Raw genomic sequence first — 144,179 nt, 5'->3', positions numbered from 1 at the left:
GGATATGTAGCACACATTTTATCTCTGGTAAGTAAACCTTTATTTCACTGAATTATTTGTATTTTTATACGTTCATTATAGACTATAGTATGATGAATCATTTGAGTTAGCATTGTGGCTCCGTCATTGTTTTCATGTAGCATGTAACTTAACTAGATAGCTAACGTTAGCGTTTTGATACTTTTAGTGAAAAAGACAGGTTTTTATTTCCATTCCATTTCTAAATGTTCTGTGGGCTGTAATTAGGAAAGTAGCAGTTTACAATCATTGTATAACTAGCTGTCAGATGCAATGTATAACACTTAACAATAATGTTTTATTGTGTAAATAACAATAACGGCGTTATTTCGCAAAAGAACGACAAACAACATTTTTACAACACTTATTTTGTTAAATGTTAATTACGAAATGCACGACTGTTATTAATTTGTGTTAAACAATAAGTCTTCTTTAATAGTGCACATTAACCTGGTTAAGTTAAATATTAATTAAATTAATATTAACGTTGGTTAGTTAATTATTGAACATTTTAATGTTGTCAAACCACAAAAAACGTTGTGCTTTATGAACTTGTGAAAAATAACGTTATAAATTAGAATAAACAGTATAATATTAATGGTTCATGATACCTAAAATATTTACTTTTTTTTTTTTTACAGGGTAGTATACAGTGGTCATACTGATAGCTAGCTAGTTTGTTTTTAGATTACATAATTAAAAATTCACTGCTAGCATGAAATTGTGTTAACACAATTAATGTTTTGTTCACCATTCTTGGTCTTTGTCATCATCTATCTTCAACCAGTGATGTGTGAAATCTATAGCCTATCCCAATTATGTTGTTCTACTTTTGTCTTTAGGCAAGCCATCAGATGACCCTCTAAGTCCAGACTACATTCCATCAAAACTTCCTCACAGACCTGACAACTCCAGAAAGATGGACCGATATCAGAGGTCTCTAAGACGAGCATCGGAGGTCTCCGAGACAAGCATTAGAGTTCAGCCCACTGAGGAAGTTGAGGACATGGACATAGATGTGACAGAAGTTAAGTCCTACAATGACATGTGTGTTGGAACTGATCTCACTATGAGGGATATAGAAGAAATGCAGAACCTGAATTCATCTTATAAAGACCAAGTGACAAGCCTACAGTCAAAAGTACAAACACTCACCTGTGAAAGAAAACAACTAAAATCTGACGTGGATTTAAAAGATGATCAAACCATTCACTTCTATACTGGCCTTCGCTCATCCAAAGTGTTCTTCGCACTTCTGACTTATCTGACCACTGCTTGGAGTCCGAGAACGCTGAGTCCTCCAACACCTCTCCAGTTTTATTTGGTCTTGATGAAACTGAGACTTGGCCTCACGCATAAAGATCTTGCCTACAGGTTTCATTGCAGTTGTGCAACAATCTCTTCAATATTTCATGACTGGTTAGATGTAATGTCACAGCGTTTCAGCTCTCTAGTACATTGGCCTTCCAGGGAAGAGATTAAAAAGAGTCTTCCTGGCCTGTTCAAAAGCCCCCCATTCAGTTCAGTTAGGTGTATCATAGACTGCAGCGAAATTTTTATTGACCGACCAACATCACTAAGTGCAAGAGCGGTGACATACTCCAACTATAAGTCCCACAACACCATCAAATTCCTGTTTGGCATCAGTCCAACAGGGTCAGTCACTTTTCTTTCTAAGTCTTGGGGTGGGAGAGCCAGTGACAAAACAATCACCAAATCATCTGGGTTAATTGATCTTTTGGAAGAGGGAGACATTGTCATGGCTGACCGAGGGTTCAGTTTCCCTGAGTAAGGAGTCCACACTGCAAAAAATGCTGTTCTTACTTAGCTTGAAAAGATCAAGAGTTTTCTTGACAGTAAAAATTATTTTCTTGTTTTTAGGAAAAAAGGTCAAAATTATAGTTTTTCCTTAAAACAAGCAAAATTCAACCAAACGAAAACAAGATTATATAGGAAATAAGATTATTTTGCTTACCCCATTGCAGATTATTTTGCTTTTAGGAAAAACTTTTCCTGAAAACAAGAAAATATTTTTTACTTGAAGAAAATGTCTGTTCAAGAACTTTAAGATATTTTGACAGAAACGACAAAAACTCAAGTAAGAACAGCATTTTTTGCAGTCAGCTACTTATACCAGCTTCAACCCGTGGAAAGACGCAGCTTTTAGACAGAATTCTGTGTCACGTCACATGTCAAGGATGAGAATTCATGTGGAAAGAGCTATCGGCCGCATTAAAAAGTACAGCATTTTGCGACAAACACTCCCCATAAACTTGGTCAAACGAAGACGCAAAGACACGGTGGCAACTGTTGATAAAATACTACTGGTATGTTCTGCATTATCTAATTTGGACAAGTCATTAGTTCAGTAGAAAAAGACACATTAGACACTAACAAGTGGTTAGAAACCTTTTATTTTTTATTAATTGAATGATTGTGTACAGTATTAACATTGGTGGCAGATTTAAAACATGAAATGTGTCATTGTATATATTGTGTATATAGATTTATGTTTGATCTTTAATTTTTTTTTTCTAACTATCTGCAATTATTAAACATTTGTTAATTAGAACATTTGCTGTACTGCATTTGATTGAATTTTTGATTGCATTTGATATTTCACAACAATTAAATTAACTTTTAACAGATCACTAAGAAGGCTGTGTGTGATTTCACATTTATGTAGATTATGGTGAACATGCTGAACAAAACCATTGCTCACCTGGATGCCTTTTTAAGCCTACACATTTCAGATGAAACACCTTGTGACAGACAGAGCACTGTGTGACAGAGGTTTCAGACCTACGTTTACACAAACAGGAAGTCTCTGCGATCAGAAATAGTTTCTTCAATTTGTGTGTGCAAATTTCTGTGAGAATGTGCTGTCTGTAGAAGAGATCCAGTTTTGGCCTGATCTGAGCCCAGTACTCTTCAGAGAACTCTACCTTCTGTGTGTGGCAGTCCTCCGTTGTCCAAATGACAAAGTAAGAAGTTTTGAGTTCACACACTGCCATTTGCCCCTGAACTTGTGCATAGTATGCATGGTTCTTTTTAAGCTCAAAGTTTTTCCCTAGAACAGAAATCTTTGCTCTTAATTTGCATCAGTTATGGACATATTTGCATATTTTAAGGGGCATTTTATTTCAAGTGTAGAAGGTGGGCAGCATTTGCAATGAACTATTCCATCTGGGCTGGCGCCTAAATGAGGAAACTTTGGATTTACTACCAATCCAACTTCTTCCACTGATAAGCTGTCATGACAAGTCATCTGGTTTGAAGAAAAGGCTTCTCTAGCTAGTTTTTCACTGTTCTTACCCCAAGCTAAGGCTGGTGCATTTCTGCTTGATGTGTAGCCCATGATTTTAGATGTCACGCTAACATGACTTGTCTTGCATTTTAACACTTCGTTAAAGTGACTTGCAGTGATTCGGCCCTGTCTCTGCTCAAACCATTGTTTACAAGAGGACTGACCCAGTGTACTCTTCTGGAGATGGTTACAATTCAGTTCACTAAAGTAAGCAGGGATGGTTTGCATGATTTTATCCAACTCCTTTTGTAGTTCAGCTTGTGACAGCAAACTATGCTTCTCATCAAACAGATGTGTAAGGGGTTTTGGCATGCTAGCATCTACAGTGCTGTCAGTACAAGGTGTGTCACTCTGAACCATCACTTGTGCTTCCATATTAGAATCTGCCTCAGCTGTAGTCAGACTATCAACCCTGCCTGTGCTCTCCTGCTCTCCCTCAGATGCAGTGTCTGTGTCACTACCAAAAGTTATAGTGGTGAACAGTGCACAGTCTGGGATCTCATTCTGAAATGGGAATAATATTTACGTCATAGTCCTTTTTTTTTTTTTTTTTTTTTTTGAGTAGCACATGACACTACAGATATTTTCCAAAAACACAACTTTGCACGTTAAGAGTAAATGTATGCTGATGACTGTCTAGTTACATATTGTGTTTTTGCACATATTGTAATTTGTCAGGTTTCTGCAAATGTTTCCTTACCTTCAAGGACCTAAAAAGCATGCTTGGTGAGACTGGTGTGACTACAGTAGATGTGACGGGCTCCCTACTCTGAACTGGCCTTTGTCTGACAGGCTTGGAAAAGTCAATGTCTGCCACTGGTTTTGGATCAATCTAAAACAAAGTGGGATTATACTTTTTTTGCTGTTGTAGTAAAACCATGGTTAATTTTCGCAAAGGATGTAATGAATTAGAATTTAATAAAAATTAGAATAAAAAACACGTTAGCCAGCATTGAATTGCATGCACCTTCTTGTTTATTCATGACCACATGCAGGGCTCAGATGTCACAGATGGAGCATTAAAACCCTCTCTCACACACTGTTCCACAGCAACGAGAATCGCAGCAACATGGCTACACACTTCACCTAACCACAAACATTTAGAAACGTATGAAATAATTACGTATGTAATAGGTAATAATGGAACACAACAATTAGTTTACTACTAGAATTCAGTACGTCTTGTTCGCATAGACATACAAACTTACCCGGCCATGCAAGTGCAATGCCCACTAATAACCTCCCCGGTTCACCTTAGCAACGAACCACGCAGAGTATGTTTTCGACAACGTTTGACTTGCCCCGACTTCACCAAACACAAGAAAAAAATCGTCCACATTGTAGGAACAAATGTTTCCAACTTTTCCGCTAAGGAAGTAATTGTAAGCATCCAGACTACGATATGCCTTTACTGCTTCTTTCGTGTAGACGCACTCTGTCTCAACTAGATAATGATACACGTCTGGATAAGTTACTTTAGGTAAACGTTTAACGTTCTGAGTGAAAAGTTGTCGCCTCAGTGTTTGATTTAAAGGGTCCGGTAATTCCACGTTATCATCTATTTTTAGTTTTTGTAAATATCTTAACTGTTCTGTTTTAGCTAGACTTAAAAAATATGCGCTAGTCATTTTGTTTTGACAGCTTTGTGATTTAAAAATGGCGCCACCGGAAATGCTTAAGGACCAGACATGCGCAGTAGCATTGCAGCGCGTTTGTTTTTGTTTACTTCCTTGAAATGGTCTATAAAGGATATAATATTATGGACATCGACTTGAAGAATGAATGTAATGCAATATACCAGACACAGGTAATAGCCTACTTTCTCTCTCTCGCTCTCGCTCCTCTAATACTGTACAAAATTCAATGTGTTTCAATGAAGCGACTCAACGTTCCTTCGTTACTAGTTCTAAAGTGAGGTTTTAGAGTTAGTAACGGAGGCTTGGTCCAACTGACAACTTGAGTTTTGAATCAGTGGCGGAAGGAAGTAGTGCTGCACAAAAGAGGGTTTTAAAGACACTCCGTTGTTGTTCTTATTTATTTACACACTCGTGCCGTCGAACTGTTGTATAAACGCAATATCACACTCGTAGCCGTGCGATACAGCCATATCGCACGGCTACGAGTGTGATATTGCTCATATATACGGTCAAACCACAATTTGTTCAGACACCTTGAACATTTCATTCATTATTACAGTTTATTCACTATAGTTTTTTAAAAAAAAAGGTAATAAAATATGACGAGATCTCAAAGTTAAACTGTGTCAGAAAAAAATATCTTAATTATGTCAGATAACACTTAAGCAAACCATGGTCAGGTCAAAGTGTCTGAGTAATTTTTGGGTATAATATGTCACAGTTTACTATATACACATATACATATACATATATGTTTGAAGTTCACATAAATTTAGGTTTTCAAAAATGGTTTTCTCAGGGCCTTGTGGATGAATTTTGCAGCTGGTATGTCCACAAGCAACAATAAGTGTAATATTTCACCCCTGTATTAATCGTCCTCTCAGGTCTTTCTTTCTTGGCATTCCCAACATAAACCCTCTGGTTCTTTTTCAACACTGCAGCGTTCAGGATGTGGGTAATATCCATCTCCTTCAGTTTGGCTCAGTTCCTAGCTGTCTCACTGCACAAGAACACAACAGCCTAGATTAGTCTTTCACTAAAGAGGATTTACAGTGTAGAAAAATAATTGTGTTCGATTCCTGTTTATACTCCTGTATTACATTAAGCTTACACTGTAGACTTATTTCCTATGAAGACATTGGTTTGGACCTCAGTGACAGGTGTCATGTGCCATTCACAATGGTCCTTCAACTGAAAAAAAGTTATCTGCCACTGAAAGATCTGCCACTTTAGGTTCCTGCTTGGAAGTGCAGGCACTAGGGACACACAACTATTCTGGAACAGCTGGATCAATCACAGGCTGTGCTGACACCCTAACAAGCTTTTGGAGAAATACACATACTTTCTGCTTGGTCGGTCAAATCTTCAGACACCAGTGTGTGATTCTTCAGCTCTGTGATGGCATCAACCTCCAGTTGCACATCTATTTCTACTGAAGTGCAGTAACTGAATGGGATGTTGTTGATGTTAACCTCCAGACCTTCAGGTTTCGGCTCAGGAATGCTTGGAACTGAGACACTTTATTGCTCAGGAACTACCAGATCCTTTTCAATGTGCGCTTGCTTCGGAGATCCCAAAAAGCTTTTGGAAGAATGCACTAATTTTGTTCTTCCTCCTCACTTTGGTACTTTCTGAAAAAAAAAAGAAAAACATATAATACGCCTTTAGAAACATTTCCACAGATTAAACATGAATAATTAGTCCAACTTGTAAGAAATTTCGTTTTGCATCTAATTGTAATGTTGCATCTCAAATGTTTTTTTGACATTCACCTTTTGGGCTGTTCTCCTCAGGGGTTACAGGAGAAGCATCCATGCCACCCTGATCGATCCCACTGCTGCTCCCTGCCATTTCTGTTGAAGGTCCAGCTGGGTCGGTCAGATTTTCAGACACCAGCGTAGGGCTCTTCAAGTCTGAGATGGCAATGTTGACATCAACCTCCTGAACATCTGAGGATACAGGTTCCGGGACACATATTTCCTTTGAATTAGCCAGATCCAATTCAGGTTCTGGCACAGGAACGCTTGGAACTCGGACACTTGATTGCTCGGTAACAAAAAGATCCGTTTGAGATGTTGGCTCGACAGCACTTTTATCTGGGACACACAACGGCTCCGGAACAGTCAGATCCATCTTAGGCTTTGCTGAGATCCCAAATAGCTTTTGGAAGAATGCACTAATTAAATTCTTCTTCCTCACTTTGGTATTTTCTGGAAAAAAAGAAGAAAAACAAATGATTTGCTATTAGAAACCAACCACAGGTCAAACATGAATAATTAGTCTGACTTGTAAGATTTTTCTTTTGCATCTAATTGTAATGTTGCATCTCAAATGCTTTGTTGACATTAACCTGTTGGCCTGTTCTCCTCAGGGGTTACAGGAGAAGCATCCATGCCACCCTGGTCGATCCCACTGCTGCTCCCTGCCATTTGTGTTGAAGGCCTTGCTGGGTCGGTCAGATCTTCAGACACCAGCTGAACCACTTCTGAGATGACATTGTTGTCATCAGCCTCCAGCTGCACATCTTCCTCAGCTGGTACCCAGCAACTGTCACCGCAATAGAAGTCACTGTTGATGTACATCTCCAGACATACCTCTCTCACGGTGTCTGTTGTTTCGTATCTGATCAACAGAATTCAAACAGTATATAATGTCAGATGTTCAGTTGTCAAACTGTATGTGATACTTTGTGTGACACTTGCCTGGTCCTAATTCACCTACTTATTCTATGCCCTAAAAGTATGTACTGTTTTTATGAAGAAAAAGTACATACTTTTGAGTGTGTAGCAGATACACACACTTGTACTTTATATAGTCTTGTGAAGTCAGCGTTTAAATGTCAAAAATTTGTTTATTCTTATTCCAGCTCTTCTTTTTTAGTTCTTATTATTGTTTTAAACTATAATATAATGTAAATTATGTACAGCGGAGAGAATTGTAGTCGCACGTTAATCTGCCAGTCATGGATCTTTCATATGGAGAACTCTCCTCATGTTTGCATAATGATGCATTTAAAAGTTAATGACTAAATGAATCGTTATAAAAGTTCACAATGGTGTTGCAGATGAAATATAATGTGGATAACATTTAATAAATATCTTTTCGTCAGGTTAGGTATTGATTATTAATCACAACCCCCTTTATCTTAACCGCTCTGCTTAACCGTCGGTCTCGCACATCCGTCATGTTTGTAGTTTTTTAACACTTTTCAATCGTGTATGTAGTTCTAATCAAATCCTCATCCACAGCGCAATGGGTTGTGGGAAACATTAGCCGTTAAGAGTGTGAACGGATCTGCACTTCGGATTCTAACTGGAAAAAGACCACCCGGGTATCTTTGGAATACTCATTTCAACATATTACGATTTGGGACACAGTAATTTTATTTTCGAATACTAGGATGGATAGTATTTGAATTGGGACGCAGCATATGTGTCTTGTTGTCATTCCACAGTTGCAATAGAAATGCTATGGCTAACCTAGTGTGTGTATGTGTATATATATACAGTACAGTCCAAAAGTTTGGAACCACTAAGATTTTTAATGTTTTTAAAAGAAGTTTCGTCTGCTCACCAAGGCTACATTTATTTAATTAAAATACAGTAAAAAGCAGTAATATTGTGAAATATTATTACAATTTAAAATAACTGTGTACTATTTAAATATATTTGACAAAGTAATTTATTCCTGTGATGCAAAGCTGAATTTTCAGCATCGTTACTCCAGTCTTCAGTGTCACATGATCCTTCAGAAATCATTCTAATATGCTGATTTGCTGCTCAATAAACATTTATGATTATTTTCAATGTTGAAAACAGTTGTGTACTTTTTTTTTTTTCAGGATTCCTTGATGAATAGAAAGTTCAAAAGAACAGCATTTATCTGAAATACAAAGCTTCTGTAGCATTATACACTACCGTTCAAAAGTTTGGGGTCAGTAAGAATTTTTATTTTTATTTTTTTGAAAAGAAATTAAAGAAATGAATACTTTTATTCAGCAAGGATGCATTAAATCAATCAAAAGTGGCAGTAAAGACATTTATAATGTTACAAAAGATTAGATTTCAGATAAACACTGTTCTTTTGAACTTTCTATTCATCAAATAATCCTGAAAAAAAATATTGTACACAAATATTTTGTACAATTGTACACATTAAATGTTTCTTGAGCAGCAGATCAGCATATTAGAATGATTTCTGAAGGATCATGTGACACTGAAGACTGGAGTAATGATGCTGAAAATTCAGCTTTGCATCACAGGAATAAATTACTTTGTGAAATATATTCAAATAGAAAACAGTTATTTTAAATTGTAATAATATTTCACAATATTACTGTTTTTTACTGTAGTTTTAATTAAATAAATGTAGCCTTGATGAGCAGACGAAACTTCTTTTAAAAACATTAAAAATCTTAGTGGTTCCAAACTTTTGGACTGGACTGTATATATATGAATAATTAAGTTGGGTATATTCATGTTAAACAGTATGAATGTTCCTCACTTGATTCATCGTGTTTGTTGTGAGGTGGTGATAATAAAAATCATGTGCATGTTAAACTGTATGAATGTTTCTCACCTGAATTATCGTGTCTCATGCGGTCCATGATAATGTGGACGTTCACATTAAACCACTGTTCTTTACTCTTTCTGGACTGAGAGCCTTTTTCCCAGTAATCCTCCTTCAGTTTCTCTTTCATCCACTGTTGTTTGGGAATCTTTCTCTTTTCTTTACTATTGTAATAGTCGATCTGTGTGTCGTCCAGCAGACCCATAGCAGTGAATTCATAGATGCCCGGCAGATCCACAGGTTTAGACAAGGCTGTGTAAATGTAATACAGCGAGTGTTTCTCTGCAATGAAAAGCGATAAAATACCCATAAAAAGGCAAGAAAAAACTAATTATTATAAAGCCATTACTTTTATTATTTTAGATTCAGCCTCTTGGATAATTTTATTTCATTATTTTTTATTACTTTTACCCAGAGGCTAAGAAGTTTTTGTGTAACTGGGTCAATTTTACTGACAATACTCTGGTTCAATGTAACCCAATATTTAAAACCAAACGATCCATTTGTCAATGGATATTTTATGTTCTGATCCTGAAAGAAAGTAAAGTTTACATTATTATGACTTGATAAAAAATGATTACTCTCAATTATTAATAAAAGCCATAATTATAAAATAAAAAGTCAAAATTATGACACTACATCCTATGACATACTACATACTACACATTTTTTAAACAGAACAAGATATACAGAATATACAGAACAGTATACAGAAATATACAGAATCACCCATGATTAATGGGGAAAAAAAATCATGAAAGATATTAAACTCTAAAACACACTGGGCTAGGTAAATATAGGACAGAACAAATATTAAACATTTAGAAGTAGCCTAATTCAAGTCTAACTGACCAGTCTCTGTCTCATGCTACTAGTACTTATTTTTTAGACACTGATATCTATTCCATTAAGTACTAGTACTTCTTCATTAGCTACTAGTTCTTATTTTTAAGGTACTAGTATTCAGTGTTGGGGAAACTCACTTTTAAAAGTAATACATTGCAATAACGCATTACTCCCTACAAAGGTAACCAATTGTGTTACTTAGCTCCCTTTCAGCCGGTCACGTTTGACGTTCGTCAGTAGTGACCGACGAATTGGGATATCGCCAGAGAGCTCTATCAGCTTCAAATGAACTAAAACAAGCCAATGGAATTGGTGTGCATTATTTGCAATACTTCTGCAAGTGTTAGTGTGAAGGGACATTACAGCAAGGCCACAAGCTTCCAGTGTGAGCCTCTTGAGCTATTTATACAGCTCTCAACTGCTGTTTTCACAGCATTATTTGACCAGTTTGGTTTGTGATTTGGGCCGGTTCCTCTGTGCATGTGACTCAGGGAATGGTGTACCAGCACAAAAGAACAGAACTGAATTTCCCCTTCTAAAAGAGCTTCACAGATGAACTCTGCATCTTTTTTTTAAATGTCATTTCGTCTGTGAGTTACTGGATGTGGTCGTTCCCTGGTCCCCGCTGATGGTCACAATTGTTGTGTCACATGCCTGGGCGTTCAGCATGCTGAAGCAGATTTTGTGGATAGTTCATGTTCTCACTGCAGGAACATGACTATCTCAGTGTTGAGGTCTAGACTCTAGGGGGGTCTAGGGGGGTCCCCTCCCCTATAACCCGTTCAGCCGTTTTCTCTGGCTCTAGCCAGGGGAGCAGCATGTCGGCGTGTAGGCAGGGTGATTTGAAGATTATGGTCAGATCGGCGCTCTGTGGGTCCCTTTCCCCTCTACAACACTGCAGCCTGTGGTGTTACCAGAGGATCGCACTGATCCCTCTGTTAAGCAACCAGTCGTTTCCTTTGGTGCGCCGGCGGATGACCAGATGTTGATTGCGGCATCAGAAGGTGAACAAAAGTCCTCGGGAGATGAAGACTCGGCTGCGTTGCCTCCCTCTGGGAGTGTAGCATTGCCTGAGTTGATGGCTATGCTTTCCCGGGCTGCCGAGAAGGTCGGGCTCGTCTGGAATCCAAAACCATCTCTTCGTTACAGGTCTATCAGGCCAAAGCGCCCATGGACATGCCCCAGGGTGGTCTTGACCAACAGCTTCTGGGCGAGCTGTGCGCCGCCACTGACCTTGCCCTCCAGGCGACTAAGGTGATGGTGCTTTCTGTTGGTCAGGTGATGGCTACTCTTGTAGTCCAGCAGCATCACCTGTGGCTGACCTTGGCAGACATGAGGGAGACCGATAAATATCGGTTCCTGGACTCCCTCGTGTCTCAGGTCAGCCTATTTGGCGACGAGGCCGAGAGCTTCATGTAGCAGTTCTCGGCCATACAGTAGCAGACTGAGGCTATTAAACACGCTCCTGCTTCTTCTTCTTTCCTGTTTTACGGTGGTTGGCATCCAGCTTATTGGTGCATTACCGCCCCCTTCTGCTCTGGACAGTGACGCTGATGACGTGTTATCTGGTGCACCCGAGCTTCGTTTACAGTCTGTGGGAGAGACGCACGCTGTAAACAAAACAACCTTCGCAAACATGTCTAACAAACATGTTTTGCTCAGCCATATTTATTTGAACCCGAATACACGGACGAAGAACTAATAACACGTCATCAGCGTCACTGTCCAGAGCAGAAGGCGGTGGTAATGCACCAGTAAGCTGGACCACCGTAAAACAGGAAAGAAGAAGAAGCAGGAGCGTCACTGTGGAGTGAAAGCTGATAAACAACTGACCTGGAAGAGAATACAATGCTGAATAAAGTCGCATTTTTTGGACCAAAATCTATTTTAGATGCTTCAAAACCTTCTAACTAACCCACTGATGTCACATGGACTACTTTGATGATGTTTTTATTACCTTTCTGGACATGGACAGTCTACCGTACATACACTTTCAATGGAGGGACAGAAAGCTCTCGGACTAAATCTAAAATATCTTAAACTGTGTTCTGAAGATGAACGGAGGTCTTACGGGTTTGGAACGACATGAGGGTGAGTCATTAATGACATAATTTTCATTTTTGGGTGAACTAACCCTTTAAAGAGGAAAAAATGAATTTAAATGATTTTAGCAAATGGTTGCAATATAACAAAGAGTGAAAAATTTAAGGGGGCCTGAATACTTTCTGTACCCACTGTACATGTCTGATTTTTAATTTGCAACCTCTTTTGGGTTCAACAAACTAACAAAACAAAACATAAAACAATCACTGGGTTTGTCCATATTTAACCCAACTTGAGTTGTTTTTTACCCAACATTTTTAGAGTGAATTTTGAGCACAAATCACAGGAATAATCAATATGAAACTTCTCTAACACACTTTCAGCTGGTTATCTATGTAACATTTTGAATGTACCCTCTTTCACTTTATTGTATATATATATATATATATATATATATATATATTTAACAAATATTCAAAGCTTAGTTTATATTTCTAAATATACTGTTCCACAATGAGCTTATACTCCTAATATATTTATTATTACAATTCTGTTTAAGGATATCTCCCATCTTCTGTCCTATCTGGGTTTGGACTGAAATTCTAATTTTTCCAAGAATTCTGTATAGGTTAATAAATTGCCATTTGAATTTAAAAGTTGTCTATCTAATAAAATATAATTTTGGTACCAGATCTTGTAGAAGAGAGATCTATTTGGGATTCCACATAACATCAAAGTCATGGAATTATGATGTCAGAATCTGGAAGACTGCTGGTTAAAGATTTTTCAATGGGGGTTTTATAAAGTTTTATTTATTTATTTATGATTAAAATACAGCCTGTGGTAAAAAGAACTTGACAATACTTTGATGTTTTGTTTGGAGTGCGAGTGTGTGTGAAGTTTCTGTTGTAGAACAAAACGTCAAAGTATCATCAAGCTCTGTTTTCCACAGTCTTTATTTCATAACTTGAATGTTTGACTTCCGATGTCACTTCCAGTTATTTTACCAGTACAAAAACAGCCCTTTATACTGCTTTATACTGCAAACTTTTAATCATCATATTATTATTTTAATCTCACTATGTGGGAATGTGATATTTTTCTATCTCTATTTTATTTGTCTTGTATTTTACTGAAGGGCTAGGATCCCTTTTCAGACAATGCAATTTGCAAGACCTGTTTCCCGTTTTGCTGTCAAAGGCAAAGAATGGGAACTAAGAACCAAGAACTCTCTGCTTACCTAAAACCCCACAAACTAGACTCAGAAGTTTATTTTTCTTTTCTGCTTCCACTCGGCTCATCTCTACTGATCAACAATAAATAACATTGATATTCTCCAGCTCAGGCTTTTGGTTCAACATAATCATAACACCACTTTAGTGCAAACCGTTTAACTTTTTTTGGCACTTTGTTATTTTTCTAGTTATTTACAAGAGACAATATGGTTTATAGCCCAATAGTTTGTCAAAAGCGTAAAGGGATGCTTTACTTGATCTTAAAGGAGATCCTACTGACAAAAGTGGTGCCATTGTACTTCAACAAACTGCAGATTGTGTAAAGAAAATTTGTGAATGTTTACATGCTGACCTTACTAACAAATTTTAAACTTAGCTACATCCACTCTAAGTTGTTGTAACATTTTGAAAAGGGAGAAAAAAATGCAAGCAATTTTCTTTATAACTCCTGTTATATATACACTACCTAAAGTTCATAAAGGTCTGATATGATTTTGAAGAATCAACACTTAGAATAATTATTCTTTTATTGAATAATTTGTACCTACTTTGCCATTGTATGTAAGTGATTCCATGGACTTTATCGAATCACTATATGCTGTTGTCAAGTTTTTTTCTCTCCTTGTTTGATGTTCAGAATTTATATACTAACATTCCCATACGGATGGTTTATGGGCAAAGGAACAAAAACAAAGATCGGCTGATGCAAAACCAGTTATGTCTATTGGATCTAATGAGTATTGTCCTATTTGTTTCCAGAATTATTTCTTCTTAAAAGTGAAAAGAACAGCTATTGAGATTGATTGATTGATTAAGATTTAACCTAATGAAGGTGATCACCTGTTGTCTATAAAGAGTTGTATCCTATTTCACAAAGTTTGTGCCCAATGAAGACCTGATGGTTGAAACATACAAACTACGATAAAGTTCTGGAGCAGTTATATCAGTGTGAACATCAGGGTTTTTTTTTTTTTTAATCAAAATTTCAGTCAAGTTATTTGGACTGCAAAAAAATCATACATTTAGAAACATAAAACACTCATATTTTGGCATAAATTTGTAATTGTAATTGCATTTCTAAAAAATATATGCTTGTTACTTTCACTTTGATTCTATGAAAAGTGCAGATAATAATAATAATAATAATAATAATAATAATAATAATAATAATAATAATCACCTGCTTGAATTGAAGGCAAAGTCCCATAAAGAAGAAAAACACAAAGCAGAGTGAAGATCTTCATCGTGACACTCGTGCACATGACTGAAAGCCTTATGTATACTATTTCATGGTTATAGGAAATCTAGCCTCTTTGAAATGTGTTTAAGCAAAAAGCACATCTCCTGAAATCTGGTCTGATGCGCACTGCAGTGACCTTTAAAAAAACTAAACAAAACCAAAAAAAAAAAAAAAAAAACACTGAGGTTTGTAAAAGCTATGTGAAAGTTGCTCTTAAATGACTGTCACAGGACAGACTTCAAAAACACTTCAAACTGCAGTTGTTTACTGCGATAAAGAAACTTTGTACTGAACATTTAATCCCTGGACATAGTTGTTATAAGCTATAAATCAGGTCTGCCATTTTCACATTTATTTAGTAAATTAAAAAACAAACAACAAAAAACATTTAATCCCTCTCTCTGACTGTTAAACCACTATAGGCAACATGTGACCCACTGACAAAACAGAATAAGGAAATGAGATAGAAATGTCCCCAAAAAATGGATAGTTTCTTCTCATTTCTTATTTGTGAATCCTCTTTTCCTCTCCTCATTTCCTTTCCTTGCATTTTAGCTCCACTCCCTTAGGATGTGAAGATACACCTGTGTCCTCCTCTGTGTCCTGCTCATAACTCCTCAGAAAGCTTCCTTGCTCCTCCTCATTCCACGCCTCCTTGCAGTGCAGGTAGAGAGGTGTCCTTAACATATATTTGTGCATCTCGCTCTATTAATTTGTGCATACAATTATTTTTTGTGAATTTCTTTACATTTATTTGTGGATCATAATCTATTTATTTGGTATTATGGAACAAAAATACCCCTATAAGTTTTAATCAACGCTAGTTCTTTAGAAATAGTCATACTCTGCTCGCCTCTAATTCCTTATGTACATCACTTGAACCTTCAATAAAATAATCATTCATAAAATTTAAAAAGGTTGAAGTGAATTACAAGGGTGTTTGCAGTGGGCTGTTTACATTAATCTTGCGTCATAAAAGCATTCTGAGGTGCAAATACTTTCTCAGACTCGGGGTTCGATCGATGTGCCCGAGTGCAAGATGAGAGAAATATAAACAAAGCCTTACAAATAAGATGGCGCCATGAGCACAGGTGTTGAGACTTAGCACACATCAACAGAGCTGAATTTAGGTAATAAAACAGACTTTTTTGATTTTTGAGTCTGTGCCTTATTTGGATGTTAAGTGCTACTTGTGTGCTACGGTTTGTTCACTTTTGAGAAACAGGTCAACTGATAAGAAAAGGAAAAATTCTGTGAAGAAGAAGAAATGGCTGCTGACATGGAGGCATCAGCCAGCTCTGCTTATGCCTGCAACCCCTGCAAACAAGCCTGCAATATATATATTATATATATAAAATTTGATATAACTGAACATAATATTTGAATGTTAGGCCAAGGTTACCTTGACCTTGTATCTACTTATTTTGTTGTTGTTGTTGTTGTTGTTTTTTAGTCATACATCAGTAGTCAGTAGTGGTCACCGTTTAAGTCTGTCAGTGTTCCTGAAAAATAACAGTTTTGTACATAAAGTGACCTGATTGAGTTATTACTTTCTATATCGCAAGAAATTTTTCTACCCAAATTGGGGGGATTGTTGCTCCAGTAAGACCCCTTTTTACTCAATTTATTGGACTAGGTCTAAGGTTCCTCTTCAGGGCACACATAATTGGAGATGGATTTACACCTACAACTCAAGATTGACCATGTGGCACATAGTTTAGGTCATCAGCATCATTTCTCCAAATCAGGACTAAGAATTGCCTCATCTTCCTCATCCTGTTCTGTATGCAGCATTTCAGCCATTTTAGTATGGACCAGCCATACTGACACTCTGGATAAAGAAAATCAAAAGCACAGGAACATTTATACACATCAAACTGTTATATATACTTATTATATAATGTCACTGTCGGACAGAAACCTTGTATGTCCAAAACTGTTACTTTTCAGGAACACTGACAGACATAAAGGGTGACCAAGAGCATTGATTTATGACTAAAAAATACAAATTGTGTTTGTTTATAAATTAAGAAAAGAAAAATAAACAATGATTTGTGGAAATCTAAAACAAGATATTTAATGAATACCTGGAATAAACAAATGATAAAATACATTTCTTTCAAAGATTCAGCAAAAAACACTCAGCCTTGATTGAAATAACAAAGGGAATGAATACGGGTCATTTTAGACCCATGTTATGCATTAGAAGAGGTTTGCATAGCTTGTGCATCAAAGAGTAAAAATTAAGCTCAGAATTGATTCAAGAGAGAATCGCGATGTACCTCAGAATTGATCCACAAAATTGTGATGCATCGATTTACTGTCCCAGCTCTTGAACAACACTTGAAGAATCTTTAAAGTTCAGCGTTCTGCTTTAGATTTCAATACTTCCTGAAAAAGATGAACATTTAAAGACTTAAATTAATAAATCTCACAAATATGAATATATGTAAAATCAGTGTGTAAGAAATGACATCAATCATGTACCTGATGTGTGAATATGTGCTTGATCTCGTTCAGCTCTTCTGGATCTGATGTCATAAACCAGAAGGATGACAGTAGCCACGCCCACCAGAGCAGAGAGGACCAATCGGATCACAGCTTCAGTTGAACCACAGCAGTGGACAGAGTCTGAGGAATAAAACTCAGTCAATAAAGGCTAATATCAGCACTGACATTAACTAATATCAGCTCTGCTGTACCTGCACATGTGTGACAGAGGTGAGTGATGTCCAGATGTTGAGTCTGGTTGCTGATGGGATTGTTCAGCACACAGCTGTAGGTGTTTTTATCCTGATATTCCACCTCCAGAGCTAGAGAGAGACTGATGCTGAGATCAGACACACTGATGCTGGACAGTAAACTGTTTCCTTTGTACCAGGAGAGAGTCACATGACTCACATTCACAGCTGAACACACCAATGAACAATTAGATGAAGAACATTGAGAAGAGTTACTGCTGATGACAGGAACAGGCAAATGACGAGCTGGAAAACACGAGCGAATAAACAGAAATGAGAAAAAATCTAATCAACAATCTTATTTTTGGTTCAAGCTGTGCATTGAGTCAGTGTTTATATGATCTATCATCTCAAATTATAAAACGGTTCAACATTTATTCAATATGTAAATAGTTAGTAAAAACAAGAATACTGTAAGAACAGTGCAGTTTATCTCACCATAGACAGAAACACTGAATGTTTTTAATGGTGCATCACTATCACTTGTCAGTAGTTGATAATATCCAGCATGTTTCATTGTGATGTTTGTGATGGTCAGAGATCCAGTTTGATGATCCAGCTTCAGTCTGTCTCTGAATATCCCATCAAGAACATCATTGTTTACAGTGATGCCATTGAACTCTTTATTGATTCCAGCTATTACAGTGTATGTCTCTCCAAACCGCCACTCAATCCAATGATATATTTCAGAATAAGGAGAGTTTAGAGTGACTGAATCTCCCTCCATCACTGACATGTCTTCATGTCCAAACCCACCTGAAGATCAGAGTTTTTCACTGATTAAAGCTTTAAATCATTTTATGTTGGTTTGATGAAGCTTCACTAAACACTTTTAATCATTTAAATGTGAAGTGAATATTATTCTGCAGCAGTACAAAGACAAAATATGATGTACAGATGCCAGGTTCTAGGGGAAAAGGAATTGGAATTGAAAAAAAAAATATTAATAATAAGACGCAGGTTGAAGAGCAAGCAAAGGCAGCACAACAGGAACAAGATGAGTGAAATGATGTAACTAATGCAACAACAGCAACAGCAAATGCAGCCAATGCAGACTATGCTGCTTCAGCAACCGCAATGGCAAGTATTACTAGCCTCATTGAAATTGTCAAATAAATAGTGATTCTTTTAATCTTTTACAGTGTTTTGCTATTTAAAATAATTTATTTCTTTGTGATTTCATTCATAATTTTTTTTTAACATAATTTGGCACATTTTAATAACATTTTGTGTTAGTATACTATATGTATATTGTGTGTGTTTATAATAATAAAAAAATCAAAAATACTGTGAGCACTTTTTATGAAGTATTGAATCAAAATGAACTCTCACATATTTATAGAAGGCTAAATGTATCCACTAACCAATAAACATAATTAAATGGAGAGAATTTAGTCCAAGAAACACAGTAATTACAGGGAAATTCCAGAAAAAATAAATAACTAAGAAAATTAAATAAATGAAGTTTCAGTATGAAACAATTTTTTTAAATGACAAAAAAACAAACAAAAACAACAACAACAACAACAAACAAACAAACAGTTACAGTAATATTCAAATACATATTTAAGGAAATAATATATAAAGATTTCAAAAGAACAGCAACTGTCACATGATCACTCCCTGAAGTCAGTCTGGAGTATCACACTAGTGACATACATCTTCACTGTAATTTAACACACACAAGATGCTTTTCAGTACCCTCTGATCCACCAAAATCAACAATATGTGTTCACACCACATGAATCAATGTCTGTGGAGTAACTAGAAAATAAAAATCCAATTTCATTTGCATTATCTTTTCATATTTCCTATATATAACATATATGTTGTTGTTACGTTCACATTCATTTTTGTGACAATTGCAATGAACATTGTGGTTTAATGTGTGTATGTCTCTTCAGCGCCCCTGTGAAGTTCACTTAATTTCTAGAATTTAGTTTAAATTTTACTTTAGCTGCTTGTTTAACCTGACAATTTCAAATAACTATTACTCTTAGATGGTGTTTACAATTAAAAATTAATCATTGGTTATGTATTAATTTAGATATTTGATTATTCTGGGTATCCCATACTTTCAATTATTCGTTCATTATAGACCCATATCACTTAAAGTCACACACCCTGGGTTCCTCACAACACAAATTCGTCAGTTTCTGATTCTTATTCAGAGGGTGCAGAGTTTACTAATGCATGACTCAAACCGCCACATGCTCGTTCCTACAAAAACACAGTTTTCTTAGTCACACAGTTTTTTTTTTTAGTCACACAGTTTTTTCTTGGTCACACAGTTTTCTTATCAACTTGCTAAGCCAGTTGATAGACAAAAATCAAAAAGTCCCATGATGTGCCCACATGCTCCTTTCATTGAGCCTTTAGTTTTAATCGATCCTGACACAGATTTGCAGAAATATGGACTCCAATAATTTACTGGTCATAATCCAGAGTAAATCAAATATAACATTTTATTTGTCAAGTAAAAATGTATCATGCAGAGTTGAAGTAAGCAGTTTTAAGTTTTAGTGCCACAATCACAGAAATCACCATGATTGCGATTTTTCGTCTGCAACAGCCAAAAATTGTGCAGGGTATCCAAGGCTTTAAATACCCAGACCAGGGTATAAGGAAATGATATAAGATATTTAGTCTTGTTTCCTGGGGGATCTAAATTAAGTGCACTTAATTTAGATCCCCCAGGAAACAAGACTATGTCATACTCATACAGTGATCTGGACATATCACATCTGATTAATAGCTAGGCTATTAACCCTGAGTTAGATGTACAGGGTTTTAGAGCCTAATAGTAACCAAGGTAACTAGATTATTGTTTAGGGTAAATCACTATGATTGTTCAGCAGCTGCTAGTGTGTGCTATTAATAGTAGCGGGCTTTGTTTCACTTGAAATAGGCCTACACTCTGAATAATCTTGTTTTTCGTTTGCATTAAAGGGCACCTATTATGCAAAATTCACTTTTACATGGTGTTTGACCATAAATGTGTGTTGGCAGTGTGTGAGCAAAACCACCCTAGAATGAGAAAAATCCACCCAGTGGTTTTTTTACAATCTCAATAATTCATAAGCACTGTATCAGAACGCCCTGTTCTAAGATTGCTCTCACTGTGACGTAGAATTGCGCTAAGCCCCACCCACGTGGTTTGATTGACAATCTGGTTTTGGCATAGACCCCGCCCTCGGTGATCGGTCAACCATCCTCCATTGTTTCAACGACAGCCAGTAATGTCTCCTAAGAAACTTAAGTGTTCTGTTGTGGGATGTCATAATGAACATAGTAGTTTTCACTTACTTCCGACATCAGAGCCACTGAAAACGCAGTGGATGGATTTTATTTACGAAGGAAAGGCGCCACTCAAAATTCCAAAATACGTTTATGTTTGCGCGAATCATTTTTGACTGACTGTTTTGAGAACGAGGGTCAATTCAAAGCAGGTCTTGCTTCAAAGTTAATCCTCAAGTATGGATCGTTGCCTACTGTTCGCGATCCAACGTCACCTCCAGAAGAAGTAAGTGTATTTAATGTTTTTTGAGCAAATAGTCATTTCAGTCGATGTCAGCCAATTCAATAACAAATGAGTCTAAAGTTGTTGTTGTCGTCGTCGTAGAATGTCTGTGTATATAATTTAAACCTTTTTTGTATAGTGTGTATCCACACGTAGCCTATATATATATATTTTTTTTTAAAGATATTGTATTAAAAACTGTGTATGTTTTCTGTAAAGACAAGACATCAAAATTGCTATGTTTATACAAAGGCCAGCACATCGACACGAAGCTGTAGAACGAGGGATATTGGCGTGCAGACAGAAACATCACAGCTATGCAGACAGTTTTATGTCACGTATTATTTTTTGCAACAATTACAAATGTAAATAAATTAATACCTGTTCTATCTCCCTGCAGCATATATTTTCTGGTTCTGTAGCCATCTTCTCACATTTGCCACATAAGCACCTGTACGACAAGTAATGTCAACATGACGCAACCGTTCCCTCGCATAAATATAATTTCATTTGTACTTAGCAAACGTTATCACAGTATTTGTGTTTGTAGTTTCAAAAAATTGCGCGAACGTTATCACAGTGTGTGTGTGTGTGTGTGTGTGTGTGTGTGTGTTGCACATCCATAATTGCAAAGGGGACGCGATTAAAACTCTATAAGTACATAAATGTATCAAATAACCATTCAGAGACGTCCTGCTCCATTCTCAATTGTGTTTCTTCTGCCGGAGTCTCTTCATCATCTGGGTCTGATTCCGGTTCAAACATGTACGGCTGAATGCCATACAAAACAGCGGGTCTCTCACTCTCAGCCATTCTGCTTCTACCGTTTTTGCCATAGGTATGCAAGTTACGCCCTCATCCAAAGGCAGGGCGGGGATATGCAGCTCATTTATATTTAAGGTGGTACACACCAAAACAGCTCTTTTTAAAACAGGCCCCAAAAATGACATTTTCAAATGGTTATAATAAATTAACTGTGGGGTATTTTGTGCTGAAACTTCACAAATACATTCTGGGGACACCCAAGACCAATATTACATCTTGTAAAAAGGGGCATAATAGGTGCCCTTTAAGATTATTTTTATTACCACACTGGCAATTATTGAGTAAAGTAATATTATCAATAACTGCCAAATAAAGGTAGAAATTTACCTTTTGTCTCTGTTGTGGCGCTTGAGCATGACATGATCAATTTCAGCTGGGAGCACAGACCACATTATTTAAAAATAACAGTTATATGTAACCCAGTTGAAGATAGTGATCTAAATGTACTTGACCTTAATACTGCTAACTGTGTATTTTTAAAAACAAATGAATAAAGAACTACTAGAACTCTAAAGACAAGATTTGGAATATCATCCCTGAATTAATTTTTGAAAAATTGGGGGGTTTAGAATATTTTTGAGGTGTAATTTTGATGTAAACAAGGTTCCAATAAAGCTTTCTTCTTTTCACAAATAGTTTTTTTTTTTTTTTTTTTTTTTTTTTTTTTTATGGATGCTCATTTTTAAGCATAATTTTTCTCCACACAACTCTGTGATTTAGAACAACAACAAAAAAAAAAATCTTTATTTTACAGAAATTGGTACGATAATGGTATAATTTTGGTGAGAGAGCTCTTTAATTAGTGACAGAGACACTCTTTAATTAGTGTGAATTCCTGAATTATTATAATATCCCTGTAACTGCTAAGGAGTTTGCAGCAGTAGGCTATTTGATGCCATTCCTAGAGGTCTTATTCAACTTTCATCAGGCAATATATCTTCTGAGCTTATTCCCTTATATACAGATCAATCAAGTATTAATGGTGTGAAAATTATAGATAAAAAAAATATATATATAACTTTTATATTCAAAATTTATGCATAAGTACATTATTGCCTAAATGCAAACCTTTTTGGAACTCAATGTATAATCAGATTGAATGGAAAGAGGTCTGGAGTTTACCCAGTACTGCCTTACCAATAAAGTTAAAGGTGCCCTAGAATCAAAAATTGAATTTACCTCGACATAGTTGAATAACAAGAGTTCAGTACATGGAAAAGAGTTTCAAACTCCATTGTTTCCTCCTTCTTATGTATATCTCACTTGTTTAAAAGACCTCCGAAGAACAGGCGAATCTCAACATAACACAGACTGTGACGTAACAGTCGGGATCATTAATATGTACGCCCCCAATATTTGCATATACCAGCCCATGTTCAAGGCATTAGACAAGGCAGTATTAACATCTGGAGCAGTACAGCTGAATCATCAGACGTTATGCAGGTAAGCAAGCAAGGACAATAGTGAAAAATGGCAGATAGAGCAATAATAACTGACATGATCCATGATATTATGATATTTTTAGTGATATTTGTAAATTGTCTTTCTAAATGTTTCGTTAGCATGTTGCTAATGTACTGTTAAATGTGGTTAAAGTTACCATCGTTTCTTACTGTATTCAGAGACAAGAGCCGTCGCTATTTTCATTTTTAAACACTTGCAGTCTGTATAATTCATAAACACAACTTCATTCTTTATAAATCTCTCCAACAGTGTGTAATGTTAGCTTTAGCCACGGAGCACAGCCTCAAACTCATAGAGAATCAAATGTGAACATCCAAATAAATACTGTACTCACATGATCCGAAGCATGCATGCAGCATGAATGACGAACATCTTGTAAAGATCCATTTTGAGGGTTATATTAGCTGTGTGAACTTTGTTTATGCACTGTATTATAGTCGCGAGCTCGGTGGGCAGTGAGTGCGAGATTTAAAGGGGCACGCACTCTAAATCGGTGCATATTTAATTATGCCCCAAAATAGGCAGTTAAAAAATTAATTAAAAAAAATCTATGGGGTATTTTGGGGTATTTTGAGCTAAAACTTCACAGACACATTTAGGGGACACCTTAGACTTATATTACAGGTTATTCATATAATAGGTTATTCATTTGATTTATCCAGAGACATTTTTTTTAGATACATGGAGACTACATGCATCTACAATCCCAGAAATCCTGATAAATAACATTAATAGAGAGTAAATGCGTAAATATGAATGTAACCTATAAATTTAACGTTTCATTTAACATAAAAAACAAATAAGGTTAACTAATAGTTGCTAACGATATAAAAGTCACATTACACAGTTTAACCATACATATTTTATCTGTTCATATGGTCCAGTGTCCAGGCATTGTCGGCATTGAAGCATGTCAAAACCTAATAAAAAGTCATGAAACTTTTCTGCATCCATGTCCGCACCACTGTCAGCTTGTCACACAGCCGCTAGCAATGTAACGATGCTCGGCTCCTTGTTGCCAAGTCTGAAATTGGGCTACTATTAGCTGTGATTATGCTACTTTTGGTATGGTTTTGTTGTGCAGACCTGGTAACCCCGCACCTTAATTAGACCTTTCTCCACTCCAAAGCCCCACCCCTTTCATGCATTTCGAAGGCTGCAGACCCTGAACTGGGACACAGCTCATGAATTTAAATCAGTAGAGCTTTAAACAAAAACTCTGCAGGAATATTGAGCACTGAATAAGGACTCAAAGCATGAAAAATTTTAAGGAAAATAACAAATTTGTTTCTTTTATTTTAAATTGTGCTTAAAATTACAAACAATAGGCTATCTGTAAATAATCTGTAAATGTATCTTAATTTACATACAAATGTATGTAAAATTACAAAAAAATAATATGAAATTAAACAGTAACAAAACAGTTAAATGATAAAATGGTTGAATGACTGTCAGCCAAGACATAAAAAAAAAACAACAACGTGAAATTAAAGTAAAATATCATCATTTAAATAAACTGATATTTTTAATTTGACAGATATTTCCTGAATTATTGTGATCAAATACAATCAATGTAAAAAAAATAAAATAAATGAAATGCTCAAATGACTGGCAGCAGAGCCCGTCAAACAAAAATTAAAGTAAAATATCCTAGTTTAAATAAAGTGCAAAAAACCAAACAAAAAAACCAACCAAAAAAAAAAAACCTGAAATTTTCCCTAAAAGTTTATATATATATATATATATATATATATATAAAACACACCTTATTTTACTGAAACACTTATTTTTATTTTTTTTAAATAACATGCAAGTTTAAGAAAGCCTGAACCTTGTCGGCCCATCTGTCATATTTTTAAATTCCCTTGTTGATTAGAATAGCAAACAACTTTTAAAAATGGTGGTTGAAATAAAATGCTGAGTGAACTCAACCAATCACCATTATTCAGTCCCACTCCCGAAAGTTCCTGAACTTTGAAAAAGTACTACCTTATGGAGCAGGGACTTTCTGAGATGGGGATTTTGACACATAACTTAATTTAGACTCCTGCAGTCCAAACACACTGAGTAACACCCAAAAGTCCATAGTTCCTGAGGAAAGTTCCTGCGGTGGAAACTTATGAAGCTTATGTTTCCCACTCGAAATGAACATTAAAGTGCTTCCAATGATTTTGTTTCTCTGTGCCATTGTCATTATAGCTGAGGTGTGAACTCTGCTATTCTTTAATAAGGAAAATTATATCTTTACATTAGAACTATGTCTTTAACCTTTTCTTTGTATTTACCTTCCTTGGTGTCAATGGGCCTTAAAGGTGCAATGTGTAAGTGCCGGTGTTATATATTTTGTTCGGTACTTCCATTATCCCAAATGTTTCCAACTATTTGTAAATCGTGAGAAAATTGCAGTTTTAACCAAGGCTCCGGGACGTGTGAGGAGTCGCCTATCAATTGTGTCATACCCGCTGTACCATCGGTTTCCGGTTTTATTTTGTAGAAACCATGGAAACACCAAAGACGCTTTAATATTTACATGTTTTAATAGACAAGTGAACAACTGTTTTGATATATTTATAGACAGAAAACTAATTATTGTTATATAGCTCAACACGTTTAGTCTTATTATTTAAATCTAATTTCTTGATTTTTTGTGAGTACCATGCTTTACCATGCCTCAGAGAAAAACACTATTTTGTGAAGTAGCTAACATAGCATAATCAGATGCAGCTTTGTTTTTAGTGACAGTAATACATAATTTTCTCATCATACAATACGTTTTAAAATGAATTTCATGCTATTTATCAACACAAGCCATCCAGCATTTAATATGATATTCTAAAATCGATCTATCTTACTGCAGTGTGTAACAGTGTCTGATAGCAGCCGCAGAGCAAATGCACAGAGTATAACGTTATAACATCATTTTCAACACTCTCAAATGTATCTAATATGATAAACAGAGCTGTGTTACCTCATACTCAGGACCGGGAAAGCGGAAGCGGCGCCAGTGACTGTGTCATAATAAAAAGTCCCGCTGCTCGTGAGATGTGTTGATCAATCGCTCCAGCAGTCTTGTTCAGCTCCACAACACTCAGTCCTGCTCTGCTTCATACTACAGTAACGTTAGTAATGACATCCATGAACATGATTTCTTCCCGAGTCCTATCCCTATTCTTTTGCACTGTCCGTTGAGGTGGAGACCACACATCCCCAAGATTGCAAGTGAAAAACACACACACAAACACAAATAAGAGCAGTGAGAATAATCCAGAGCTGAACACAGGAACACTAGTTAACAGGAACAAAACAAAACAAAAACAAAAAGACTAACAATTTTAAATTAAAGAAATGACTGCTTTGTTTGTAAAAGGACAGAGAAACTCTCACAAAGAGACACTATTTCACAATGCTTTATTGCTGAACATTAAACTTATGAACAATCTCACGAAGACAAAGTTCATGATATGCCTTGAAGATGAAAGTCCCTAAAATAAAATGAGTTGCACATGCTGTTAAAGATGTGATTTTGTTTACAGTACAAATGTATAAAAAGCATGCATACATTTGTGGCTATCAGTTTATTAAAAACTAGTTACTCATATATAAAAAAAATCCAAATGGTTAAAACAAGATATCCAATCTTTTTTTAATAAGCAAAAATAAATAAATAAATAAATTATATATATATATATATATATATATATATATATATATATATATATATATATATATATATATATATATAATTTATTCTTGCTTATTTAACCATTTGGATTATTTATTTATTTTTATTTAAATTGATCGTAATGATAAAGAACTTACATCTTGTTCCATGTGTCTGTTTTCTTCTCTCAGCTTCTGCGTATTTGATTTCTACTGGAATAAAGAAACATTCATTTATAAATAATCAAGTAAAGCTGGACTCAGTCTACAGGAGTTTTAGGCTGATTCATGCACGATTTACCCCTCCCAACAATCTGAGGACGGATGAATGATTGATAATTATATTATATATATATATATATATATATATATATATATATATATATATATATATATATACACACACACACTATCACACAGAAGTGAGTACACCCCTCACATTTTTGTAAATATATTATTATATATTTTCATGTGACAACACTGAAGAAATGACACTTTGCTACAATGTAAAGTATTGAGCGTACAGCTTGTATAACAGTGTAAATTTACTGTCCCCTCAAAATAACTCAACACACAGCCATTAATGTCTAAATCACTGGCCACAAAAGTGAGTACACCCCTAAGTGAAAATGTCCAAATTGGGCCCAAAGTGTCAATATTTTGTGTGGCCACCATTATTTTCCAGCACTGCCTTAACCCTCTTGGGCATGGAGTTCACCAGAGCTTCACAGGTTGCCTCTGGAGTCCTCTTCCACTCCTCCATGACGACATCACGGAGCTGGTGGATGTTAGAGACCTTGCGCTCCTCCACCTTCTGTTTGAGGATGCCCCACAGATGCTCAATAGGGTTTAGGTGATGGACTGGCATGTCTTCAGACCTAAACCCTATTGAGCATCTGTGGGGCAGCTTCTTTAGCAAGGCAGTGGTCGTCTTGGAGGTGTGTTTGGGGTCGTTATAATGTTGGAATACTGCCCAGCAGCCCAGACTCAGAAGGGAGGGGATCATGTTCTGCTCATTCATGGTTCCCTCAATGAACTGTAGCTCCCCAGTGCCGGCAGCACTCATGCAGCCCCAGACCATGACACTCCACCACCATGCTTAACTGTAGGCAAGACACACTTGTCTTTGTACTCCTCACCTGGTTGCCGCCACACACGCTTGACACCATCTGAACAAAATAAGTTTATCTTGGTCTCATCAGACCACAGGACATGGTTCCAGTAATCCATGTCCTTAGCCTGCTTGTCTTCAGCAAACTGTTTGCAGACTTTCTTGTGCATCATCTTTAGAAGAGGCTTCCTTCTGGGATAATAGCCATCAGACAAATTTGATGCAGTGTGCGGCATATGGTCTGAGCACTGACAGGCTGACCCCCCACCCCTTCAACCTCTGCAGCAATGCTGGCAGCACTCATACGTCTATTTCCCAAACACAACCTCTGGATATGATGCTGAGCACGTGCACTCAACTTCTTTGGTCAACCATGGCGAGGCCTGTTCTGAGTGGAACCTGTCCTGTTAAACCGCTGTATGGTCTTGGCCACCGTGCTGCAGCTCAGTTAAAGGATCTTGGCAATCTTCTTACAGCCTACGTCATCTTTATGTAGAGCAACAATTCTTTTTTTCAGATCCTCAGAGAGTTCTTTGCCATGAGGTGCCATGTTGAACTTCCAGTGACCAGTATGAGAGAGTGAAAGCGATAACACCAAATTTAACACACTTGCTCCCCATTCACACCTGAGACCTTGCAACACTAACGAGTCACATGACACCAGGGAGAGAAAATGGCTAATTGGGCCTAATTTGGACATTTTTACTTAGGGGTGTACTCACTTTTGTGGCCAGCGGTTTAGACATTAATGGCTGTGTGTTGAGTTATTTTGAGGGGACAGCAAATTTACACTGTTATAAAAGCTGTACACTCACTACTTTACATTGTAGCAAAGCGTCATTTCTTTAATGGTGTCACATGAAATAAAATATTTACAAAAATGTGAGGGGTGTACTCACTTCTGTGAGATACTGTATATGTGTGTGGAAGTGATTCCAACTCGATTCCAAAAAAATTGGGACACTGTACAAATTGTGAATAAAAACAGAATGCAATGATGTGGAAGTTTCAAATTTCAATATTTTATTCAGAATACAACATGGATGAAATATTAAATGTTTAAACTGAGAAAATGTATAATTTTAAGGGGAAAATAAGTTGATTTTATATTTCATGGCATCAACACATCTCAAAAAGTTGGGACAAGGCTATGTTTACCACTGTGTGGCATCCCCTCTTCTTTTTATAACAGTCTGCAAACGTCTGGGGACTGAGGAGACAAGTTGCTCAAGTTTAGGAATAGGAATGTTGTCCCATTCTTGTCTAATACAGTCTTCTAGTTGGTCAACTGTCTTAGATCTTATTTGTCACATCTTCCTCTTTATGATGCGCCAAATGTTTTCAATGGGTGAAAGATCTGGACTGCAGGCTGGCCATTTCAGTACCTGGATCCTTCTTCTACGCAGCCATGATGTTGTAATTGATGCAGTATATGGTCTGGCATTGTCATGTTGGAAAATGTAAGGTCTTCCCTGAAAGAGACGACGTCTAGATGGGAGCATATGTTGTTCTAGAACTTGGATATACCTTTCAGCATTGATGGTGCCTTTCCAGATGTGTAAGCTGGCCATGCCACACGCACTCATGCAACCCCATACCATCAGAGATGCAGGCTTCTGAACCGAGCGCTGATAACAACTTGGGATGTCCTTGTCCTCTTTAGTCCGGATGACATGGCATCCCAGTTTTCCAAAAAGAACTTCAAATTTTGATTCGTCTGACCACAGAACAGTTTTCCACTTTGCCACAGTCTATTTTAAATGAGCCTTGGCCCAGAGAAAACGCCTGCGCTTCTGGATCATGTTAAGATATGGCTTCTTTTTTGACCTATAGAGTTTTAGCCGGCAACGGCAAATGGCACAGTGGATTGTGTTCACGACCATCTTTTCAGGAAGTATTCCTGAGCCCATGATGTGATTTCCATTACAGTAGCATTCCTGTATGTGATGCAGTGCCGTCTAAGGGCCCGAAGATCACGGGCATCCAGTATGGTTTTCCGGCCTTGACCTTTACGCACAGAGATTGTTCCAGATTCTCTGAATCTTTGGATGATATTATGCACTGTAGATGATGATAACTTCAAACTCTTTGCAGTTTTTCTCTGAGAAACTCCTTTCTGATATTGCTCCACTATTTTTCACTGCAGCATTGGGGGAATTGGTGATCCTCTGCCCATCTTGACTTCTGAGAGACACTGCCACTCTGAGAGGCTCTTTTTATACCCAATCATGTTGCCAATTGACATAATAAGTTGCAAATTGGTCCTCCAGCTGTTCCTTATATGTACATTTAACTTTTCCGGCCTCTTGTTGCTACCTGTCCCAACTTTTTTGGAATGTGTAGCCCTCATGAAATCCAAGATGAGCCAATTTTTGGCATGACATTTCAAAATGTCTCACATTCAACATTTGATATGTTATCTATATTCTATTGTGAATAAAATATAAGTTTATGAGATTTGTAAATTATTGCATTCCTTTTTAGTCACAATTTGTACAGTGTCCCAACTTTTTTTAGAATCGGGTTTGTATAATGCATCTTCAAAAACATGACACAAACGTATGGACAAAGAAGAGCTGGGGAGAAATCGCTATGGTTTTGAATACACTATGTGAGTGTAAAAAAAAGCTGCTAGCCAAAGTGTAATGAAGGATTAAGTTGCTAGTTTGAAGTTATGATAACTGCGGGGCATCTGTTAGAATGCACGAGTCTTTGTTCTCCATTTGTATTCATTTTATTCCAGTTTGCTTTTTTAGTTACAGGTGGATACAGATGTTGTTCTACATAAGGAAATAATAAATAATAAGATTATCTTAGTACAGTCCCAACAAGCATTATTCAGCAACAAAAATATAGCAAATAGTTATTAGATTGTCTTGTATTAGAAGTATTCAATAGTATGCTCTTAAGGAAACCTATATGCAAACAATCTGACTGAGCATCAAACTGTACCACATGTCCTCACTTCTGGAGCAAAACAACAAATACTTAATACTTAATGATAATTACAATACAAGATGCAAATGTTAGTATTAACTGTATGCATCTTAAACTGATGGTAAACAGAAAATGCTGTGTCATTCAGTCATCCAATGGCGAACAGTAAACGGCCTGAATGCATGATAAAGTTGCTAATCCTCACAAAACATTTACATAGAATGTATGAATATAATGATATTTACAGTTTTCTACACACACAAATCCACCAAAGCAAGATTTAACAGTATGAACAACACTTAAAGAGCTGGTTTCTTTCTGCCTGCGGCTCCACTACAAACTAAAAAACAACTTCCGTCAGGCAGTTGTACAATAATACAATCTGTTAGTGCCGTCTGCACTGTCTTGCACTTTGCTTTCCAACACAATGTAAACATTACCTGTTAAAGACATTAATCTGCTATGTACATATTTAGCCTACATCCGCTTCCCCATGAGATCACGTGAGGTGCTCACTCCTGTCATGATAATCTTAATATCTTGTAGTGTGGGATGCTCTACAATCTTCAAATCTTGTAGTGAGTTCATGTTTGAGATTTGAGAGAAAAAAAACAATAAGTGAAGATTCTCCTTATGTGCGTGCTGCAACCAGATTTCACAATCGGTTAGAATTTTAATACTACTGTAGTGTGAGCACGGCTTAAGGTTTACTTAATATTAGTGTTCTACTCGAGACCGGTCTTGAGACCATTTTTGAAGGTCTTGTTCTTGTCTTGGTCTTGGCTGCATTTGGTCTCGGTCTTGTCTTTGACTAGGTGCTTTCACACCTGAGTGTTTTTGTTTCGGAACCTGGTGCGTGTTCTTCCTTGGCTCAGTTTGTTTAGGCATATGTGAACAAGGCAATCGCGCTCGGACCCGCATGGAAACTCAGACTACCTGAACGAAGTGTTCCCGGCTTGATTGCATATGAACTCTGTGAAAGAAATCAGACCTAACGGTCCAAACGTTATCATATTTCCTAACAGGAAATGTGCTATATAAAATGCAGCAGTGTTTGATTCTGTGAGTGAGCACATTAGTTACTGCAGTTAAAAACCAAAGAGCACCTCTTCATCTTAAAACGTGTAATCTTGCTTCTCTGTGTGTGAATGCTGTCCCGATGAAGCCTTTATTCTAGCTCTACCTGCATTATAACATTCATATAGTGTTTTCACTGTTAGCCTACTAGACAGCATTGGGATACAGATAGATCACGCTTGAATTAATATGAATGTAGTACATAATTTAACAGTGGGAATGATGGCTTCACACCTTCATAAGTTCACACCTGTAGATCGATTGTATTGTTCTGAAACAGGGACTTAATTTGTTACAATGCTGCATTTTCTTCTTGGTTCGGTTTGCTTTCACAAGGCAATATTTCAAAGCGTACCAAAATGTGTTTATGGAAATCACATGCGTGTACGACTGTCCTCTTATTAGTCAGAGTTTCCTCTGCATCATCCATCAAAATGATTGTCAAGTTCGCTTCATGAGCATATTGTGTTTTTTTTGTACTGTCGACACAAACGAACACTATACGAATAGCCATCATTCCCGCTGTTAAACTATATTACATTCGTATTGATTCAAGCTCACCATCCCTGTATCTCCCAGCGCTGTCTAATAGACTAACAGTGTCAAAACACATGCACACTATCTGAACATTACAATGCAGCTATTGCAGTGTTCACATTGCCTAAACGAACCGAGCCATGGTAGAAAATGCACCTGGTTTGGAAACAAAGGGTGCTTTCACACCTTCCTCATTTAGTTCAGTTGAATCGTACCAGAGTTCGTTTCCCCCTTTAGTGCGGTTCGTTTGGGCAGGTGTGAAAGCAGCAATCACACTTGGGTGTGCACCAGAAGCGGACCAAACAAGTGTACTGAGACCTGCTTAAAGAGGTGATCTCGGTACGCTTTCAAACGAACTCTGGAGTGGTTCGCTTGAGATGTGAAAGCAATCCGACCCAGTTAACGGACCAACAAACCAAATGATGTCATAATTCATAACGGGAAATGTGATATAAAAAGCGGTAGTGTCTGATTCTGTGAGTGAGCACATTATTTACTATAGCTGAAAACCAACGAACACCTCTGTTGTATATTTGCACTTCTCCATGTGAGAATGCTGTCCCGACGAAGCAGAGAAAACTCTGACCAATAAGAGGACAGTTTTACTCGCATGTGACTTGCCTAAATGCATTTTGGTGCGCTCTGAAATGTTGCCATGTGAAAGCGAACCGAACCAAGAAGAAAATGCAACATTGTAACAAATTTAGTCCCTGTTTCAGAACAAAACAAGCGATCCATAGGTGTGAAAACACTTAAACACTCGGTGCTACACCCTAAAAGGACTGTGGAGATATCGCTAAATTGTCATTGCACTGTCTGATTTTCTTTGTTAACATCATTAATTTGATTGGATGTAAAACTTCCTGCTTCAAAAGCAATCAATAACTTATTTTTAATTTATTTTGTTACTGTTGTGCCGGGTCAGAAATCAACAAGGGATTGATCATTTTTGTTTGATAAATTGTTAATTTATATTATAACATATGATATAATTAGAAATTAAGCAATATCACAAGAAAGAGGGCTGTTTTCACAAATATGAGCACAATTGCAAAAGGTTTTTTTTTTTTTTTTTAACAAATGTTCAATGAGGAACTATATTAATATCAGAAAATAAACCAGAATAGAAAAGTAGTGTGAGGGCTCACCCTGTCATCATCATGTAGCCGGAAACATGTTTAGACATGTTAAACTGTTGAATAGTGCTGATTGAAACCGTTCTGTTCTGTGGAAACAAATAATGGAGAATGCTGATTGAACAATTGACCTTATAAAACAAATGTTAAAATCTCAATTTAAAATAAACACTAATCTGCAATTATATTTAACATTCTACCTTCCATCCAGAGCCGTCTCATCATCTGGATGTGGAAATGTTTGTTTACAGTTGTTCAGGTGTTTTATACTGTACTGTTCCTGAGTTTTCCAGTTGGATCACAGCAGTTAGGAAGGTGATGATGATGAGGAGTTTCTCAGACTCACTATCAACTGGCAGCTTGGCAAAGCATGTAGCAGTGCAGTAAGTCCATCCTTTGTTTAATCATTGAATCCTCTTACTCCTCACTGATTATACCCTTCTCTCCCGTCTTCATCACTCAATCTTATGTTCCTCTGATTTCCTCCTGCACCATTAGTTCCACTAAATAATATATGATGCAGAACCTTGAAAAAACAGGTAGAACTCCACTGCTTGATTCTGCGTCCAGTAATTTTTCCTAATTTCATAATGAGAAAAGCATGAGCTCCAGCACTGGATAAATAGACACTTCTCACCCTCACCATTATTAACTCCTCTGGTTTCATCAGTAGGTCAAAGAATCCAGGAGACATTCCTGATTTAGTTTTCCCATTTTCTCATTGTTGCTTCTGGTTCACACTTTGCTCCGATTCTCTCTTCTGTCTCTCTCAGTCTTTCTAGCAAAAATCTTGATGGCCATTGAAACACTACTGTGATTCCTAAGTCTCCTTTCTCACTCTCTCAAACTCCACTCGTCTTCGGTTTTCATCTTGTAGTTTTCTCTCTTCCTCTTTCTGTCTCATTGATTTAAGTATGTCTCATAATCATCTTGGTGGACTTTCAAACTCTGCTCTGATTCTCTCCTCTGTCTCCTTCATCACTCTCTCAATCTCCTCTTGTCTTTCTTTCTCCTCTTGTTGTTTTCTCTGCCTTTCCATACGCGGTCTTCTTAGTAATTGCATTTTGTAAATGACACTCGGCAGTATACCTCTGTTCTTTCTCCTTTCTCTCTCAAACTCCTCCTGTCGTTCCTCCTCTTGCCGTTTCCAGACTTCCTCTCTCAGTCTCATTGTCTTAAGTCTTTCTTGTAAAAATCTTGGTGAACCTTCAAACTCGGCTCTGATATTCTCCTCTGTGTCTTTTATTGCTTTCTCAATTGCCTCTTGTATTTGTATGTTCTGTTGCCGTTCGCTCCACTCTTCTGCTCCTCTCCAACTCTCCTCTTCCTCTCTCTGTCTGCTCAGTCCGAGTCTCTGAGCATTTTCAAACATCTGATTACTGTAGTGTCCTCCTCCATTCTGCTCTATCATTGTGTCAATCTTCTGCAGTAGATCATTCACCTGCTTTTTGTTTCTCTGATCTCTGTTGTTGAAGACGTGATATCTGTCTCCACACTGATAAACTAGATCTCTTAATGCACTGTCCTCCAGAACAAGTTCCTCTATTGACCTTCCTTCTAGCAGATCTCCATGAGTGAAGAGAATGATGGAGTATTTTAACACCTCCTGACCAAACATCATCTCAATCATCTGAGGAATCTGCTGTTCCTGTTCAGTGAATCTCATATTCACAGGAAACACAATGAGAAAAGCATGAGGTCCAGGACTGGATATATAAACACTTCTCGCTATCTCCATCGCCAACTCTTCAGTGTTCATGTGTGTGTGAATGAATCCGGGAGTATCAACTACAGACACAGATCTGCCTGAAACAGTGGCGTGAGCTTCTGAACATTCACTGGTTACTGAATTTGTACTCCTTTTGGATATAAACTTTTTCTGTCCCAGTATTGTGTTTCCAGCTGCACTTTTCCCAACACCAGTATTACTCAGAAGAACAATCCGTCTGGAGGTGTCTCGAGCATTAAGTCTGACAGGAATCAATCTGGTCAGCCAACCTTTAGCTGATAGTGAACAATAGAGAAAGCAGATGTAAGCAGTGATCAGTTCACCTATGGCTGCACAATATTGGAAAAAAACTGACATTATAATTTTTTTTCTGCAATATATATTGCTATATAAAAACAATTTCACCAGATGACCAGATGACTTGAATTGGTCTATTTGGAAATAATTAATAATTCTAGAATGATTAGGGTGATTTTCTAGGGAGTGCATCTGTAAAATAAAAGCACAGATATACAGTTGAACAAAGATATAAATTATATGAACAGTAGGGGTGGGCAAGAGTACTTGAGTACTCATATGTGACAGTGAAAATCAATCATGAAAACAATGATTGCCCTGACTTTAAAAAAAATATATATTTCTCTTTTTTTCTGATTGGTTATCACGGCATTTTGGTTCCTGATGCCAAACAAACATTAGACAGCATGCCTTCCAGATCTGCAAAATAAAGTGAAACTGGATTTGAAAGCATGCAGCCATGCCTGTAATCACTTTGATCATAAAAATACAATTAAATGCAAGATGTGCAGCACCAGTTTGTCAGAGGCCTTTACATAACATTATAATGACAACACGATTGTAATAGGAGGTTGCAAATTCTCTGTGGTTTAGTTCCCTGTGTATCAGCACACTGTTATGAGAATAGTGCATTCACAATGAGAGTTACCCTTTCAAACCATATACTGTAAAAAACTTGCACACTAGTGCTGTGGAAATTTTAAAAATGTATTCTTTTATTCTTTAATTATTCTTATATGCTGACGACTACATGTGTTCTCTAACAAGTGTGTGTGTGTGTGTGTGTAGAGCCTTTTAGTCATGTAGAACAGGGATTAGGGACTCTTTTTTGACTTGTGGCCAAGCCAGAGTAAAAGACCATGTTTATATGAAAAATAAATGTATAAGTTGCAGTGTAGAAGGATTATGATTGTCACGTGACAGGTGGCATAGTTTTTCCTGCATGTGCCTAATATGGTAAACGGACAGAGGCTTCAGCCTTGGAGGTTAGAGATATAAAAGTGAGGGGAAGCTTTCGTTCTTTGTCTTACACTCTGCAGCTTTTTGTGAGCCTGTATGACTATCTGACCTTTCTTGCAAGAAAATAAAACTTTTAAAAGACATCTGGATGGGCTTGTCTCTTATGTATTGAGTCGAGTCGAATTTTTGCCACAACACTAGACATGCCGATATTCATTAAAACATATCACAATAATGCATATGCAAGATATTGTTATCACGGGCACTTCAAAATACAGTGAATATTTATTACGAATTAATCAAATTTTTATAATGCATTTTAAGAAGACTTTCCCCATCAACTGTATAAAATGCACAACATCGCTGCATGCTGTGTCAAAGAGACACTCACTCAAATGTAAACAAACCCAATGTGCTTGAGAAGCACATGGCAGAACCAGAACGAGTGAAGGAGATGCGCTGAATGAAAATGCGCATTCATTGTCTGACAACAGAGGGTGCTGATGGAACAGCAGAAATACAGCGGTTACCCCGGAAACCCGCAAACAAAGTAACTGCACTAGTGAAGTTTTTAAAATGCTTCAAACAGCCATTCAATTTTTTTGGGATTCACAATGTTGTTCATCACAGCACCAAATACGTAATATGTCTATAGACTAAATAGGCTATTTATTTTCAAACTTAAACATTTTTATATTTTAATCTGGAAATGTTCTAATTATTTGTTATTGTTCAGACCGATCTTTGATGACCGAGCCGCACAGAAATGACTGAAGGTTTTTTGATATTTGCTACCGTTCTCAAGATATTTGTCTCTGAATATGACCTTGCCTCTGTTTGTTGTCTCATGCTAGTTAGCTTAGCATTCTATTTGGTTGTTTTGAAAAAAGTTCTTCTGTTCCAGATATTGAGTGTTTCCTAGAATGATCTAATCTAAAAAATTATAAATATAACATGTGATGCATTTCACATGTTATATTTATCATTAAACATCTTCATTGTGAGATCATTCTCACATGAACTACTGAAGTTTGGCAGGTGTGTGTCAGTGTCTGCCCAATGGCGCATTGAGTTGCGTGTCAGACAACAAAACCATAGACTGTGGGTTCGAGTCCCGTGTGGGACAACTTTTAAATTGGATGTAATGTGTCGTTTCAATTCCTTTATTATCCCAATAATATTGTCCTAGTCTTTCTTCTTCTGATTAGAATTAAATCTATTTTTATTCATTCTGTGTTCATTTTCATCTCAGCTTCTTTTTTTTCTGTTCCTGCTCCACATTTGTGCAACAACCCAGACATTTTTCTTCTTATTCTTTTCATTTTGAGTTCATTCTCACCTCTACTTCTGAACCACCTTTTTTCAAGTACATTCAATTTCTTCTGTTTTTGCTCTTCTTGCTCCGCACTGCGCTACAACCCAACCCTTATTTCATTTTTCTCATTATTATTTATTCCTTATTTTCAATGGCCTTTGGTGCTTGGCCCTGCATTGCTGCTTGCAGCTATATTCATTAAATTAATATTGCAATTCATTTGCCCCACGATATCATAGCGCATCACCGCATAACCGACATGCTGCGAGGACAATAAAATATTAGTTAGATAGCTTACTTCTCATTTAAAGAACAACTTGTTTAACACAAAATACTTCTCGATTCACAAAAATACTATTTTCTTCTCACTATGGGCCACAAGAGAAATATTAAGAAAATAAATTAGATTCATCTCTCATTGTCTCTAAGAGAATATGCGCCATTATTGCAGCATCAGATGCCAAAAGTTCAGTCAGTTTTTACTTTCAGTTTGTGAAGAGGCCTAATTGACTGGAGTTTGAGACTTCTTCACACCCATAAAGTTTGCACATTGTGTGACTTCCACTAGCTTGCCTTCATGGTTTAAAATGAAAATATTTTCAATATTGCGACGTGGCATTTTTCTTTATCACCAGTTGCTCGCAAAATAATGGACACTGATTCACATATCGTCCACGTCTCCCATGATAATAAAATTAAGTGAATTATTAAATAAATGAGTAAATAAACAACAAGCAAATAGTATGCTTAAAATTTGCTTAAAATTGTATTAAGAGTTCAAATAAACTTTCTAGCAGATCTCCAAGAGTGAAGAGAATGATGGAGTATTTTAACAATTCTTCGCCACACATAATCTCAGTCATCGGAATAATCTGCTGCTCATGTTCAGTGAATCTGTCATCTACTCTGAGAACAGTGAGAAAAGTGTGCGGTCCAAGACTGGATAAATAAACACTTCTCCCTCTCTAACTCCTCACCTGTGTCCACAGATCTGCCTGAAACAGTGGAGTGTGTCTCTGACCATTCACAGATTGCTGATCTTATTCCCATCATAGATTCAAACTCCAGAAAAGCAATCCTCTCAGGTAAGAGACTGGAGATAGGAATTTCTTTTGGTTTTTGCCCCTTGGCTAGAGTCTGCTTTGGTTTTGCTCCTTTTTCTGTATAAAAGATATAAACAAAACGAACACCATTTGAACATTCACTTTGGTTGGACAGAGATTCAGCAGGTTACAGTCCTAGTGAGTGAAATAAACATTTTTTTCAGATACATACATTACATACAGACCTTATGAAAATTTGTCACTGATGTGATACAAAGAATATTTTTTCCCAAACATTTATATATTTTGTATAATGACGACTCACCTATTGCATCTATTTTTGAAAGCAGCTCTGGAACTTGTCCATTAGGTCCTGTCTCGTTGTTCTTGTTGTTGAACACATGGTATCTGTGATCATATTTCTGAACCAGTCTCTTCAATGGTTCAGTCTCATTGATGAATTCATCTATTGTCATGTTTTCTTCCTCTAGTTCATCTCTTCCAGTGAAGAGAATCCAGGTTTTCTTCAAGCGTTTTTCTCCTAGCAGCTTCTCGATCTTCTCCACAGTTTTTCTCTCTTTTTCAGTGAATCTGTCAGCTTCAATGACCAGCAGAAACACACAGGGACCTGATTCACATCTGTGAAAAACATTTGCATAAATCTGCAGAACCTCTTCTTCACTAAGCTTTGTGTTAAATAATCCTGGTGTGTCATAAACAGTGACCTGTCGCCCACAGACAGTCCCAGATTCAACAGCCAGATCTTGTGTGACAGAAGTGAAACTTTCCTTTGATTCAAAAGCTTGTCGTCCCAGGATTGTGTTTCCTGAAGCACTCTTACCAGCTCCTATTTTTCCCAGTAACACCAAATTCAGATCTCCATTAATTTCTTGCAATATCAGACCTCTATTGCTTGCAGCCATTTTCAAGATGTGGCCTAAAGCTAAAAAGTGCTGTAAGACAAAAATTAACACACATTTATTAAATAGCTTACAAACATTTCATTCACTAAATATAGGGACTGCTTTTAAAAATGAAGGGTGTGCGATATCACAAGTTTTGATTGTGGATGATTAAAATGTGCTTTGAAGAAATATTGTAGTATTGTGCTACAGCACACTTTTTATCAGTTGCAGTTCTGGTGCCTCCGACCCAATACTGTATAACTTGACGTACATTCGCATCACATGTTAACGCAGAGGTATGTTACACTAACAGGACACTGCGCTTATTCGCAATCACTAAAGTTCATTTTTTGCATGTGGTTTAAAGTATTGCCAGTTAAACATTTCACTCCTGTTCTGTTCTAACATGCGTTCTAACATAATCATTTTTCTGAGCGCATATGAAGCGTGCACAAAAAAAGCCTGTCAAACAGCGTCCGGTTAATGGACTTTATCATTCACGTCTGATTGCGTGAATATTGTCAAATACACACAAGGTTTACATAAACACAGTTGATTATGTCTAAAGTTTCAGTAAAAAAAAGTCATCATTTTTCATGATCGTTTGTCGCTGTAACATCCGTACTCAAGTACTCTTGCCCAGGTTTAGAATAGGGTTGTGATGGTAAGGAAATTTTCCTACCAGTTAATAGGGCTGTAACAAACAATTATTTTCATAATCAATTAATCTAATGATTACTGGAATGATAAATTGACCAATCATCAATTATTTTACAGATGAATCGGTAGACTTTGATCCATTATTCCACTTTTGCAATTAGTCGAAATATTGAGTTATACCTATTTTAAGTGATAAATAAAACAAAGAAATCAAAGAAAGAAATGTTTTTTTAATAAATTTCGAGCCAACTGAATAGACCAATCTCCTTAAGGTTTTCTTTCCTCCTCACAAGTCTTCAATAGTCCAACTATTACAATGAGTGATACTGTGTTTTTATTAAGTCTGAGAATTGTAATAATAACTAAAAGGTAAAACGGCAATGATACTTAGAATCACTTTTATCATGAAATACAGTTGAGTGCAAGATGTGCAGCACCAATCTATCATGCATAACATTATAATGAGAACAGGATTGTAATAGAATGTTGTAAATTATCTGTGCTTTAGTTTTTCAGCGCACTGTTAAAGGAAGAGCGCATCCATGAGTAGACGTGCTGATATTTGGTAATGTGATATATCACATTAAAATATATATATACACACATATATATATGCACAATATTGTTATAGTGGGCATTTTTATAATGCATTGCCATATGGCAACATACACTTTGTGTTCATGTCCTTGCCACTGTCTCTTTAACAGAACATTCTCGTTTTTTTTTTTTTTTTTTGTTGGTAAGAGAAGACCTTAGTTTAGCCAATGATGTGCTTTGGTTAAGTCACATAACATGCAATTTTTTTCTGTGGTGCGATTTTCTGACAGACTGCCGTCTCTTGTATGTAGTTGCTGAAAGCAAATTAAAACGTCAGTAACAAACAAGGACCCGCCCATGTCACATTCACACAAAAAAAATGTTAACATCATCTCAGGTAAGGTATGATGACATATTCACCACTCAAAAAAGTTTTTATGAAATTAGTTTTTGGTAAATTGATAAAATGTCTGTGTTGCCATATGGCAACACTGCACAATAATGGAATGGCATTATTATAATAGGTTAGATAGCTAGCAAAGGCCAGCTGCAGTCTGTTAAGCTGTAACAATAACAACATTAATGCTAGTGATATAATGTTGATTAGTCGTATGTTAAGGACTGCCATGGCATTTATATTATGGATTAAATCAACATCGGAGACCTGCCACCACAGCCAGTATACTGGCCCAGATCTACCACTGGCCTACCATTGTGTCTCAAAAAGGCAGGTGCAAGTGGCTGTAAGTGTATTGTTAGGGTGAAGAGCACCAAATGTGATGTGTACATGTGTCTCACCTCTGAAAAAAAAAAAATGCTTTTTAAAGTTTCGTACAGAAAAAAGGTGAAGTTTCAAGGATTATGGGGGGTTCATGTTCATAACCTTCCTCTCATAAGATTGCGTAATGTTGAATTTTCATGAACTGCAATGTTTTTGGTTTTATGTCAATGTTTTATGATACATGATGAACAGTATTAGATTTGTTTTTTACTGTCTACATTTGCAATTTAAATAATATTCACGAAAAACGTAATGAAATTCAAAGAATATAAAGCATTATTCAGCAAAAGAGAATGGAAAAGCACAAGATGTTGGAAAATAAGTATAAGGTATTGTTTATATTTACTGCTAAAGCTTATAATAGCACCAATTGATTCAATACAAACAACATTTCTGAGGAAAAATATGAACTATATACACTTACACTTATTTTAAGTTCTTTCCACTATTGTACGTTGTTGCCATATGGCAACATATCATAAAGTACCTTGAAATAATATTTTTTTCCAATTTTTTTTTTTTACAGCACTTCAAGTTAAGCCATTCTAAGAAAAGAAAAACAGTCAAATATTTTTTTTATATAAATTTATCATAATAATGCAGTAGAGGGTTACGAATACTTTCCACATCAACCATATAAAATGCACAACAAGAGCATGAGAAGCACATGGTGGAATGAGTGAAGGAGACGAACTGAATGAAAGTGCACGTGCCCTCTCTGACAGCAGAATGGCAACATGAAAATTTGATACTGTCACATGCCTAAACCAGAGTTGCACATCATACTAGCACGGTCACGTTCACGTGCGGATTTGTATCCTCTTGTGCAGATGTAAGCTGTAATATTACTTTTATGTTGTCTAAATCTGATTAATCGCAAATATAAATGTGTTTGGTTGAGATTATTAACCAGCTGGCAAAGCGCTGGAGTTCACTCTTCAGTTTCATGACAAATGTGATACCCGACATGTAATTGACTGTAATTGGGTTATTTGTAGACCTGCCCCCCAAAAGTCGACTAACTGTTAGTCGACTAGAAATTTTGTTGGCCAAAATGTTATCGGTTAATCACCGGGGAAAAACAAAACAAACAAACAAAAAAAAACTCTCCACAGGAAGTGGCGAAATCACGCAGCCTGTGATGGACAGATCGTTAACCACAGGAAATCCAAACATTCGCCATTATTCATTGACGTCATGGCCTATTCCTTGTTTTAAAGTCTTATCCCATGGTTTAAAGTCCCCATGAACCGGAAGTTGCAAACATCTTTTCTCCAGTGTTGTGACATATTTCCAAGTGAAACAGAATATTGAATAGAGTACTTCAAGGATGACGTGTTTTTGTAGGCCAACCCGGAAGTTAGCGGCGCACGGGTTCCCTTGATCAAAAGCCTATTTTTCCCATAGACTTCTGAAAAAAAGGCAGAAAATAAGCTCTGTGTTTAACAAAGGGTTATGACACTTACACGTTTTGTCTATCAAGATAATCTTTACAAGTGAACACAACATTTATAGATTTTGAAGCCTAAATAAAGTGGTCAGATATAAAAGGCTAACAGTAGGCTATAAACGGACTACAGCACACCATGGTCGCGGATCAACGTCGTCACCACCAAGCTTCCTCAAACTTTATTTAGAAAACAACTTTATTTATAAACATGCTCGCTGATTATGATCTGTGCTGTTATGAATACTTATCCACTTTTTCATGAGAAATGCTGTCCAAATGTCCTGTTTGTCATGATGATGTCTAAAGTCCCCGCCAAAGGAAATAGTCCATTTTTGCACTTTGTTAGCAACCGCCGATTTTAGGACACAGTAAAAGTTTAAAAAATAACAAGTGGGTTATAACTGGTGTGTTTTATGTCATAGATCAAAACGTGGAAATATTTAGAGGCTTTGTTAACCACAGACCTTATTTCAGGCGATTTAGCAAAAACCCATTCAAAAAACCCATTGACTTTACGGCGTTGGAACCGGAAGTCCTAAAATGCTAACTCATCATCCCTGAGGTACTCTCTAGAGGGCAGAGTTTTACTTTAGCGCTCCTCCTCTCCATATCTCGCTCAGACACACAGTTGCAGAAGAGTGGTTTACACATTTTTTAACCCAAGCCATCAAACTGACGTCATCTAAGAAGGAACGCCATTTCAGACCGGAAGTACCTTTTCACATTTTTATTAAAAATTACTGCGACAAACATTTTTTCCCATGTATTAACTTGCACGGATTAATTGTTCACAACAAGACTAGTAATATGCCCTAACAAAGTAAATAGGGTCGATTTTGATTTCATGCCAACTTTAAAAAAATGAAAACAATCAGGATGCGCTTTTTGAAAAAAAGAAAAGAAAAGCATATTAAAACATGATATCAACTCATCATAAATCAATAAATGAACTTATAACCTTACAGTGTGCAAGTCTCTCTCTCTTCGCCTTCCAATGTAAATTGAGCTCACTCCTGTTGTGTGTCCTCAAACTGGCAACCTGTGTGAGCATATGAGGAGGAGGGGGCAGAGCAAAAATATTTTGAATTTGGATTGCAGTACACATTTTAACAACTAGCTGTCACCTTTAAGACAGGCTCTTTTAAAATAACGATCTTAATGGTGCATTAAAAACATGACGCTGAGTGATTAACTCCCATCAAACAATACTCTGCGCAGTTATTATGATATCTACGGTAATCTACGGGCAGTGACGGGCTTTTTTCATTCAGCAATACCCACTTTCAATTAAATAAACACTTTTAATTTTCTTTTCAAGTAAAAAATAAAGATGTTCTTGAGAAAATATTTAAGCGTTTGGAACTCTGCCTGTATGAACGTGCAAGGAGAGTCAAGCTTTTTTTGAAGGGGACCAGATTCGATGTTGTGGACACATCTGGGGGCCGGTACCTTTTCTATTTTAGTTTTATTATATAAATATAAAACTAATATTAGGCCTACATGTTTTGTTTCTTGAAAACATAACAGATTTGACAAAAGCTTGAGCTGACAGAGTAGTTTTCTATAAAACTTAACCTCGTTTTTATAGGGTGAAATTGAATTAATATTACTAAGTTAGAAATCTATTCTTATTTAAATTAAAAGTACTCTAATTAGATCACAGCAGGTAAAACCACACATGGCTCCTCACTACATGGTAAAAAATTAAAAAAAATACTGTTTCTAGAATGACTTTAAGCTATTTAGTCTATGAACACATTTAATATAAATACAAATGCACAAAACTGCAAGTTTATGACAAAAATAGTCTGTAATGTGGCCTTATTTGCATTTAATACAAGTCTACATTAAAAATGAAATAAAATAAGATATTAACCTACATTTCTGACAATATACCATAGTTACAGTTAGTGTTACCACAGTAAATCCATGATAAATGTTGTGAATTGTTGGTTGAAAAGTATTCTAACTGGATCGGCTCAATGTTTCTCCTGATTTACAAGTTAGTGTTGTTTCAACTGTCTTTAAACTGAATTAAATCACAGAGAGATTTGCAGCTTGTACCTGGACCTCTACGCCTAACTTGAACACTTCTCACTGGCTGTTTAGTGGTCGTGTGATCGAGACACTCAGCAAGTAAACACATTTGTGAGCTTGTGAGTCGCACAGTGCACACAAGTAGCACTGTTTCATTACGTTTTGGGTGCGTTATTGTTTCCATGGCCTAAAATCTAGTACTGCCGCCTTGTTTTGACATTATGAAACTGCACGATTTGTAAATTATGCATGGGGGCCACAGATAATATATTTTAAAGGTGCCCTAGAATTGAAAATTGAATTTACCTCGGCATAGTTGAATAACAAGAGTTCAGTACATGGAAATGACATACAGTGAGTCTCAAACACCATTGATTCCTCCTCCTTATGTAAATTTGACTGTGACGCAACAGTCAGGATCATTAATATGTACGCCCCCAATATTTGCATATACCAGCCCAAGTTCAAGGCATTAGACAAGCCAATATTGAAGGGATAGTTCACCCAAAAATGAAAATTTGATGTTTATCTGCTTACTTTTTTTGTTTGTGAATCTGGCCCCAGGTGATTATTGCACTTTACAGCTGAACAAATTCTTGTTTACAGTTTTTTTCAATTGCTAACAAGCGTTTAGCAATACTTAAAGTACTTTTTCTAAACTCTTAACACAGCAACGCACCTACATCACACAATTAGCCAAATAGTTAATTTTCTGCCCAAAACCATATTTTGTTATATAAACACAAACTCCACATTTCAAAATGCTAAAAACCTTTTTCAACACATACTAACTCTATCAAAACACAGCAAAACTGATTCAAAATCGAGTCGTTCTGTCAAAACATAGCACTAGTTTTCTATTCAACATGAACATATAGTCAATCAAAGCGCAATGACTGTCAAAATACTAACAGTTGATGGCATTATGAAAACTGCATTACTTGTCATGTTTCGGTTCTAACTGGAGAAAATATGAAATCCATTGTTTTTATAATTCAGTTTCCTTTTACTGCAGTAATAGAGTAATGCATGTAAGCCATTCTATATGTTTGGTTGAGTGTTGAATGTGTGCATTCTTGGCAACAGAAGAGAGTCATTATTTTATAGAACGTGCAGTAGAAAAAGAGAAGAAGGAAGTAACAGAATTGCTCAGGGCAGCTACTGGTCAGATGAGTCCCCTATGCAGAACTTCAGTGTCCCCTTGGTTGAAATCTCTTTCTGGGGTTTCTGTGGTGTTGATGGTGCCCTCATAGAGGGTGGGATGGTGTCTCCTTGGTAGTTAGTGCCCTACGCAGACCACATATTCTGCATATATGGAACAATGGTAGTGGAATCGTTGTAGTAAAAGCTTTACATGAAGCTTTTACTGAAATGAAAACATGAAATTGCTGCCATTGATCAACAACAAATCCAACATACATGGTCTTTGGTTACTGTTGAAGCTTTTTTTCCGCCACAGAATAAAAAAAGTATAAAACGTAATTGTGACTTTTTATCTCACAATTTTATTTATTTATTTATTTATTTATTTATTTATTTATTTATTTATTATTTTATAATTGTGAGTTTACATCTCACAATTCTGACTTTTTTTCCTCAGAATTGTGATATATAAACTATAGGAATTGAGTTTACAGTTTTTTTCAATTGCTAACAAGCATTTAGCAATACTTAAAGTACTTTTTCTAAACTCTTAACACAGCAACACACAAACATCACACAGTTAGCCAAATAGTTAATTTTCTGCCCAAAACCATATTTTGTTATATAAACACAAACTCCACATTTCAAAATGCTAAAAACCTTTTTCAACACATACTAACTCTATCAAAACACAGCAAAACTGATTCAAAATCGAGTCGTTCTGTCAAAACATAGCACTAGTTTTCTATTCAACATGAACATATAGTCAATCAAAGCGCAATGACTGTCAAAATACTAACAGTTGATGGCATTATGAAAACTGCATTACTTGTCATGTTTCGGTTCTAACTGGAGAAAATATGAAATCCATCGTTTTTATAATTCAGTTTCCTTTTACTACAGTAATAGTATAATGCATGTAAGCCATTCTATATGTTTGGTTGAGTGTTGAATGTGTGCATTCTTGGCAACAGAAGAGAGTCATTATTTTATAGAACGTGCAGTAGAAAAAGAGAAGAAGGAAGTAACAGAATTGCTCAGGGCAGCTACTGGTCAGATGAGTCCCCTATGCAGAACTTCAGTGTCCCCCTTGGTTGAAATCTCTTTCTGGTGTTGGGTGTGTGGTGTTGATGGTGCCCATAGATGGTGGGATGGTGTCCCCTTGGTAGTTAGTGCCCTACGCAGACCACATATTCTGCATATATGGAACAATGGTAGTGGAATCGTTGTAGTAAAAGATTTACATGAAGCTTTTACTGAAATGAAAACATGAAATTGCTGCCATTGATCAACAACAAATCCAACATACATGGCCTTTGGTTACTGTTGAAACTTTTTTCCACCACAGAATAAAAAAAGTATAAAAGGTAATTGTGACTTTTTATCTCACAATTCTGACTTTTTCCCCTCAGAATTGTGATATATAAACAATAGGAATTGAGTTTAAAAAGTCAGAATTGTGAGATAAAAAGACATAATTACCTTTTTTATTTTCTATTCATGGCAGAAATAAGCTTTCATAGGTTCCACGTGTAAGTGAAAAAAACAGAGATGCACAGTCCAGCATTCTTCCTCCTCTCCCATACCTCTTCTTCTCCCTTGTCCTGATCCAACTTCTCCTTTCCTCCTTCATCTATTCCTCTCCCTTACCCAGATATTAATTTCTCTCTGCTCCTCTGTGTTGTTCTTCATCCACACTGAACGAATCCGATTCAAAGAGTCCTATTTTGCTGTGTATGTCCATGTAATGGAAAGAAGTTCAACCCCTGACTATACTTCCAACTGAGACTGGAATCTGCTCAATATTTCAGTGATCTGCTAATTAAAAATGCTTATCAATTGTTTCAGTATTTGTTTTATATATTTTTTTCAATACTTTTGAGCTGCTGTTGTTGCAGAATTAGAGGTTTTATCCTATATTTAAAGATTGGAACATTGGGTCTTCATTTCTGACTTGCTGTGTTTAAGACTTTGCAAATAAGATGAGAAAGATCCATGATTTTGGTATGAGGTAAGCTTATATGAAAAGAAAATTTAAGCATTTAAAAAATGTGTTAATTGATTGCATTTTGTGTGAAAACGACATGAATTGTGTTAATGGTATGGCCACAACAGACAGATGTTCTGCTAAATGTGTTTAGAGTTTTGAAAATGTGACTACAGAATGGACAAATGTATGTTAGCAATTGAAAAAAACTGTAAAAAGTCAGAATTGTGAGATAAAAAAAGACATAATTACCTTTTTTTTATTTTCTATTCATGGCAGAAATAAGCTTTCATAGGTTCCACGTGTAAGTGAAAAAAACAGAGATGCAGTCCAGCACACATTCTTCCTCCTCTCCTCTACCTCTTCTTCTCCCTTGTCCTGATCCAACTTCTCCTCTCCTCCTTCATCTGTTCCTCTCCCTCACCCAGATATTATTTTCTCTCTGCTCCTCTGTGTTGTTCCTTATACACACTGAACAAATCCGATTCAAAGAGTCCTATTTTACTGTGTGTCCATGTAATGAAAATAAATTCAACACTGACTATGCCTCCAACTGAGATTGGAATCTGCTATTTCTCAATATTTCAGTGATCTGCTAATTAAAAATGCTTATCAATTGTTTCAGTATTTGTTTTATATATTTTTTCAATACTTTTGAGCTGATGTTGTTGCAAAAGTATAGGTTTTATCCTATATTTAATGATTGGAACATTGGGTCTTCATTTCTGACTTGCTGTGTTTAAGCATTTGCAAATAAGATGAGAAAGATCCATAATTTTGGTATGAGGTAAGCTTACATGAAAATAAAATTTAAGCATTTAAGAAATCATTCAAGAAATCATGCTGTTTTTTTTTTTTTTTTTTTTTGCTATCTTGCTTAATTCCTAATTTAACCGAAATATAATAAACCTCACAAAACATTAAATTATAATCATCTAATTAAATTCTCTAATTTAAAGTTGAAATGCATTATTTTTACGTGGGCAGATGTTGCACACGTGATGCCTATGAGTGGTCTGGCAGAAAGTATGGCAAAAGTAAATTAATCTCATTTGCCCTCTCATATAACTGGGCCAAGCAATATCCTGATATTTTGCACAAGAGTGGGGTTAAATTGTTTTCCAGCCTGTGCAATTCAAATTTTAGATCACAAAGGAAAGTCTACTATCGACTATCATCTAAACGGGAGCAAACATCTCGCAGTGGAATCAGAGGAAACGCAAGCAGCTAACAATGTCGGAGATGGCTTCAAGGCTGATGGCCGCTGGACACGATCAAAATGAAGTAAGTAAAAGTTATTTTTGTTTTATATGGCTGGGTGGTATGATGATTTAAGTGTCTTTGATAAAATCATCATCGTTTATATCAGGCTATGTAGCCAATATCCGAACAGCTTTTAGTGGGTAATATAGCATTTTTAATGTGTTTAACATGATTGAATGACAACACAAAACATATGTATTGATAGTAACGTTACTAAAAAAAATATTAAAAGCGCAGTATACCACGAAAGAGACTGGAGTTTCTGACTGACTGATGATTGACTGACCACGGTGTGTGTGTGCTTGCCAGCGAGTATTTAATTTTCTTTCTATCCTTAGCGCTTGAAGTCAAATGCACATTCAATTACATCAAAATATCCATTTTATTAAGTATTTTGTAAAGCAATCGATAAGATCAAGTGAACAAACGTTTTAGGGGAAATAACTGACTGGGACGTGTTACTGTAGGTCTTAAAGTGACAGCAACCTAATATTCCTGCTGTGTCTGTGTTGTTTATGTTAATCAAATAACAACTACAGCACACATTTTTAAAAGTACTTTAAATGATGCATTGTTTATATCTGTACCTTTTATATGGTATTTATTTGTCATTTTTTTGTATCACTGACTGTTTACTTGATTACTAATTATTTGGATGTTCCTGGTCTTGTGTTGTACAAAAAAAAAGAAAAAAGAAAAAAAAAAAAAAGAAAAAAAAGATAACCTTTTACTTATTACACAAGTATCTGTTTTTGCTATTTGCTAATGCGACTATATACCTATGACTCATATTGCCCATGCCTGGCTAGCTTCTCTAAAAGCCTATTAATTTAAAACAAATTATTATTCTTTCAGATATGTAAAGACTGGGTAAAGCTGTGCATTGCACTAAATATCCCCCTTTCCACGTCTGCATGATCATCCTTTGGTGAGAAAGTTTCTAAATGAAAAGGTCACAAATGGTGGAAGCATCCCCAAGTCCTACCAGCTCCAAGAGAAATACATGTGGCATACATGCTGAAAGCATACAGAGAAGCACTGAAGTCCCTTTTCTCATAATACCTAATATGATAAATGTGATGTACTAATTAAAAAAAAAAAAAAAAAAAAAAAAAAACATTTTCACAAATTTCTGGAAATTACCACCACACAATCAGTCATGTTGATTGCAAAAATCACAAAAAAATAAATTAAATAAATAAAAATTGTGAAATCTTAGAGAGACTGTGATTTAACTCATCACAAGCTCATAAGTAGAGACAGGAAGGTTTGCAGGTTTGAGAACAACTGATCTAGTTCATTTGTATAACTATAGGCTAATGTACTGACAGTAGGCTATTGTTTGATATAATTAGTGTAAAAATATGATAATTATACAATATACAATTAATAATACAATAATATACAATTAAAATGTTTAACTTTTATAGACCTAAAATTTCCAGACATTATTAAATTCTGTCCATTTAAAATGGAGATGCAGTTTTATTTGCCTTATATTTTAAGATTACTATAAAGACACTTAGGCTACACTGTTGTGGTATGAATTTAAAAAAAGAAACATATAGACAGCACATTCTCATAAACTGACACCCGCAGCATAAGAATTACATTTATGTATTTTTACTAACATGCTGTCTTAAATAATATGACAGTTTGTTTTGTGTAGAATTTCTGCATTCCAGTATTATGATTTCTACAAAAATATTACATGATCTATTTTATACAGCGTTTACTTGGTCATGGGAAATCAAAAACGTTTAAATCAACGTTACCCGCATATTTAATTCAGACTGCAAAATACAAAGTAGCCTAGGGTCTACATATTATAACTTTCTGAATCAGCAACCAGACTAGATTCATCCGTAGGAATTGATGATAATCAGCGCTTTTAAACATTTTATAGCGGTTTCCTTCTGGACACGTTGTCCGATTTTCTCAGCGGCCTAGCACGGTCATAACGACCTATTCAAAATAAAATCCTCCCAAATTCTTACTCGAATATTTTGGCAGCAATTATGACTATTTAGAAAACAAACTAACGCTTAAAAACTATATAAAATATGTTGGTTTCAGTTACTTACCAAGTAAACATAAGAGTTAGGGTAACAATTTATTTTTAACTTACCTAACAGAAAAAGTTCCTTCCAGATAACTTTCGGATTCACATTTCGTGTTCCAAAAAAAAAAAAAAAAAAGGCAAGGGCTTTGCAAAGCAAACAGCCTATACTGAGTAGGTACTTAATTTCAATAAGTAGCCTACTTACTTAACGAGCCTAAAAGAGTAGGTACTAATCTCGTTGAGTATGAATGTGATCCAGTGTTACGAGATTTTCGGTTTCTGAGATTTTCGGTTTCCGAAAGCGGAGCATACATGAATATTCATGAGTTTCCCAGACATGCGCGATTGCACGTGCAACTGGGAATTTTAGTTCATATTGTATCTCAGTCAGGATTATTCCCTAAAAAATAACTATATTCTCAGCGTCGCGGCTGACTTATGCCGAAACTACAGTTGTTTACTTCTAGGTAACAGTTTATAATGTTTTCATTAGTATGCACGTTTTGTGCAGTCGTCTGTAACTGAATGACAAGCACTTTGTGTAACAGCAGAACAACCTTCAGCTGTCGTCTGCAATATTGTTATCATTAAATTCATCCCTGCCTGTAACAACTGAAATAAACATGTGTCTGAGGATTAATATCTGTTCTGGTATTGTTCTTAAATTTTTAAGTTCATTTTGAAATATGTGATGTATTGCTGTTCAAAAGTATGGGATTAATAAAAATATGTTTAGGCTCACCAAGGTTGCATTTATTTGATCAAAACTAGGCAAAAACAGTAATATTGTGATTTGTTTTCTATTTTAATATATTTTAAATGGCTGTTTAATCCTGTTACTCCAGTCATCAGTGTCAAATCCTTCTAAATCATTCTTATATGCTGATATCAGAGCTGAAAACAGTTGTGCTGCTGAATGAAAGTGGAAACCTGTCTGTATTCAGGATTCACAGAACAGAAAGTTTGAAGAACAGTATTGAAATAGAAATTATTTGTAACATTTGAAATGTCTTCTTATTCATTCTTTTTTTAAATCTATTTAATTAATTCATGTTGAATAAAATTCATGCTTGCAGAGTTCTAATATGCATTAGAAAATATATTCATATGTCTGGAAATGATTCCAGACATATGAATATCTTTTCTAATGCATATGCATTTGTGGGGGGTGCACTGTATGTAAAACTATAATATATCATAGAATTTTTTTATTATTATTATTATTTTTTTTTTTTTTTTTTTTTTTTAATAAAAACATTCTTATTAAAATTCAAAGGGTGGTAAAAATGTCATTTTTTTTTTATCTGAGAATAGCTTTCTGTGTCATATTTTCATATATTAAGGGATTGCTACAGTAGCTAAAGTTTGTTGTTGGCAAGTCCATGCCCATCTTTTGGTACAAAAACAAAATGTCATTAAATGTCTCACACACTATCTTAAGTTCACACCATCATGTTATACCCAACATCCAGTAATAAAAAAAAGAAAAAAAGAAAAGAAAATCAAGGCCATAATCCCACCTGTATTCCAGGATTTTTGATATATGCTTGACATAGACCAACAGTTTTGCCATTGATATGACTGGGAAGAAGTTTCCTGATCAACCTGAATATATGCCAAATAATGAATGTTTGTGTATCAAAATAAATTGACCATTTATATCAGTGATCATCATTGTACATCCAGGTACACAAGTCACACATGGTCAAAACAACACATGGCAGAGAATAACAAAAGGTTGCAAAAATCTTTATTAGGCCACTGATTTTGGATATTATTTCTTTTATTTCCAGAGGGATGACCCAGTTTTAAATCTTCATAAGGTAAGGTAACAGAAGAACATCGCAACATCATTGAAATGGCAGCTGCATTTATTGAACAATGCTTTATTTAAGCCTATTTATTTTTTCCTGCTATAGGAAATCAGTATAATCTACTTCAACTCATTCAGGTGTTCTGGGATGCTTGGTTTTACTGTGAAATTGAAAAATTAAACCTTTTGCTGTCATCTTTCTTTAATATAAACGGAAACCATTAAAAGACAATATAGTTTCAGCAACATTAGTCTGAAGTAAGCTAACACATAATCACACCAGTAGCTACACTAAAGGTCTATATTTACAAAAATAGTATGTCCACAGACACATTTATACACATTTATCAGCTGTTACATCGCAAGGTACAAAGGAAGAGCACGAGGAGCTGAACTCATTACAGACGACAGCAACACGATCTCATGAGAATGCCTATCAGTAGTACGAGTTTGTAATCTCGTAGAATATATACGCCAAAATGAGTTTTGGCGTGCTTATGGTACGCAGTTTTTTCCGCGTGCATATGATAGGCTACGCACTTTTTGGCGTCTATATGATACGCTCTTGGGTAGGATGGGGGTGAGGGGGTTGGGGGTTCGTACATATAATACGCCATAAAGTGTGTATCATATGCACGCGACAAACTGCGTACCATAAGCACGCCAAAACTCAAACTCAACGAGGGGGGTAGCCTAATAATTTGGCAGGGGGTCAGAATTGGGCACAACACCTGTTACTTCTCGCCTACTCTTTTATGATTACTGAGGTTTTCGGACTATATATATATAGTAGGTAAGGAGGCATATTCGGACGCACTTTAAGTAGACGCACGTCTGAATCTCGCGAGAATTAGATCTCATCCAGGTAATTCTCGCCTACTCTTTTATGAATACTAAGGATTCAGACATACTTATTCTCTCGCCTACTGCTTTTCCCCTACTATATAGTCAAAGAGTATAGAACACCAAGAGGCGACACTTCGATTCTTTTTTGCTAACAGCCACTAGATGGCGCTCCGGTAGCGCGGCCGCCATTATGGGGTGAAAATACTAACTGGACCAGGCTACTTTTATCATTAAATTAATATTATAATAAATTTGCCCCGCAATAATTTCATCACATAGGCTAACTGAGGTGCTGTGAGGATAATAAAAGATTAGGCTATTAGCTCATCTTAGAAAATGTTTTAAACATTTTTCTATTATACAATGAATTAATAACATAAAATGAACAATAAAATGATTATATTTCCTTGACTGCAGTCACCAATGAAAATTGAGAGCTATACTTCAAGCATCGACTTTTAAAAAGAAACAAGCTGTTTAACACAAAATACTATTTTTCTCATTTGTTTCACTACGTACGAGCCACAAGAAAAAATAATGGATTAAATTAGAACAGTTAATCAGCATATTATGTTGAAATTCTCTGAGAGAATATGGTTCGTTAATGCAGCGTCAGACAGCTCCGTCACTTTAACTTTCACTTTGAATACTGACCGAGGTTTTTTACCAGCATAACTCTTGCGCAAAGTTTGTTTGCACGTTGCTTCTTGCGTGATATTCACTGGCTCCCGTTCTTGGTTTAAAATAGGAAGATTTTACAATATCTTGTTTCTTAACAGCTTGTTGGGTCCAATTACAGAATATGAAATAATAGGAACACATGATATCAATGAGTCTTGATATAAAAAAGCCCTCTATAAAGCTCTGACTATATGTTTCTGGCAAATAAACATTGCGAAGAAATGTTAGCGGATTACCACATGTAGGCCTAGGTCTACTTTTTTTTTTAAGGTGCAGTACAAAATGTAGTGTTCAAACACCAATTACAAAGTAATAAAAATAACGGATTATTATAACAGGATAGGGGTATACCAGGTACAGTTGGTACAGGGGTACAGTTGAAACACCTTACATAACTTGCGTACGCAACAAGTCTGATCTGTGATATTTGCTTCGCACATACGTATTAGCGCACTCTTCGATCGTGTTAAATTTTAAGTACATGCGCTTCAGTATGGAATTACATTTCTGCAACAATTCCAACAAAACAACAAAAGATCATATTTTGAGCGCGCATAAGGGCATTTCGCACGCGGCGAAATGTTCGTCTGGCAAATAAAAATGTATTTTGAGCGAACGAAAATCATTTTTGCATTTAAAAAAAGTTTATTTGGATGTGCGCAGATGTTCTCTTTCATGTGCAACGTTTCACTTGCTTGCTCTTCTGATACCCAAGCTGAGTGCTCTCAATCGCCGATGGCTCGCGTGCTCAACCAATCACAAGATTCCCTGCTTTACTGACAGAGGAAGAGGAAAAATACATGGTGAAAGAGGCATTTGTTCAATGGTTTGAACACTATCAAAGTCCCCTTAGGACTATATAAAGTCTTTGATACTATTTATTTTCAAATTCAAATGTCTACCACTACAAAATGTAGTGTTCCAAACACCTATTACAAAGTCATCTGCGCACATCCAAATAAATAAATGCAAAATTGATTTTCGTTCGCTCAAAATACTTAATTATTTGCGAGACGAACATTTCTCCGCAAAACTCTCACGCGCGTGCGAAATGCCCTTTTGCACACTCAAAATATGATCTTGTGCGCACGGAATTGTGGCAGAAATGTAATTCCGTACCTTCTCCAGTCCGAAGATAGCGGCTTAAGTTTTTTTTCTAAGGCAAGTTTTTCACTTCACCATGTCTCTTCCACATTGAATCTTCTCATCCTTACACGACTGTTAAAGTTAACTTACATTTTCGTAAACCTTAATCTGTGCTCTAAACACTGACATATTGCATGACTTTGTGTCATGCAAGGTCATCGTAAAATCTAGAGAAATGTTCGAGGTGGTCAGCGGGGTAGAATTGAGACACAATGTATCAAATGTACCCGCACCATAGAATCCTTTTGCGGCACATGCAGTTTAGTTGCACGACGTAAGATCACAAGTTAATAGATTTCATCTATATATATATATATATATATATTATTCCACACACTGGTATATACACACTGATATATATTCCACACACTGTAAACAATAAAGGCTTTTTTTAAAAACCGTTTTTACCAATGTACTCGGCAAATGTGTTTATTTCATCATGTGGTTTCGCTAGATACTCTTTAATCGGTAATGACAAATAATTTATAACATTAACAAGATGACCCATTGAATTCATTTTGGGAGCGACGACTGAATGTTTTTAGTAAAATGCCTGTATATAAGATAAATATTGGAAAAGTTAAGACTCTGTCATATATGTGAATCAACTTACTTGACTATGTATTTTCAATTTGAAACATAACTTTTATATTGATAGATTAATTGCATTTTGAAAAAAAGGTGTCATGGATTTATTGCATTTTAGGAAAAAAATAATCCGTTTTTATAATAAACTTTTTTAAATCAAAATGTAGAATTTTATTGATTTTATAGCCAAAAGATGCTATGTGAAAGTTGGAAACAGAAAATAGTGGTTTTCACCTTGCCACTTTCTTGGTAAAAAAACACCTTTTTACTCAAATTAATCAAAATGGAGTTATTGCGTTTTGGAACCAAACTCGTCAATTGTTCAATGTTTTTTCTGTTACTCATCTTTTCAACTGTTAATATTAAAATGATGAACTTAAATTAAATATTGTCTCGCTGTTTGCCATTACTGTACAATGTTTTACAAATTAAAGGTATTTTACATTTGCAGTGAATTGGTTAGGCAGCTTTACAGTATTCTGGATGAGTGTCTTAACTGTACTCAGGTACTGTTCCAACTGTACCTGACATGAGTACAGTTGGAACAAAAAAAGCTTCTTGTGTTTATGAGCTATTTTTGGCAAATGTGACCTACTTATGGATGTTAATAATTATTAATATTTTAATGGACAAGTAAAGGAAATGTCATATGAAGAATCACTTCTTTTCAGTCCCTAGATTTGGTGTGGTAACGGAAAAAGCAAAACGTGTACCAACTGTACCGGGTTTACTAATTTATAAAAAGAGAAAATTAATAATCTAACTTCAAAAAGAGCTTCATTCTAGCTTATTATTAAAGGCTCTTGATAGTCAGAAGGCTTTGGTAAATTTACTCAATATTATTATTATTATTATTATTATTATTATTATTATTAATGAAAATATATATTTAAACTTTATCAGGATAATGTTATAAGAGGCCCTATTACCTCTTTTATACATCCTTACTAACAGTGAGGATTGACGTCACATAGGCCATCAGTCATAGGATCTTTGAATCGTTTTTCAATCCTGTCATGGGTTATCCGGAGTTTATCTCGATGAAATGCACCATACATCCCGTCCTCGTAGTCATTTCCTGACCTAATGCTGTTCTAGCATGCACCACTATTGGAGGAAAGGGCGGGGATATGGATATCCTGGCACCATACTGCAGAGGACTGATTTCCCTTGTTTTTATCATCTAGTTCAAGTCCGTTTTCAGCAGCTCAGATTTAGGGTGTACATGGAGAGAGCTCTGTGGATTAATAAATCCAGCTACAGAACACCTGATTAAAAAAAGGAGTGGGTGGATTTTTATCACTATAGGGTGGTTGTGTACACACACTGCCAACACACATTTATGTCCAAACACCAGGCAAAAGTGAATTTTGCATAATAGGTCCCCTTTAAACAGTTTAGAGACAGATGCAGGGGTACATGAGCCACGTGTCTCTGGCACATTCATTATCCAAAAGTTGCATCTCCTCATTTGTCCCTCTATATCAAGACATTTTTCCTGTTATCTTGTCAGAGAATATGCTGAGGCCTTCTTCCATTTCAGTTGTTTTCTTCATGGACACAAGCACATAACACGTCAATGCCGCCGACAACTTCTATTTTAACGGCATTTATTTCAGATTTAATGTCCTCAAACTCACTTGTAAGAGTAGGCAAACTTTGATCACAAAAGTGTTGCAATGTCCATTTCAATGAATCAAGAAGTTTGGTGCCATCCTCCAACATTTCAGCTTGTCTGTAATTTTTTTTTTTCCCCATATATTTTCAACGGAGCTCACCAAAAACACCACCTATTCCATAGCCTGTACAAATGTTTATATAACACTCTAAAAAATGCTGGGTTAAATATGGACAAACCCAGGGATTGGGTTGTTTTCACCCAGCCATTTTTTTAAACCAATTTTGGATTTATTTTTTTTAGCCAGCAATATATTAATATAGGAAAGGGCATGTCTTTGCTCACCCTTAAATAGGGGAATATTTGTGGGGTATTTTAAGCTGAAACTTGACCAGACCAGAGACTTTATTTAATTAGATATTATATCTTGTGAAAGAGGGTATAATAGGTGCCCTTTAACCAACCTGCTGGGTTTGTCCATATTTTACCCAACTTGGGTTGTTTTTAACCCAGCATTTTTAGAGTGAAGTAATATTGTACACTCTGCATATAAGCCTTATAATTTAACCCTGAGAATATAACCGGAATGTGGTTAAAATTTGACTTTGAGGCTTTTTAACTTAGTAAGGATCTTTTTCAGTTTCTTCTCATTAGTATAAGTCTGTTCTTGTTCCAGTCTGAACTCTTTGAGCTTTGCTTCATAATAACGCTTGTACTCATTCAATCTATCATCCAGTTTCTGCCTCTCTTCAGCAAATCTGGTCTCCAATTCTCTTTCTTTCTCTTGTAGTTTCTTCTCATATTCTCGTCTCAGTTGATCTGCTTTAGTTTTCAGCATGAGCTCCACGTCCTGGTAAGAGTCATTGGTGTAATATTCACCTCCATTAGCAGCGACCATGTCATCTACCTTCTCCAGCAGCTCCAGAACCTGATTACGATCCTCCATGTCTTTATTACTGAAGATGTGATATCTTCCTCCACAGTGCCTCAGGATTTCTTTGAGATCTTTACTGGCTTCACTAATGTGTTCCTCAATAGTGCTGCCTTTCAGTTTATCGCCGTGAGTGAAGAGGACGATTGTGTGTTTATCTGCTTCTTCTCCAAATATGACTCTGATCTTCTCCACTGATAGCCTCTCTTCCTTTGTGAACGGACCCACTTTAATGACCAGGAGGATGGCGTGAGGTCCAGGTGCCGTCATGTTTATACATTTACTGATCTTCTGCTTCAGATCCTCCTCAGAAACATCTGTGTCACACATACCTGGTGTATCTACCACTGTAATTTCTCTTCCAGCCACCTCTTCAGACTCTTTCCCACACTCTTTGGTTACAGATGAAGCACTTCTGGCAGCTCTAAAGGCCCCTCTGCCCAGGATTGTATTTCCAGAAGAGCTTTTACCAGCTCCTGTCATTCCAACTAAAACCATCCTTCTCAAAGACACTAAGTGAAAGGAAAAAATCATTTGCATACACATTAAATGGATTACAGATTACAAGCAAATAAATTGACTGTAAAGTTTGTTAAGTTAAAGTCGTAATAGGGCTGCACAATTATGACAAATATCATAGTTGTCAATTATTCCCCTGGGGTCTAAAGTGACGTAAACTGCGCTTGTTGTTGTTACTTTTATTTTGATGGTGCTGAGAAGAGTTCAGCCAGAGCCTGAGCACACAGCACTCACATTCTCTGTCTTCATTCATTTACGATCTGTTTAACAGTCTGGTCTAATACGTTATAAGATAGAACTGTTATACAAAGAAAGTAGACAGTATATGAAAAAGTATTAGCTCTTGCCTTGTGGTTGATGCACAATGTCGCTAGCTTAGCAGAAATACAATCATGTTTTGCTTTGTCTACTCTGCTTAAAGGATTAGTTCACTTTCAAATAAAATTTTCCTGATAATTTATTCACCCCCATGTCATCCAAGATATCCATGTCCTTCTTTCTCCAGTCAAAAAGAAATGATTTTTTTTTGATGAAAACATTCCAGGATTATTTTCCTTATAGTGGACTTCAATGGCCTCCAGACAGTTGAAGGTCAAAATTACAGTTTTAGTGCAGCTTCAAAGAGCTTTAAATGATACCAGACGAGGAATATGAGTCTTATCTAGCGAAATGATCGGTCATATTCCGAAAAAAAAGAAAAGATGATCAAATGATCGCCTTGCATGTGTTTCCGCCAAAACTGCACTTTCATATTTTTCAACAAGTTTAGGCTGTATGTCCTACACCTTCCCTATTCTACTTACAGAACAAACATGGCGCCAGTTTCATTTTTTCCATAAGTTGTATAGGGAAGGTGTAGGAAGTACAGCGTAAGCTTTCTGAAGAATACAGAAAGCGGAAGCACGTGCAAGGCGATCATTTGTGTTTATAAAGCATATACAGTTGTATTTTTTTTTCGAAAATGACAATCTTTCTCTAGATAAGACCCCTATTCCTCGTCTGGTATCGTTTAAAGCCCTTTGAAGCTGCAATGAATCTGTAATTTTGACCTTCAACCATTTGGAGGCCATTGGAGTAAATATATAGGCTGTCTACACGGATTTTTTAAAATTGGGGGTACTGGTGTTTCGCATTCGTTCAACACGTAGCATACACCTACGTCACTAGCTTCTTTTGTGCTGGGTTTTTACACTCTGAAGTAGTCCTCTTAAATATATATAAGTGGATTATGTAAATGGATTATGTAATCGCACCTCTGAACGATTACGAAACCGTTGCAATTAGAAATTTGATTAATTGTGCAGCCCTACGCAAACAAATGCATATATTGTGAACATTTATGTTTATACTCACAATCTGGAATTTCTGTATTATAGCTTCCCCTTCTACCTAATAAGGAGTAGACATTCAGTTAATAATAGATTTTTGTTTTGTAGTAGATCATATCATCAAACTTCAATCTAGTTTATGTTTTTTTTTTATCAAACACGTCTTGGGAAATTTTAAAAGACTGTTTTGGAAGGATGTGGAAACTTGTATTAAAGATGTTCAAAAAAATTTATATTTGATGTATATTTTATTTTGAAGATGTCAAGGAATAAAGATAAAGATATCAGGAATAAAGACAGGGCATGTTGTGTAAAAATTAAAGTTTAAAGATTAAAGATGAAATTAAATTAAAGATGAAATTTATAGTAGTTAATTATTTTACTGAAAAATACAAGACAAAAAAATTAGACATGATTTTATGACCCATCATTTCATATTTTATTTAGCTCCATATATTGCAAGACCATATGATATAAAACAACAACAACAACAACAACAACATAAATAAATAAATAATCAACTAACCCCAGGGACATGCACAGGGGGGTTGCTCAGGTTGCCCGGGCAACTGCCCATATGCCCTTCTCGACTCATGTTGCCCTTCCGAGGTGAAAAAAAAAAAAAAAAAAAAAAATCATACAATGGATGCAGAATTTCACATAGGCCTAGATAAAAAAAAATAAAAAAAAATCGCAAAGCCTCATTCACTTCCATATTCGGGCACCCATCCGAAAGTGAAAGTCAGTAGGGCAAGGGCAAACTCTGTTTACGTGGCTGCAGCGCTGCACGCGACCTGCACCTGAGCTGAGCCTGCATGAGCGGCACTAGAAGGAGATTGTCGCGGTTGTCAGGTGAGACGACTTAAAGGTGAAAAAGAGGATCTTTTCGTCGACTGAGAAACCAAAGACTGTTAGTGAGTTTTTGAAATGAGCGCATGCGTAAGAACAACCCCAACTCGACTTTCGAGGGAACGCCTCCCAAAACTCGTGCACGAGTATTGGAACATGAGTGTTTATCACCGGCATTCACTGTGTGGTGTTAGTGGTTTCATTATGTCGGACTCACCGCAGGTAACTCAATCTGCAGTTGTTACTCCTGTCTCCGGACAAAAATATTGCATGCGGCGCCTGTGGAGTGTGGAAAGTTACTGGAGTGTGCAGCCGCGCTCGTCTCTCACAAGGAACGTCACGGCAGTGATTGACAAGATGATGTATATTAATTTTATTCCTTTCAGTGCACCTAATCATTTGCAAAAACCGATAAACGCCATTTTTTTTAAAAATGAACTAAGTGCTGTGCATTATTCTCCATATATAGCATGTTCTGTACCCTAAATCCATTTTGTCAGAAAAGCCGCTTTTGTCCACTTTCAGGCATCGCAAGTTCACGTTTTACAGCAGAAGCCGACAAGCGCCCTTGTTGTTTGTGTGTGTACTTGTGTGCCGATCTGTTTATGTGTGTGTGTGTGTGTGTGTGTGTGTGTGTGTGTGCGCGCGCGTGTGAGTGTGTGGGTGCGTTTGTGTGCACATGTGTGTTTGAGAGTATTTTAAATGCAAATACTTGGGTTTTGTTTAACTATGAAACATGAAATGTGGAGTTATCTGCTTTTGCTAAAAAACAAACTTTTAATATATATATAAAGCATACTTTCAGTGAATTTTAATTTTTTAATTTACCTGTATTTTTTAGAGTTATTATTACTTAATCAAAACAACCCAACTGCAGTTTGATTGATTTTATTTGGAATGCACAATAAAAAAACATGATTTGTGAGAATTCATAAAAATGGAGTTATCTGTTTTTGCAAATAAACTCTTCGGCCTCATCCAGGACGGTGACGAGTCTGCTTACAGACTGGAGGTTGAACAGCTGGCTGTCTGGTGCAGTCTTAACAACCTGGAGCTCAACACGCTCAAGACAGTGGAGATGATCGTGGACTTCAGGAAAAACCCACCTGCTCTCCCCCCACTCACCATCATGAACAGCACTGTGACTGCAGTGGAGTCATTCAGGTTCCTGGGCACCACCATCTCCCAGGACCTGAAGTGGGACAACCACATCGAGTCCATTGTGAAAAAGGCCCAGCAGAGGTTGTACTTCCTTCGCCAGCTGAGGAAGTTCAACCTACCACAGGAGCTGCTGAAACAGTTCTACTCTGCCATCATTGAATCCATCCTCTGCACTTCAATTACCGTCTGGTTCAGCTCAGCTACCAAATCTGACCTCAGAAGACTACAGAGGGTAGTCCGGTCTGCTGAGCGAATCATTGGCACAACCCTCCCCACTCTCCAAGAACTGTACTTATCCAGAGTGAGAAAAAGGGCAAAGAAGATCACTCTGGACCCCTCACATCCAGCACACTCCCTCTTTGAACTGTTGCCATCCGGTCGACGCTACAGAGCCCTGAGCACCAGAACGACCAGACACAGGAACAGTTTCTTCCCTCAAGCAATCCATCTCATGAACACTTGACAAACACGGAACACACAACACTATTACATATTATTTACTTAAAACACTTATTTATATCTCAATTTGCACACATAATTGTACATACAATTGTCTATAATATATATTGTCTTTTGCTTTTTTTGCACTTTGTCTATCTTGTAAATTTGTATATTATTATTTTATTCTTTTTATTATGTGTCTTGTCTTGTCGCTGTTACTCTGTTGCACTGTGGAGCTTCTGTCACTAAAACAAATTCCTAGTATGTGTAAACAACATACCTGGCAATAAAGCTCTTTCTGATTCTGATTCTGATTCAGTTAGTAAAGACAGTTTCAAGTAATATTGCAAAAATGTATAAAACAAAACATCCTCTTTAGCACCTTTAACGTTGTCGGAAAGGTGAGTAAGGTTATAATCGTTAATCGAAAACTAGGTGGGGAAAAACATCGTCGTTAACTGAAATAAAAATAAAAACGAGGCATTACAAAAAAACGATAACTAACCAAAACTGTAATGTGTGTTTGGCAAAACTAACTAAAATAAAATAAAATTATAGACTAAATGTCCTTAGTTTTCGTCTTTGTCAATGTCTTTCATAAACGTTCAGCTGCATTTCATTTCCCTGCGTCTCTCACTCACGCGTCTCTCTCACATACTCACGCGCGCACAGCCCCTCCCCTCCGTGCACACCGCGCCATGAGAACTTGTTAGAAGCAAGTTCGCGAAAGGTTGGTATCTCGTGAAAACCTTTACACAATCACACATTAAAAAGTGGTATAAAAATATTTTTAATTCTGAATATAATTTTGTCAGTGTGTTAATGTCGACCCGAGAAGCGATTGCTACTTTAGAAAGTTAACTAGACGCAAGTTTGAGGTAAAATGCACTTGGGTTGTCAATGTCAAAACACTATTTAAGCTGTGATTCAAGTACGGAATAATTGACGACGGGCCGTTGAATTATTAGAAAAATAATGCACACCTGAGGTGGTGATTCGGTCACGACTCGAATCGGAGTCAATTCTGCTTATACCACTAATGTATTAATCAGATATTTATAATTCATAAATGTATTATCACGAGTTTTATCTGCACAAAATGACGCAAATGCACAAGTGAAGCTGCTAAAGTGAAGTTATCAGTGTTTAACTCCAGTAGACGTACTCTTCCCACAACAACACGTTGAAACAACAACACAGAATTCACAACGTTTTATTACAATAGTGTTATTAATGTTGTGCGTTGCCATTTGGCTGCCAGTGGTGTGGTTCCTTCTGATTGAAGCCATCCATTTCTTCGGCCGATCTAACTTCTTTGGGATCGAATAAAATTGTAGTTTGGGGTTCCTCTGACGAGAACCCTAGAACCCCTTTTCACAAGATATAATATAAGTCTAAGGTGTCCCCTGAATGTGTCTCTGAAGTTTCAGCTCAAAATACGACTTGTTCAGTGTTTAATGTTCGCTCAAGTCACAAAAAAAAAAAAAAGATGCAAAACGCCGCAAAGTCAACGCGAGTATGCATTTTCTCTATACAAAACTAGGTGATTCTCTAACTCTGGTTTAATATTAATCATGTGGGAAAAGTCCAGATTTAAAGCTGGTCAACTTTAATTTTCTTTTTAGAGCATTTTCACAGCGTGCATTTCGCCATTCAAACACCTTTTTTCATGTTGCGTTCGTTTTAAGTGCGTTAAAGTGCTGTGATCCAGTTAATAAATAAAGTTAATGACAATATACATTTGACAATATACAATATACACGCCCGTTTTCTAATGTTAACACAACACAAGAGCGGCGCAAATCGAAAGTGAAACAGTGCGAAGGTTCTAAAGAAAGATAATTGTGTGCTAAAATAGATAAGCACAAATTATTCTCAGTACAACTGTCCTGATCAAAAATAATCATAAAATAATGACAAAAAAGTTACCTTTTGTCTCTTTTGTGGCGCTTGAGGACGCCATGATGCACAACCGATAACTGCGCAGTTGTAAATAGAGACAGAGCGACGCGCATCATAATCTGAAAACCTCGCCCACCGGGGAGAAAACAATCCAATGTACAGCAAACAAGCTAAAAAAAAAAAAAAGTTTTTATAAGCTGTCGACCCCAAAAGACGAATGTTTAAGGACACAAAAGTGTATACAGGCAGTGAGACAGGGCATAACGGGTCATATTACTGTAAGAAATACATGGGAGGGGAACATATTCGGCGACAGGTGAAATAATTCTTTGACATGGTTAAAAATAATGAATGGTTTTTGTTGGTTTGTTTAGCATATGTTGTCGCCGATTACGTTCCCCTCCAGTGTATTTCTTATAGTAATATGACCCGTTGCGCTCTGTCTCACTGCCTATCCACTTTAGTGTTCTTAAACATTTGTTTTTTGGGTCGACAGCTTATAAAAACTGTTTTTTTAGCTTGTTAGCTGTACACCTTGTCACACAGCAGCTTTTAGGCATTGTTCTGTTTTTTGTAAAAAGTCAGAAATGACAAGGAGGCAGCCTCACGCAATACAAAGTCAATGGAGACGGTTGGATTGTTTAGCCAAAATATCCACCTTCTTATTTCCTTCCACACCGACATAAGCAGGAACCCAAATGAATTGTATTGATTTGCCCATAACCTTTAAATTATACATATTATGGAATTTTTCATTGATTATGTCCATCCTAAAAGATGACCTGCCTGATCTTATGCTTTCCGGTGCAGAATAACTATCAGATGCAATAACTATATTTATTCATTTATTTCTCCTCTAACCACTGCAGGGCCAATAATATTTCTAATAACTCTTTAGCATACACTGACAAATGGTTGGTAACTCTTTTCTTAATATAAAAATCATACATTGGAATATATACAGCTTCCCCTGCATATCCTGTATTCGGATGTTTCGATCCATCTGTAAATAAAAACACTGAACCTTGTAAATGCCTCTCAAAATAATTCCTCACTATACGCCACACTGGAATTTGTTTAGATTTGTCATTTATTTCCCGTTGTATATTGAGGTCAACGGCAGGCAAGGGGAATAACCAGGGAGGAATGGAGGAATGAGTGCACAGTATATTTTGTAGAGATGCTCTACTTGCTCCCCATTCCTGTCCTGATAAACACCGAAGAAAATTAATAATCTTTTTACACTTGTCCTTAATTTTATCTAAATCAACTTTCCATGTCAGTTTTTCATCAAACCAAACCCCAAGAAAGCTTACGGATTTTACTTGCTCCAGATGATTCCCATACAATTTTAAAGAGGGGGTGTGACTTTAATGCCGCCTTGAAAAACAAATGACCTGTGTTTTTGATACAGATAATTTAAACCCCCATCTATTAGCCCACTTTTCAACTCAACTATTGCACCATGCATTTTTTTATTAATATATGATATATTACGACCTCTAATCCACAAAGCCCCATCATCTGCATAAAGATTTTCCAATATTATGTTCTTTCAAGTTGAACATATATATTTGCTGTACACTATGGAAAATTCCAAGCTGACGACTGTAAAAGGACATTTCCAATAATATCTATGGAATGTGTAAGGGCGTTCACATTATATAAGGAGGCCTGAGCAGAAATTCAGCAGCTGTCTCTGTGATAAGGCTGTCTCCTTTATTGTGCAATAAAGTAATAATTCTGGAATCAAAAGATCTTTAAGATCTTTAAGATCTTTGATTCTCACTGCTTATAGTGCTGGTGAGTGATTGATGAGAGGTGTGTGATTAGAAGTTGGGTGATTGGGATCTGATGATTGTGGTGGGTGGTGACGGTGGTGGCTGTGTAGATTCCCTGACACACTACCTGGTGGCGTTCCATTCTCCACTGTATACACCCTGGAGTATTCTTCACCTACTATTACTTGTATTTTCCTGTTTAATAAAAAGTCTTGAACCCAATTATATATTCTACCACCAATTCCTAAAGACTATAACTTTATTAATAATCCTTCTTTCCAGAGCATATCATATGCCTTTCCACATCCAAAAAGACAGCTACTACTACTTCTTTGTTGGTCTGTGCCTTTCTGATGTCTGACTCTAGACATAATATAGAGTCCATTGTATTCTGGCCCCTACGGAATCCACTCTGATAAGGAGATGAGATCTTTACTCTCTAGGAAGTATATTATTCTTTCTGTGATACTTTACATAGATGGGAAGTTAAGACAATAGGCCTCTAACTACACTGCGTTCCAAATTATTATGCAAGTGACATATCAGTAAGATTTCAGTAGAATAAACATTCATATTTTAGTTTTTCTAAGAAAATGTTTGTTTGTTTATTTATCCATGTCTTTTTAGATAACTGGTAACAATCTCAGACCAAATAATTTGCCAGACTGTGGAAACCCTAATTAGAGGTTGTTCCACATTATTAAGCAAGTCACAGTTCCCATGCAGTATGGGGGGAAAAAAGATCTTTTTGAAGATGAAAAGCATGAAATGGTGCAATGTTGTGCAAAAGGCATGAAAACAACTAATATTGTGTGAAACTGAATGGAGATTATTAAATTATCATAAGATTTGTGAGTGATTTAGAGCACAGCAGAACTCGGTCAGATAAAGGCTTATTAATGAAAGTTCCTGTCAAAAAAATAATTGTTATTGTTATTATAGTATTATTATTATAGTAATTGTTAAAAGGGCAGCTATAAAAAAGCCAGTGTTGAGCAGCAAACAGGTATTTGAAGCTGCTGGTGTCTCTGGAGTCTCAAGAAGCTCTCCATGCAAGCTGATAGTTGTGCATAAAGATACATTTTAGCCACTTCAAACCAAACCTCACAAAGAGAAACATTTACAGTGGGTGTAGAAATACATTTTCAAACAGTTTTATTGCTGTGGTATATTTTTGCAGCATGGGAGAGTGCATAGTGCATTGTATTTCAGAAGGCACCATCCTCCTTTTTATACCATTGCTGAAAATGGCCAGTTATGAACTCCACATATCTTGCAAAAGTCATTTTAATACCCTCCATGTCACTTCCCAGTATTCCAGCCCAAATCATCACCTGCCAGCTCCCTGTTGACGTCACAGTCTTGTTGGAGCGTGGTGGCCATTCATCAACCATCCAGAAGTCCATTCATTTAGACCATTCATTGTAGTACGGCATTAGTCAGTGAATAAAACTATTTAAAAATGAGTCTTCATGTATTTCTACACCCACTGTAAATGTTTCTCTTTGTGAGGTTTGGTTTGAAGAAAATGCATCTTTACGCACAACTGCCAGCCTGCATGGAGAGCTTCTTGAGACTCCAGAGACACCAGCAGCTTCAAATACCTGTTTGCTGCTCAACACTTTTTTATAGCTGCCCTTTTAATACAATTCATTTTTTTTGACTGGAACTTTCATTAATAAGTCTTTATCTGACCGAGTTCTGCTGTGCTCTAAATCACTCACAAATCTTATAATAATTTAATAATCTCCATTCATTTTTCACACAATATTAGTTGTTTTCATGCCTTTTGCACAACATTGCACCATTTCATGCTTTTCATCTTCAGAAAGATCTTTCTTCCTCCCCATATTGCATGAGAACTGTGACTTGCTTAATAATGTGGAACAACCTCTAAGTAGGGTTTCCATAGACCTGGCAAATTATTTTGTCTGAGATTGATACCAGTTATCTAAAAACACATGGATAAATAAACAAACAAACATTTTCTTAGAAAAACTAAAATCTGAATGTTTATTGTACTGAAATCTTACTGATATGTCACTTGCATAATAATTTGGAACGCAGTGTAGTAGCATCCGATGGATTTTTCCCAGGTTTAAGAATAGGTACTATTGTTGCTTGTTTCCAAATTGTAGGGATTCGACCAGTATCCCAAATTAGATTAAATAATTTAAGAACTATTTCCAGTGTATTATCTGTCATTTATGCCAACATTTTATAACATACTCCATCTCTTCCAGGAGTAGTTTGCTGAACACTTATGATTGCTCTTAACTCAAACATGTTTAGAGGCAGATTATGTAAACTATCCATCATCTCATCTTACTTTAATAAATTAGGGTAATCCATTAATGTACTCCGACACTGCCTGACTTCTTCTGAAAGATTATCTGAGCAATGAACTTTCTTAAATGTTTGTACTAGAAGTTCAGCTTTATCTAGATAGCTGACAGCCATTCTGTCTCCACCGATCATCACTGGCAACTCGTAATTCCATTTTCCTGATCATATTCTATACATCTGACAGTTGCAATTCTCTTCCAATACTATCACAGTACTGCCTCCAGAAAGTAGGCTTTTGTGTTTTCATTGTTTTCCTTACTAACATTTATACTTGATCATGACCCATATAATGCTGTTTTTTAAGCTGTCTAAACACTTTATTTCTTGCTTTCACAGCTGCTTTACAATCATCATCCCACCAGGGTACATTCTTGATACGTATAATTCCTGTAGTTTTGGGTATTATTTCCTCAGCTGACTGAATTATTTCATTAACTATCTTATTGTTGAATACATTTACATCCATCTGGTTTACCTCTAGTAGAGTCATACATCTATGTCCACATATTACTTGAAAAACTTCCCAATTTACCTTCTCCAATTTCCATCTAGGACTTCTCTTTCCATTTTCATAACATATCTTTGTACCAACTGTAGTCACTACAGGATAAAGATCACTTGTAGTATGTTTGATAACATTCCATGTACTGATCCCTGCTATTACAGTATATAAAAATGTCAGGTCAAGTGCTGTTTCTGTATTTTGTATACTGTTATATCGCGTTCTCTCTCCATTATTAATACACACCAAATAATTATCATCAAGAAATTATTCAATAAGTTGGCCGTTCACATCAGTATTATTATTTCCTCATAATGAATTATAAGAGGGCGAGGCAACTTTTTTCTTCTTCTTCTTCTTCTTCTTGCTTTATGGTGGATCGCAAACATTTCAGTGCTTTACCGCCACCTATCACACAAATGGACCATTGACACTCTCCCTGTGATTTCTAGCTCAAAACTACCAGGGCTGCGTTTCCCAAAAGCATCGTAAGCCTAAATTGATCGTAGCTCCATTGCCACCAATGGAGCTACGATCAACATAGGCTTACGATGCTTTTGGGAAACGTTACCCAATACTTTATTCTTATACATAGAAGCTTCATAGAGTTTCATCCGGCACTGTGTGTTCAGCTTCAAAGTCCACACTCAGCTTTCAAGGCGGGATTTAAAAAAAAAAAAAAACTACTTACTGCTTACATGTGCATGTAAACCAGTAGCCTACTTCCCAAAAATGTTAACATTATTGATATTATGTTTCTACATTGGTTTAATAAATGTATTATTGTAAACTGTTAACTCTTATCGAAGAGCTTTCCTGTAGCTCAGTAGTTAGAGTGTGGCACTAGCAATGCCAAGGTCATGGGTCCGATCCCAGGATATTGCACATACTCAGATACAAATGTATAGTATAATGCAATGTAAGTCGCTTTAGATAAAAGCGTTTGCCAAATGTTTAAATGTAAATGTAAGAGTATAGAACCCAAAAGGCAACACTCTTTGATTCATTCTTTTGACTGATACTTTTTGGGCAACAGCCACTAGATGGCACCCTGGTAGTGCGCCCGCCATTATGTGGTGAAAATACTAACTGGACCATAGAATCCTTCACATCTTACGCACCCAAAATCGACAAATTTCACTGCCAAATCAAAAGCACAAAAGAACATTTTTCAAATGAAATCACCAGTAAATTGTATGGCTCCTACAGTAAATGTTGTATTGTCTTATATATGTTTTATTTTACCAGTTGTGGAATCCAACCATTCATCTATCTGAGGTAAAGTAGTTAGCCTACTTTATTGAGCATTTTCATTTTATGAAACTTTACACATTTATTAATAGTAAATTAATAATTAATACATTTAAAATCATTATGTTTGCAGCGAACAATATATTTCAGTCCTAGTGGAGTAATATCTAGGTCTGAATTGAAATAGGCTATATTTAATGGATCACGCTACAAACATAACAATCTTATAATACATGATGCATTGTTGTGTCCGTTATCGCATAATTCCCACTTTTGGACACTTTTGCTTTAACAGACATTAGACAACACTGCAAAATCAAGCTGTAATATTCATATATTTATTGTCCAACATTCCCAATTTTTCTGATGCATGTCCTTATTTTAATTTTATATGTTGGTATTAATTCAGTGTTTATAATGCTAATACTTGAACTTCAAAGAATTTTAACCAAACTGACTGGGTTTATAGAGATCGAAAGAAACGTTTTTGTGAAAAAAGTGGAAGTCTTAAACATCAAGTGTGTAAAATAAACTGTTAAAAGGATTTGATGATCACTAGTGATAATATTTGATTCAGTGTTATCATCATTCAGGTTGGATTTCAGCTTTATATGTGTGTTTTTGTTTTTTTTACAAAGCAGCTGATATTGCCATAGAAACTAGTGGACTGCTGACTCACTTTCATCCCAAAATGGCGGAAACTCAGCTGCTGCTGGGCGCCGGTGTTTCAATGGAACATCCTATTGAGTGTCACTTCTTGTTAGTGTACATTCTATGCCCTGTCCAAATACCCACACTTGCGGTCTAGGATATTTGAGAGGGCGTGCACGTGACAGGAAGTAAGTGCGCAAGACTGTCCCATGTTTCAAAAATGCCCAAGTGCAGTGCCCTTAATGCATAATATCTTGAATACCGCTTTTTCACATGATAACAAATATATAGGCCACGCCAGATCGCCAAGTCCCTCCCATACACATCTCTCTCCATGACGACGAGAGCCACACTTTTTATATAACCAGGTGGTAAAAGAACCAAATCCACCCAAAAGAACTTGAACATAAACACACATAACTTTGCTAAAGCAAAAACCCAACCATCTTTCTTTAATAATGCATAAATCAACTCAAAACAAACAAACACACACAAACAAACAAACCGTTTCCCCACCTCCTTAAACTTTATTTAATTCTCCAGAATGACTAGCTCTGTATTTCTATACACTACTAATAGCTTATTACTTCCTCCCTCACATTCTACTATTTTTACAATTTCTACTGAATACCCCTGATTCCCTTTCAGTAACCTTTTTAAAGTGAACTCCTGCTCCTCATCACCTCTCTCTGAGCTTCATATCTCCTACAAGTCATGATTATATGCTTTACTGATTCCTCTTCATGACATCCCTCACACAATCCTGTCTGGTGTTTTCCTATCATCTTAAAGGGTTAGTTCACCCAAAAATGAAAATTTAGATATGAATTACTTACCCTCATATTATTCCACACCCTTATCTGCCATCTCATTTCCCCTGATCCCTATATGTGCTGGAACCCACATAAATTTGACCTGACTACCTTTATTAACTATTACATTTTTAAGGAACCCCGCATCGGACCAAAAACGGAATCCGACGGCCTGGGCGAAGGTTAACGCGTGTATGTCTTTTCAGCGCCTCTGTGAAGTTCACTTAATTTCACTCGTTTAATCTGACTCCAATTTTTAAATGATTATTTGTCTAAGGTTGTGTTTACAATTAAAAATTAATCATTGGTTATGTATTAATTTAGATATTTGATGATTCTGGATATTCCATATTTCAATTGTTCAGTCATTAGGGACCCGATGCCGCACAGAGATACTCGCCCCGGGATTTCGCGGTAAACTCACGGACATAAACTCGCCAGTCTGATCTTCGTCAGAGGGTGTAATAAGTTGGCTAATACCTTTAGTCAGTTGCCTACTGCTCACGCAGACAAACGTGTATTTTAATTTAGCCACTTCCATACACCTTACTAAATCAGCGTTAAACAGAAATCAAAAGGTCTTCAGATGAAGTGCCTACTGCTCCTTCATTCATGCGCCTTCAGTTTGTTCTACCCTGGACAAGAAAGAAGTGGGTTTTCATAAAAGGCACCACCCAAAGAGAAGACAGAATTTTCCTTAGTTTTCAATCTTCTTCATAATACCATTGACTGCTGTGAAATTGAGACCATTTACCAATCGCAATGAAAGGAAAAAACAATAGATACACAAGTTACATTATATGTCTTGAAGAACTTTCAGTGACTTGAGTCAGGGGGAAGGGAAGGAAGGGGGGTGTGTGTGTTTATGTGTGTGTGGGGGGGTTGCATCCTGTAGATGTTGTGAGGGCAAGGCGTTGTCCTTTGCTACTTCTTATGATCTTCTTTCCAGATTAAAGTTTTCTTACTTTATTGCAGGGCGCTTGATCTCAGTTTTTGTCTAGCAGGAAAATCAAGTCTTACAATTCATTCAGATTATCTTGTAGGCTTTTTGAAAGAAACAACCTTAAACTAGTTAAAGTTGACGAAGAGTAATCAGAGCATATTAATGCTTTGTCCTGTCTCGTGTTTTCACCACAGTAATGTTGTTCACCACAGTTAATATTGCCAACATTTATACAGTATATATCCCTAATTTATATGATGTTCTTCTATTTATTCCAATTCATTTTCCTTGTATTGCCACCCTGAGGCAGAGGAAATGTCATTGCCATCGGATTTCAACTAGTGTTCCAAAAATTAAAGAAGGTCTTACAGGACATGAGGGTGAGTAATAAATGACAGAATTTTAATTTTTTGGGTGAACTAACCCTTTAATATGCTCTATGGTGACATCCTCAAATCCGATCACTGGAAGAAGAACATAAAGTCACAGCTGATCGTATGAATGTATGAGGAATTAGAATGAATAATGTAAAGTTAAGTCAGGTTTGTTTCTATAGCTCTTTTCACAAATACACATTATTTAAAAAAAAATTGAAACAACAAACAATCTAGAGGTGGTGAAAATCTGCAATCTCCACAGCATGACAGTGTGGATAACAAGCATAATACACAATAGACAAAACATGCACTGTATTAACAATATACACTATTACAGTGCATACAGTATACACAAAGGACTATACTGCACTCCAATGAAGTCGTCGTCACCGGTACATATGCGTGAGCCAAAAAAAACACACACAAAAAAAACAAAACATGCAGGTTTAGATTCAATAAATGATTGGCCTTCATAAAAACATCTTGATCTTTTTTAATGCTTTTTCTTATTTTGTTTCCTGTGATATGATCTGACACATCAGAAATCATGTTGGTAAAAAAAAAATATAATAACAAAATTACAGGTCAAAAAAATTTTGCACCAGGAGCAATATCATCATTACTAATAATATAACAATGAATTATAATGAATTTGTAAATGTTTTGCTATTAATTAAAATAAATGCTTATTATTATTATTATTATTGTGATTCATAGTTTTTAGACAATTATTGTATAGTCTACTGTAATAAAAAAAAAAAAAAAAAAAAAAAAAAAAACTACTTTAGAAGTGTTTTTCTTGTCATTTGTGAAAAGTGTAGGTTCAAATAAAGTCAGGACCATAAGGTCTTGTCAGAGTTATACTTGTATATTTGTCAGTACAAATATTGTACAAAAATTACACTGAATAATATGTTAGAATATAAGGACATTTTGAAAACCACTAAGCATAAAAAATATAAGCACCAGCATTAAACCACAGCAGCAGAGCAGAGGATGTTCTGTAAAATTCTGACAAAGTTATTTCATATTTCAAATTTTTCTTACAGTAAAGCAATATTCTATATTAGTAGATATATTGTGGATAAACAAGTGCCTGTTGAATATGCATTAAAATGTTTGTTGTAAGCCTCAATATTTTGCATTAGAAAGTATATATTTACACAAAACTCTTCTTAATAAATGAAACATGTACATATAAAGTATTGCATCTTGTATTCCATACTGTCTGCGGACCAAATATGATCTGTTTTAACAATTAACAACAATCTTTTAAAATGTGTGGAAGAACATTGTAGCTAAAATATAATGAATCTTTCAACTCACACACAGAGACCACCAATTATTAATTAATACATTTTCATTTTGTTCCGATGCATAATTTTCCCTCATAAACAGAGCAAACTGTCCCACATTTAGGTTTTATTTAACCGGGTTTTATGCAATAAATCAAAAGCAAAGAAAGATTTTGATTATGTACAAACTCTCGTATATTGCGTCAGTCTTCTTATCGAGATATTATCAAATCTGTTACACGGGTTCAGGAAAAATGCAACTATAGCATCACAAACATCCTGAACAAATTTCCAGAATTTCTCCCATGTGGTCATTTGTGCTCGTTCATACATCTCATTGGTGTAGAATCCTTGATTCCACTCTATCATCGTGTAAATCTTCAGCAGTAGATCATTGACCTGCTGTCTGTCAGTCAGATCTTTGTTGTTGAACACATGATAATTCTTATGACAACTTCATTCCCATCGATCTCTGACCGTATTCTCTCCCGCACACATTCATCCCCGTACATGAAGAGAATAATAACATTTGAATCTGTTCTCTCCCAGAACGGTGTTTCCTGCAGAACTTTTCCCAACTCCGGTTTTCCCCAGAAGGACAATATTAATGTTGCCATTGTTCTCCGATGGAGCTTCTACATGTTCCCACAGGAAGACAGAAAAACTCAGGAAGAGACATCATCAATCTGGACATTGTTTATATATCATGTGTGATCATGTTGTGTTGTGTCTGTGGTCAATACAAGATTTACCTGCATTATTCCTCCTCTGACGCACATTCTCAGCCTGTGTGAGATTATCAGACACATTCATAATAAACTATTAAATCATGACAAACATTTTTTTTCTATAATGAAAAATGTCTGAATTTTTATACCATTGTCTGTTGTTGTTCTGTTCGTAGCTGAGCTGCAAGACCTGTAAAAACAGCAAATCTTTATTATTATAATTTTGCACAAATGTATCCAGTGAACAGAAATATTTCATTCCTTTCTATTCAAAAACTAAACACAAAATTCAATAAACAAATTTCAGAGCTTTATACTTCATGTTTTTGTGCTGTTGGATCTCCAGACAAGAAATGTCCAGCTGATTTTATCATGGTGTGAATTTATCTGGATATTCTTTAACATGCAAATAACTGACAGCATTATTCCACATTACAGGAAATGCTGTCAGATCTACTGAAATGTTCATATCAACAGGTATAAAGCTTGAAGATAACTTTGGGATAACTTTAGTGAAACTTAAGTCATGTTTACCCAGTAAATCATAATAAAACACCCAGTTCACAGATTTTGAACACTAAACTGTCATTTTTGTTCATCTTTTGTTCCAGCAGCTCTGAGAAAAATTTTCCTCAGCCACACCTCAGACTCAGTTTCATAATGACATGAAATCCCCTCATTCAGCTCCATGTTTAGTTAAGCTGCAGAATTATCACATCTATCACTTCTATCTTTTTATAACACACTGACTAGAAAGACAACAACAACATCAAACAAGCATGTTAAATCTGCTATTAAAGTGTAAAGATGTAAAAATACTCACTGCAATGCTGATCTTCTGACACTTGTAAGTGTGTGAGTTTAGTCTCAGTTTTTGAAAGATCCCAGATTTATAAACTCTTCAGATGTCATCAGCTCCACCCACCAGAACAGAAAAGAGGTCAGAATGGAAATTTCCTGAATCCAAGATGACACAGCAGATGTTGAATTCCTGTGAAATAAGAGAGAACAGTCATTATTCTTACATGATTAGAAATGATGACTTGACATTTACCTTTATATAAGAAAAGTCTGATTGAAACTATACTGACATTTAAAAACAAAATGTCTGATAATGCTGTTTGTGGAGTTGTTTAATCATCCTCTGCTGAGATCTCATGGAGAGATTTAATGTCTTTTATTTGCAGTTGATTTCAGGCTTTGTGGCTTTAAGTCAGTTGTATTTGTACTTTTTCACTTTGCAGTCAATGTGATTGTCCCACTTCAGGTCCTGAGAGATGGTGGTGCCCAGGAACTTGAATGATGTCACCATCCTGGATGAAGCCAGTGAGACTTGTGTCGTCTGCAAACTTCAGGAGTTTGACAGAGGGGTCTTTTGCAGTTGTTGGTGTACAGGGAGAAAAGCAGTGGGGAGAGAACGCACACTTGGGGGTGCCAGTGCTGATGATCGGGGCACTGTAGCCACACCAGCCCACATTACCACACCCACACAGCCCCACCCACTGACACGCACATTTCCAGGTAAAAAAAAAAAGTACACTTCCATAATGTTCTTAAAGTGCTCTATTTTCATGCACTAATTTTGTACTTAATATACAAAAAACTCTTCTTTAATACTTTTTAAGAACATCTAAGTGTACTCAACTGTGCTATTTTGAGACACCATGAATATGAACAAAATGTGCATTTAACATGCTATCTCTGTATTAAAATGTATTTAGTTACCACTTGTAGTACACTATGGGTTTAAGTGTACTACAACTCTACAAGTAACTAAATACATATATCCATGGTGTCTCAAAATAGCACAGTTGAGTACACTAGGGTGTTCTTAAGATCATCTTAAAGGGATAGTTCACCCAAAAATGAAAATTCTGTCATCATTTTCTCACCATCAGGTTGTTCCAAACTTGTATAAATTTCTGTGTACTTACTGAATGCAAATGAAGATATTTTGAAGAAAGTTTGTTACCAGGCTGCTTTGGGCCACTACCATAGTAGAAAAAAAATATTATGGAAGTCAATGATGATGGAGCATTTAAAGCAGGAAGGGACTTCAGTGACCTGTTGAAGATCTGTGTGAAGCATAAAATTATGTGTGGAGGTATTCAAGGACCTTTATTTTGAAAGGTTTTTTTTTGTTTTGAAAAAAAGAAAGCGATATATGCAGTGCAGTGTTAAGATGGAGAATCAGCCTGAGCAAATGTCAATTCCAGTGCAAGTAAACCAGGATGGACTGTCTGAGGTGCAACGTGAGGAGTTAAATGACCTTTTCAACGTAATTGCGTATTACGTGACGTCACAAACGCGCATCGGAGAAAAGAGCAAGGCCAGCATTTGTGCTTATAAAACTTAAACTTTTTTTTTTTTTTTTTTTTTTAAATGGCCAATCGTTTCTCTAGATAAGACCCTTATTCATCATCTGGTGTCGTTTAAAGCCCTTTGAAGCTGCACTGAAACTGCCATTTGTACCTTCAACTGTCTGGTGCCCATTGAAATGAATGATATGGAGGAAAATCCTAGAATGTTTACATCAAAAACCTTAATTTCTTTTTGACTGAAGAAAGAAAGACATGGACATCTTGGATGACATGAGGGTGAGTAAATTATCAGGAAAAGTTTATTTAAAAGTGGACTAATCCTTTAACTGAGCAAGCCAATGGTGACAGTTGCAAGAAACAAAAACTCATCTTAACACTATTAACTGAGAACCAAAACTTCCCGGTTAGTGTCTTTATTTCTCAGGTGTGTGTATGTTTGTGTGGTCAGTGATTGAGTGAATCAGCTTATACACTCATCTCTGCATTGCTCGTTAAGCACAACTAAATTAGAATAAATCACAAGGATTTGATTCAGGCTATTATACAGGACCTTTTTTACATTTTGAACATTCTTCAAAAAATGTTGCAAGTAATTCTATTTTATTTAGTGTCTCTATTGTATTAACATCATTCATAGAACATTCTCTGCTGGACATGTTGATATTCTGTTTTCTCTTCCGCCTCTTTCTTTAGTCTCTATGTATTGTCCTGTAAGAGATTATGGTTATTTTTCTTCATTAAGACATGGTAATTAGAATATCTTAATACACTATGTGCACAATATTAATTTTAATAAGCTGTTTAAATAGAGGATATTTATCACAGGAGCTGGGTTTCTCCCAAACACGTTAAATAAATCACTATGCTGACAAAAACTTGTTTCTGTTTCTGTGTATCTGAGCATCTATATGCACTTTTACACTCAAAGATATATTGTAACAGCCTTTGATTTGTACAACATTTGACAAGTAAGGTTACACTTTATTTTACAGTGTAATTGTTACATATGTTATGTAGTTACTATAGTAATAACTATAAATTATGCATAATTACATGCAATTAACCCTAAACCAAACCAAACACTAATCCTAACCCTATAGTAAGTACATTTACATTTATTCATTTGGCAGACACTTTTATCCAAAGCGACTTACAAGTGAGGAATACAACAAGCGAGTCATCATGACGAGGCAAATAGACAAGAAGTGCTCACAATACAAGTTTTAGGCAGTGCTCAGAGTATCATAAACTACAATAGAGAGGGATTAGAGGAAGTGAAAGGATAGGTATAAGATTTTTTTTTTTTTTTTTTTTTTAGGATGAGGTTAAGTGCTCACGAAAGAGATGAGTTTTCAGCTGTCTTTTGAATATTGCCAGGGATTCTGCATTCCGGATGGAGGCAGGAAGATCGTTCCACCAGCAAGGAACAGTGAATGAGAATGTTCTGGAAAGTGATTTCGTGCCTCTCTGTGATGGTACCACGAACCTTCGGTCCTTTAGTGAGCGTAGGCTTCTGGTAGGAGTGTAAACTCGTAAGAGTGAGTGGAAGTAGGAGGGTGCTGAGCCTGTGGTAGATCTGTAAGCGAGTGTCAATGCCTTGAATTTGATGCGAGCTGCAAGTAGTAGCCAGCAAAGAGAGATGAAGAGGAGACAAGACATGCTGCAGCGTTCTGAATCATTTGTAGTGGCTTGATTGTGCATGATAGCAGTCCAGCCAGAAGAGCATTGCAGTAATCAAGCCTAGAAATGACCAGAGCCTGGACCAGAAGTTGTGTTGCATGTTCTGTTAGGAAGGGCCTGATTTTCCTGATGTTGTAAAGTGCAAATCTGCATGACCGAGCTGTCTTCGCAATGTGGTTGTGGCGACCAGGGCGGGCGAGAGCCGTGAGGGAACGGCGCGAGGCCGGTGGCGCGAGAGTTAACGAGCTACACCTGGGAGGCGCACCGGCCTTGAGTCTCTCACGGAGGAGCTCCGGGAGCATAAAAGGAGGAGCGACGACCCGTGGAGGACGAGAGAGGACCAGGCCTGGACTTTATGTTATGTTTTATTATGTTTGTGTGGCCGGCAGACGTCCGCGAGGGTCTGCCGGCATTACTTTCGTTTTGTTCTTTGTTTATTTTGGTATTAAACTTTTGTTCAATGTTCGCCGGTTCCCGCCTCCTTCTTCCCATATCTACTAACCTCGTTACATTGGTGCCGAAACCCGGGAGGAAGGAGGGACATGCTGTCGAAGAGCCCTCGCTGCTGAGGGGGATCGCGGTGCTGCGGAGTTCGGGCAGCGCGGGAGTGTGTGTAGACCGCGAGAGGCTGCCCGAGGCGGTGGTGCTGGAGCCTTGTGAAAGGTGGGACGGAGACCCGGATGCCGTGCTCCTGGGACGAGGTGGGGTGGCTGCCGTCCTGGACCTGGAGGGAGCGGAGGAGTCGCCGCCGTCCGCCGTGGGCCGGAGCCTGCTGCCGTCCGCCATGAAGGGGAGGAGCAGGGGACGGGGGACTCGCTGCCGGCTGCCCTCAGCCGGAGGAGCCATCGCCGGCCGCCAGGAGGCGGTCGAGGATCGGGCCGTCCACCGAGCGTCCAGTGCCACCGCATGGCACCGCGAGAAAGAGCCTCTTGGCAGGCTGAGGACCGAGCGGCAGTGTGTCGGGGAACCGGACCAAGAATTTTTTTTTTCTCTTTTTCCTCTCTCCCTCTCTCGTCCTGTCGCTCCCCTTGCTTCCGTCTCCTTTCTCTCGTCTCGTCTGTCCTTACCCCCAGGTGCTGCGGCCGCCGAGACAGGCCCCGGGGGGGAGTAGAGCGCAGTCTCGGAGGTACCCCCCCGGCCTGCGAGGGGCGATGGGGGTATGTGGCGACCAGGGCGGGCGAGAGCCGTGAGGGAACGGCGCGAGGCCGGTGGCGCGAGAGTTAACGAGCTACACCTGGGAGGCGCACCGGCCTTGAGTCTCTCACGGAGGAGCTCCGGGAGCATAAAAGGAGGAGCGACGACCGTGGAGGACGAGAGAGGACCAGGCCTGGACTTTATGTTATGTTTTATTATGTTTGTGTGGCCGGCAGACGTCCGCGAGGGTCTGCCGGCATTACTTTCGTTTTGTTCTTTGTTTATTTTGGTATTAAACTTTTGTTCAATGTTCGCCGGTTCCCGCCTCCTTCTTCCCATATCTACTAACCTCGTTACATTGGTGCCGAAACCCGGGAGGAAGGAGGGACATGCTGTCGAAGAGCCCTCGCTGCTGAGGGGGATCGCGGTGCTGCGGAGTTCGGGCAGCGCGGGAGTGTGTGTAGACCGCGAGAGGCTGCCCGAGGCGGTGGTGCTGGAGCCTTGTGAAAGGTGGGACGGAGACCCGGATGCCGTGCTCCTGGGACGAGGTGGGGTGGCTGCCGTCCTGGACCTGGAGGGAGCGGAGGAGTCGCCGCCGTCCGCCGTGGGCCGGAGCCTGCTGCCGTCCGCCATGAAGGGGAGGAGCAGGGGACGGGGGACTCGCTGCCGGCTGCCCTCAGCCGGAGGAGCCATCGCCGGCCGCCAGGAGGCGGTCGAGGATCGGGCCGTCCACCGAGCGTCCAGTGCCACCGCATGGCACCGCGAGAAAGAGCCTCTGGCAGGCTGAGGACCGAGCGGCAGTGTGTCGGGGAACCGGACCAAGAATTTTTTTTTCTCTTTTTCCTCTCTCCCCTCTCTCGTCCTGTCGCTCCCCTTGCTTCCGTCTCCTTTCTCTCGTCTCGTCTGTCCTTACCCCCAGGTGCTGCGGCCGCCGAGACAGGCCCCGGGGGGGGAGTAGAGCGCAGTCTCGGAGGTACCCCCCCGGCCTGCGAGGGGCGATGGGGGTATGTGGCGACCAGGGCGGGCGAGAGCCGTGAGGGAACGGCGCGAGGCCGGTGGCGCGAGAGTTAACGAGCTACACCTGGGAGGCGCACCGGCCTTGAGTCTCTCACGGAGGAGCTCCGGGAGCATAAAAGGAGGAGCGACGACCGTGGAGGACGAGAGAGGACCAGGCCTGGACTTTATGTTATGTTTTATTATGTTTGTGTGGCCGGCAGACGTCCGCGAGGGTCTGCCGGCATTACTTTCGTTTTGTTCTTTGTTTATTTTGGTATTAAACTTTTGTTCAATGTTCGCCGGTTCCCGCCTCCTTCTTCCCATATCTACTAACCTCGTTACAGTGGTCTTTGAAGGTCAGTTGACCGTCAAGGATTACTCCAAGATTTCTGGACGAATTTGATGGGGTAATTGAGGATGTGCCTAGCTGGATACTGAAATCGTGATTTAGAGTCGGATTGGCAGAGAAGACGAGAAGCTCAGTCTTAGCCAGGTTGAGCGGCAGATGATGTTCCTTCGTCCATGCCGAGATGTCATCTGGATCATCTGGATGAAATGAAAGGAAGAGCTGAGTGTCATCAGCATAGCAATGGTAGGAGAAACCATGTGCCTGTATGATGGGACCAAGTGATGTAGTGTATATGGAGTTTGGATACTTTTGTCTCAGTAAGTGAGGAGAGAATGAAGAGAGGAGGTGTGTGGCTGTGTATGTGGTTGGTCTCTGTTCCTGTGTGTGTGGAGCTGAGAACTGACTGCTGATGGTAGATGTTTTGCCAGTGAAGAAATTAACAAAGTACATGTAGTTACTTAATATTACTTAGTATTTAAATGTATAACTACAGTGTAATAAGACACCTTTAAATAAAGTGAAACCCTTTATTTTAATGTGTTCCTGTTACATTATTAATTAACTACATCCCTATTAATTAACTATGTGTACTTATAAGTATATAATATAGTATATATAGTATATATAGGTATACCCTTCTCTCATGAAGGAGCCACGGATCACAGAAGACTTCTGCGCTGCACTTGAATGGCTGCACAACAACCAAAAGTCTTCAAGGCTTTAGTGGAAGAGCTGTGCTTTCTGATATTGAAAGAGGAAGACCAGGAACAAGCCCTTCTTCAATTTTCACAGGCTGAAACGGATGATGACAGACAACTGGCCAAAGAGCCTTTAGTGTTTTGCTTACAAATTAAGGATGGTATGGACATTTTTCTTAATGAGTGTCTGGACAAAAAGAGTCTGGGAATTAACTGCATGTTTATGGAGATTTTTTTTTTTTAAGATTTAATTTGTCATCATGTACCTGCTGTTCAATTTACACTCAATTTGGTTTGATTTTGTAATTATTTAGAGCAAAGCACATCTAGTATATGATGCTTTTGCTACTTGTGGGCACAAATCAGATCTGAGGGGGCAATGCCCCCTTTTGCCCCCTCGTGGTGCCGGGACTGTGCAAAAGACATTAACAAATAAACTTATGAAAAATTCAAAATACTTGTTTTTAAATGATTCTTTTAAGATTCTTAAAAAAGTTAAAGGCTTTGAAAGACTATTCTTTTCAGAATTTACAAGGGAAAAATCTCTCTTCTTTGCTACCTATATGGTTAATAAGAATAAAAATAAATGATTTATATATCACCCAACACAAATGTGGAACAGCTAAAACAAACACAAATAACATTAAAACCATATCTAGATTGCATTTTCTTCAGATGGGCCCCTTGTCAGATTGAAACATGAACCAGTGGTGGAGGATGGGGTGATGTGTGGACATCTTTTTTTGAACATCTTTGTCATTTTGGAACCCCTAAACTAGCGGCCATGAGAATTTGTCCCACATTACAAGCTAAAAGCTGCACCCATTGCTGCTCCAGCAGCAGCACCAGCAGCAGCACCAAGCATTGCACCAGCAGCTATACCAGCAGGGCCAGCGGGAATTCCTGCAATTGCACCAGTAGCTCCACCAATGCATGCACCAAAACTCATGCTTCCCAGTTTACTCATTACAAAGGCTGAAAAGCTGAACCTATGCTCATAGTGCATATAAAATTTATCAAATTCACTTTCATGTTGTACTTCTAACTTTAGAGTTCTCTTAAGCTCCTCTTGTATTTGTTTCTCCACTTGTTGTTTTCTCTTTTCTTCCTCTCTCTGTCTCCTCTCTTCCTTCTCTCGTCTGAATTTCTGAGCATCTTCAAACATCTGATTACTGTAGTGTCCTCCTCCATTCTGCTCTATCATTGTGTCAATCTTCTGCAGTAGATCATCCACCTGCTCTCTGTTATTCTGATCTTTATTGTTGAAGACGTGAAATCTGCCTCCACACTGCTGAACTAGATGTCTTAATGCACTTTTCTCCTTAATGAGTTCCTCTACTGTCTCATCATCTTCTAGCTGATCTCCACGAGTGAAGAGAATGATGGAGTATTTTAACACCTCCTGACCAAACATCATCTCAATAATCTGAGGAATCTGCTGCTCATGTTCAGTGAATCTGTCATCTACTCTGAACAGAATGAGAAAAGCATGAGGTCCAGGACTGGATATATAAACACTTCTCGCTATCTCCTTAGATAACTCTTCATGTTTCATCTCTGTGTCAAAGAATCCAGGAGTATCAACTACAGACACAGATCTGCCTGAAACAGTGGAGTGAGCTTCTGAACAAACACTGGTTACTGAATTCATTCTCATCTTAGATATGAACACTTTCTGCTTCAGTATTGTGTTTCCAGATGCACTCTTCCCAACACCAGTTTTACCCAGAAGAACAATCCGTCTGGATGAGAGACTGGCAGCAGTGTGCTGTTCATTGGAAGCACTGTTTTCAATGGCAGGAATTCGTCTGAGTAGCCTCCCTCCTTCTGATGCTGTATAATGGAGAAAACAGACTATTTCAATAATTTACAAGAATAAATGCATTAACTATATGACTAGTAGTTTGATTTTATTAATTACAACCTGGAAACCTATACAGAGTAAATTCCCTGATGTTGAATTAACACTGCTCAGGGTTCATATGGGAACCACCAGCAGTAACACCAAAACACTGCATTTAACACACTGCTGGTGGTTCCCATATGAACCCTGAGCAATTCAACATCAGGGAATTTACTGCATACTAGAGGAAGAAATTTGAATTTGTTGGGTTCTCCTCTGTCTTGGGTAATGTTGCCTAAAATGTCCAAAAATTCAAATAAAATTTTACATTTCAAATAAAAACTTTTGTTAAACATTTGATATTAAGACTCACCCTTTAACTCCAAATTTGTCTGGATCATTTTTGCAAGTAGCATTTTATTGTGTGCCACATTATGTTCTTCTGACTTGTTGACCACGTGGTATCTCTGATTGTATTTCTGAACAAATGTCTTCAATGGTTCAGAGTCATCAATGAATTCTTTTATTGTCTTGTTTTCTTTTACCAATTGTTTTCCATTAGTGAAGATAATCCAGGTTTTCTCCAAGCGTTTTTCTTCCAGCAGCTCCTCAATCTTCTCCACAGTTTTTCTCTCTTCTTCAGTGAATCTGTCAGCTTTGATGACCAGCAGAAACACACAGGGACCAGATTCACATTTCTGAAAAACCTTTCCATAAATCTGCAGAATCTCATCTTCACACATGACTGTGTCAGATAATCCTGGTGTGTCATGAACATTGACTGAAAACCCACAGACAGTAACAGACCGCTCAACAACATCTTGTGTGATGGATTTTGTGCTTTTCTTTGATGTGAAAGGATGTTGTCCCTGTATTGTGTTTCCTGATGCACTCTTCTCAGCTCCTATTGTCCTCAGTACAACCAAGTTTAATGCTTTTGCCTCCATTTTTGATATTTAGCCTAAAATTACATAATAATATAAAGATAATATTACACATTAATAACAGAGTAATTTATAACAATAATATATAAATTAAAAAGTATAAAAATTATAAAAATTACATTTTTTCTTAATGTACAAATACATAATATTTTCATCTATTCTTCTATATCTGTAAATATATTAATGTGAACAATAAACCTGAATCTTGGTTATTACAGCATATTATAAAGAGTTTTTATAAAATAAAATTAGAAACTGTTCACAAATAATTCATGTTTTTCCTGCAGTTGACAAATAACAGTAACAACACTGTACATATACATGTTTAAAATGCATCTACTATAATAACGGCTTGTTTGAAATGTGTCTTGCCTCACTTCTTCTATTCATTTCTAGCTTAGTCATGACAATCAAAGGCTATCTTATTTATTCTTTCGAAAAACAACGGTTTTCAAACTGGGGTCTGGGGGCCGCAAGGGACTTGGGATTTGAATCTGTGGCGGAAGGAAGTAGTGCTGCACAAAAGAGGGTTTTAAAGACACTCCGTTATTGTTCTTATTTATTTACACACTCGTGCCATCGAACTGTTGTATAAACGCAATATTACACTCGTAGTTACAAGGATTTGTTACAAGCTCTTTAAAATCCATTTCATTCGTTAAATATTTGTAAACCCACATACAAGTGTAAAGGGTGACCTATATCATTGTTTTTTTTGTTTTGTTTTTAAATAATAAAACAAAAATTAGGAAATATAGAGATACAATGTGTAGCATTTATTTATTTATTTATTTATTTATTTATTGACATTTAGTAATTATCAGGACGAATCACAGCCGTGCTGATATACAGCCATATCGCACGGTTACTCGTGTGATATTGCTCATATATATATATATATATATATATATATATATATATATATATATATATATATATATATACACACACACACATTCTGACCACCTTCCTAATTGGTCCCTCTTTTGCTGCCAAAACAGTCCTGAAAGTTGTGAGGTGGAGCCTCCATGGATCAGACTTGTTTGTTCAGCACATCCCACAGATGCTCGATTGGATTGAGATCTGGTGAATTTGGAGGCCAAGTCAACACCTCAAACTCGTTGTTGTACTCCTCAAACCATTCCTGAACCATTTTAGCTTTGTGGCAGGAGCATTATCCTGCTGAAAGAGGCCACAGACACCAGGGAATACCGTTTCCATGAGAGGGTGTACATGGTCTGTAACAATGCTTAGGTAGGTGGTATGTGTCAAAGTAACATCCACATGGATGGCAGGAGCCAAAGTTTCCCAGCAGAACATTGCCCAAAGCATCACACTGCCTCCGCCGGCTTGCCTGCTTCCCATAGTGCATTCTGGTGCCATGTGTTCCTCAGGTAAGCGAAGCACACGCACCCGGTCATCCACGTGATGTAAAAGAAGATGTGATTCATCAGACCAGCACCTTCTTCCATTGCTCCATGGTCCAGTTCTGATGCTTCACTGTTGTCTCTTTCGGCGGTGGTCAGGGGTCAGCATGGGCACCCTGACTGGTCTGCAGCTATGCAGCTCCATACACAACAAACTATGATGCACTGTGTATTCTGACACCTTTCTATCAGAACCAGCATTAACTTTTTGAGCAACAGTAGCTCGTCTGTTGGATCGGACCACACGGGCCAGCCTTCGCTCCCCACGTGCATCAATGAGTCTTGCCTGCCATGTCCCTGTCGCCGGTTCACCACTGTTCCTTCCTTGGAGCACTTTTGATAGATACTGACCACTGCAGACTGGGAACACCCACAAGAGCTGCAGTTTTGGAGATGCTCTGATCTAGTCGTCTAGCCATCACAATTTGGCCCTTGTCAAACTCGCTCAAATCCTTACACTTGGCCATTTTTCCTGCTTCTAACACATTATCAGCCTGATCGGTGTAGATATATATATATATATATATATATATATATATATATACATATGTATGTATAAATGGGGATGTCAAAACAAACCAAAAAACAATTAACCATTTAACAATAAAAGGGAAGCAAAAACATTTCAATAATTCTAAACTTAAATATAGTATGCTGATTTTTTTTTTTATTTTTCCACATAAATGCAAGTTCTGTCTGATGAAATCACCATGATTTGAAAGCTAAATTTTTAGTTCATATTCCATCTGCCAGAATACGTAACTCAAATAAACAGTTTGCTTTGGTGTATTATATGTGGAGATTTAAGGTAATATCTGCTGATGGGAATGTTGACTACAAGTGACACCCCTTCATACACAAACATGAAAGCTGTTCTTACATTAAAATGCAAGCTCTTTTTTAGGGTGGTCCCTGCCTACCATCAGTCCTACTCAGAGCCAGCCCTCCCTATAAGCAGCTGCTTAGGGCCCTGCCGCCACTTGGGGGCCCCAAAGGCACATGAAATGACAGCTTGATTTTTACAGTGCACATTCTATCAGTTGCAGCTCTGGCACCTTCGTCCCAATACCGTACAACTCGACGTACATTTGCACCACATGTTAACGCAGCAGTAGAGTTACACTACTGCACACTGCACTTATTCACAATCACTAAAGTTCATTGTTTGCATGTGCCTTAAAGCCTGGTCAGTTAAATATTTAATTTGCGTACTGTTCTGATTTGAAAAAAATGGAAATTCTGTCATCATTTACTCACTCTCGTGTTGTTCCAAACTTATATTAATTATTTTCTTCTGCTGAAAACAAAAAGAAGATATTTTGAATAGTGTGGGTAGCCAAACAGTTGCTGGTCCCCATCAACATCCATATTAGGAAATATATTGGGTACTATTGAAGTCACTGGTGACCAGCAACTGTTTGGTTACCCAAGTTCTTCAAACAATTTTTATGTTCAACAGAAGAAAGAAACTCATTCAGGTTTAAAACAACATGAGGGTGAGTAAATGATAAAACTATCCTTTTAATGTTAATAAATGTATTATTGTTATCTTGTTACAGGTCAATCTGGGGCCGTAATCACAAACCATTTTATCTTACCACTAAGAGTGCTCCTAAATATGCAAGTTAGGAGCTACTTTTAGCCTTAAGATGTTTTGTGAATACAGCCCCGGATCTGTTCATTTTGTCTTATATAAGTATTTAATTAAACATTGTTTTACATTTTTTCTATAAGAAGATACTGTTTATCTTAAGTTATTTTTTTTATTTGTAGTTAATTGTTCTGCATATTTGCACATTTGTCATTTAAAAAAAGGAAAAATAAAGCAATTGAAATGGTTAACTTGTTTACAGTAAATGCATTGTCTGCTGGTTTAATTCAATAATTTTCAGTGCACCACAGTAAAGGTGCTAAAGAGGATGTTTTGTTTTATACATGTTTGCAATATTACTTGATACTGTCTTTACTAACTGATAAAAGACTATTTATTAGGTGCACTGAAAGTAATAATATTAATATACATCATCTGTGTACGAGGTAGGGCCTTAAAAACATCAGCCAATCGTTTACGCGATCATCGCGATTGGCCCTCTGGCTTGTCAATCACTGCCATGACGTTCCTTGTGAGAGACGAGCGCGGCTGCGCTCCAGTAACTTTCCACACTCCACAGGCGCCGCATGCAATGTTTTTGACAGGAGTAACAACTGCAGATTATGAGTTACCTGCGGTGAGTCCGACATAATGAATCCACTAACACGACACAGCGAATGCCGGTGGTAAACACTCGTGTTCCGATACTCGTGCGTGAGTTTTGGGAGGCATTCCCTCGAAACTCTTACGCATACGCTCATTTCAAAAACTCAGTAACAGTCTTTGGTTTCTCAGTCGACGAAAAGATCCTCTTTATCACCTTTAAGTATGCCACTTAGTACTGTAAGACTTTGAATATTAAAGTGCAAATTAACACCTGGCTACTCTTGTGGGTTTGCTACTGTTACAATTAAAAACTGTAGAAGGGTAAAACATGCCAGTCACATTGGTGTGATGTTAGCACCACAGCTACAACAAAATAATAAAATTGATAAGGGTGTTAGATTTATAGTGTGTTGAATAATCAAGCAAATAATAATATTAATAAAAATAAAAATGATTAAAATTGTAATACAAAATAGTGGAAATCGAAGTGATACAATTTAACATATTAAGCAAATAAAGTCAAACCTGAGTGTTGATGTCTCTCTCTCTGTGTGTGTGTTATCTGTCTCCTCCAGAGGTTCAAATAGCAAATGAAAGCTCTCGGCTGGATTTATATAGACATCTGATGACCGCAGTTCCTTGAAATCACGTGACAACAGTTCTTATAAATTCCAATTTTTTTGGAGCAAATTTGATACTTTCAACATTTATTAATTAATTTAGCTTTTTTTTTTTTTTTTTTTTCCTAATTTGTTTATTTGTTCTATAACAGGCCAAACTGGCCTTAAAAAAAAAAAAAAAAATATATATATATATATATATATATATATATATATATATATATATATATATATATATATATATATATGTAGGCATTTGCAATACTGGCACCACTGCATTTTGAGCATAAGCAGTTGTATTTGATTTAAATTAGAATGTATAATTTCAAGTTATACAGAAGAAAAAAAAACAGCATGGTCTGACTTTATAGCTTTGTGAAATTATGCTACATTAGACACCTGCACAAAACAAAAAATAGCAGACAGACTGAATGAAAATGCAAATTCACACTCTGACAGTAGGTGGCGCTTGTGGAACAGCAGCATTTCCTTGGTTCCCGCTGTACACAAAGCAGAGCTGCTCTTATAAAACAGGCTACTTATACAGAGATCAGTGTTGCCAGACGTATTTGTACGATAATTTTGACCTTTGTACGATGTACGATCAATAGTGAAAAAAATTCCATAATGTACGATAATTTCAGTATTTTGTGACACTTCAAATCGGCTCATTGATCTAGCTGTGTGGATCAGTGGTTCTCAACCTGCGGCCCGCTAAATTCAAATCTGGGGGCACGTTCAAGCTCAAACCAGTGCGCAACGTTTTGCTACGGTTTCCGGGTTGAATGACATGTTTCCTGGAAACGGTGTGCAACGGGTTTGAGATATGTTTTCTCTTGTTTGGTGGGTGTGTCAAAAATGTCAGCCCAAACAGCATCAACATGCATATAAACATGCGCACCGGTTTGAGCTTGAACGTGTCCCTGCTGTAATGTGTTCACGCTTCCTATTGGCTGCGCTGGTGGCGCTATAGATCACTGAGTTCAAACGATCTGCAGCAGAGCTAGAGAGAACTGCTGTGGGTGAGTCGTTTCTGCTGCAGCTCTGTGTTAAAAGTTAAAAATAAGAGTTTCATGCTGAATGTTAGACGATGTATGAAGGGGATTGCACACATTGAACACTAATTGATTTCTAGAGTGTGTTTTCTCTTCATATTTTGTGTATTTGATATTTTTATTTCCGTTTTCATGAACTCGATCTTTCCATGTGCGCCATTTTCCCATGTGCTCTCTAACAAAGTGAAATGTTTTTTCGAATAGATGGAGCTCTATTACATTTACATCACTCACTACTCTCTGGCCACGTTCATACAGCAGCAGAATACGGTTGTCAGTCCTGTATTTGAGTCCTTAATACGGTTGCGTCCACAAACAGTACGGTTATTTCTCGTCAGTTTTGTGTTACTGTTTCTTTTCCAAATTAAAATGCCGTGTCATGCGCGAGACATCGCAAAGGACGTGACATGCGTGTGCAACACAACACTTAAAGGATTAGTTCACTTTCAAATTTTTTTATCCTGATAATTTACTCACCCCCATGTCATCCAAGATATCCATGTCCTTCTTTCTTCAGTCAAAAAGAAATGAAGGTTTTTGATGAAAACATTCCAGGATTTTTCTCCTTATAGTGGAGTTCAATGGCCTCCAAATGGTTGAAGGTCAAAATGTCAGTTTCAGTGCAGTTTCAAAGGGCTTTAAACGATACCAGACGAGGAATAAGGGTATTATCTAGTGAAAACATTGGTCATTTTTCAAAAAAAAAAAATTAAATGTATATGCTTTATATAAACAAATGATCACCTTGCACGTGCTTCCGCCAAAACCGCACTTTTGTATTCTTCAAAAAGCTTACGCTGTATGTCCTACGCCTTCCCTATTCTACTTACGGAACGAACGCACTTTTTTTTTGACTGAAGAAAGAAGGACATGAACATCTTGGATGACATGGGGGTGAGTAAATTATCAGGAAAATTTTATTTGATTTAACATTCCCACGGGCGTTGCATGTTTCAAAGTCACAAGGGGGCGCTGTTGCGTGTTCTACAAGCTCGCGCAACAGCGCTTCAGACTGCTTCAAAATGATTCTCAATCAATGAAAAACGCAGATTTATGCCAAGCAATTGCTAATGAACTCAAGTTGATGAATTATTACAGTGTCTTATGGCCTTTATATAAAATGTTTTAGACAGTTGTAAGAATCTAAAGGGTCAGCCTGCAATAGTACAGACATTTCAAAATAAGAGTCCCGGTGTATTTCGGGCTTGTTTATAATTAAAAGTCACACGCTAAGTTTTTGCTTTTTCTTTTGGGCATTATTTGGTATATTTTATTACTCAATAAATTGTATTTAATTTGATTTCCATTTAATTCATAGTAAATTCATAGTATAGTATATATATTCTGTATATTATTCTTTTTCTTCTCTGCATTTCACCTTTTCTTATTTCTGATAAACATTACATTGTTTACTAAATATTGTTGCCACACAAATTCTCTTTCAAGTCTTGCACCTAAACTGACAAATTCACACAAAAATTATGTCAAAATGCCTATCTTTGAGAGTATCCTAACAAACATGTCTTAAGAGAAAAACGAGACGAACCAAAAAAAACAAAAAAACAAAACATAAACACGCAGGCCTAGATTCAATAAATAAATGGCCTTCATAAAAACAACGTGATCTCTTATTTAGTTTGCTGTGATATGATCCGACACTAACTGTTAGACAGCAGAGATCATGTTGGTGAAAAAACATAACATCAAATTACATGTCAACAACGTTTTGATTTTTGTTCATTTAAGTCTGTGATTCATAGTTTTTAAAGAGTGGTTGTATAAAATAAAATAAAAAAGTTACAAAGATTAGGCTACTAATGTTTTACAAGACCGTAAAGAAAAGAAAAGAAAAGAAAAAAAAGAAAGAAAGGAAAACACAAAAGCACTGTTTACTTGAGTTACAAAAAAAAAAAAAAAAAAACTTCCTGCAGACATCCTGTTTTTAAGCTCTTCTAAATAACAGACACCATCAGTCCCACATTACAGGAAAAAAAATAGATACGATGCTTGAAGCTGGTAAACAGAGATTACTTTGGTAAAAATTTAGCTAAACTAATTTAGACAGTACAATCGCTTAAACACCCATTGCACCGTTGCCATTTTCTACTTCAAAAGTGTTTTACTTGTCATTTCTGAGTGAAAAGTGCAGGTTCAAATCAGGGCCGGGTCTAGGGGGGGGGGCTAGGGGGGGCATTGCCCCCCCAGAATTTCCTTGTGCCCCCCCAGAAATGTGCAGCCAACAATAAAAATGAATAGGCATACATAAACATTAAAAACGTCTTATCTATTGAATAAGGATCGGCCACTTTATTCACAGAAAAAAAGTGAATATTATGCTTATAATGATATTTAATCTCACAAAAATGTGCGAACTGGGAAGTAACGAACATTAATCAGAAAATACGTCAGTGTACACCTAATCTTCAAGCAAGTAAGCTAGCCTAAAAAATATCACGATGAGGATCACATCTGCATCAGCCGAACATATTTTCTGCATGCTGAAATAGCTGTCAGCGAACATTTCCTCAGTAATTTCGTTAACAATGAATAATTCGCACATTATGTCCAGGGGCGGCGTTAGGGGTGGGCTAAAGGGGCTGGAGCCCCGAATCTTTCAGGTTTGAGGTTTCTGTGATGTGTGTTTTAAAGAGAAGTGTGCACATTTACTCACATGATCAGCTGGTGATCTGTGTGATCAAAATAAAAGCACAAGGCTTTATCTTAGAAATTAGTACAAAAGTTTTGTAATTTCCCTGTTGTGTAAAGTAACTAATAAAAATTGTAATTTATTTTAGAGTGCATTTGTTACAATACTGTCATATGCATAATTATATAGGCCTAAAACATTATTATATTATTGTAATAATTGTTTGGCATCCTAAAATACAATGTAGACTGAGACTCTATATCACAACAAAAAAGATGTTTGAGCCTTCTTTCATTAACAGGTACAATGCTGTTTCTTTGGTCAATTTGCACTCTGTACATGGGTTGAAGCTCTCAGTTTTGAGCTTCCAGAGTGCACCAGATTGATGCATTTAACCTTAAAATATACAAAAATTTCTTCCGGGGGGCATGCCCCCAGACCCCCCTAGATGAGTTACACCAAACATAGTTTTACTAATTACAGTGGGAAATAATGTACATTTTATAAACTTTAACCAAGAATACTACAAAAAAGCTCCTTTCATGTCAGTAAATTAAAATGTCATTGGACAAATATAGATTTTGGCTAAGCCACGAAAGTTTACAATGTCTGTCTCCACCCCTGATTATGTCCATAAATAATTCACATAGCCTACTAAGCAATAGCCAGTACAAATTAGGCTATAGCCTATAATTTGTTAGCCACAAGACGATTCTTTATTAATCAAAAAAACAGTTACAATAAGTTAGCTATGAATATTAGCCTAGAAAATGCTGCCCTACCAAAATTTGTGATTGCCCCCCCAGTCCAGCAAGCCTAGTACCGGGCCTGGTTCAAATAAAGTTACAGGACAGTTGTCAGATTCTTGTCAGTTTATTATCTTGTAGATGTTAAACTGTACATTTTTCAGTATCTGTCAGGTCCTAGATGTAATGAACTCCATAAACATATCAGTACATGTACAAAATTATGCCATCAGATCATAGGCGTAATTTATGGGTGGGACAGGTGGGACATGTCCCTACCACTTTTCACCAGGGTCGATATCGTCCCCACCACTTTTTGAAACATCTCATGGTATGGATGTACCTAATACACATGAAACATCTCCAGTTGACTAGCAAAGCATTTATCTAATTCGTTTGTTAAATAAGAGGCGATCTGGCACTGGAATGTGTTGTTTTTGAAATCATGCTGAGCGTTCGCTGACGTTGCCGCTGTTATCAGTGGCATGCAACTGTGCTCTCTTGGCGCTCGTGCACAGTTCACACAGAAGAGCGCTTTATCACTGAATGCCGGATCAGGGGCGGACTGGGACAAAAATTCAGAACTGGCACTGTAACCACACCAGCCCACATTATCACACCCACACAGCCCCACCCATGGACATGCACATTCCCAGGTGAAAAAAGGGTAACACTTTATTTTAAGGGTCCAGAATAATGCATTATTAAGCATTAATTAATGATTAACTTGTTCACAATTAAGCATTTGTTAAGAATGAACACACTAGTAATTAATGATTAACTGTACATTTTAAGGGTACTGAATTATGCATTAGTTAAGCATAAATAAACTAGTAATTAATTATTTACTTGTTAAAAATTGAACAAAACGTTTAACCTTGTAATTAATGATTAACTGAATGTACAGTAAACACCAGTAAACACAGTATTAAGTTTACTGAACAATAAGCTAGTAATTATGTTTAATTACAGCTGGTTTTCAGTTATAAATTGCTAAAATAGTGTAAAGACACTATTTGACCCCCAAGGTGAAAGGTAAATCTTCATTAATTATGGCAATTATTGAGAGATATTTAAAAAATACCAGCTTTATGTCTATATTCCAAAGTATTCTTGAATTACAACCATTTAAGTTTTGATAGTGCATTTTCATGTCTATAAAAAAGTCTATAAAAAAAGTTCTGTATTAAGGCTAAACTACCATTAATACAGTACTAATAAAGGCAATTTGACCCCCTATTCTGAAGTGAAAGCTAAATCCTCAATAATTATGGCACTTATTGAGTAATATTCAAGTTCATTGAGCAGAATAAGCCAATAATTAAGGCCGAACTGCCATTGATACAGTACTAATATGTGTTGTTTTTGAAATCACACATTAATGAGCCACAAAACGGTATTTATTGTTTGAATTTCTTTAAAAAAATTATAAAATTTGAAAGCAGAGACTTTGTTTCATACCAAAAGTAACCTGCTCTGTCTTGTCTGTTGACGTGTTCAAAGTGTATTTTTCATGAGATCGACATGGCTTGTCTGACAAAGCAATGGTAACTAAAGGGGGGCAGGTCTATGCAAAAGGTCAATTTCGGGACTAACAATATATTGTTCTATAGTAGATGTAAGTTACGTTAAACATGACTTTATGTTGATAAATTAAACTCATTGTACTATTTAAATTGATTTCTGTATGTTGTAATGTTATTTGTTTTCTGTAATTGTTGTTACCCCCCCCCCCCCCCACACACACACACACACACTCATGTCCCACCCACTTTTTAAAACAAAATTACGCCACTGCATCAGATTATAAAATAATTAAAAATGTAAGCAACAGCATTAATCCACAACAACAGAGAGGATGTTTTTAAAACTTTTGTTATTTCATATAGTTATCTTATAGTAGCAATTCTATCATTTCAAATAGGCAAATTGTAAAGTGTTGAGATATAATGAACAGAAAGGTGCTGTTAATGGATGCCTGCTGAATAATTACCTTACCTGAAAATTAGCTCTTGAGCTAAAACCCGGTACTATGCATCTCTCCCTTTGAGGTTAATGTTTATTGTACGCTGTCCCTGTTTCTTTAAATAAAGAAAAAAAAAAATAAAAAAAATAAAAAACAATGCAGCAAGGCATAAAATGTCTGTAAGACTCAATATTTTGTATTAGAAAGGATATGTTTACATAAGACTCTTAATGAATGAAACACGTAAAGATAAAGCCATACATCTTGTACGCCAAAGATCTGTTTTAACATTTAACAACAATCTTTTCAAACATGTGGAAGTACAATAGCTATAATGAATCTTTCAACTCACACAATACTTACACAACTCAATTAATACATTTTTCATTTTGTTCCGATATGTAATTTTCTCCAATAAACAGAGCAGGCAGTTCTACATTTAGGGTACGATTAATCAGGTTTTATGCAATAAATCAAAAGCAAAGAAACTGATTTTTTTTTTTATTTTGATCATGTATGGACTCTCATGTATGGCTTCATTCTTTGTGTCCAATAGCAATTATCAAAACTGTTACTCTGATTCTGGAAAAATGCAACCACTGCATTACAAAAGTCCTTAAACATTTTCCAGAATTTTTCCCATGTGGTCATTTGTGCCCATTCGTACATCTCATTGGTGTAGTAACTGTTCCACTCTATCATCGTGTCAATCTTCAGCAGTAGATCATCGACCTGCTGTCTGTCAGTCAGATCTCTGTTGTTGATCACATGATAATTCTGACATTTACCTACGACTCTTTTGACAATTTCATTCCCATCAATCTCTGACTGTATTCTCCCCCGCACACATTCATCTCCATATGTGAAGAGGATAATAACATGCTTCAGCACTTTTTTACCAAAAACCTTCTGCACTCGTATCAGAGTCTCTTCCTCCTGCTCTGTGAACCTGCCGAACGGTACAACAAATAAAAACGCATGAACTCCTGGAGCAGAAAGATACACACTCCTCGCAAACTCGTCTGAGAGCTGATCTTTTGGAAGATTAGTACAGAAAAACCCAGGAGTGTCGATGACAGACACAGATCTGCCATTAATCTCTGATTTCTCAACACTAGATATATTTGTAACAGCAGACAAACTTCGTCCACATTTGAATCTGTTCTCTCCCAGTATGGTGTTTCCTGAGGAACTTTTCCCAACTCCGGTTTTCCCCAGAAGGACAATATTAATGTCACTATTGTTCTGCAGTGGCACTACTACGTGTTTCAACAGAAAAAAGGGAAAATTACATGTTTAGAAAAACAATCTGCATATCATTTACATGTGTGATCATGATACATGTGTCTCTGTGGTCAATATGTGATTAAAAATATGATTGTTTCAAGATTACCTGCATAATTTGAAGGCTGATTGCTGAGCTGAGATCCTCTTTGACGCAGATTATTCGCCTATGTGAAATTATTAGATTATTACACACACTCATATTAAAGTATTATAGTCAATTGTTTTTATTTAAAAAAAAAAAAAAAAGAATTAAATAAAATAAATGAATAGGTGCATCTATGACATTAAAATATCTATATTGGTGTTTTTATTTTTTCCATTGTCTTTTGTTGTTCTTTCCTTAGCTGAACTAAAGATCTGTAAAAGAGGAAATTTCCATTATAATTTTTGCACAAGATTATCCAATGAACAGAAACATGCACTATAAAATATGGAAAACATAATTTTAAACCTTATCACTTCCTCTTTCACTTCATACAAAAAAACAAAACAAAACAAAAACCTTTCTGCAGACATGCTGTTTAAGCTCTTCTAAATAACAGACACCATCAGTCCCACATTACAGGAAATAAATAGATATGATGCTTGAAGCTGGTAAACAGAGATTACTTTGGTGAAAATTAAGTCTGCTTTATTAGCTAAACTAATTTAGACAAAACAAATAGCTTTAAAACACTCATTGCATAGATTTTAGAACACACTTAGTAAAACATGAAAGCATTAATTTCATTTTATCAACAGGAAACAATCTGTGATCATGATATATATATATATATATTTGATGAGTTATGAAACTCTCAACATTTAAATGCGACAGATTTCTACAGAAACCATAGGTCACTCTTACAATTCAAAAAAGCTTTTCTTACTTAGATTTGTTGTCTTGTTTCCAAATATATAAAAAAAATCTTAAATCAAAAGCAGTAAAAATTGTCTTGTTTTCAGAAAAAAAAAAAATCAAAATTAAGTGAGTTTTTTTCTTAAAACAAGAAAAATAATCTGCCAAAGGGGTAAGCAAAAGAATCTTGTTTTTTCGGTTTGAAATAAGATTATTTTTCTCACCCCATTGTTTTAAGCAAAAACTCACTTAATTTAGATTTTTATCCCAGAAGACAAGAAAAAAATATCTTGTCATTTTAATTATCTAGTCAAAGCATATAGGTTTTTTTTTTAATTTTTTAGATATTTTGACTGGAAACAAGACAAAAATACTAAATAAGAAAAGCATTGTTTTTGCAATGAACTGGCTACCACATGAATTCTGCAGTTAGAAAACTGAATTATTAGAGTTGTCTTCTTTGTTTCTTGTAATAAAATACTCACTGTATTGCTGATCTTCAGACACCTGAACTGTATTCAGTGAAGTTTCAGTTTTTGAAGCATCTTCACAGATGTATAAAGTGTTCAGATGTCATCGACTCCGCCCACCAGAGGAGAAAACAGCGCAGTGGAAATTTACTGAATACAAAGATTGAAAACAAGAACTGTCTTTATTTTGTCAAGTTATAAATTATGACTTTGATATTTACCTTCATATAAGATCGATTTTCTATTGTGAATCATATAGGCTACTGACCACATTTTCAGATAGAGCCTTATCGTGCCTTGAGCGCAAAAAAACAATCTTTATTAACCTAAATTAGGCTATGCTTTAATCTAAAGCAACAACGAGGAATGCATTAATAAAATGCTTCATTTTAAGGAGGCAAGACATGAGTGGTGCCATCAATACAACATTTCAAATATTGTAGCCTATACAAGAAGAAAGGATTTAAAAAGTTAACTGATCTTTGTTCTTTAACAAGAGCGCGGCGAGGATTTCAGAAGTGGGCGGGTGAATCGAAAGTGAAAGTACAGAAGCCATTTTGATGAAGCCAAAGTCTGTAAACCATTTTACAGCGCCAATCTGCTGCATTTCTCTCCGTGCTGTGATCACACAAATCTGAACCTAACTAGCTGCAGATAACTGTTTGGACCAACAACCGAGACAGAACAACCAATGGTAAGGCGACGCCGTTGTTTTTAAAAATAAAAATAAAATTTGATCGCCGGTATGCGCCATGACAACAACGAGCTAATTGGAACAAATGTCTTAATATGTTATTTAAACATTATAAAGAATCATATGTTACCTCTAAAAACACGAGCAATATTCAACCCGATCTCACGGGAAAACATGCATTTTACGAGGGCTATTTCGTATAACATGCATTTTTAAGAAAGAAAAAAAAAAAAACGTTTAAAAAGCATTAAAACAAATAAATTTATTTCAATGGTAAGAATGATAATCTCAATTCGAACGGAAGACAAGATCATTTTGCATTGGCAGATCATTTTGCTTGTTTGAAAATAAAAATTTAATATACAACTAGCATAAACTAGGTTAGTTCACCCAAATAATGTCATTAATTTCTCACCCTCACGTTGTTCCACACCCGTAAGACCTTTGTTCATCTTCAGAACACAAATTAAGATATTTTTGATAAAATCCAATGGCTCAGTGAGACCTCTATTGCCAGCAAGATAATTAACACTTTCAATGCCCATAAAGCTACTAAAGATATATTTAAAACAGTTCATGTGACTACAGTGGTTCAGCCTTAATGTTATGAAGTGACAAGAATACTTTTTGTGCACAAAAAAATCTAAATAACGACTTTATTCTAGCAAATAATTTTTTACAATTAAATGAGGATAAGACTGAGTTTATTATGTTTGGGAACAAGGAGCTTGGGAATGCTCCGGCTGGAAATAATAGACTACTATCCAACAATATGCAAAGTTATGTAAAGAACCTTCGAGTATTTTTCGATTCTGACTTGCGCTTTGATCGTCAAGTTAACAGCGTTGTGAAATCATCTTTCTTTCAGTTAAGAAAATTGTCTAAACTGAAACCAATTCTTTCGTACAAGGACTTGGAGATTGTTGTGCATGCCTTTGTTTTAACCCGGCTGGACTATTGTAATGCTCTTTATCTGGGCATAAGTGAATCACTGGTTGCTCGTCTTCAGTGTGTTCAGAATGCTGCAGCGAGATTTTTAACAAATACCAGAAAACGGGATCACATAACACCTTTATTGATATCCCTTCACTGGCTACCTGTTAGATACAGAATACAATATAAGGTGTTGATGTTTGTTTTTAAAGCACTACATAATCAAGCTCCTGAGTACATAAAAGATATGTTAATTCCTTATCAGTCTCAACGTCACCTTCGCTCCTCTCGGAATATGCTCCTAACCGTCCCACGGTCTCGCTTGAGGCGTAGTGGAGACCGCGCTTTTTCTGTTGCGGCTCCTGCACTTTGGAATGTGTTGCCACTATCCCTAAAAACCTCATCAGGCATGGATATTTTTAAAAAGGAATTGAAGACTTATTTATTTAATCAAGCTTTTGGTGTTTGATTAGGTCTGAGAACTGTGAGTGATTTGTTGTTGATTTTCTGGTGTCTTGTTTTAATGTATATAATGTTTGTATGTATTTTAGTGTTATTGATCAGCCTACCTATGGACAGCACTTTGGTCCATTTTAATGGTTTTGAAAGTGCTTTATAAATAAAAGTTGAATTGAGTTGAGTTGAGTTATTCAACAATATCTAGTGATGGCCGATTTAAAAACACTGCTTCATGAAGCTTCGAAGCTTTACAAATCTTTTGCTTCGAATCAGTGGTTTGGAGCAGTGGCGTGCACAGGGGGAGGGGGTGGTGATCGCGAAAGTGAAAGTGCCCTTTGCGGTCACATCGCGGTGCCCCCACGTTCCCATTTCTCCCCCCGAATGCGATTTCTACCGAGGGAGAACAATCAATTTCAAATCACTTATGATTTATCAAAGCCTCAATCACATGACTTTGGCCCTCCGAACCACTGATTCGAAACAAGATTTGTAAAGCTTCATGAATCAGTGTTTTGAAATCGACCATCACTAGATATTGTTGAATAAAGTCATTACATTTTTTTTTTTTTTTTGGCGCACAAAAAGTATTCTCATCGCTTCATAACATTAGGTTTAACCACTGTAGTCACATGAACTGTTTTAAATATGTCTTTAGTAGCTTTATGGGCATCTGAAAGTGTTCATTATCTTGCTGTCAATAAAGGCCTCACTGAGCAATCGGATTTCATCAAAAATATCTTAATTTGTGTTCAGAAGATGAATGAAGGTCTTACGGGTGTGGAACGACATGAGGGTGAGTAATTAATGACAGAATTTTCATTTTTGGGTGAACTAACCCTTTAATATTGTTTTTTTCATTCAATTTGCTTATCTATTAAATGCAACTTGATTTAAGACTTTTTAAATATATTTTGAATTGGAATGGAAAATACTGCACTTATCAAAAAAAATAAGCCAGCCTAACTACTTAAAATGTAGGCAATATGCATGCATTTTTAAAAGTAAATTCAACATGATGAGGTATTAAGAATTAGCCACCAATTCACCAAAACATAAAAGAGTTAGGAAGTGCCATGAGATTGTGCTGTAACTATTTCTGGTGTTTTTCAGTGATGGAGCGAACTGTCAATCAGCCATCAGACACTCGTGATCTTCGGATTTTGCTGATCGGCAAAACCGGTTCAGGAGTGAGTGCTTCTGGAAACACTATCCTGGGAGAAAATGTGTTTCCATCCAGTCGGAGCCTGACCTCCATCACTAACAGATGTCAAAAACACACAGCTGACGTGTCAAACAGAAGAATTACTGTACTGGATACTCCAAACTTCTTTAATTCATCTGACATTGATCTAAGTGTGGAGTTAAAGAGAGGACTGAACATGTGCTCTCCGGGAATCCATGTGATCCTTCTGGTTCTCCCTTTACACACTTTCACTCAGCAAGATGTGGATACCCTGTTCTTATTCAAGCAGATGTTTGGAGTGAAGGCCATGAAACACACATTTGTCCTTTTCACACATGGAGACGAGCTTCAAAATAAATCTCTTGATCAACTAATAAGACAAAATGCAGAACTGTCCAAACTGACACAGGAGTGTGGAGGGAGATTTGACCTGCTGAACAACAAAGATCTGAACAACAGAGATCAGGTCACCAAACTCTTGATGAAGATCCAACGAATGGTGTCTGACAATGAGAACAGCTGCTACACTTTACAGATGTTTAAAGATCAGTCGCTCAGAGTATTTCTGCTGAGATTTATGAAGCCCAAATACCTGTATGCAGTCAGTGTTGTCATTGTGTTTGCTCTGGGTTGTGTTAATGGGAGGAATGAAGGTTCATTTGATGTTAAATCATTTCTGTATGGCTGTGCTGGAGGTGTGTTATCAGCAGTGACAGGAGCCGCTTCAGGAGCCGTTTGCACACAGATATACAACAATCACAGGGTCAGGAGATTCACTGAAGTACATCTGAAATCTGATCTGCTGGAAATCATGTGTGGTTGTGCTGCTGGAGGGATCACGGGGTGTTTTGTGGGTCCAGCAGGTTTATCAGCTACATTATTGAGAGGAACACTGGGGGGTGTTGGGGTTCCACTCTTCTGGAATTTGCATGATAAAATATTATATTGATATTATGGATGATTATAATAAATGGATGCACAGACAGTTCATTGTGCAGAATGTAATAAACCAACAGTGTCTTCAATGAATGAATAGCTATTTGAATGGACAATTTACAAGTTTTGTTGGGCTTAAAAAGATAGTTTACAAAACAACAAAAAAACAAAAAACCCCATCATCATTTATTTATCCTCATGTTGTTCTAAACCTATATACATTTCTTTGTTCTGAAAGAAGATATTGTGAAGAATGTTGGTAACCAGTCAGCCATTGACTTTCTTCCTTTCTTTTTCGTTGTTGGATGAACTGAAGAATGAACAATCTTATTTAATATTTTTTACTTATTCTTATTTTACAATATTTTACTTTATTCTTCATAATACAAAGTGACTGGACATATTGAGTCAAATGATCCATATATATTTGATTCATAATCAACTTTATTTTTTATTGTTTTATTTTTACTGTTAAAGCAACAAGGTTTACAGACCTGCAGAATTCAGCTCCAACCCTGATTAAACACACCTGAACCAGAGCTAATCAAGCTGAAAATGCATATTTTCCTACTATATTCTGGTGAGTAGGAGTACATGAAAAGAGTCCCTTATAACATATTCCATATATTCATGATCAACACATTTTTGTGTAAACCGTGATAAGATTGGAAAAGTGAAAAATTAATACTTTTATGCAACAAAGATGCATTAAATTGATCAAAAGTGACAGTGAAGACATTTATAATGTTACAAAATAATGTTTCAATAAATGTAATTATACTATTCATTTAACTTTCTATTAATCAAAAAATCACCATTTCTGCAAAGATCTGAAGCAGCACAAATGTTTTCAACATTGATAAAATAATCAGAAATGTTTCTGAAGGATCATGTGATACTGAAGACTGTAGTAATGATGCCAGAAATAAAGACAACATGGCAAATGTATATGCCCAGGTTGCATTTATACAACACACATTTATACCATAAAGCATATCCTTTTTTTATATGATATGTGAAATATGATTTGAGGGGCAGCTGAAGATTTCCTCCTCCACAGAGAAAACAGTTTGAGGTGCATTTCAATCATTACACATCATATAAACTAGCTAGAGACTCGAAGAATAAATAGACTTTTAAAGATCCCAGCCTAGCCCAACTTCATTTAAAAAACACAACAACACTGCAATGAGCAAAGCTCTATTTATTGTGTTGTGTGCTTGGCTTTTGTCTTTGTACCTCACTTAAAATCTGAAATGATATATGTCAGATCATGTAATTGTGATAATTCACCTCTGGCTAATTTCGTGCTTCAATGTATTTCCAGATTTACATCTAGATTGAGTTGTCTGACATTACTGAGATTCTTGTGTTCAATGAAAAAGGTTAAATGTATTTGATACTCGAAACTATTTTCTGAAATGCTATTTTCTGACTGGCTTGTGGCATGAGAGCAATCACATTATATATATTAAATTATTATATTTAAAATCATCTTTTCTTTGGCCAACAACAGATACATAATTACAGACTGTATTAAATGTACCTGGTGTTAGTCAGTTAGGCCTTTTAAATTAAATGGAAGAAGCAATAAAAGGACAGACTGTAAATGCTACGGTAAAAACTTATTAATTCGTTAATGATAAGTTGCTTTACTATATACAATAGTAATAAATATAATGGGATATATCATCTTACTGAAAGAGATTTCACATTAGATGTTTTTTTTCATCAAAAAAACTTTTTTTCTTTTTTTTCTTATAAATAAATATTTCTTACAAATTACTAAATTAAACTAATGACTATTTGCATGCATGTTACCATGATGGTGTTTTATACATGTGTGAAAGACACAGTGCACCTTCTGTAAATTAGTATTTACTTCAATTTATTCAATTTACTTGTTTTTTTTTTGGTGGTTATAAGTATATTATAAAGGTTCAAGGCAGATTTTAGTACTTCAGATGTTTGGTATTTTAACATTATAAAACAGGCAGTTCCGGCTCTGGATTCTGATCGGTTGAGCCGCATTCAAAGCTGTTGTAAAATTCCCATAAACATACAGCTGACCGCATTACATGTATCGCTGTGCCATTGAGTGTCTTAGCAACCACTCTTAGTCTTAGCAACGTAAGCATACTAGTTCTGAATTTTTTTGTTCATTGAAGCTTACTGTATTATGTAGAAGAGTAATGTGAGAGAGATATTGAGTGAGCGGCATTCAGGTTTAGCATTTTCCTTTAGGTCAGTCCTGTTCTTAATAAAAACCGTTTGAATTTAAGCTGTGATCTTGTCCTTTTAACAGTTAATGGGTTTTCCCGTGCCCTGCTGACACTGACAGCGCTAGTCAAAGCCTTTGTTATTTGAGTCTTGTTACATGTTCACAACAAGTTTCAATACAAAAGTGTCATGATTGATCACAGGAAGCAGATGCAAGTAACGCCGTTTATTGAACAACAAGCAGTAACAAGTTCACAGTCAATGAAAATGTGCAGGCTTCGGTTGGCGCAGGGACTGAGATGGTCGGCTGGTGACGTGGCGTGGTGACAGAAGAGTGGCGGTGAGATGATTCCAGGTTCCAGACAATAGACGAGGCACGAAGACAGTAAACCACGGACAGACGACGAACAACTGAGACTCCGGTCAGGAACAGACGAGACAACCACGAACAGGACACCAAACAACGATCTGACAATGGAGAGATGAATGAGGTGAGTATTTAAAGGGTGAGGGAATGAGCAGCAGGTGGGGAGAGTGATGAGTGGCAGCTGAGTCCACTGATAACCACATGGCCTGGGCACACCCACAAACACACTCGCACACATACACAAACACACCCACTGCTGTCATAACACAGAGCACGCGACAAGAAGGAAACAATGCATCTGCGAACCGTGACAGTACCCCTCCTCCTAGGAATGCCTCCTGGCATTCCCCGACTCCCTTACCTGTCGATTGTAATCATCGATAAGGGTGTGATCCAGAATGTCTCTGGCAGGAACCCAACTCCTCTCCTCCGGACCGTAACCTTCCCAGTCCACCAAGTACTGAAATCCGCGTCCCCTCCGCCTAGAGTCCAGAATACGATTTACCGAATAAGTTGGTTCCCCATCTACGAGACGCGGCGGTGGGGGAACCGGGGCAGGCGGATTAATCTCAGAATGAAAAACAAGTTTGATCTTGGAAACATGGAAGACGGAATGAATCCTCCTGTACACTGGAGGAAGTTTGAGGCGGACTGCCACCGGACTAATGATCTTGGTGACAGTGAATGGGCCAATAAATTTAGGAGCAAGCTTCTTAGAAACGGATCGGAGAGGAATGTCCTTAGTAGAAAGCCACACTTTTTGACCGACGACGTAAACCGGAGGCCTTGACCGGTGGCGATCGGCCTTGGCCTTGGTGCGTTCCCTCACTCTCGGGCTCTCGTCCAAGTTCGGTGGCACCTCTGGACAAAGGCGTGGGCAGAGGGGACCGCAACCTCGGATTCCAGACTGGGAAAAATAGGTGGCTGGTAACCTACACTACATTCAAACGGAGATAGGCCCGTGGACGACACTGGTAAAGTATTGTGTGCGTACTTCACCATTGAGAGTTGCTGACTCCAAGAGGAAGGATTCTTGGAGACCATACATCGCAACGTTCGCTCCAAATCCTGATTGGCTCTCTCAGTTTGACCATTGCTCTGGGGGTGAAACCCAGAAGACAGACTAACAGTCGCCCCCAGCAATCTACAAAATTCCTGCCAAAATTTGGAAACGAATTGGGGACCCCTGTCAGAGACCACGTCTACCGGAAGGCCATGAATCCGAAAGACGTGATCAATGACCGTAACCGCTGTCTCCTTGGCTGAGGGTAATTTGGGCAAGGGAATGAAATGAGCCGCCTTCGAGAACCGGTCCACTACGGTTAAAACAACTGGAGTTCAATCTTTTGGCAGTTCTAATGTATTCTAGGTTCTTATGATTGGTCCAGACGATAAAGGGTACCCCAGAGCCCTCTAACCAGTGGCGCCATTCTTCCAAAGCTAACTTGACTGCCAGCAACTCCCGATTACCAATGTCGTAGTTACTTTCGGCGGGAGATAAGCGATGTGAAAAAAAACGCGCACGGATGCATCTTATCGTCTGCGGGAGAACGCTGGGACAACACTGCACCTACCCCCACCTCTGATGCGTCGACCTCCACCACAAACTGCCGTGATGGATCAGGGGCAACGAGAATAGGGGCCGAAACAAAGCGAGCCTTCAGTTTGGCAAACGCAGCCTCAGCTGCGTCTGACCACCTGAACGAAGTTTTGGGGGAGGTCAAGGCGATCAGAGGCGAGGCTAGTTGGCTGAAGTTGTGAATGAAACGCCGGGTAAAAATTGGCGAACCCCAGAAACCTCTGTAGGGCCTTACGGGAATCTGGATTTGGCCAATCTACCACAGCCTTAACCTTCTCAGGATCCATGCGTACTCCCTCAGTCGACACGATGTACCCTAGGAAAGGAACAGACTGTGCATGAAAAACGCATTTCTCCGCCTTGACAAAAAGCCCATTCACTAGCAACCTCTGAAGCACTCGTCGAACGTGCTGTACGTGTTCCTGGAGAGATGAGGAAAAAATCAGTATGTCGTCCAGGTAGACATATAAGAACTGATCGACCATGTCTCTCAGCACGTCATTGACAAGTGCCTGGAAGACCGCTGGGGAGTTGGAAAGCCCGAACGGCATAACCAAGTATTCAAAGTGCCCCCTGGGGGTGTTAAAGGCGGTCTTCCATTCATCGCCCTCCCTGATGCGGACCAAATGATAAGCATTTCTTAAATCCAATTTTGTGAAGACGGATGCTCCCTGCAACCTCTCGAAGGCTGAAGACATTAACGGCAAAGGATAGGTATTCTTTACCGTAATGTTGTTCAACCCCCGGTAATCAATACAGGGTCGCAGAGAACCATCCTTCTTCCCCACAAAAAGAACCCCACCCCCGCTGGAGAAGAGGAATGGCGAATGAACCCGGCTGCTAGTGAATCAGAAATATATTTCTCCATAGCCTCTCTTTCGGGAACCGAAAGTGAATATAACTTGCCTTTAGGCGGAGACTTCCCTGGTACTAGGTCTATAGCACCTATATAGCACCTATAGCCCTAGACTTACTGAACACCTCCTTCAGGTCTTAGTACTCGACAGGCACGTTAGACAGATCCACTGCTTCCTCCTGTAAGACAGAACCAGAAACAGACGAACAAGCAGAGACAAGACAAGACTTATGACACTCCTCACTCCAGGACACAATGGAGTTCTGGACCCAGTCTACCCGGGGGTTGTGTCTGGTGAACCAAGGATGACCAAGGACGACAGGGGTGTGAGGGGAATCAAAAATAGAAAAAGTAATCAGTTCAGAATGGTTTCCAGCGGTGATCAGAGTGATGTCTTCAGTGACGTGAGAAATGGTGGGAAGGCTCTGTCCATTGAGTGCGTGCACAGCGATTCTGTTGGTGAGTGGTTTGAACGGAATGTGGAGCTTGGTGGCGAAAGATTGGTCCATGAAATTACCTTCTGCCCCGGAATCCAGAAGTGCGTTGCAGTTGTGAAGGTGATGCGACCATCCCAGTCTCACCGGGAGGAGGGTGGATGTGGTTGAGGACTTTCCAGCGGAGATCCCACCCGACAGTAGCCTCAAACTTACTGCCGGGCTTGCCCTTTTAACGGGCAATTGTAAGCGAAATGTCCAGCCTTACCACAATATAAACAAAGTCCTTGGGACCTCCGCCTCTCCCGCTCCTCCCGGGAAAGCCGAGCTCGACCCACCTGCATGGGCTCATGATCTTGAACGGGACTGACCGTGTCCCCGCCGCTGTACCTCATGGTTTCCTCACTCCTGTGGGCTGAACTCCTCCACTCGGCCCTGGTCAGCCGAGCATCCACCCGGAGCGCCAGGTCGACGAGACCATTAAACGTGGTAGGGAGGTCCAGCGCGTAGATCTCCCTTTGAACACGGTCAGCCAACCCATGCAGGAACATGTCCCACTGCGCCTCCTCGTTCCAGTGACACTCTGCCGCCAATGTACGAAATTCGATTCGAAATCCGACACCGACTTCTCTCCTTGGCGTAGTTCCGCCAACTTCTCTCCCCGCGACTGAGCGGTCGAACACTCTCTTCATTTCTGTGGAGAGTGACTGGAACGAGGTACAGCAAGGGTCTTGGTTCTCCCACACCGCCGTTCCCCAGAGCGATGCCTTCCCCGTCAAGAGCGTCAGTACGAAAGCCACTCTGCTTTGTTCGGTGCTGAAAGTGCAGGGCTGCAGAGCAAAATGCATAGTACAGTGCGTCAGAAAAGCTCTACAAAATCCTGGTTCACCCGAATAAGCTTCTGGTACTGGAAGACGAGGCTCCGGAGTGGCGACACTCGCTGGTGTGGGTGGGGAAACGGCCGGTGTGGGTGGCGCAGCGGGACCACGAAGCAGCTGGACTTGCTGGGTGAGCTCGGATACCTGCGCCACGAGAGCCTGCACGGCTCTTCCCGTCTCGTTGAGATTTCTCTCCTGTGACTCCATTCGACGAATGCTGCTGTTGACGAAATCCTCCAGTGACGACTGCTGTGTACCTGCTGCTTCCTGTCCTTGGTCAGATCGTTCTGTCATGATTGATCACAGGAAGCAGATGCAAGTAACGCCGTTTATTGAACAACAAGCAGTAGCAAGTTCACAGTCAATGAAAATGTGCAGGCTTCGGTTGGCGCAGGGACTGAGATGGTCGGCTGGTGACGTGGCGTGGTGACAGAAGAGTGGCGGTGAGATGATTCCAGGTTCCAGACAATAGACGAGGCACGAAGACAGTAAACCACGGACAGACGATGAACAACTGAGACTCCGGTCAGGAACAGACGAGACAACCACGAACAGGACACCAAACAACGATCTGACAATGGAGAGATGAATGAGGTGAGTATTTAAAGGGTGAGGGAATGAGCAGCAGGTGGGGAGAGTGATGAGTGGCAGCTGAGTCCACTGATAACCACATGGCCTGGGCACACCCACAAACACACTCGCACACATACACAAACACACCCACTGCTGTCATAACACAGAGCACGCGACAAGAAGGAAACAATGCATCTGCGAACCGTGACAAAAAGTCTTTGCGAATAAGTCACTCTTTGCCACCATCTAATGGCGTAATAATATAACTCCTGTTGCTGATCACGGTCAAAGGAAATATTTTTTCCAGCTGAAGGAAGGCTTTTAGTGATTTTACCTCATGAAAGTAGCATTGATACATATTTTTGGGGTTAAAATTTGTGGTAACCATTTTATAAAAGCAATAAGCCCCAAGAAGCTGTGATTTACAGTGAATTTATAACAGCTAAAAGGGTTAACAACACCCCTTAGCTGTTATAAATTCACTGTAAACCACGGCTTCTTGGGGCTTATTTCTTTATTATATCACTTAATGACATACTGTATATATATTTATATTTTATAATTTTTTAACCTACAGTGTTACTTCAGTATTTACTGTGATAAAGTTCTGGCAACTACAGCTGTTGGTATTTTACTGTGATTTTACTTTTATTTTATTTATTTATTTGACAGGGACAATGTACATTAATTAACATTGCTGTAAATGCACTGGAATTAGCCAAAAGGTTATTTTTCATCCATAGTCCCTGGACAGTTGTTAAAAAGTGTCTCCCTAAAAAAAAAAAAAAAACATAAACAAGATTAAAAGATTAAGAACAGAGCAAACATAAACGAGCAGTGAAAACACAGCTATACATTAAAGCCTGTAGATAAATACAGTGTAGAAACAGTACAGATACAATTACAGCATATTAAAACAAATTCAGACTAGTGTTGTCACGGTACCAAAATTCCAGTAGTCGGTACCGATACCATGAAAATTGTACGGTTCTCGGTACCAATTTCGGTACCACAGCAAAATCTGTTGAAACTATTTTACTATTTTATATAGCCTATTTTAAAAACATTAAATATGATTTGGAGCGTGTTTGTGTGTGTATAGGCTGCCTCAATGAAATAAATTTTGAAATATAAAATAAATAAATAAATGCTCAAACATCCATTTTGTACTGTTGAAAAAACGAGCATATGCTGGTAAGTAGCCCGATCACACGAAAATGCGTATCAATAGTACGAGTTTGTAATCTCGTAGAATATATACGCCAAAATGAGTTTTGGCGTGCTTATGGTACGCAGTTTTTCGCGTGCATATGATACGCACTTTATGGCGTATTATACGTACGAAACCCCACCCCCATCCTACCCAAGAGCGTATCATATACACGCCATAAAGTGCGTATCATATGCACGCGAAAAAACCGCGTACCATAAGCACGCCAAAACTCATTTTGGCGTATATATTCTACGAGATTACAAACTCGTACTATTAATACGCATTCTCATGTGATCGTGTTGGATGGTTTGAGCTGGTTTATGCTGGTCAAGTGCTGGTCCAGCTCAAACCAGCATACCAGCTTCAAAACCTACAGTATGCTCGTTTTTTCAACAGGGGTAACAGACGTGCGTGTTTATTTTAGATATTCCGTCAGTGAAACAATATACTAGCCTGTAAATCTATGAAATAAATATCGGTTAATAATGGTAATCTACATAATAATAAAGTTAAATTTTATTTTAAAAAATATTCGTTTTTTATTTCCACACAAAGATGCATCATATAGCCAATGTCCCGTTATTATAGTCTTTGATATAACCTGCCGCTCTGCGCTTTGAGATGGATGAGGGACACGAGCAGTAAAGAGACCATTTCTCTTTAATAATATCTTCATGTTATCTCCTGACGTGACAAGCAACTGACACTTGTTGTAAAAGGTCTGAAGAGCGAGTTTTATCCTCCGCAGGGGCAAGGCATTCAGGCTATGTTTGATTTAGCGCTGCCAGAGAAAACGAAAGTAAAAATCACCAGCGTGTATGAAACGCGATATACAAATAAACTTGACGCGCCTTATAAAGTCTAATAACGAGCACAAACTGTTAAATAGAAATTGACATGCAAGCAAAAAGGTTTCTGTCCTACGGTGTTTTTTCTAGAATGAGAATAGGCCTAAATGCGAACAAAAGAAACGTTTATAATCCCCTTTGTGAGTGAAGATTTGGGAAAAGAAACAGAGATTCCATGTGGAATAACTAATGGAATATTGTTAAATTCTCTGCTAATCAGATGACCAGATCGCGCGATTCGCAAAACAGAATACGAAGCTTAAATGTATGGACTCGCGTAGCTCTGTCTTTCGGCATGAACCAAAATGTTTCCATGGCTGCGCTGTCACATTTAATTGCTAACCTATTATTTCTTTTGTAGTAATCAAAGCTTTGTGCTTCACTCGTGTCATATTCAAGTAAATGCCACAGCCCTATCAGTGGGTACCGAATATACCCGGAATCTCGGTACTACCGGTACTACAGAAATGCGGGTATCGTCACATTTTCAATATTTCAGTACCGACTTGGTACCGAAGTACCGGTACTTTTGACAACACTAATTCAGACAATCAACTGCAGAAAACAATAGACAGAAGTAACATAATCAGGTCAGGGGGGGATACAGTCCTAATAATATTAAAAAATTAATGATGATGGCATGTTTGGTTTGTTATGAACCATGTTTTTAGATGTCTTTAAAACAGACTGTAAGTGCCCAGTTCTCTGATGCTCCCAGGGACTGAGTTCCACTCCTGGGATGCTGTAACCGAAAAGACACTCTGACTGAATGCACTTTTGCGGAGAGGAACAATACAATCTCCCCTTAATGCCCCTCTAGTTACCCGATGTGTGTTACTTTTTGTTCACAAATTGGCTGAGTGGAGGCAATGACAGACCATGGATGATTTTGTACATCAGACAAAGGTTTGAGTATTTGATGACATTTTCCCAACTTAAAAGATGATGCTTTTGTAATATGTTGCAGTGGTGATGTCTTTGTGTTTTTTTATCCAGTATTTTAATTGTCTGCTTGTACAATGATTCTATAAGTTTTAGTGTTGTTTTGTTAGCCTGTGACCATGTGGTTAAGCAGTAAGTTATATGGGACATGACCATAGAATGCATGAACATTTTGGCTGCCTGGAGTGATAAGTGTGATCTTATGAACCGAAAATTTGAAATATTGAATTTGGCACGATTGCAGACTTTTTTAACGTGATTTAAAAGTAAGTTTCGAATCTATTAACACCTCAAGATATATATATATATTCAGGCACACCTTGTACTTTTTCCCCGCCAACAAAAACCTCAGATTTATTATTTGCAACATTGGATCTGGAAAAGAACATAGCTACTGTTTTATTGACATTGAGTTTTAAGCAGCACTGGTTTAGCCATTCTGTTACATGGACCATAGATTGTTTTAGTTTAGCCGCAGCTTGTGTAGTGTTTTTAGCATGTGTATAAATGACCGTATCATCTGCATACATCTGGATGGAAACATCTGAACAAACTGAGGGAAGGTCGTTAATGTAGAGAGAAAAAAGCAATGGGCCCAAAACAGAACCTTGTGGGACACCTGTGGTCAATGGGAGGGAGGGAGAGTGGTGATCATTGATTCTCACTGACTGTGATCAATTTGATAAATATGATTCTGTACATTTTATTGCACCTGGTGAGAAGTTAAATTTAGTTAGTTTGGCCATTAGTATTTTATGATTTACAGTGTCGAAGGCTTTCTTCAGGTCCAGAAACACAGCACCAACTACTCCACCTATATCTAATAGGCTTTTGACATTTTCTATTTAAAAACAGTTTGCTGTTTCTGTGGAGTGTTGAGCTCTGAAACCAAATTGCATAGGGTGAAGGGAAAATGATGTAGTGTTTAAATGAGTGATTATTTGTTGAGCAATTAACTTCTCTGCAACTTTAGACACTGTAGGAATTATACTAATTGGTCTATAGTTGCAAATTGACAGAGGGTCACCATTTTTGTAAATTGGAATAACAGCTGATTTCTTCCACGCATTGGGAAATACAGTCTCAGAAATGGAACAATTGAGAATTTTGGTTATGGGAGCAATTAACATTGGACCGAGTTCTTTTAACATGAGTGTGTCCATGCCAAATATGTCTTTAGTTCTGGATGGTTTGAATGATCTTATAGTTTGTTCAACATCAGTTTCTTTTTTTTCTTTTTGTGTCCTGTCCCACAAGTTTTTTTAATTGGTTCCAGATTGCTTTAGAATCTCCTTTTGCGTTCTCTATTATAGTCAAGAAAAAATCAGCTTTGGCCTTTCGTATGTTTTTAACAACTTTATTACGTAATGTTGTAAACAAGTTTCTAGCACTAGCTAATTTATTTTTAACTGCCGCTTTTAATGCAAGATCCCTTTCCTTCATTAGTTTTAGAATATTGTTGCTCATCCAGGGTACAGCATTTTTTTGTGTTTACTACTGATTTTAGAGTTGAAATCTTTAACTGTTTGTTCAATTGTTGTTGAGAAGATTCCACTATTCTTATCACAGTCTGAACCCAGCAATATATGATTCCAGTCAATTCGTTGTACTGCATTTTTAAAACTTTCCTGTTTGTTTTGGGGGATTCCAACAAACTCGCGTTCTCCGATACATGAGCAAAATCTCTTCTTTGAGAGATTTCTGGCCACAAGAATCAGATTGTGGTATTTTAGTGATGCTGACACTTAATGCTTGTATAAATGGGATTCCTACTAGTAACACTAGACCACTAACTCCAACACCAACTCCAACACTAACTCCAAACATCAGTCCTACAGCTAGTTAACACAAAGCTACAGAGATGAAAAACATCTTGTACTTGTTAAATAATTCTTCAACTGTGAGAATCATAGCGTCTTCTAACAACTTATTGGAGTAACAGCCTCCTCCATTTTCATCTACCATTGTGTCAATCTTCTGCAGTAGATCATTCACCTGCTTTCTGTTTTTCATGTCTTTGTTGTTCATGATGTGGTATCTTTCTCCACACCGCTGAACAAACCTGCTAAGTGTTTCATTCTGTCTGATCAGATTTTCTGCACTCTTTCCCTCTAACTGATCACTGTGGGTGAACACAGCGATTGTGTACTTTGACACTTCTTTTCCAAATATCTTTTCAATGTTTTTAATAACAGCTTCATCTGCTTTTATGAACCTCTCTGAAAGTGATACCACATATAAGAATGCATGAGGGCCTCCACTGCAAAGCTTAAGACTCCTTGCAATCTCTAGAGATATTTTTGTTGGACTTGTATTTGGATCAAAAAATCCAGGAGTATCAATAACTGACACTTCTCTCCCTGCAATGACAGATTTCTGAACCTCAGACTGTAATGTTACAGTGTTTAAACTACACTCAGATTTAAACACTTTTCCCCCCAGTATGATGTTTCCTGTGGCACTTTTCCCAACGCCTGTCTTTCCCAGCAGAATCAGTCTTCGCTCTTTGCTGTTGTTCTCGGCAGGTGTTCGTCTTTCTAGAAGCGTCTCTGTCTCACTTCCTGACAAAATATTAAAATAGAAATAAAAATGAAATAGCCACATTGATATTACAGAAATATTTACAGTATGATATGAAACAATGTTTCATATTTTATGACAAGTTATACTGCTTATACTGACATGAAACATGCAACATATTCAGTTTGTTTTTCTGAACAAAATGAACATTTTAAATACTTACGTTTCTCTGGCTTTACTTCTTTAATCTTCTCTATTAATTTATCCACTTGTGTAGGATCTGGAGTGATGTTGTTGAAGACAAAGTATCTGTTGTCAAATCTCTGAACAACTTCTTTGAGGTCTTCAGAATCTTCTATGAGTTCCTCTATGGTCTGATCTTCTCTCTCCAGCTCATCTCCTCTGGTGAAAATGATCCAGGTGTTCTTTTTGAGAAAATCTGGCAAATAGTCTTCAATCATCTCAACTGTCCTTTTCTCTTCTTCAGTGAGTCTGTCAGTCTTCATCACCAGCAGATACACAAGTGGATTTTCTGTATTAAAATCTGGAAGCCCATCGTGTTGTCTAAGAAATTCTTCAGGACTCATTTTTTGTGTTTTTGGGTCAAAGATTCCTGGTGTGTCATAAATCGTAAGAATCACTCCTTCTTTGGTAACACTTTCGCTTTGAACCTCTTGTGTTACAGATTTGCCACTTTTCTTTGAAATAAAAGCTTTTCTTCCCAAGATGGTGTTTGCTGTAGCACAGACATACAACACACTCATTATACAGAATAATGAATATTAATAGGCTATATGAGCACAGAGAAAATGACAACAAACTTCCAAGCCCAAGGGAGAAATGCGAAAGAATATTTAATAGGGCTAATAATAGGCTACTTTGATTACGTTTACGAGCACTGCAGTCAAAATCTATTGCAGTCAAACTGCAGTCTTTTGTCTATTTGAATAACCGTGTCGTCGCGTTCAGATAGGCTACACCACTGTATCAGTGTCCAGTTTGCACATATAATTCATTTGAAGGAGCTGGTTAATGTTTGGTGCAGGAGAATGTGTGAAATAAAGACTTTAAACACGGATACTTTATTCTGTCAGATTTTGTGATGTTGCTCCGACTTTGCTTTTTTTAACCGGAAGTTAGAAATCGCTCTGAAAAATGTAAAAATAACTAATTTTAACTTTTAAATAAAATTAATGAATACCTTTTGGTGTTTTCAATGATGTGCAGCCTATACATATCTTTTCACAGCTCAATGTGTTCTGGGGTTTCATGACCCTTTATGCGGTCCAAAAACAACTAAGGCAGTCCTAATTTGCCCTGTCACATATCAGTTTTGTGTGTCGTTGTTAGGATACCATATGAAGATATGGAAGATTCAACTAAAAATTATTGATGAAGTAAAAAGATAAACAAATAATGATATAAAATGAAATATAGGCCTATTTTGTAAATCAACAATTTATTTATTTCTATATGTATACATATGGTTCTGCATTAATTATTCATTCAAGCAAAATAAAATGTGAAGATGTCAGTTGAAAAGTTGGTTGAATTTTTGGCTGAAATGTAGATACGGACAGAGAAGTTGCAAAGGCTCAAGGACACGGTGGAAAACGAAGCTACTGAATACTTGCATTTAAATAATGATGTTTTGTTTTGTTTTGATGTTTGTTTTGTTAAAATGTATGACACGTTTTCCAAGTTGGCTATAAATGTGTATAAATCAAAAGACAAATAATGGAAAATATCCCAAAATTTGCATTATTGAAATAATGGCAACATTGATATTGAGGTTCCATTCAGTTATTGCCATCATGGATAATTATTTACAATATACTTTATCTCCCTGCAAAATGCATTTATTTTTACATTCTGCATTTATTTTTTTTATACAACTGGTTTAACACTTTCAGGATTAGTTCACTTTCAAATTAAAATTTGTTTATATACGTTTTTACTTTTTTTTTTTTTTTTTTTTAGAAAATGACAGATCATTTCGCTATAAGACCCTATTATTCCTCGTCTGGGATCCTGTAGAGCCCTTTAAAGCTGCATTTGGACATAATATTTCAAATGGGAAAGAAAAGAATGCCAGCATTATGATTATTGATCTGATACATTTTGAAAGACAACAATTAAAGAAACCAAGGTTGAAATGAAAAACAGAAAAGAAAATATCAAGTGATTTATGCAGTCAGTTATGATGATATACACATCATTCTTTACTTATCCTTTATATTATGTGTTAAAATGAAGCAAGATGTCTGACTAAATCTGAAAATAAGTTGAGCCAAAAATGAAATCCATCATCACTAAATATAGTTGAAAAGTAATTATTTATTTTTTTGGCACACAAAAAACTTTCTTGTCGCTTTATAGTATTAAGACTGAACCACTGAACTCACATGAACTGTTTCAAATATGTTTTGAGTACCTTTCTGGATCTTGAAAGATTCGGTGGCTTTGTTTTCGATGGAGGCCTCACTGAGCCATCAAATTTAATCAAAAATATCTTAATTTGTGTTCAGAAGATGAACGAAGGTCTTACGAGTGTGGAACGGCATGAGGGTGAGTCATTAATGACATTATTTGACCCTTTAATATTTTTAAAATAAAATTTTGTTTATTGAACAACACTGGTCAATATCACGTTTACAGTTGTGCTCATATTTGTGAAAACAGCCCTTTTTCTTGTGATATTATATCATATGTAAATATCAAGATCTTATACAAGTACGTTTTGCAATCATATCTTGAATTTTGTGGGCATTTGTGTAAATGTTGGTGACATTTTTGACACAGTCTCTTGTTGATTTCTGACCTGACACAACAGTAACAAAATAAGTGAATTTAGAAATAAGTAATTGATTGCATTTGAAGCAGGAATCCAATCAAATTAATGATGTTAACAAAGAAATCAGACAATGCAATGGCAATTTAGCGATATCCCTGCAGTGGTGGTCTTGACCAGTCTTGAAATAAAATCCCGAGTCTTTTAGTCTGAGACCAAGACAAGACCAAGACCTTCAAAAAATGTTCTTAAGACCGGTCCTGAGTATAACACTAAGCTATGTCAGACCTGAAGCTTTCGTAGTTTTCTGCTGATCTCTGGGATATTTTTATCCACGTGTGTCTCTTCTGCCTCCTGTCTCACATTCTTGCATTTCTGGTTATAAAAACGCTTAAACTCTTTAAAATGATATACATATACAACTGTATTATACATATACAGTTGCATGTGTATAATGTAAAACATTATACATATACAACTGTATTATACTATCATTTTTTCATCATGTAAATTAAATGTTTTTACATTAAATACATTGTTCTAGCTACATTACATAAATTACCTTTACAACTATTTACAACAGAACTTGGGTTTAACATCAGAAAAACAACATTTTCAATTAACAGTACATAAAACAGAACAAAACACATTTGTGTACACTTTCATTCAGCTGAGCAGGAGACGCTGGTGGAGCTGCTGGACCTGGATGGGCTTCAGAGACCCTGGTAAGGCCTCTGCCGGTGGGACATCATCTGGGATGAGTGCATATTTCCACTGTCAACTGCATATCTATCAACAGGTTTGCAGGCCTGACTCAATCGACGGCTGCCATGTAACAGATATTTTCAGAAAGGGGGAAGAGTAAAAGAAATTAACTCTCAAACTCAAATCAAACCATAAAATATTTGAACATACGAAACAGATCTATGGTCCATTCAAATTTTGTCTTGGTCATCAAAGCTTTAAAATTCTTGCCTGTTACAAACAGTCATGCTTAGCAGGTATATTTTAAGATATGTCAGTGCAAGTTTCTTTTAGTTAAAAAAACTGACACAGTTAACAAGGTTAACTTGCTAATGATATAAAACTAATATTATAGTTTAACCATACATATTTTGGTCCAGTGTGCCGTCGTGAAGCATGTCAAAACCCAATAAAGTCATAAAACTTTAAAATGCACACACAAACGTCAGCTGTCTCTGTCTGTCACACAGCCGCAAGCCATGTAACGACACTCGGCTCATGGTTGCCACGTCTGGGATTGGGATACTTTTACACTTGTGCTGTGATTACGCTACTTTTGGGATGGTTTTGTTGCGTAGACCTGGCAACCCTCCACTCCAAAACCCCACCCCTTTCATGCACTCCGAAGTGCCCCTGAATTGAGACACAGCTAATATAGTATATGAATCTGGCTGTGATTAGTAGTGGAGTGATGAGGTCCTCTGCTGGTGGACTGGTGTAACTGCAGTCTTGACAGTTGATTTATTCACAACTGTTGGGGGAATCACCCTGCCAAGTGTTACAGTCATCTGCTTCTCGGCAACATCACAGTGCACAATAAAATTAAGATACATAACAACTCCTTATAATTCTCAAATGAGAAAGTTCATTATGCTCATAATTGCAGATGGGGATGCACAATAAATTCTTCACAATAAAACACTTTACTAAGGAGCAATGAGATGGGCTACTGTAATGAATGTGGCTGTGAATCTGGAGTGATGAGGCCCTCTGCTGGCGGACTGATGTAACTGCTGACAGTAGAACTGCTTTATTTAAAAATATAAGATGGGAATTAGGCCAGTTTTTAATTGTATGCTAACAACAATCAAAAATCTGGATTAAATTTACCATAGAATGAACTTGCACAACAGTATAATTATACAGAAACAGCTATTTATGTACAGACAGGCAGTCATCATAATATGAACCTGGACAGAAGAATCAGGACTGACTTAGATGATAGATATTGAGACACTGGCCCAAAAATGTTGAGTACATCATGTTTATTACATGGATAAATACAGTCATGATGTTCTGTGCTAGAACAGAGTTTGTTCTTACTGTACCATATGACTGAATCTATACTGTTGACCTTTATATGGGTGAGTTATAGTAATGTGGCAGTCTCTATAGGCCTACCATAGTAATAACTTTGTTTACAGTATCACATGGCGTACTGTATTGTAAAACAATTCCATCTGTCTCCCTTCGTCTGATGCATCTCTGATCAATCTGATGTTAGTCATTGACTGTTTCTTTTTCCTTGTACTCCATCCTGCTCTGTGTGTGTGTGTGTGTGTGTGTGTGTGTGTGTGTTGTCTAAACAAATAAAGAATAAATCACAATTATGTTATGTCAGCTTAAAACTCAAATTCTCACACTAAAGTCACAAAACAATTTGTTAGAATCATATAAGCATGATATAAAAAACACACTTACTTCGAACGCACACACAATGAAAGCAACTTTATAGCGAGCAGTAATTTGTAAGAATGTCGTCGTCCTTCTTATGGGCGGGCCAAACTAAACTGTCAATCACATATCAACATCAAAACAGAAAATAGTATGGAAAATACTGGACCTTTTCAACAGTCCAGGAATTAAATCAAAAGATAAATTATGGAATTATAGCCTTTCCCAAATCTTAATCTTTGAGAACATTTGTGGTATTGAATAATAATATAACTGCAACATCGATGTTGAAGTCACATTAAGTTATTTCCGTTAACAAGCAAAAAAACAAAAAAATATATTATAGAAATATTTTCTTCCATCAAATAATTTGAGATTTGACAATAAAAAACAAAACAAAACAAATAAAACAACAAAAACATTGATATCATGGATGATTATTTACAAGCAGAATGTTTCTCTTTGCAAAATGCATAATTTGAAACAAAAAGTGAGATAAATAATATAGGTCTGGTTTAAATAGTAAAATAGTTCAAATCGGGTATTTAAGTAGTTTTTATAAACATGTTTTAAGAGGGTCAATTTTTTCCAATAAAATGGCTAACATTCGTTAAACCAGTTTTCAAAAATAAGGAAACCATATGCCCGGTTTCAAAAACAAAGCTTAAGAATAAAGTCCCAGACTAAAATGCATGTTTGAACCATTCTAACTGAAAGAAACTTGCACTGACATATTCATTCGCGCAGTATGTGTTTGTGTTTTGTAAAACGAGACATGCAGTTGAATATATAAGAGTGAAAGGTCCAAAAGTTGCACAACAACACCAGATTTCAAAGTAAAAAGATATAAAAAAAAAGACATTTATTTAAATAATCAATAATAAATAAGACTTTAGGAAAAACAAGACATTCTTTCTGAAGGTTAAAAAACAAAAGTCTTCCCTTCAAAATGAAAATAATTCAAACACATAAAATCTTCTCTTCCTCTCTCTGTTTAAACACAACAGTAAATATTGAATCTCAAAGTAAATGGCATCCACCTGCCTACAAATTACAAAAATCTGACAAAAAAGCAATGTTTTAACTATTTGAACAATGTACTAAAAACAAGTTTTTCCTTTGCATTCTTTGTGTACAGATGACAACATTTTCAAAATGATCCTGTTCACACAGATCTGTGAAAACGACTAAAATCGCTGTATTACTAATGTCACATCAGTAGATGGCGATGTCACTTTATTAAAAAGAAACTACACACCTTTAGACTGAACATGTTATACACGCATAACCTGATATTGCTGAGTTCAACATGTTCCTGGGTCAACATTTTTGTTGACCCTGGAACAACATTCAAATCAACCAATCAGATTTGAGGGACAAGTTTACAGATTATGTCAAGTTTAGGCTTAAAATCATGAATCGATGCTTCTACATCAGTGTTATTCATCTATCATTTCCCTCTGATTTTTGGGATAACTTATGGGTAGGGTTAGGTTTAGGGATAGGAATAGGAATAGGAACAGGATTAAGACTAAATTTTAAGACTAAAATGTTGTTCCAGGATCAACAAAATATGTTGACCCAGGAACGCATCTAACTCAGCAATATCAGGACGTGCGTTATACACATCACTGTTTATTTTACAAATTCATGTTTTTGTAGTTTACACAGGGATAATAATGGTATCATTTTCAAAAACTTACTCTTTGAAAACCAAAAAAAGTTTTCAGCTCCACAAAACACCATTGTCTTGTAAATGAACGGTCAAAAGACAGTTTTCTGGTTTTGGTTGAAAACGGTGTCATCAAAAATATCTTAATTCATATTCTGAAGATGAATGAAGGTCTTACGGGTGTGGAACGACATGAGGGTGAGTAACTAATGACAGAATCTTCATTTTGGGGTGAACTGGGTCTCCATGGAGGTAACAGTATTTTAGCAGGTCATTAGCACACTTCAATATACATGCTAATGTATTATATGATTTCCCATCATTGATTTTTTCTTTGTTTGACTGAAATGATGTGATGTTCAAAATAATACTGGTTATACATTATTTAACAATTTGAAAAACAACATTTTGTACACTGAAAAAAATGATTTTTTGATGCTGTTCACTTTATTTAAACAACTTATTTTGATTCAACACCATTGTATAAGGTTTCTGGTTCAAATTCAATTGCTTCATGTTAAATTAAGTTGAAACAATTACTTTTTGACTTAACTTGATGTTTTCATATTAGAATAACATGTTTCAATCAAGTAAACCCAACCAGGACTCAGTCAAACAGGATTTTAACTTCCCATCATGCTTTGCAAAGGGGATGAACTAGGAGTGTAAATGCTGAAATAAAGTGTTATTTTAAGCAGTTTTTAGGAAGATGAGAAAATGGAAAGACTTTTTATTGTTTACTGTTCTATTATGTTAGTATTTAAAAGTTTCTGTTAATTAATAGTTTTAGGGTTACCATTGTGGTGAAGTGTTGCACTTGTGCTTGGGTTGAGGACCTGCTAACAAATTTCAAATTACTTTAATAAGAAAGTAATCACTGTGGTAGTGCTCTGGGTTGCATTTCCCAAAAGCATTGTAAGCCTATGTTGATTGTAAAACTATCGCCACCAATGGACTTATATCAATTTAGGCATTACAATGTTTTTGGTTAAGGCAATTCAGGATGAATCCAGTATCACATCTAGATTTCTAACACAGAACATCACAAAATTAAACAAGAAGAATTAATTGTAAAAATCAATGTATATGAAAACAATTTATTTTTTATTTATTTATTTATTGCTTTTTATTTATTTTATTTTAAATGAACACAATTGATTCTAGTTAATTTAACATGGTTGATTCTATTGGATTTTACTTGTCTCAATCATGTGGAACCACTGTCCATGATTGAATTGAGTAAGCTGGACATAACTATTTTACATAGATTCTTCCTTAGTCAGTTGTTTTGTCACAACTCAAGGATTTTGCATAGAGTAAAAATAAACCTTTAATGTTAATAGAAACTAAGTTGGTTGTGTGGAACCACTGTCCATAATTGACTTGAGTTAGTTTAAAGTGTAATTTTTTTGAGTGTAACAACAATTCAAAGAAAACAACACTGTGTAGGTAGAAAAAAAGATATCAATGCAATATTAATACATGATTTATGCAGTAAGTCATGATATACTGTTCTGTTCTTTATCCTATTAGTATATATGTGACCCGATCTGGCGAAATGAGTCGGAAGTCGCAACGTTCTATTTTAAGATATGGGCCGATAATGTGGAAAAACAATGAAAAAATTGATTTTTAAAAAAAGCTAATTTCAAAGAACAGACTTTCAAAAATAATCTCCCAAAGTTTCGTAGTCCAGATAATTGAGTAAAGGTATTTAAATGGCTATTAAATTTGATATGGTTTTACTAAGTTAGCTGGAAATCCCCTGAAACGTCATTATCTCTGCTCTACAAATATGGTGTTACACGTTGTATAGAACCAATCAAACAGCTTAGAAATGTAAACACACTGACCTAAACGCTGATTTTTAACAATGGGAAGCCCCGTTTCGACTGACAGGCACGCGATCGGTCCAGCCATCCTCCTGTCAGACTAGCGCGCCTTATAAAATAAAACTCCCATTTGCGTGTCTCTCTTTAAAAGCCAATACAAATTGAATCCATATAGGTAGCACAAAAATTCTTTTTGCATACAAAACCAGAGACTTTAAGCTTTCATATCAAGCCTCCAACATGCTTCTGTTGCGTTGTTTTCACCCTCTAATGAGTCTGAGTAATATGCGTTTACAACAAAAATAGCACAGCCGCTAACTGAATACAAGTATGTATATTTCACGTGCTCATAACTTCATGAAAATTGCACAGATCATAAAAATGGCACATCAATATTTAAAGCAGATTCTCAAGACTAAAACGAATCCAAAATCAATATAATATATTGCGTTGATCACAAGATATTACTCACGGAATGATTTAACATACTTGGCTAAAAACATGTCTCTCATCTCTCCGGGATGCAGTGTGTATCCAATGATCCCGGACCCATCCATGTTCGTTTTCCAACGTGGAATAACACAAAATAGATATCATTTTAAAGCTTTGAACCTCTTCTTTTTAATGCATCTAACCATTTTGAAAAATTCCTAACGAGCGCTGAGAAGCACCACTAAACCTTAGTTTACCTCCCGTTGGCGCCACCTGGCTGCGGAAAAAATGAACAACAATTTTTCAAACTATTCGTTATGCTATCACCACGAAATTTGAACCAGATGCAGCTCACATATAGGAGAGCATCACCAAAAAAGATTGTTTTTAGCGATCTTATTGTGTTCCTGAGTTATTCCATGTCAAATAAAAAAAGAAAAAATATTTTTTAAAATTATATATATTTTTTTGTCTTTTATCAGCTGTTTCTCAGCAAGAAAATGTCCAAATGTAATATAATTTATATTTTCTTAAAATTTAAAATGTTTTCTAACAAATGATACCTACCTTTTGACTCTCCTTGCTAGAGTTTTGGAGTTATGAGTCTTTACTTTTGTGTGTGTCGCTCAGAGGAAAAAAAAAAAAAAAAAAAAAAAACCTCTAAAAAGCCTTCAGGTCTTAAAGGGTTAATTCAAATAGTATATACTTTCAAATAATTTGAGCTTCAGCCTGGTTTAGCATTTATATATATATATATATATATATATATATATATATATATATATATATATATATATATATATATAAATGTCGTTGGTCAAATTAAGCTGTAAAATAAATAGTTTATCCTTTAAATGCAATGGATTTTGAAAGATATCAACAAAAAACGGGCAAAAACTTTAAAAGCAATTTTCTCAGGTTTTCAATTGGAAAAAGAGGCAGACGACCATAATTCAAATGAGTATATCTTTAAACTATTCAAGGTATGACTTTGACTAGGATATCATTTTAAAGCTTATCACCTTTCCATTGATACCAAAACAGGGCTTAAAAACAAAAAAAAAAAAAAAAAAAATCAATCGTTCCACTCCGAGCAGAATCGGTATTTTAACGTTTCTGTTCCAGCGTTCCTTCCTATTATAAACGTTCCGAAACCGGTTTGATAAGAAAAAATAACGGTTAATAACGTTATTTTTATTTATTTTATTTTTTTCTGCGTGTAGCCTACTTAATAATAATAATAATACGTACTGCATTTTATTTATAAAAAAAACAAAGATAGTGTATTTGCCGTCGTAGGCCTACAATTATCTTTTATAACAAGATTCTGTCCAAATGTAAACCTATTAAACGAAAGGAAAAACAATGGTTTATAAATTAAAGTATTTTTTCAAGATGTTTTAATGTTTAAAATGTTGCTGGTTTAATGTTTAATGTTGCTGGTTAAAAATACCGACGCTATTCTGAGAGGAAACAAGTTGCATAGGCCTTATTTTATTATATTACATTATTAGCCTACACCTTTGTTTATTATGTTTGTAAACATAAATTATGAACAAAACTGCCTTATATTATTTATGTACTCCACAACAAAACCTCTAAATTAACAGCTGGATTATTCAGGCTAGGCTATATAAACGTCAAGCAAAAACAAATTAAAAAAAAAAAAAAAAAAAAATATATATATATATATATTATATATATATATATATATATATATATATATATATATTTACTTTTTAACGCCATTCCAGCTTCTATTGCTATATTCAAGGCGAGAAACAGGTTTATTTATTGGAAATAAAACTAAATATGATGCGAAACGAATTAATTTAAAGTGAATGTAGCCTACCTTTCTCATTAGGCATGAATCCAACTGTTTTCATTTTCGAGACGAATGCTAAACTATTATTATTAGATGAGCTTTGTATTTCACTCACATTATCGATGTAAAACATCATTCTTCACATATAACAGCACAGTCAGGCGGTGGTCACGGGTGCTAAATGGCAGATTGTATTACAGAATTGAATTGAGCAGTGTAATGTTTGGTTGATTATTTTATTTTAATATTCAACAGCTGCGATATCAAGTGAGCAATGCAAGAATTAGTGTGCGCGCGCGTGAGGCGCCGGCGCGAGCACTGGAATTGTTTTCCTTCTATAAGACGGTACTGTACTGCGTAATTAATGGTCATACAGGTAAAAGCAAGACATAATTCATACATTTACAAAAGACACAAATAACGAAAACAAGCAGAATGTCTGTTTCCTTTTCTAGATCTTTGGAGTGCGCCACAAATAACCACTTTCGCTTTGTTAACCTGTAGACCTAATTATTTAAGTGAAATATTTCGCGTAGCCTATAGGCTTAAATATTCCCTTTTATTTTATGTGTGTTATGTAGGTAGGCCTATAGTTTTCTCCGTTCACAGAAGCGCTGCGGATCGTGATGTGACGTTGAAAATTGTACTCGCTGGTACAACAAGCTGCATATTCCTTGATATTAATTTTTACTTAATGTAGGCCTAATACTTGACGGTTGGTGACATATATCATTGGAAAAACTAATGCCAGCATTGCCATTGTGACTTACCTAACCAATGATGACTTGACAGCTGAGCCTGAGCGCGTCAGCGGGGGGTATCTCACTGTAGAGCATGAGCGCGGGCATTTCACACACTTTGGATGCGTCAGTCAGCGTCACATTTGCATAGGCTGTACTATTTGAATTCGTGATTGGTTGACTACCTAATCAAAATATTAAACGGAACGATAAAATAACGTTATTAACCGGTTAATGGGCATTTCAAATTACCGTTTCTGTTCAGAACGATTAAATTTGATTTCGTTTCCGTTTTCTGGTTACGTTCCGGTCAAAATTTCGTTCGTTTCCGGTTTTCGTTTTCGTTCCTTAAACCGGTTCAGAGCCCTCTACCAAAATCTCAATTTTGAAATTTGGGTCACTGTGACTCATTTTGCTGGATCAGGTCACATTTGGTTCTTTCTCATTATTTGGCTCAGTGGTAGCATATATAGGTTGAACAGGAGGGGTGCAAGTATTGAACCTTGAGGGACTCTGCATGCCATGGATGTCCACTCAGACTTATGGTCACCGATACTCACATAATAACCTCTCCCTTCTAAGTATGACCTGAACCATTTAAGGACCATCCCAGAAAGCCCAACCCAGTTTTCCAGCCTGTCAAGAAGAATGTTGTGATCGACAGTGTCAAACGCAGCACTGAGATCGAGTAGAACCAGCACTGATAATTTACCTGTGTAACGATTCGGGACTCATGGTAAGATCCATATGCAAGCTTTTATTAAAGTAAGAGTGGTTGTACAGGCAGGGTCAAAACAGGAGCAGACAGGTACAGCAGAGGGTAGACAGAATCGTAATCCAGATACAGGCAGAGGTCAGGACTGGCAGATATCACTCACAGGTCGGTAAACAAAGCACAGGTCAGGGGTAGGCAGCAGAGGAATTGTAAACGGGTAACAGGCAAGATCAACAACAGAAAGGCAGACAAGATATAAACACTCAGAATTGTACACTGGGGAAACAAGACTTCGTGGGGAGGTTGTGTGTGTGAGTCTTTTATAGTCCTGGTAATGAGCTGCAGCTGGGTGTGGTGATTAGTGTAGTGATTGGTGGAGTGAGTGCAGGTGATTGGCAGAGAGGATTATGGGGGATGTAGTCCAGGAAGTGACAGGAGCAGACGTGATCGTGACAACCTGCATCTGTGTTTAGGCGAATATCATTTATTATCTTTATGAGCGCTGTCTCTGTGCTGTGATGCGGTCGGAAACCAGATTGAAAGTTTTCAAAGTATCCATTCAAGCTTAAGAATCTTGAGAAGATGATTACATCACAACATTTGCATAAAAAACACTGTAAAATATTGCCAGGAATTTTTACAATAAATTACTGTGAAATCAATGCATACTGGATAATTTTCTTACAAGTGTGCTTTTATAAGGTGCTGTTAACTGATAGATAGCAGGTGCAGGTGATTGCTGAAAGCATGCAGGTGAGCAGAAGGAGGGATGATGGGAAATGTAGTGCTTGATGATGACAGAGTTGGTGACTGTGACAATGGGACACAATTTGTCCCTTATTTTACATGTGCCCACACATAGCCCCAGCCAGCACAGCCATGTGGGGCCCAAATGGACTTGATCTAAGCTATCTAACAGGGGCCCAGCCAGTTTTGTTCTCAGTTTCCACGTAGGACATGTTTCTAGTGTACATGGGTTAGCCCAGATGAAATGATCACTCTTCAGTGTGCACACTACAGGCTGTTAGATGTAACACTGAATCAGTGCTGGAGTTTATGAGATAATTAAGTGATTAATTGAGTGATGATTGAGCAGTTCTTAAGACACCTGATAATAACAAGCAGAACCACCGAAGGAGAGAGGAACAGCAAAAAGAGAAGCACAAACTACAACTTTGTTCAGCCACAATCTTAGATGAAATCAACTGAAAATAAAAGACATTAAATCTCTGAAGATCTGATCAAACAACTCCACAAACGGCATTACCAGCTTCATTTGTGTTTTAGTGTTTTAATCAGATAAAGTAAAGTAAAAAGTAGTGACTTTTAAAACATGAACAAAAGTTGTGTGCTCCTGTTTAAAAACGCATTGTACACTAAACACTTAAACTCCTGTGAATTTAAGACACACAGGCATTAAGAATATGCGTATGAATCTCAACAACTGTGACATGCTTCATGCTGCAATGCATTCTGGGTGCATCATACAAAACTCATCAATGGCTCCCAGAATGCATTGTAGCATGAAGCTTGTCACTGTTGTTGACATTCCTACATTAATATTTGAGTAGTCTGTGTGTGAGTAAAGCTCGTAAGAGTTCAAAATGTAAAAATTTAGGGAGGAATCATTTAATACTCTCACATTTGCCTTAGGTGATGTGTGACAAAAAACTAATATTATTAATATTAATATTAAGACCATAAATAACTACATTTGTGGTGCCCACCAAAATCACAACACATGACAACACTGGTGTTTTGATACACTGCTCATTTTAAACTGTAGAAATGGTAAAATGATGGTGGTCTGGTTGGAAGTGGAACTGTGTTTAATGTTTTTTTCCTTATTGTGTGACATAGACACTACACTAGTCATGTGACTTGTAATTGCGACAGTAATCGTGCTTTTTGTATGGTGGGTAGACACTGATCATTAAGATCTTTTCTTTATTTCATAAATAATTCATAATGGGGGGAACTAACCCTTTAAATTGCTAATTGCCAGAAACACCCACCCATGACATGCTGCAGTGCAAGAGGAGTGAAACACACCCGCAAGGCCGCAACCCTCTCTTTTCCACTCTTTTTGACTTTCCACTCTCTCTCTCTCTCTCTCTCTCTCTCTATTTTTTTCTAAAAAAAAAATAAAAAAAATATGTTAAACCACTGTTTTATCAGTTTTGTTTGGTGCATCATTTACACAATTTTTAAATAAATTAAATTATTTAAAAATATTAAACTTGAGGCTTCTGTCTTCTTTTAAATAAAAAATGGCTTTGCGTTTTATTATTAAAATTCACCTAGCCTTAATATGTAAAGTAATTTTTAGTCACACATATCAATTATTTGAACAACCAACCGTTTCTTATAAATAGACACTTTCTTGAGGTGAATACAAAGGAATTAATTGACATGCTTTTAAACAGGCTTTTTAAATGACACATGAGTTTTGTTAACAGGACTGAGAAAACATGCATCCATATTCTGCTTTGAAACCTTGAATAGTTAAATATGTGTAGTAGTTGTAGTTAGATTCAGTGTTTTAAATATAATATAATATATATATATATATATATATATATATATATATATATATATATATATATATATAATAAAATAAAAATAAAAATATTTTTTAATAAAAAATATTTTAATAAAAATAAATATATAATATAAATTATATATATATATATATATATAAAGTTTAATTTTGAAGACAACCAAATGCCATTCGGTGGAATAGCCCTTCGAGCGCGTCAAGTAACGCCTCGTGGAGACGATCGCGCTGTGAACAGGTGCGCTTCTAGCACGCCCCGCCCAAACATTAACTCCAGAAATGCAAAAAGGAGGACATATTAGCTCACGACATAAAATCATAAAATCATTTGGCACAACTGCGCTGAATCATCTGTAGACTATTGCACAAGGCAGAAATGATTCTTATATAGCCTAGTATGTGTTTTTTTTCGCAGATTCCTGCTTTTGGTGATCGCAGCGGACGCGGAGAGAATTTCGCCGTTGTCCGCGCGAACGGCGTGGATAAATCTAAATCATGGCCTCGGCAAGTGCCACAAGACAGACAGCAGGTAATTGTCTGCCTTTAAGAAGAATTCAGAACTACATTTTGATCGAAATAAATGTAAACTAAGCACAGATAAGCGTGCGTTTTCTCCAGAGTCTTCATTCTGTTTACTTTCGATTTCATTGAGGAAAGCTGTTTACTTAAATTTCTGAAAAGGGCATGCTCTTTTGAGCTTTCCTTCAAAGTTACTTCCACTTCGTGCTGTTAGTTATTTCATTTTAATGTTTTATAGAAGGTCTCTTAAAAGCCATTGCAAAGATTTTAAATTATATTTGGTTGATTAGCAACAAAACGAATTTCTGTGAAGAAAAATGTCTTGAGTCAAGCAGCTTTAAATCTGGACTTTTCCCTATACTTAACCCTTTCGCACGTTAGGCTACAAGATCAAAATATTCTGTCTGACCCCCCAGCGTGAGTTTTTTAAGGCAACCGTTATAGAGTACCCCAGGGATGACGTGTTTTTGTAGGCCAAACCGGAAGTTAGCAGCGCATGGGTTCCCTCGACTGAAAGCCCATTCATTTTTCCCCTAGACTTTTGGAAAATCGCAGAAAATAAGCTCTGTGTTTAACAAAGGGTTATGACACTTACACGTTTTGTCTATCAAGATAATCTTTACAAGTTAACACAACATTTATAGATTTTGAAGCCTAAATAAAGTTGTCAGATATAAAAGGCTAACAGTAAGCTACAAACGGACTGCAGCACACCATGGTCTCGGATCAACATCATCACCACCAAACTTCTCACACTGTATTTAGAAAACAACTTTTTTTAAAAAACATGCTCACTGATTATGATCTGCGCTGTGTATGAATACTTATCCACTTTTTCATGAGAAAGGCTGTCCAAATGTCCCGTTTGTCATGATGACGTCTAAAGTCCCCGCCAAAGGAAGTAGTCCCTTTTAGCAATGTTAGCAACCGCCGATTTTAAGACACAGTAAAAGTTTAAAAAATCACAAGTGGGTTATAACTGGTGTGTTTTATGTCATAGATCAAAACGGGAAAGTATTTAGAGGCTTTGTTCACCACAGACCTTATTTCAGGCGATTTAGCAAAAACTCATTCAAAAAACCCATAGACTTTACAGCGTTTGAACCGGAAGTTCTAAAATGCTAACTCGCTTCCGGGTTTTGCCTACAAAAACACGTCATCCCTGGGGTACTCTATTTAGAACGTATCGCTTTATTGTTTCCATGGTGACGCATGGACTCATGGTGATTGCATGTTAGGCTGACACACCGCAGCGCTGTATGACTGATGATATGCTTTTATTTAGTTTTTCCTTTTTTATTTAAAATATTCACAAATTTGTTAACTATAGCATTAAATATCTGATATTCCTATTGTCAAATATGTGCAAGTGGATGTGTTTTGGGTCCGTGTAGGCCTACCTTTGGATCATTTGTTTTTTCGTTTTTGTCTTCTAAACGGAAAAACGAAGAAAGCATTCATTTATCACACATTCGACCCTAAATAAACAAATCTCGAATCGTTTTTTCATATTTTTATTTTTTTTAAATCACACTTTGTTCTAATCTGCCAAATGGAAAAACAATAAAACCAAAATGGCTTGAAATAAAACGCCCCTTTCCGCTGATTGGTCAACCAAAGATCAAGCCGCGCCATCAGTTCTTAACTCAGCTCTGCGCAACAGTAGCCTATATATCCGATACATTTGTACGGATTATTACAGAGTTTATTGCAACTACATTTAATCTAGTTCTCATCAAACAGCCAGACTAATAAATAGTTCGACACAACCCGTGCCAGGGCAGAGCCTGCAGAGCTTTCTTCTGTATTCATTCGCGTGCTGTGAAATACTAAATTATTGTATTAAAGGTGCTACAGAGGATGTTTTCGACGACTGAGAATCCAAAGACTGTTAGTGAAGTTTTGAAATGAGCGCATGCGTAAGAACAACCCCCCTCCTTCACAGCTAATTTTGAGGGAACGCCTCTCAAAACTCGTGCACGAGTATTGAAACACGAGTGTTTGTTTACCACCGGCATTCACTGTGTCGTGTTAGTGGATTCATTATGTCGGACTCCCCGCAGGTAACTCATAATCTGCAGTTGTTACTCCTGACAAAAACATTGCATGCGGCGCCTGTGGAGTGTGGAAAGTTACTGAAGCGCGCACGTCTCTCACAAGGAACGTAATGGCAGTGATTGACAAGCCAGAGGACCAATCGTTTACGCGATGATCGCGTAAACGATTGGCTGATGTTTTTAAGGCCCTACCTCGTGCACAGATGATGTATATTCCTTTCAGTGCACCTAATAAATAGTCTTTTATCAGTTAGTAAAGACATTTTCAAGTAATATTGCAAAAATGTATAAAACAAAACATCCTCTGTAGCACCTTTAAATATTAATTTACGTGGCATCTGCTCTCACAACTAGGGGAGAGCGGGGTTGGTTGGCACACTTTTCACTCTCTGTCATATTTCTCAGTCATGCTATATGTGAAAATAGTCTAACCAGTAACAACTGAATGGTTATGATCTCAACTAATCAACAGATATATTTAATGTTCTCGAATGATTCCTATTTCTTTTAAAATTCATCATTAATTCATGTTGTGCACTTGTGCCAACCAACCCCCAAATCAGTGTGTCAACCAACCCCATCCACACCTTTTTACTGACATGATGTTAGCCACATAGCATAGCTCATCAGAAACTTGTAAATTTCCTGTCAAAATATAGATGATTCCTATCTCTATAAACTGAAATCCTTACATTTTATATATCCCTATCTATCACAGTTCTACAATATATTTAGTGGGGAGAACTTTTTTTTGTTTTGAAACTCTAAAATAGAAAAGTTGTCCTCACCTCAATAGTTAGTGACAGTTGAATGATTTCAGTAAATGGGTGTGGTCTGGTCAAGAGGGCAGTCATTTTAATGTTAGAGTTTTGTGGCAGCGCCCTCTAGTGTACGGGGATTTAACTGCGTGCCAAACAACCCTTGACCCATCCAGCCCCGCTCTCCCCTACTCCTCCTAACCTATGTATTTGGCACACTTTATTTAGCTGACCAACTCTGAAAATTTCTGCTGGAGCTGCGCGACGCACTGGACAGCGCAGAGATTAATAGTGAAGATCAACAGTTCTTTCTCAGTTCCACGCAACAGAATTGTTCATCAGTATGGATTCTTAACTCGGACATTTCATCTAGGTCTATATCTCATCAAACAACCAGGTTAATGAATGGCTCGACACAAACCCTACAGGCCATAGCTTTCTTCTGTCTATATTTGTGTGTGGTGGTATTAGTTTATCATATTAAAATTCAGAATAATATAAAAAAGACTGTTGTTTGTAACAGTAGGGCTACCAGTCAAAAGTTTGGAGACATTACTATTTTTATTGTTTTTGAAAGAAGTCTCTTATGGTCATAAATTCTCCATTTATTTGTTCAAAAATGCAGAAAAATTATAAATATTATTATAATCTAAAATAATGTTTTTTCTATTTTAATATACTTTAAAATATAATTTATTCCTGTGATCAAAGCTGAATTGTCAACATCATTACTCCAGAAAATTATCGCATGATATACTCACCCTCAAGCCAGGTGAATCTTCTTTTAGATGAACTCTTTCAGATAAACACAATTGGAGATATATTTTAAAATATCCTCTTCCAAGCTTTATAATTGAAGCCAACACAACAGACAGTTATATGCATAAGGATGTACGGCAAAAGCGTAACTTACATAATGTAGCATAAGCGTTTAGAACTGTGAGAAGCCTCTAAACGCTTACACTACGTCTTACTTCATACATCGCTTTTGCCATATGTCATCATGCGTATGGCCCTGTCGGAAGCTAGGTATTTAAATTTATAAAGTTTAAAATATTTTTTTTTTTTTTTTTTTTGTTTTTTACAACAACCTTCACTTCAGAAGGCCTTTATTAACCCCCTGGTGTCATATGGATTACTTTTATGGTGGATGGATACAATTTTTTGGGGTGGATTCAAAATCTCGCTTGGAAGAGCCAGGATATTTTTAAATATATCTCTGATTGTGTTCATCAACAAGAAGAAAGTCATATACACTATGATGGCTTGAGGGTGAGTAAATCATGGGATAATTTTAATTTTTAGGTGAACTAAGACCAAAAATAAGCAGTATTAAATAAATCATTCGGGATATTTGTGTTATTTTCTGTCATGACATTTTTTATTCATCACTGAAACATCGTAACTTTTGTTTTCTGATATCTAATGTTCACTGGATTCAGTAACAAAAAGTCTTTTTTTTTTGTATTTTGTAGGGCGCAGAAATAGTTTTGATGGTGATCAGCCCAACAGTAAGTTCAACAGAAAAGTGTGAAAGATCTTTTACTGTCTTGATGAAAGTTCAGTGACAGGCCTACACTCTGATCTGTTATGCCGTTTAATACAACAAAGATGAGCAGTTCAGTGTTTGGTTTTCTTTTCTCAAAAGGAGTCTAAAATCACACTGTTAAAGAGAAAGATGTGTATGTCTTGTGTTGTAGTATGTGAGTTGAGGATTGTGTATAATAAATGAGTGTGCTAGTGCAGAAAGCAGAAGTGATAAAAATGCCTTATGAATTTGTTCAATCCAGGGAATATGTGTGTCTTCATCTGTTTCTTGAAAGATGTTGCAAGTTTTGTACTCTCAGATTAAATAGCTTCTGAATCATTTTAAATATTCTAATGTTATCCATTAATTTTTAATGTAGTCCACATCATGATGTTCACTGTTCTTCTGTTCTTCTTCTGTTTTACAGTGGCCAAAACATCAGCTGCTGATCAGCCTGAGAGTAAGTCAATTTGACAGAAAAGTGTGATACATTTATATATATTCAAACAAGGCCTCTTCCATTTCTCTTCCAATGTCTTTAAAGGGTTAGTTCACCCAAAAAGAATTCTGTCATTAATGACTCACCCTCATGTCGTTCCAAACCCGTAAACCTCCGTTCATGCCAGTTTAAGATATTTTAGATTTATCCGAGAGCTTTCTGTCCCTCCATTGAAAATGTTCGGTATACTGTCCATCCAGAAAGGAATAAAAACTTCAAAGTGTCATGTGACATCAGAGGGTTAGTTAGAATTTTTTTTAAAGCTTCGGAAATACATTTTGGTCCAAAAATAACAAAAACTATGACTTTATTCAGATTGTCTTCTCTTCCGGGTCTGTTGCATCCGTGTTTAGACTTGCAGTGACGCTGTACGAAATGTCATCTGATCTGCTGAATGTTCCAATGTTCCAGCTGCGGCTTCTGCTCTCAAGTGTCATGCATTGAGCATGACAGTCAATATTTCGGTCTTTTTCACACACTCCCGCCACAATGTATTTTATGCAGAAAAACATTTATCATATTTTAATATGCCGCAGCACCTAAAATTTATCTGGCCGCGCCGCTCTCTCTATAGAACCGGGCAGGAATCAAGCTGGAGTTCTTAGTTGAGCCTGCCACTTATCAGCCAATCAAAAAAAGAAAGAGGCTACACAATAGCCAATCAGAAAATAGCACTATTGAATCTGGGTAAGATTTAACGCAACAACCAATGAAAAACAGCTTCTGGAATTTATAATGCTCGGAGCTCCACTTTGAGCACAGAGTAAGTCATGATCCTGTTTTAATGTTACAACTAATTCACAACTTTTAGACATGTTTGCGAAGGTTGTTTTGTTTACAGCGTGCGTCTCCCTCAGACTAAACGAAACTCGGGCGCACCAGATAACACGTCAGCAGCGTCTTACGTCAGCAGCGTCACTGCGGAGTCGTGAACGCGGATTATCAACAGACCCGGAAGAGAAGACAATACTGAATAAAATCGTAGTCTTTGTTATTTTTGGACCAAAATGTATTTTTGATGCTTCAAAAACTTCTAATTAACCCACTGATGTCACATGGACTACTTTGATGATGTTTTTATTACCTTTCTGGACATGTACATTATACCGTACATACATTTTCAATGGAGGGACAGAAAGCTCTCGGACTAAATCTAAAATATCTTAAACTGTGTTCCGAAGATGAACGGAGGTCACGGGTTTGGAACGACATGAGGGTGAGTCATTTGACATAATTTTCATTTTTGGGTGAACTTACACTTTAATGTTCATACAATTTATGAAACATGACATCCTATTCAGAAGTAGTATGGGCAGAATGGCAGTATTTGATTCGAATTCAACCCCTAACAAACACTAAAAAGACATGATTTTCTGAGGTCTGGGCATTCCTTATGAGTCTGAAAACATTGTTGTAAATGTTCCAATGTATTTCGTTAAAATATGAAAACTACTATCGGTAAGCTTTCATATTATATGTAGGGTGTCAATATTACTTTAGGTTTAGACTAAGATATTATTGTTTTACGTATATATTGACAAATGTCCCACAGGTTGGACGGTGACATTTAAAGGCTTACATTTTCACTAGAGTGATGATGATTTGTCTTCAGAACTATAGTTATTTTCTGCCATAATACTATACATGCAACTTTATTCTGTTGTTTTATTCTGTATTCTTATTAATAAGCACAGGGATTAGCAGTGTTTAAATATTAGTATCTGTGTGTGTCAAATAAACCACATTAGTAAATTTGTGTGAAATTTGATATTACTAGTTTCCATGGTAAATTGTTTCACTTGTTACATTGTTATTTTTTTCCTTCTTGTACTATGTTCATTTTTATTCATAGGCTATGGAATAAAAAGAGAGCAAACAAACATTATGGCAAATCTGTGTTTAAATTTGGTCTTGCTGGGAAGAACTGGAGCTGGGAAAAGTGCATCAGGAAACACAATACTGGGACACAAAGCATTCAAATCAAGGACAAGTTACAAACCAGTAACTGAAGATGTTACAGCTGAAACTGGCTGTGTTTGTGGATTACCAGTCACTGTTTATGACACACCTGGATTTTCCGGTGAAGAGAGTAAGAAAGAGCTTCTGATGTATGAAGAAGTTCTGCAGAAATGTGAATCAGGTCTCTGTGTGTTTCTGCTGGTCTTCAAAGCTGGCATATTCACTAAAGAGGATCAAGAAATTGTGGAGAAGACTGAAGAGATCTTGGGAAAAAATAATTTAAAAAACACCTGGATTCTCTTCACCAGAGGAGATCAGCTGGAAGATGCAAAATTGACAATGAATGAATTCATTAATGAGACTGAAAGCTTGAAGAAACTCGTTCAGAAATATGAGGGCAGATTCCACGTGTTCAACAACAAGACAAAAGGACACTGTGACCAAGTGAGACCACTGATATCTAAAGTTTTCCAGAACAACTTGAAGAATTGTAAGTCTATTTTAACTACTTTTTTTTTTTTTTTTTTGAGTTTGTGTTATTTGAGTTTAAGCAACAGTGATAATAGCTCATTTATCTGGATACAGAATTAATATTTATTTTATTGATATTTATCTGTATCTATAATCTATAAAAACTGTAGTGTATTATAGAAAGTTAGTGCAGTATGTAAAGAACATCTTGGGGTAAAAAAGTGATCCTCTGATTTGTTTTCTTTACAGTGGCAAAAAATCCACAGCAAAGTGTTAACATCTGTGATATTGCTGCTGATAGTCTCTCGTCCAGACGGATTGTTCTTCTGGGTAAAACTGGAGTTGGGAAGAGTGCAGCTGGAAACACAATACTGGGACAGAAAGAGTTCAGATCTGAGGGGGGGAAGAGATCAGTAACCCGTGAATGTTCAGAAGTTCACACCACTGTTTCAGGCAGGAAAGTGTCAATTGTTGATACTCCTCCATTTTTTGACACAAAAATGAACCCTGAAGCATTCATGACAGAGATAATTGAGAAGTGCTTATTTCTCCAGTCCTGGACCTCATGCTTTTCTCATTGTGTTTCCTGTGATTATGAAGATCACTGATCAGGAGCAGCAAGATTCCTCAAATCATTGAGATGATGTTTGGTGAAGAAGTGTTAAAATACTCCATCATTCTCTTCACTCATGGAGATCTGCTAAAAAAACAAGATTTAGAAGAACTCATGCAGGAAAACAGGGGTTTAAGACGTCTAGTGGAGGAGTGTGGAGGCAGATATCACGTCTTTAACAATGAAGATCAGAATAACAGAGAGCAGGTGAATGATCTACTGCAGAAGATTGACACAATGATAGAGCAGAATGGAGGAGGACACTACAGTAATCAGATGTATGAAGATGCTTGGAGATTCAGACGAGAGGAAAGAGAAAGAAAACAGGGGGTGAACCAAAGGCATGAAGAGACTGCTTTAACTTGCTCTTCTGTGAATCTGTCAGGGTTAGGGTCTCAACTGAAATCTGAAGCAGAAGGATCTAAAGAAAAGAGTCAGCTTGAAAAAAAGTCATATTATTCAAAGTATTGGAATTTTTCTGCTCTTGGAGCTGCTGTTGCTTCAGCTGTTGGAGTGATCACTAATCCGATTACTCTGGCTGCTGGAGCTGTTGGAGGAGTTGTTGCTGGAGCTGCTGCTGCTACTGCTGGAGCTGTTGGAGGAGTTGTTGCTGGAGCTGCTGGAGCTGTTGGAGGAGTTGTTGCTGGAGCTGCTGCTGCTGTTGGAGTTGTTGCTGGAGCTGCTGTTGGAGGAGTTGTTGCTGGAGCTGCTGCTGCTGCTGTTGGAGGAGTTGTTGCTGGAGCTGCTGCTGCTGCTGCTGGACCTGTTGGAGTTGTTGCTGGAGTTGTTGCTGGACCAGCTGGCACTCAGAGGAGGCAGAGTGAGGAAAATGAGGAAGAACAGGAGGAAAAGAATGAGAAAACTGACACTTGAGGGAGTAAAAATGAGTAAAAAGAAAAGAGATGAGAGTTAGATAAAAAGAGAGAGAAATACGGTCAGAAAGAGATGGCTTTGGACCAGAGTTTACTTCAGATTATTGAGAGAACTAGTGAAACCATGTCAATACAAGAGCTGTGGAATATATCATTTTTGCGATGCTGATGAGCACGATCCGTTTGGTTAACTGTCGTGTAAAATCATCTGATGTGTACTACAGTACACTCAAAAAATAAATAAATAACTAACATAAAATCAACACTAACTTACTGGCAACAAACAGCCAGCAAACTAACTAACTAGTTTTGATAGTGTAACTTATGGCTACAGCATTATAGGCCCACTGATATTTTTTGTTATAATTTCTTTATTTAACTGTTATATATTCAATTAAACTGATTCACGGTTATTAAGGGTTCATGTTTTACATTCATCTTACAATGATTCAGGTAGTGCCAGCAACGCTGCAGGAGGGAAACGCTAGTTAACATGGCATAACTGGGGGAGGAGAACTTGCTCGATCTTCTGATAGACTTTTATGAACTTAAACATGTTTAAACCTTGCAAATAACATTGGAAGGTCAACTTAAAAGCACACATTATCCCATTATGAATTTTATACCAATTTAAAATAGGTGTAGGCTATTTGTGTTCATGGCAGTTCTCCGCACTATTCAAGCTAGTTAACACAGCTTTATGTGGAAATCGAACAAACAACATGTCGTATGTCGTGATCCCTTTAAAACACGTGTACTTTATATTTATGGTCAAATCAAATTTTCCCTGATATTTCGGTCTATAAGAGCTTCTTTTGTATCAGTATACATCCTGTAAGTTCCATAACTTTAAACGTCCTTGTCATATAATCATGCTGATTTAAATAATCGAGCTGTAAAAAAAAAAAATATTTGTTTGGATCTTAATGTACAAAGACAGTGACATTAAAAGACCTAACTTAGTAAACACCATAATAAAGCACACTATACAGAAAAATTGGTTTGTGCAGAAAACACAGGCTACATCAAGGAATGTTAAGCGTTTTCTTAATAACTGGTTTCTATGGGAGGAAAACAATTAACATGTAATTAAACGCATTGCGATCATATTCTGGGCTCATCTGCTTTGCTGTACATGGTTTATTATTATGATGTTTACTGGGTTTTGTCTGTTAATATCAATGTCTTGTCTTAGTACATTAAGCCATGTTGAGCGTTTTTCATGGTAAATGTTTTAGAATGTCCCACATCATCACAACGCTGTCCCCGTCCACTGGGCTTCTGTCGATGTAGTTTCTACATGTATTCACAATGTTTTTATTATAAATAGTTTATTATAATTTCTTTCAGAAACCATGGAAATGAGAAGCATGCATTTACCTTTGACTACCATGACCTTACTAATAGTTGAACTTTATAATTGTTCAAATTTTAATTGAAGTAAAATGTTAGTTCAATGAGAGTGTGGTGAAATATAAATATCAATATTACATAAACTGCTAAATGATGACAAGATTCAATAGCAGTAAATTTACTTTAAGGCATCCTAGCTCAAAATCAGTGCTTGACTGCCAAGTGCAGTTCTATATGATAAAAATGCAATGTTAATTTTGTAAACTGTGTTTGTTTAATCTGCCCTTTTGTTAGTTTTGCTCTGTTTAATGACATTCTTACTTTTGTACAGCTTTGAGTTGTCATTTCATTTTCTGTTGCCATTTGTTTGTTTGTTTTGTTTTTCTTTTGGGTGGGGGGGAACTGAACAGGTAGTATGTCACTTGACATACATGTTGCAACATCCAGTGACTTTAATGTATAGACACACCAGTTTAGAAGTGGGCACCACTTTTGTATGTTTTGTTTGTTTAGAGACAATAGGTAAGTTAGGGCGTGAAATACGCTGAAGACTTTCATTAGTTTGGTTAGATATTGAAATTGACTTGATTGAAATTGAAATTGGTTTTGTTTCGGTTCTTTTCTTTTCTTTGGTGCTGCTTTTGTCCTTTTCCCCGGTTTTTATTTATTTTTTTCTTCTATGGCTTATGTAAATATTGTATATAATTTTCCTTTTGCTATTTTGACTTTTTCATTGTTTCAATTATTATTATTATTATTGTTATTGTTATTATTATCATCTCACACATTGTTCTTGAATAAACTATGTTTATTGGCAGTTTGTGTAGTGTTCTGTCATTACCATCACTAGCACACGTAAAATGATCACAACCTCAATGTTGCCTTTTCTAACCCTAGACCAAAATTAGGAAGTTGTAACACTGTCCTAGCCTAATTTAAACTTTAACTGAAATGAAAATGAGAAAAAAAAATATTTCAGAAAGTTGCAAAGGTTACATTTCTCATTTCAATTTAGTTTCACTGTACTAAAATAACTGAAACTACAACTAAAATTACTAAAAAGTAAACTACTAAAAAAACACTAAAATTACCAAGACTTTACCTAAAATTAAAATGAAGAACATATATAAATCAAAATCAAAATATTAAAATATTGAGCAAGACTTGTGTATGATATTTGCATTAGCACAATAATAATCAAATCTAATTCCTTAAATATTATGCTATAAATTTTAATTTCTTATAAAAGGTATATATAAAAAAAAAAACATTCTGAAAGAAGGGGGCCCAAAATTCTGTCTTGCATATCCCCCTTAAAACTGTTAATTGCGTCCCTGCTTCTGAATAATCTGCTCTCCATCATCGTTCTTCAAGAAATTATGCAACCTCAGCAGAGGGATGATCGCATTCAAATAAGAGCCAGCGTCTAAAGTATAATTTTTCAGATTAGAACAGCAGTTTTAGTTATAAAATCCAAGCAGAGAGAGGCATATTCTCCAGCCATTGCCATTGTAGTAAATCTCACGAACATATCTTTTAGCCAATGCCAAGATGATCCAATAACGTGTGTTCCGCATGTGTGCACATGTAATCAGACACAGATCTGTCTCAACCATATAACCGCACAGCAAGCCATATTATTTGGTAATTGTGTAAAATAATCCTGAAAAAAAGCACAAACAGCTGCTGGAATTAGCTGAGGCAACCTGACGGTATACTTCATATGAATAACAGGAAGAGTACTTTGATTCCTGTGGACCAAATCATTGTTAATAGCCACAGCATCACTTTCAGTGATACTGTTGAGTTTGCGTCCTACAACTACCTGAACATCTCGTACCCAGCAGGCCAAGGAGCAACACTGGAGTTCTTGCAGAGGTACGAATCCAGCAGTTAATTTCATACATCAAAACAGTTATGAAACCCTCTCTCTACATTACCTGTCTACTCTCTCTATCTACATTAATCCAGACACATTTGAAGATTTTGTTTTAATTTTAAGATGTTCTTAGTTCTTAGACCACCGTTCCAGCATTTTCCAAAAGTTTCTCTTTCACACTGAGATGTCGGAAGACTCTTAAATCATCTTCCTGCGCATGCTGTTTAATGCAGATGACGTTCAGTCCACAACATG

General features: G+C 36.9%; 9 protein-coding genes, 1 long non-coding RNA gene and 1 pseudogene across 16 annotated transcripts in view; 3 read left to right on the top strand and 8 right to left on the bottom strand.

The window, feature by feature from the left end:
• Positions 1-1,810, top strand: part of LOC125263936 — a 2,302-nt gene extending 492 nt beyond the window's left edge. Inside the window, exons 1-2 of the mRNA XM_048183135.1 lie at positions 1-27; positions 861-1,810. The exon at positions 1-27 is cut by the window's left edge and continues 492 nt beyond it. Of these exons, the coding sequence (XP_048039092.1) occupies positions 1-27; positions 861-1,810 (977 nt within the window). The remainder of the gene's footprint in view (positions 28-860) is intronic.
• Positions 1,811-3,109: 1,299 nt separating this feature from the next.
• On the bottom strand, positions 3,110-5,141 carry LOC125263935. The gene is made up of 3 exons (XM_048183134.1): positions 4,293-5,141; positions 4,026-4,157; positions 3,110-3,829 (listed from the first exon to the last, which is right to left on the bottom strand). Exons 2-3 carry the CDS (start codon positions 4,044-4,046, stop codon positions 3,110-3,112), a joined length of 741 nt encoding a protein of 246 aa, XP_048039091.1. The 5' UTR covers positions 4,047-4,157; positions 4,293-5,141.
• Positions 5,142-5,880: 739 nt separating this feature from the next.
• Positions 5,881-14,990, bottom strand: LOC125263934. Its single transcript, XM_048183133.1, has 5 exons — positions 14,836-14,990; positions 9,541-9,813; positions 7,313-7,495; positions 6,735-7,172; positions 5,881-6,593 (listed from the first exon to the last, which is right to left on the bottom strand). The coding sequence occupies exons 1-5, from the start codon at positions 14,915-14,917 to the stop codon at positions 6,511-6,513; spliced, it is 1,059 nt and encodes a 352-aa protein (XP_048039090.1). The 5' UTR covers positions 14,918-14,990; the 3' UTR covers positions 5,881-6,510.
• A 1,965-nt stretch (positions 14,991-16,955) lies between these two features.
• LOC125264091 lies at positions 16,956-17,659 on the bottom strand. Its single transcript, XR_007183968.1, has 3 exons — positions 17,598-17,659; positions 17,383-17,526; positions 16,956-17,286 (listed from the first exon to the last, which is right to left on the bottom strand). It is a non-coding gene; the product is annotated as an uncharacterized LOC125264091 (long non-coding RNA).
• An 8,915-nt stretch (positions 17,660-26,574) lies between these two features.
• LOC125264218 (immune-associated nucleotide-binding protein 12-like) lies at positions 26,575-53,094 on the bottom strand. 3 transcript variants are annotated; one of them, XM_048183424.1, is made up of 8 exons: positions 52,139-53,094; positions 44,544-44,619; positions 39,573-40,200; positions 39,182-39,364; positions 34,104-35,907; positions 33,916-33,992; positions 27,265-27,315; positions 26,575-26,623 (listed from the first exon to the last, which is right to left on the bottom strand). In XM_048183424.1, exons 3-5 carry the CDS (start codon positions 40,168-40,170, stop codon positions 34,829-34,831), a joined length of 1,860 nt encoding a protein of 619 aa, XP_048039381.1. In that variant the 5' UTR covers positions 40,171-40,200; positions 44,544-44,619; positions 52,139-53,094; the 3' UTR covers positions 26,575-26,623; positions 27,265-27,315; positions 33,916-33,992; positions 34,104-34,828. The 3 variants fall into 3 exon arrangements, with proteins under 3 accessions (XP_048039381.1, XP_048039380.1, XP_048039382.1); XM_048183423.1 differs by having other exon boundaries at positions 26,581-26,623; positions 27,265-27,318; XM_048183425.1 differs by lacking the exon at positions 44,544-44,619 and having other exon boundaries at positions 26,581-26,623; positions 27,265-27,318.
• A 4,240-nt stretch (positions 53,095-57,334) lies between these two features.
• On the bottom strand, positions 57,335-65,996 carry LOC125264217 (GTPase IMAP family member 7-like). Of its 2 annotated transcripts, none has more exons than XM_048183421.1 (3): positions 65,923-65,996; positions 61,568-61,603; positions 57,335-60,207 (listed from the first exon to the last, which is right to left on the bottom strand). In XM_048183421.1, exons 1-3 carry the CDS (start codon positions 65,954-65,956, stop codon positions 59,357-59,359), a joined length of 921 nt encoding a protein of 306 aa, XP_048039378.1. In that variant the 5' UTR covers positions 65,957-65,996; the 3' UTR covers positions 57,335-59,356. The 2 variants fall into 2 exon arrangements, with proteins under 2 accessions (XP_048039378.1, XP_048039379.1); XM_048183422.1 differs by lacking the exon at positions 65,923-65,996 and adding an exon at positions 62,069-62,121.
• A 9,007-nt stretch (positions 65,997-75,003) lies between these two features.
• On the bottom strand, positions 75,004-99,843 carry LOC125264214 (GTPase IMAP family member 8-like). Of its 3 annotated transcripts, none has more exons than XM_048183416.1 (9): positions 99,815-99,843; positions 98,598-98,655; positions 85,976-86,563; positions 83,696-85,592; positions 83,047-83,258; positions 77,405-77,572; positions 76,731-76,771; positions 76,606-76,639; positions 75,004-76,488 (listed from the first exon to the last, which is right to left on the bottom strand). In XM_048183416.1, the coding sequence occupies exons 3-4, from the start codon at positions 86,547-86,549 to the stop codon at positions 84,562-84,564; spliced, it is 1,605 nt and encodes a 534-aa protein (XP_048039373.1). In that variant the 5' UTR covers positions 86,550-86,563; positions 98,598-98,655; positions 99,815-99,843; the 3' UTR covers positions 75,004-76,488; positions 76,606-76,639; positions 76,731-76,771; positions 77,405-77,572; positions 83,047-83,258; positions 83,696-84,561. The 3 variants fall into 3 exon arrangements, with proteins under 3 accessions (XP_048039373.1, XP_048039372.1, XP_048039371.1); XM_048183415.1 differs by lacking the exon at positions 99,815-99,843 and adding an exon at positions 98,809-98,848; XM_048183414.1 differs by lacking the exons at positions 98,598-98,655; positions 99,815-99,843 and adding an exon at positions 90,696-90,797.
• On the bottom strand, positions 97,098-99,889 carry LOC125264216 (GTPase IMAP family member 4-like). The gene is made up of 4 exons (XM_048183420.1): positions 99,815-99,889; positions 98,809-98,848; positions 98,598-98,655; positions 97,098-98,463 (listed from the first exon to the last, which is right to left on the bottom strand). The coding sequence occupies exons 2-4, from the start codon at positions 98,809-98,811 to the stop codon at positions 97,715-97,717; spliced, it is 810 nt and encodes a 269-aa protein (XP_048039377.1). The 5' UTR covers positions 98,812-98,848; positions 99,815-99,889; the 3' UTR covers positions 97,098-97,714.
• A 173-nt stretch (positions 99,890-100,062) lies between these two features.
• Positions 100,063-104,077, top strand: LOC125264215 (GTPase IMAP family member 7-like). Of its 2 annotated transcripts, XM_048183417.1 has the most exons (3): positions 100,063-100,493; positions 102,639-102,678; positions 102,996-104,077. In XM_048183417.1, the coding sequence occupies exons 1-3, from the start codon at positions 100,491-100,493 to the stop codon at positions 104,015-104,017; spliced, it is 1,065 nt and encodes a 354-aa protein (XP_048039374.1). In that variant the 5' UTR covers positions 100,063-100,490; the 3' UTR covers positions 104,018-104,077. The 2 variants fall into 2 exon arrangements, with proteins under 2 accessions (XP_048039374.1, XP_048039376.1); XM_048183419.1 differs by lacking the exon at positions 102,639-102,678 and having other exon boundaries at positions 100,067-100,493.
• Positions 104,078-115,756: 11,679 nt separating this feature from the next.
• On the bottom strand, positions 115,757-117,198 carry LOC125263932 (GTPase IMAP family member 8-like). The gene is made up of 2 exons (XM_048183132.1): positions 116,658-117,198; positions 115,757-116,475 (listed from the first exon to the last, which is right to left on the bottom strand). Exons 1-2 carry the CDS (start codon positions 117,196-117,198, stop codon positions 115,757-115,759), a joined length of 1,260 nt encoding a protein of 419 aa, XP_048039089.1.
• Positions 117,199-131,774: 14,576 nt separating this feature from the next.
• On the top strand, positions 131,775-140,693 carry LOC125263931 (annotated as a pseudogene).
• The last annotated feature ends 3,486 nt before the right edge of the window (positions 140,694-144,179 follow it).

This window comes from Megalobrama amblycephala, linkage group LG3 (assembly GCF_018812025.1).
Source record: "Megalobrama amblycephala isolate DHTTF-2021 linkage group LG3, ASM1881202v1, whole genome shotgun sequence".
Classification (NCBI taxonomy): domain Eukaryota; kingdom Metazoa; phylum Chordata; class Actinopteri; order Cypriniformes; family Xenocyprididae; genus Megalobrama; species Megalobrama amblycephala.
Note: the sequence above shows the minus strand (reverse complement) of the source record. Positions and strands in the feature narration are given on the sequence as shown.

Bases quoted from the DNA above. Each gene is read 5' to 3' on its own strand.
- LOC125264216 (XM_048183420.1), bottom strand. The intron at 98,464-98,597 runs GTAATCTTGAAA...TGAAACACGTAG, and splicing joins TCAGCCTTCAAATTATGCAG to TAGTGCCACTGCAGAACAAT.
- LOC125264217 (XM_048183421.1), bottom strand. From the start codon at position 65,956: ATGGCGTCCTCAAGCGCCACAAAAGAGACAAAAG. The intron at 61,604-65,922 runs GTAACTTTTTTG...ACTCCTTATTAG, and splicing joins CGCCACAAAAGAGACAAAAG to GTAGAAGGGGAAGCTATAAT. The intron at 60,208-61,567 runs GTGAGTATAAAC...CCTTTCACTTAG, and splicing joins TAATACAGAAATTCCAGATT to TGTCTTTGAGAAGGATGGTT.
- LOC125263932 (XM_048183132.1), bottom strand. From the start codon at position 117,198: ATGAGTGTGTTGTATGTCTGTGCTACAGCAAACACCATCTTGGGAAGA. The intron at 116,476-116,657 runs GTAAGTATTTAA...ATATTTTGTCAG, and splicing joins AGAAGTAAAGCCAGAGAAAC to GAAGTGAGACAGAGACGCTT.
- LOC125264214 (XM_048183416.1), bottom strand. From the start codon at position 86,549: ATGGAGGCAAAAGCATTAAACTTGGTTGTACTGAGGACAATAGGAGCT. The intron at 85,593-85,975 runs GTGAGTCTTAAT...TCCATTATACAG, and splicing joins GACAAATTTGGAGTTAAAGG to CATCAGAAGGAGGGAGGCTA.
- LOC125263935 (XM_048183134.1), bottom strand. From the start codon at position 4,046: ATGCTTTTTAGGTCCTTGAAG. The intron at 3,830-4,025 runs GTAAGGAAACAT...TTCCCATTTCAG, and splicing joins TGCTTTTTAGGTCCTTGAAG to AATGAGATCCCAGACTGTGC.
- LOC125263934 (XM_048183133.1), bottom strand. From the start codon at position 14,917: ATGTGCACGAGTGTCACGATGAAGATCTTCACTCTGCTTTGTGTTTTT. The intron at 7,173-7,312 runs GTTAATGTCAAC...CTTTTTTTCCAG, and splicing joins TGAGGAGAACAGGCCAACAG to AAAATACCAAAGTGAGGAAG. The intron at 6,594-6,734 runs GTGAATGTCAAA...TTTTTTTTTCAG, and splicing joins TGAGGAGAACAGCCCAAAAG to AAAGTACCAAAGTGAGGAGG.
- LOC125264215 (XM_048183417.1), top strand. The intron at 102,679-102,995 runs GTGAGTAATTAA...GGTGTTTTTCAG, and splicing joins GGGTGTGGAACGACATGAGG to TGATGGAGCGAACTGTCAAT.
- LOC125264218 (XM_048183424.1), bottom strand. From the start codon at position 40,170: ATGGCTGCAAGCAATAGAGGTCTGATATTGCAAGAAATTAATGGAGAT. The intron at 39,365-39,572 runs GTGAGTCGTCAT...TCTTTTATACAG, and splicing joins TTCAAAAATAGATGCAATAG to AAAAAGGAGCAAAACCAAAG. The intron at 35,908-39,181 runs GTGAGGAGTTAG...GTTCACTATCAG, and splicing joins AGGCAGATCTGTGGACACAG to CTAAAGGTTGGCTGACCAGA.